The sequence below is a fragment of the Onychostoma macrolepis genome, chromosome 20 (assembly GCF_012432095.1).
Source record: "Onychostoma macrolepis isolate SWU-2019 chromosome 20, ASM1243209v1, whole genome shotgun sequence".
Lineage (NCBI taxonomy): Eukaryota > Metazoa > Chordata > Actinopteri > Cypriniformes > Cyprinidae > Onychostoma > Onychostoma macrolepis.
In genome coordinates this window covers 11,356,178-11,500,356 of record NC_081174.1, presented here as the reverse complement: position 1 = coordinate 11,500,356, position 144,179 = coordinate 11,356,178, and the positions used below count along the sequence as shown (strand labels likewise).

General features: G+C 37.2%; 6 protein-coding genes and 1 long non-coding RNA gene across 9 annotated transcripts; 4 read left to right on the top strand and 3 right to left on the bottom strand.

Moving 5' to 3' along the window:
- Positions 1-13,648: 13,648 nt before the first annotated feature.
- LOC131527750 (meprin A subunit beta-like) lies at positions 13,649-17,693 on the top strand. The gene is made up of 9 exons (XM_058757055.1): positions 13,649-13,784; positions 14,069-14,087; positions 14,185-14,244; positions 14,330-14,373; positions 15,081-15,159; positions 15,288-15,405; positions 15,611-15,789; positions 15,925-16,143; positions 16,315-17,693. Exons 1-9 carry the CDS (start codon positions 13,728-13,730, stop codon positions 16,542-16,544), a joined length of 1,005 nt encoding a protein of 334 aa, XP_058613038.1. The 5' UTR covers positions 13,649-13,727; the 3' UTR covers positions 16,545-17,693.
- Positions 17,694-18,472: 779 nt separating this feature from the next.
- On the bottom strand, positions 18,473-25,948 carry LOC131527745 (maternal DNA replication licensing factor mcm3-like). The gene is given in 19 exon segments (XM_058757049.1): positions 18,473-18,723; positions 19,987-20,149; positions 20,400-20,475; positions 20,659-20,756; positions 20,835-20,926; positions 21,009-21,149; positions 21,254-21,404; positions 21,486-21,523; positions 21,525-21,613; positions 22,170-22,344; positions 22,456-22,664; positions 22,949-23,080; positions 23,419-23,572; positions 23,754-23,862; positions 23,939-24,177; positions 24,797-24,927; positions 25,197-25,405; positions 25,512-25,624; positions 25,731-25,948. Coding segments are annotated over 19 exon segments (2,490 nt in total). The 5' UTR covers positions 25,803-25,948; the 3' UTR covers positions 18,473-18,624.
- A 22,731-nt stretch (positions 25,949-48,679) lies between these two features.
- LOC131527751 (meprin A subunit beta-like) lies at positions 48,680-52,685 on the top strand. Its single transcript, XM_058757056.1, has 9 exons — positions 48,680-48,880; positions 49,162-49,180; positions 49,281-49,340; positions 49,426-49,469; positions 49,772-49,850; positions 49,996-50,113; positions 50,319-50,497; positions 50,633-50,851; positions 51,023-52,685. Exons 1-9 carry the CDS (start codon positions 48,824-48,826, stop codon positions 51,250-51,252), a joined length of 1,005 nt encoding a protein of 334 aa, XP_058613039.1. The 5' UTR covers positions 48,680-48,823; the 3' UTR covers positions 51,253-52,685.
- Positions 52,686-53,982: 1,297 nt separating this feature from the next.
- Positions 53,983-61,917, bottom strand: LOC131527743 (maternal DNA replication licensing factor mcm3-like). The gene is given in 19 exon segments (XM_058757048.1): positions 53,983-54,233; positions 55,421-55,583; positions 55,834-55,909; positions 56,105-56,202; positions 56,281-56,372; positions 57,085-57,225; positions 57,330-57,480; positions 57,582-57,708; positions 58,220-58,394; positions 58,507-58,715; positions 58,963-59,094; positions 59,517-59,670; positions 59,852-59,960; positions 60,037-60,275; positions 60,809-60,939; positions 61,193-61,401; positions 61,508-61,620; positions 61,720-61,745; positions 61,748-61,917. Coding segments are annotated over 19 exon segments (2,487 nt in total). The 5' UTR covers positions 61,791-61,917; the 3' UTR covers positions 53,983-54,134.
- Positions 61,918-63,754: 1,837 nt separating this feature from the next.
- Positions 63,755-67,019, top strand: si:ch211-191a24.4 (uncharacterized protein LOC100150331 homolog). 2 transcript variants are annotated; one of them, XM_058757062.1, is made up of 4 exons: positions 63,755-64,005; positions 64,530-64,656; positions 64,749-64,855; positions 66,126-67,016. In XM_058757062.1, exons 2-4 carry the CDS (start codon positions 64,532-64,534, stop codon positions 66,779-66,781), a joined length of 888 nt encoding a protein of 295 aa, XP_058613045.1. In that variant the 5' UTR covers positions 63,755-64,005; positions 64,530-64,531; the 3' UTR covers positions 66,782-67,016. The 2 variants fall into 2 exon arrangements, with proteins under 2 accessions (XP_058613045.1, XP_058613046.1); XM_058757063.1 differs by lacking the exon at positions 63,755-64,005 and having other exon boundaries at positions 66,126-67,019.
- Positions 67,020-69,051: 2,032 nt separating this feature from the next.
- On the top strand, positions 69,052-125,268 carry tns3.2 (tensin 3, tandem duplicate 2). 2 transcript variants are annotated; one of them, XM_058757044.1, is made up of 28 exons: positions 69,052-69,187; positions 72,917-73,095; positions 73,209-73,259; positions 73,586-73,708; positions 73,831-73,895; positions 77,079-77,162; positions 78,993-79,102; positions 79,745-79,805; positions 79,935-80,010; positions 80,464-80,593; positions 82,323-82,400; positions 82,530-82,631; positions 97,430-98,260; positions 102,007-102,113; positions 102,294-102,417; positions 104,007-104,087; positions 115,842-115,998; positions 116,604-116,956; positions 117,044-117,130; positions 118,780-118,911; positions 120,061-120,135; positions 120,397-120,492; positions 122,747-122,824; positions 122,901-122,978; positions 123,062-123,230; positions 123,430-123,498; positions 123,718-123,747; positions 123,867-125,268. In XM_058757044.1, exons 2-28 carry the CDS (start codon positions 72,946-72,948, stop codon positions 124,009-124,011), a joined length of 3,642 nt encoding a protein of 1,213 aa, XP_058613027.1. In that variant the 5' UTR covers positions 69,052-69,187; positions 72,917-72,945; the 3' UTR covers positions 124,012-125,268. The 2 variants fall into 2 exon arrangements, with proteins under 2 accessions (XP_058613027.1, XP_058613029.1); XM_058757046.1 differs by lacking the exon at positions 120,061-120,135.
- A 6,095-nt stretch (positions 125,269-131,363) lies between these two features.
- LOC131527760 (uncharacterized) lies at positions 131,364-142,418 on the bottom strand. The gene is made up of 4 exons (XR_009267736.1): positions 141,522-142,418; positions 136,206-136,323; positions 133,199-133,280; positions 131,364-131,827 (listed from the first exon to the last, which is right to left on the bottom strand). It is a non-coding gene; the product is annotated as an uncharacterized LOC131527760 (long non-coding RNA).
- Positions 142,419-144,179: the final 1,761 nt, after the last annotated feature.

Sequence of the window (144,179 nt, the reverse complement as noted above, 5' to 3'; positions counted from 1 at the left end):
TGTGAAAATAAGCATCCTTTAAATCTACGGAGATAAACCAATCTCCCGGTCTGATATGTGAGAGGATTTGCCTCGAAATGTAATCATTTTGAACGAGTGCTTTGAAAGCGCGCAATTCAGCGGCCTCAGGTCCAAGATTGGGCGGAGTCCGCCGTCTTTCTTTGGCACCAGAAAATAACGACTGTAAAAGCCGATCTCACAGTCTGTGAGAGGCACTGCCTCTACAGCGTGCTTTGCGAGAAGTTTGTGTATTTCCTCTCGCAGAACTGAGACATTCTGCTCCCACACAGTGGACATTAACACACCGTTGAAACGGGGCGGTCTGTGAAAGAACTGAAGCGTGTAGCCGTTCTTTATTGATTTCATAACACACTCTGATACCCCTGGCAGTCCCTGCCACGCTTCTGTGAGCGGGCGAGGCGGACTGCACACCGTGAGGGATAACTCGCCGTTGAGGGGGGGGGGGAGTTTAACTCTTTTCCCGCCAGCATTTTTTTTTAAAGTTGCCAGCCACCGCCAGCATTTTTGATGATTTTCACCTAAATTTGACGGCCCTCAGAATATTTTCTGCTATGAATATAAGAACATATTATATATCAAAACTTTTATTCTATCTTCATGTGTTCATGTTTTATCACCATTTGAATGCAGATAGGTTTCATCAAAAATACAACATTTTGGACAAAAAACTACTTTTATCAAAGTAGTGCATTTTCAAGCAAAATACGTTCAGATGTCATATTCTTTCACCTGTAAATAATTATATGAATAATTTTAATTGCATTCAATAAACAGAAAAAACAGACACACACACAAACATATACATACATATGATTATACACACACACACACACACACACAGGCTACATACATACATATGCATAAATATACTGTGCACGCACGCACGCACACACACACCCCTATTCAGATCGACGAATCGGTTACAACTACAGATGTTTGTAAATCTCTCTCACTGACTACTTCATCCCGATCAGATTCAAAATGGTCAAAACATGATCTACATAGGCTATATGATCTATATATGATCTACATTTTCTCTGATCCTTCTATTTATGCCGATCGTCTTCTATTCTCACCCTAAAGACCCGGAAGTCCTGTAACTCATTCAGGACATGTGCTAGGGCTTTCCTTACCGTAATACACCTAGAACACAGATTGCCGTAAAAACTCGTCAATGGCGGGGAAGCGTTGTCTCTTAATTGACGAGATATCTCGTCAAGGGCGGGGAAAGAGTTAATACCACACAAGTGTAAGAGTGAGTGATGTGGGAGAGGGAAGTGAGAGGAGGAAAATTGCCCTGATATTGAGGTGATTTTTGTATTTTTTTTTTACTTTATTGCACTGCACTGTGGAACAGTCAAAACACAAACATGACAATCGTTCTTGCCGCCTGCAACAGGCAGGGGGGCGTGGTGAACACACACAGCGGAGCAAGCAGACTTTCTCAGTGGCTCGTCTTCGGCGCTGAGTGCAGCTTTCCTCCTCCGAGAGACAGCATCAGGAACGCGGCTTTGATCCCGGAGCCGGTGGCCTGCTGTCTCTGTCAGGGCGGGGTTTCTGGCCCTTCAAGCCCTGGCGGCGCTTCGGCCACGGCTGTCTTGGTCTCACCGCCGGCTCATGCTCACGCCGAACAGCAGTAGAAGGGGCGAACAGTCTTCCTGCGCGCTGCGCTGAGGAGGAGCGGTTCGCGCCGGCGCGCTTTGGTAAGAAGTGGCTAATGGCCTTCGACTGCTTCTGCGCTTCAACGAAGAGCTCCATGAATGTCTCTACCGCCGCTCCAAAGAGACCTGAGGGATTCACGGGAGCGTCCAGAAGAGCCGTCTTCTCTGAGTCTTTCAACTCGGTCAGAGTCAGCCACAGGTGACGATCCAGCACCACAAGATTACACATATTGCGGCCGATCGCTTGAGCTGTCACCTTCGTCGCTCTGAGGGCCAGATCTGTGGCACGTCTGAGCTCTTCAGGGTCCGGGCCACCTTCATCCAGGGACTGAAGGAGCTTGGCCTGATACACGTGAAGTATCGCCATCACATGCAGTGTTGAAGCTGCCTGGCCCGCTGCTGAAAAAGCCTTGCCAGCAAAATTTGCGGTGGCTCGGCAAGGTTTAGATGGGAGAGACGCGTTGTTTCGCACCCTCCATTTTGCCAAGGCTGCAGGACAGAGGTGGGCAGCGACGGCTTCCTCCACAGGGGGGAGTTTAACATACCCCGCTCGGTCAGCGCCGTCCACAGACGACAGAAGGGAGGATCCCGGATTGTGCACTCGACTGGTGAGCGGCGCGTTCCACGACTTCGCTATCTCGTCGTGCACCTCCGGGAAAAAGGGACCGGGCCTCCGCGGGGTGTCCTTTCGGCCGCGATCCGACTGGAGGAACCACTCGTCCAGACGGCTTCTGGCCGGCTCGGTAGGAGGCTCCCACTCCAGACCGAGCTCATCAACTGCCTTGGTCAGGACGCGGAGGAGCTCAACATCACTGTGATGGAGGTCCCCAGCGTCACTGATGAGCGCAGTGTAATCCAGTGGGCTGTTGGACCACTCCTCTCTTGCAGACGCTGCCACCGAGATGGCATCATCCTCATCCTCCTCCGTGGCTCCGAAAGACACCACATCTTGCGCGCTGGGGGAGGGGTGGAGATTAGCGGTCATGAAGCGCACTGGAAGGGGACCTGCAGCAGGGGGGTGAGGAGCGCGTGGGCACTGAGCCGGCGCAGTCTCGTCACCCGACCCGGACAGATCCGCATCAGTAACTCGTGGCACTTTACTCCTTGGCTCAAAAGAGGCTGCAGAGGAAGAGCGCGGCAGAGCTAGTTGGGAGAGTTCATCGCCTTGGACGATGGCCACATGGAGCCTGAGAGTCCGGAGACTCATATCTCCGCAGTGGGGGCAGTCCGACCCCCCAAGCACCGCCTCTGCGTGGGCGCAACCCAGGCAGAAGACGCATGATTCGTGGCCATCAGAGGGTTCGATTGGCTCTACGCAGGAGAGGCAATCGCGAGAGGTCATCTTTTGTCCATCCGAAGCTCACCGGAACACAGCAGGGGAAGAGAAGGCGTGTCCGCTACAGCGTGTAGATCACGGTGAGTAGTAGATGTCTTTGATAGGCTTCTTGCTGAAGGAAAAAAATTTAAATGGATGACGTGCAAGCACTGCTTTATATAGAGTGGGATCCTGCTCATATTTTGCGCGCTTGAACGTCATTGGCCAGTTTTACTGGCGTGATTCAATAAGGCTTCAGTAGTATTCGAGGAAAAGGTATTTCCCATAGCAATGTAGAGTGACCGAATTGAAGGGGAACATCTGTTGTCTACAAATGTAAAAATCTTAAAGACATCTAATAGACGTCTAATTTGACATCTAAAAGGAGATGTCCTATAGACGTATTGCAGATGAGCAAACACTCTAAAAATTACATCTTGCAGATGTAAATGCAGATGTCAAATAGACGTCTCCGAGATGTACGTGTGCTATCAGGACAAGCTTCGTTCAAACTCGACAGAATCAAAATAAAACTCACCAAAACGGTTTGTCTTTCTGCAGTTCCAACAATCATCAACTCTAGTCCCGAGTTCAAACTGCACGATTTTAGCCCGATTTTTTTGATAAATCGCCGACAAATGCCCGAAATTGGAGGCATTCAAAATCGGAAACTCGTTCAGGCGAGTGACAATCGCGCAGTGTGAATTCTCAAAGATGCGATCTGAGATAATCGTCAATGCGTCGCCGATGCCCGCGAAATATTTGGCATGCTAAATATCTGGAGCTGTCGGCGATTCACAATCACGCTGTGTGCAATGATTCTGACTGAAAACTACATCAGCGATGACCTTCATCCAATTAGAGACCAAGATACAGGGCAGATGGAAGTTCGGGGAGGAGTTATAAACCAGAATATCAGTATTTTAATAGATATATACAATTATATCATACAGAAACAAGGACAAACATTTGCTTGACCAGCCGCAACATCAACAGTTACTGCAAAATTATTATTTACATCTCTTTGCAGAACACACAATCCCTGTTCCCTGTATCTCGCTCCTGTATAATCTGTTTTTCTTTTTGTAGCTGGAAATCAGCGCACAGATCATGTGAACTCCGAGAACTCCGGTCTGACGCACGTGGGTTCTCACGTTATTTCCTTATCACTTTTTGCGTGTGTTTTGTCGTGAAATGTAGTTTGCAGATCAGACAGAGTTGTCGGCGATTCTTCCTATTGTGAAATCATGTAATGTGAACCCCCCTGTCGCCGATCCATCGTGCAATGTGAACACAGCAGCGACTGAATGCTACCCCAGATAGTCACGCAGTGTGAAAACAACGGCGATCCGACGAGTTTGAAAATCGTGCAGTGTGAACTCGGCATAAGCTAATTCACTAGATGTGAAAATGTCGGGAGAGCAGCGGGTGAAAGAACGCTTAACTTAACTTATGGAGTTTCGACTAGCAGCTTTGAGGGAGAGGATTATTAACACTCGCTGGCTAATCATGTACGCTAGAATAAAAACATATAAAGTAACAGATTGTTACGTGCGGTGGTGTCCAAGGAGCACGAGGAGGCGGCGGTTACAAAAGGTAGATTCTTTAATGAAGATAAGTGGATCACGAAATATACACACATCACAACTTAACATTATTATCAATAACGGACAAACACAGAGGGAGAACTCAGGACTTATAAAGGAGCAGGAACAAAAGAGCAAACAACATAATCAAACTCAATTAACTAATGAGGGTAGGAACTAAACCAAATAAGGAAAGTGAGGACTAGGACAGACAGACATGTAACACAGATAAAGTAATAGATTAATTTATGACAAGAGTGGACCTGAAAAATCTACATCATAACAGGAGTTCTGACCTTTGTCACAGAAAGTATTCTTTTTTGCCTTTTTCTCTATCACGCTTTAGAAATCATAAGAAATTATATATCAGCTGAAAACTTAAAATCTCAAAATTCATCCTTTGAAACCCATTTTAAAATCAGACATTGCATTACCATGGAAATGGTACATCAAAATCATGTTACAAAATGTTTTCATTAATGAATTATAAAAATTTAAGTTTGGATAGTGCACTATAATGTCTATGTTCAAAACTGTGGGTGACAGTTATGGGGTTAAAGGCAGCTTTAATCGCCTTTTTGGTAACTTTATGACTTAACTGACGGCATAACTGCGACATTGCATGCTCGTAGTGCACGCCACTGCATTTGTGCGTGGAAATGAAGTGCATGTGATACGAGCACAGTATAACGACTGACAGGACAGGAAGATTAGTTTTTACTGACGTATGGCCTGACAACATCTCATCTGAGCAGTTCACTGTTGTTCTACTGAAGCTCCCTTGTCACCGGTACCATTTCCACGCTCGTTTGACTCGCTCTGAGGTGAAGTGGAGTGTGGGTCTGAAAAAGTCTCCTGTTTGATGTGGTCATATAAAGATATTCTGCATCTAAATAAATGCAATTCTTGTCAAGAAAAAAAGAGACAGAAGCAGCAGTTATAACGTGTTTGTTAATGTAAATTAATTTTAACGGCACTCATTTCATTAAAGTGTGATTAAAGGTTTGCTCCACCCCAAAATGAAAATTTAGTCATTAATCACTTACCCCCATGTCGTTCCAAACCCGTAAAAGCTTCGTTCGTCTTCGGAACACAATTTAAGATATTTTGGATGAAAACCGGGAGGCTTGTGACTGTCCCATTGACTGCCAAACAATTAACACTGTCAAGGCCCAGAACAGTATGAATGACATGTCAGAATAGTCCATCTGTCATCAGTGGTTCAACCGTAATGTTACGAAGCTACGAGAATACTTTTTGTACGCAAAAAACAAAACAAAAATAACGACTTTATTCAACAATTCGTCTCCTCCGCGTCAGCGTAACGCCATTTTGGAGAGTATCTGCGTGTTAAGTAACAACCTAATAATTAAGGTTATTAAAAAAAAAAAAATCTCATATGCAACCTGCTTTGCTTAGCATTTCAGATAGCGCTAATAAAGGAAAGTTCCTGTTACCACAGACTAGTTTCACTTCAGATTGATAGTAGACCTTCTCATGTTGTCACTCACACAAAATCAGGTAAGTCTGATGTTGCATTACAAAATAAAAGCCATCCAAAATCTCATATAAAGGGTGTTTTGCTTGGCATTTCAGATAGCTCTAAAAAGGAAAGTCCCTGTTACCACAAACTAGTTTCTCTTCAGATTGATAGTAGACCTTCTCAGGTTGTCACTCACCCAAAATCAGGTAAGTCTGATGTTGCATTACAAAATAAAGGCCCTCCAAAATCTCATTTAAAGGGTGTTTTACTTAGCATTTCAGATAGAGCTAAAAAGGAAGATCCCTGTTACCACACACTAGTTTCACTTGAGATTGATAGTAGACCTTCTCAGATTGTCGTTCACCCAAAATCAGGTAAGTCTGATGTTGCATTACAAAATAAAAGCCTCAACCCTTTAACGCGGCGCACATTTTCTGTTTGACCCGTGGCCTAGCCCGTAGTTGGAGAAATGGATGGAGATGCTGACACCAGGGGCGGTGTTTGCGTATGGCAGAGTATGGCAGTTGCCATACCCTAGCCCAGTCAGGTGCTGTGAAAAATTATCCAAACTTGAGTCGATTATAATTAGTTTTTATTATTTTAAATTAGAGAGTTTTAAAAATAGTAAACCAATGATAAGCACTAAAATAACTTGTCAGTAAAACTTCGTAACGCCATTGGATCATCGAGCTCTCAGCGAGACCTCGTAACTTCACCCCGCCTCCGTTCAGATTGACGCGCCGCGCACAGCCTGGAGAAGATGAGATCTCTGCTTTTTCGTAATGCAAGGGTAAATAAATAATTGATGTTTGAATAGTACAGCGTTTTCTTTACTCAAACACTATGTCTGTAAAGGATAATGTTTTTGTGTGTTTGAAGAGTGGAGAAGAATTAGTTATTTGCCGTCTATATAAATATCCTGTGCATAAACGCTTAATTTGAGATTTTGGCCAAGTGTATTAAACAAGAAAAAACTAAGCGTCCATATAGCTACAATCAAAGTTGTATAACCTGTAAAAGTTGATGAAAGCATATAATGCAATGCACTTGCTGCTTCAAATAACAGTCACAGCGGTTCTGATGACAGACAAAACACATCTCCGTCATTCTCTGGTCAAAAACATTGTTAACTTCATTTGAGCTTGATTTTCATATAATGTTAAGTGCAAGTTTCTGATACAATACCAACGCTAACGACGCAGTGTTGTTTAATTATTGATTTTTTGCACTTTTTTCCCACCCCATAACACCCCCCATGTAGTCTTAATGGGTCGCGTTTCAGTCACTATTTCATATTAATTCGGTTGTCTGACAACAGAAACAGTAAAATGTGTCAATGAAAACAGTTTTATTTATTTTTATTATTATATTTTTTTTAAATCAACGAAACATCCACTCAAACAAACAACAGGGAGAGGGGAACAACAGACACGAAAACAGTTTTATTGAGAATTCAGCTGCATCAAAATACAGTATGTGGGTACAGAGAGGCAAACAAATGTAGCCTAATAATAAATAATAAATGTACATTTTGTATGTTCAGAGGAAGTGAGCTGCCCTGCCCTGCGAAAATGTAAACAGGTTTGTGTAAGTACATTGCTCAGTGCAAAGAAAGAGAAGTAATGGGAAGCTGGTATTTCTATGTTCTTTTTTCATGTGTCTAATATGTGTCTGCTATTGATTGTCATTAATTTATTTGTTCTTATTTTATTATTTACTAAATTATTCAAAGACATACTACTTTTTTTTTTAGTTCATATAAATTTGATTCTGAGTGCAGGTGATTCTTGGGTGGGGAGGGGGCGTGGTCCATGGGAAATAGTCCTGCCACCACAGCTGGAAAAAATCCTAGAGGAAACACTGCATAAATTTAATACAATTTGAAAAATGCATTTACAAAAGTAAAAAGAAAATTCCCCTGTAAATCACTTTGTCAAATGTCACCTCGTATTAAGAAGGCTAATTTTTGATTAGAATTTTTTATTATTGATTAGAAGGTGCTCCTAAATTTTTTAAATTAAGAGGACAAGCGCTATTAATTACAAGAAGAAAAACACGGCTCTTAAACTGGGTGTGTGACAGGTATGGCTGTGGATCGGGGTTTGGCCGAGGAAAAATTTTCAGTCAAAAGATTATTTTTTGCTTTAACCCCCGTTTTAAGAACTGCAGGTTTCTCTGGTAGTGGGCGGAACTAATGCGCAAACGACAATCTCATTGACCCGGCGCTCACCTATTATCGTCTCTGTTTTGATTTCAGCAAATCAATTCGAGCGAACGCAGACAACGTAATTAATATTCATGAACCTAGCAGCTCATTAATCCTTAGTGCGTTTTATATTGATGACAAATATGCATTCATACTTGGTTATTCTAATTACTAAAGTTCTATCATCATATAATATAAAATTATCATAATATATTATAATGCTTGACTGACTGATACTATGTCAGTAGATAAATAGTGTAGATGAATGTACAATGTTTTATAATAATAATTCATTCTTTTTAGTGTCCATTTCATTAATTTAACATATTTAATATTGGGGGCATCCAAAGTTATTTGACATTTGAAAAAATCTTTTTTAAAGTAACGCAATAGTTACTTTCCCTGGTAATTAGTTACTTTTATAATGATGCAACTCAGTTACTATTTGTGAGAAGTAACTAGTAACTATAACTAATTACTTTTTTAAAGTAACGTGCCCAACATTGGCCTTTACACGTAACGTTATTGCGTCTACACGCGTTATTTCGTGTACAGACGTTAGTGTTTTGGCCAATGGCAAGGCCAAAGTCATCCAAATTTGAATAACCTTTTCTGATAAGAAGTGTGCGCTGCAAACGCGAGCATTTTTGAAATCGAGTTAAAATTTCAAATTGGAGCCTGTACTACGTCGATATTTTAATAAGCTCCTTATGTAGCCGAATCTGCACTGGTTTGAAATTTTTTATTTTTTTTTATTGAACAAATATAACATCAAGTACAGTGTCACAATTAAGAGCAAAAATAAACACTAAATCAGAAGACAAAAAGCCAGTGAAGGGAAGTAAAACAAAAGCAAGTAAAAATAAAAATAATAAAAATAAAAATAAATACAAATAAAATTGAGCCAGGGGTAACAAAAACTTAAAATAAATTCAAGATAGAGAGAAAAGCCTTGAGACCCTTTTGGTTTTCATTACAAAAAAGCTTTAATGCTTTGGCATTGTTAGAAGAGATGGTACCCAAATAACATTTAAGGTCTTTGCAAAAAATTATAAAAAGAGGTTTGACAGACAAAAACTTACACTTGTGTACAAAAAACTTGGCTAGAAAAATAAATAGATTTATAAGAAAATATTTGTCTTTTAAATTTTGGTCAGAATTATAAAATCTAAATAAGACATCCTTAAACATCAAAGAAAAGTTGACTAATAAAGAAGCACGTACAAACAGACAAAATTTCTCCCAAAAAGTAGCTACATGAATACAGTCCCAAAAAAGATGAGGAACAGACGCGTCTTCCACTCCACAGAAGGAGCAAAGGGGATCCAACTCTGGAAAACATTTTTTGATAAAGACTTTGACTGGGTAAAATCGATGCAACAACTTGAATGATACCTCTTTAACCTTATTAGTGATTAAATATTTATTGGATAGAGACCACACTTTCTTCCAAGGAATATCATTAAAACTATTACTCCAATATGAAATTATAGAAGGGACAGTTATAATATCACTCTGAAAAAGTTGTCTAATCTTTCTATTCCTAGAAGAGGGACAGGATGAAAAACAGATCTTCCCTATTGCATTTTCGCATGGATGCATCCAAGAGGTAGAAGAGAGTAAAGAATCCGCTGAGTTTCTTAAAAGTGCAATAGCTCCACTGGGGATGGCATCCATCACTATGGCAAAGTCTCGCGGGGTGACAGGAATACAATATTTCGTTAAGAATTCAGTATAAGAAAACAAATGACCATTTGAATTTACAAGTTGAGAAACCAAAATAATATTATTATTAAACCAATCTGAAAGGAAAAGTGTTTTATTTTTATATCGGATATCATGGTTATTCCAAATAAAATACCTGTGGGGACTAAAATTGTGTTTATAAATCAAGTGCCAGGCCAGAAGCACCTGCCTGTGGAAATTTGACAATTTGATGGGCAATTTAGAGATATTATAATTGCATACTAATAGAAAGGGGAGACTGCCAACTTTAGAAAAAATATAATTTGGAATAGCATTCCATATGGAATCAGAATCATTCAAGAACTGCCTCAACCAATTGACCTTAAACGTATTGTTCAGGGAAGCAAAATCAAGAAAGTTAAAACCGCCCTGTTCAAAGCTATTTATGACAACAGATTTTTTAATGTAATGTCTCTTGTGTTTCCATAAAAAATCAAAAAGCATTCTATCAACCTCTACACAAATTGTCTTGTCCACATGTAAAGAAAGAGCAGGGTAGGTCAATCTAGAAACACCCTCCGCTTTGGCGAGGAGGGCTCTCCCTCGTAAAGACAAGTCTCTTTGGAGCCAGGAATTTAACTTTTTCTTAGCTTTAGTAATTACTGGATCAAAGTTTAACTTTCCTCTCGCATTGACATCTTTACAAATCGTAATACCCAAATAATTCACTTGAGACTTAACAGGAATATTATGCAGGAATGGAACAGAACAAGATTTTAAGGGAAGGAGTTCACATTTATCTAAATTCAAAGATAGACCAGAAGCTTTTGAGAACACTTTAAGATCAAGAGCAATGGGGATCTGTAAGTCGTTTTTTAAAAAGAGTGTGGTATCATCAGCTAATTGAGTTATGATAATCTGTTTATCTGCTATATTAATCCCTTGCAATTGACTATTCAACAGGGAAGTAGTAAGGAGTTGAGCAGCCATCAAAAACAGATAAGGTGATATCTGTAAAATCAAAAAAAAAAAAAAAACAACTTTCATCTCTAATCAGTTCATCATAGTCCAACAAATCTAAAACAATGCGTATATTGTTAGCAATATGCCTTTTTGGGATGAAGCCTGACTGAGTTTCGTCTATTATTGAGTCCAGAACCCGTTTAAGTCTTTTGGCCAGTAACAGAGCTAATATCTTATAATCACAGTTTAATAAACAGATTGGACGCCAATTATCAATCAAAAGAATGTCTTTCTTAGGTTTAGGTACTAAAGTAAGTAATCCCTGAGATAAGGTAGGCGGAAGTGTCTCAGACGCAATACTCTCCAAATAAGTTTCAAGCAGGAAAGGTGCTAACTCAACAGCAAAACTTTTATACAATTCGGCTGTCAGCCCATCTGTGCCCGGAGACTTATTGTTCTTTAGAGCTTCAATAGACTCAATTATTTCATTGATGGATATATCACTATCGCAGGTGTTCTTATCTTCATTAGATATTGTCCTAACATCTTCCAAGGACTGAAAAAAAGACAAAGCTGAGTCTTTGCAATATTTAGAGTTATAAAGATTTGAATAGAAGTTTGCACAAAATGTGCCGATTTCCTTAGGATCAGAAATAACTGTGCCGTTTAAATTTAAAGAGTTAATAGTTAAATTTCTAAAATTATTTTTTTTCCATTCTGAAGAAATATGCTGTACTTTGTTCTCCTTGCTCTAGCCATCTTCTTCTAGAGCGAATAAAAGCGCCCTCTGCCTTATTCTTATAAACTGAGTCTAACTGAGTTTGCAGATCAATAAATTCTGACAATTCAGTTTCTGACAAACCACCTGCATTTTCCCAGAGAGAGACATTATTTTAGAAATGACAGTCTCCTCTTCAAGTCTTTTACGTTTAGCTAGAAGGCTGCCAAAATTCCTAGCACACTTGCCAATTTCATATTTAAGAAGTTCCCATTTGAGACCGTATTTATTCTCCTTTTGTGCTTTGATCCAGTAATTTTCAATCAAGAATAAAATATCTTTCCTTAATTGATCATGCTTAAGCAAAGAAGAGTTAAGTTTCCAATAAGAGGCTCTAGGTCTTGAAGAAGAAATAACTGATGATAGAGAGGATTGGATAAGAGTTGCTTTATGATCAGTCATGGGTGAAGGGAGAATGCTAACAGAAACATTAAAATCCCTTACAGATTGTGAAACGAGCCAGTAGTCTATTCGGGACTGTCTAGAACAATTTTTATTACTCCAAGTATAGGATTTAATATTCGGAAACTTTTCCCTCCAAATATCAATAATATCAAATTTATCCATTAATATTTTTAATTTAGGATTAGCAGAAGCAGACTGTTTGACCGTGAGCCATCCAAACATCATTGTTCCACTGATTTTTCCAAAAAGCAGTATCGCTGGAAACGGAGTGGGACTCTTGAAAAAAAACAAAAATCAGTCTTGAACGATTTGGCATACAGAAACAAAGCCTTCCGTTTAGTAACGTCTCTTAGACCCCTGGCATTGAGAGAAATAATAGAAATAGACATACAAAAAGAACTCTTTGAACAATGAACAGCAAATAACCGAGCTTACTGAGGTTGGAAAGGCAAAAGCAGCTGACGACAAGGCCATATCAAGCACGCTTACAGCCATCAATAGTCCTGCTCCATAACAAAAATGAAGAGCTCAAAAAAGCTCAACGTTATTTGGAAAGAGATGAACTGTCTGAAGAGGCTTACACGGGGTTAATTTCAGAGCCTTCAATGAAAGCACGGTGTCCGACAAAACGCGCCCTTTTCCCCCTCCTTGCGGGCCTTTTCAACACCCGGCCACAGCAACTGCCTCCTTTCTCGGTCAAAAGCAGTAAGATCCTCTCCACACGCCATCTCTCATCACACGTGAGGAAAACTGAATGATGATCGCGCGCGGCCTTGAAGTATTCAGAAGCCTCTTCCCTATGCGGTGGACAGTGTCGATCTTTTCCGGAAGAGTTTTGCTCTCCTCTGGAAAAATGGCTGTACAGATGCGGATAGATTCGGTTCTGGCATTTTCATTTTCCTTTTCAGGTACTCCATGCAAGCGCAGGTTCCAGCGGCGAGAGTATCTTTCCATGTCTACAATTCTCATTTTGCAGAGCTCCATCTTTTTTTCTTCAGTATTTAGTCTAACTTCGATGTGGCCGACTTTCCCCTTAATATTATTCAACTCAGCGCACACAAAGTCCACCGTCTTTTTTAGCCCTTCAATTTTAAGTGCGTTGTCACCCACCATTTTCTCCAGGGCATCCGAGCGACTATTTATGAGCTGTGAGAGAGTGGAAACCACGGCATCGTCTTCTGCTTTGCCTTTCTTTGATGGGGGCTTACCTGGGCTCTCTGGAAGCGGGGTAGATAAGAGGGTTTCACCGGGAGACGAATAGCTGTGGAAGCTCTCGGACACACGTGAAGCACGCGACATCTCTTTTTCCTTCCTTTTGTCAGCAGCAGATTTCATCTTTAAGTTATCGAGGAGCACTATTAAGTATTTAAGTAAACATAAACACGTAACAAGATTGTACGTAGTGTAGTTTGGCTGTTAAAATTAGATTTGTCAGCGGAGCCCGATAAATGTAAACTTAGCAGGACGCCATCTTGCGCAATCCGCACTGGTTTGAATTGGCCGCCTCCAGCTAGCGCGGTGACGTAATCGTGACGTCGGCGCAAAAAGGGTCTATAAATTGGTTAATACACAATGCACTGATGGTCTGAAGGTCTGAAGAGTCCGGCTCAGAGTGAAGTTCTCATGGCGTCTCTTCATACATTGCTGATTCTGTGCGTATGTGCCACAGCTCTGTGTTTGGTGAGTGTAGAATTCAGATGTTATAGAGAAAAAATGTTTTTGATCATGTGTTGATTAATATAGTGCTAAACAAAAGCAACTGATCATATGTTGAAACAAAACTAACACAGTTGTTGTTATAGTAAAATGTTATTGCCTTTTTCAAGACTGAATTAGTTTATGATGAAATAGTTTGTGGTTATTTCATGATAGCAGGTTATACAATATCATAGCTTGCACTGTAATAGTTTGTTGATGTAAATGTGCACCTATGACACTTATTCAAATTTTTTTTTTTTTCAAAGCCAACATCTTCATTGACAGGTGAGTCGTAACAATCACATCATTTTAATAACGATGCATTCATATGATGTAATGATTTTATATACTATGCTCTGAATTTTTTTTTTTTTTTTGATAGGCAATACAGAGATTGATGTGGATAATGGAAAAGACCAGGATATATTTGATATAAATGAAGGTTTGTGGACACATTAATATCATGTCTTAAATCTGTAGCATAATTTCTGTAACAGTTTTGCATTAACTTCTGTCTTTTTCAATAGCGGCAGGACTTGACCTGGTGGAAGGAGACATTCTGTTAAATGAGGTCAGTGCTTTCTTTGAGCAAATTCTCAAGCCACTTTCCACAAACGGTACAAACTAGGGCCTGAATCTCTGGGCTTAAAAAATAATAATAAAATTTTTAGGACATTCTTAACCTTCAGAAAATTTCAACAGTAACAATCAAACTAAAGTGTAAATAATACAGTTTAAAAGTTTTCAGGCGCAAAACATCACACACAACTAAATAATAAACTTATTCAAAGAAAACAATATAAAATAAAACAAAACAGTTGCAAGTTACAGGGTTGCAAATAAGCTAAATCCATGTTTGGTTTATATTTAACCCTCTGGGGTCGACAAACGCATATGCGTTTTGTGGCATAATCTCCTGATAACGCCGAAAAGAACTTAAATTACACTTTCAGTTTTGATCGTACAGATAAGAGTAATACATCAATCAAATCTGTAAAGGGTCTACTTTTATTTGTATAAACTTTTACTTTGTATACTACTATTATTTGCAAAAGTTTAGTTTTTCACTAACCACGCATAAACGTTTCTTTCTCAGAAACAAAATCATATCCATAAATGCTGCTAACATATTATTGTAGCCCAGTCTATGCTGTTTACAGTGTTATAAGACTTTAGCCATTTATATGTTTATAAGCAACTGAAAAAAGCACAAATGTAAGGACGTGTCAAAACTTCTCCAGGCCCCCAAAACACCCTCAGACCCCAGAGGGTTAACAGGGAGAAGGCAGAAACACTATTCTGGATGAAGAGTATCGCTGGCCGACCACTGTGCCATATGTCCTAGACAGCAGCCTTGGTCTGTGAATATATAATAATTGATTCAGTTTAGTTGTTCAATTCGGTTATTCAAATTCTTACTTGATATATGCTCCAAATTGCTCCCTCCCCGTCTTCTTTCTCTCTCTCCCTTTCTCTCTTTAATAGAAATCAATGCCAAAGGTGTGATACTGAAATCATTTGAGCAATACAGACTCAAGACCTGTATTGACTTCAAAGCCTGGGATGGAGAGCCAAACTACATTTTCGTATTTAAAGGCAGTGGGTAAGAAAACTTCAAAAACATTATTTTATTTTAAACATTATTTTAATATTGCCATGCTCCATGCTCATTTAAGTTATTGAAAAGTTAATCATTTAAATTTATTTTAAATTAGACTAATAATGACAACATGTTAGACCTTTTCAGACATGTGCAAACATTGGGCCTTTCTTGCATTGACTGTCAGGATGTTTTTATGTTCAATCAGATGTTTCTCAAAGGTGGGGAATCGAAAGATGGGGAAACAAGAGTTGTCAATTGGTGCAAACTGTGACCGTTTAGGAACAGTGGAGCACGAGTTTCTGCATGCGCTGGGTTTTTGGCACGAGCAGTCCCGATCTGACAGAGAAGACCATGTCACCATCATGTGGGACCAGATTAAAGAGGGTAACTATTGAATTCTTAAATACACGCATCAATAATAACATGATTCTGTCTTGCCAAACTCCTAAAATCTATATTCTAATATTAAATACACACCTGTTTGTTTATTAACTGTTTTGCCGTTCGTTTCTCACTTAGGTAAAGAGAACAACTTTAATTCATATGATGAAACGGTGTCAAGCTCTCTCGGTGTGCCCTATGATTATGGTTCAGTCATGCACTACAGTAAGACATCCTTCAGCAAAGGTAGTGAGCCAACCATCGTTACCAAAATACCAGAATTCTTGGATGTGATTGGTCAACGCATGGAGTTTAGTGACAGTGACCTGCTCAAGCTGAACCGGCTATACAATTGTAGTAAGTTTATGATTAAGCACTTTCTGTAGAAGACTCGACTGAATAATCCTCCATTAATTTTGTATAAATATATTGACATTAGTTTGACTGAAATGATAAAGACTGCTTGCTCAACTAATACTTTGCTTCTATCACTCACCCTCACCTAAACATTTTTCATAATTCGTCCAGCTACAGCCTCAACTTTTCTGGACTCTTGCCAGTTTGAGGAGCCGAATATCTGTGGTATGATCCAGGGTGATGGTGGAAATGCCAAGTGGGTTTGTGTACAAAAGGTAGAGGGTGGTCCACAGACGGACTACACCAACCTGGGTCAATGTCAAGGTATAAACACCCCTGATCACAAAAGCAGGATTCATCCTAGTTTTGCATTTATTTACAATGAAAAGTGCCATTTTTGAGCCACATGATCGCTGGAAATAAAACTTTATGCAAATGAGAAGTGAACTTCGCAATCGTGTTTCCATTTACGCAACTTCGTGCTGGGTGGCCCTGCCTATTGTGAAATCTCATTGGCCCTAAATCCACATAACCTCAAATATATTTGCTTGTGATGCATCCAAAAATCGCACACCGTTTAGTATGTAAAACATTTGACTGGAAACTGTTAAGAAATGATTTTCTTATTTTTCTCTGTATGAAATTTGGAGATACTACATCCACTCCCTTACCACTGTCACTTCACAGCCATTCACAAATCTTCTCCTGTGGCCCCATGGGATAGTAAAGTTTCATCAAACTTTTACTGTAAATTCAGACACACTACTTTTTTCACATATTGTTTTCATCTACTACGTAGTAGGGAAGTAGGCATATTCAGACAGAAGGATAGAGTCACATCAAGCAGGAGTGTCATGTGTGCAATACTGAACTTTTTCACAAAGCTAATATTTTAGCAAAATTTACACCAACTGCAAAAGAAAAAAAAAACTGCTATTGCATTTCCATTACTTTACAAATGAGGAAACTAAATACAGAGAGATAAGTATACAGAGAAATGTCAAACTTTATAGTCACTTTCTCAGCACCGTATTAGAAACTTCCTCACAAATCGCAGAGTTGACTATTATTTGTATTTGTTTGCCAAGGTAATTTAACTCAAAGTATAGTGTTATGAACGTACATTATTATATGATTTTTTTTAAGATTTTTTTTTTTTTATTATTATTTATTTTATTTAACTATTGTGACCCTATTGTGAAAATGTGTCATTGCAGTCTTACCGCATCATACCCCGTTAGGCCAAAGACTCTCTTAAAGGGATAGTTCACCCAAAAATGAAAATCCTGTCATTAATTACTCACCCTCATGTTGTTCCAAACCCGTAAGGCCTTTGTCCATCGCTGGAACACAAATTAAGACATTTCTGATGAAATCCAAGAGTTTTCTGATCCTGTATAGACAGCAACTGAATAACCATGTTCAGGGCCCAGAAAGATAGTAAGGACATTGTTAAAATAGTCCATGTGACATCAGTGGTTCAACTTTAATTTTATGAAGCTACAAGAAAAAACGTTTGTGCAAAGAAAACAAAAATACTGACTTGAATCAACTTTCTTCTCTTCCGTGTCAGTCTTTGACGTGTGTTCACAAGGCATGCGTGTAGTGCTGCTGATCCAGGAGCCGGCGTTCTGACGTAGAACGTCCATTTCTCTTAGTTCACAGTCTGTATATTCTGATTTGAACTTCTCTAGACATTTCTTGTCAAGGATTGTTGTGACATGCAAAATGATCTTTAAACTCAATAATAAGGTCCAAAGAGAAAGCGAGAAGACTGGCTTAATACCTGATTATCTAATAAAGTTTATATATCCACAGGGGTTGGGTTCTTCATGCATTTCAGCACAGCCACAGGAACAAGTGAAGGTGACAAGGCTTACCTGGAAAGTCGCCTCTTTTACCCCAAAAGACGCTCCCAATGCCTGCAGTTCTATCACTACAACAGCGGGGGCGTCGATGACCAGCTAAACATCTGGGTGCGTGAATACACCACTAAAAACCCCAAAGGAGCCCTGAGACTCATTCAGAAGATCAGTGGTAATAATTCTTTGTGTTTAAAACACCAATAGATAAATCATTTTAGCCTATGGGTAACTTATACTTGTACAACCTAGGTGGACGTCAAGGCTTCTGGGAACTTTACCATGTTACACTAAATGTCTCTGATAAATTCAGAGTAGTGTTTGAAGGAGTTAAAGGAAGAGACACATCAAAGGGTGGTCTGTCTCTGGATGACATCAACCTCTCAGAGACCCAGTGTCCTCAATACACTTGGCGCATTCGTGATTTTACCAGGCTTCTTGCTACAACCCCTGCCGGTACCAAAACCTACAGCCCCCGCTTCCTATCCCCAGATGGTTACTCATTTCAGATTGGTTTGTACATTAATGGCTGGAAGGATAGTCCAGATATAATGGCAATCTACCTCCACCTGACCTCTGGACCCAACGATGACAATCTCCAATGGCCATGTCCGTGGCGTCAGGCATCCATGGAGCTGATGGACCAGAATCCAGACATCCAACACCGCATGAACAACATTAGGATGATCACTACAGATCCAACCAAGACCTCCACTGACTGTAAGACACAAACAAAGTGTTAGGGAGGCATTTTTATGAGCCATTAATGCTGATATGCTAAGCACAGATACTTGGTTACAGATTATGTAGAAATTAAAGTCAATAAAATGTGTTTTATAAATAGCATCTTCTCTCTTTGTGCAGCCATGGGTAATGTTGAGTATTTCTGGGACGACCCACGAAAAGTAGGCAGTCTAGTCACTGACACAGATGGCAGTACATTCTACCGGGGGCCAGGCTCCGGTACGAGCAGTTACATCACACATGATCGTCTGAAGAGTCGAAGCTTCATTAAAGGAGATGATGTCATTTTCCTCCTCTCCCTTGAAGGTTTGCCGTTTTTATTCCATACCAGTGAAATTCTTATGAAATATGACAAGAGTTTTAACTTTCAACTTCATCAATGATAGATGTGACTGGACTTTTGGAGATTCAGACTAGGAGACCAGAAATCCGAGACCTGCAATTAGAGATTGATGACGACACTGGAAGCTCTACTGCAACAGTGGCAATAAGTGTCTTTGTGGCAGCTACCATGTTCCTAGGTCTTGCTGTGGGCACAATGTTCTACATGCAGAGGAGGAGGAGACCGATAGAAAGAGATGGAGAGGTTGAGCCAGAGAGGACAGATGGTTGTATGTTTCCACATACCACTTTTCTCCTCCTACACTAGATAATTGTACCATTATTAAACAGTACAGTAACTCCCATTAAACTGATTTTTCTCTTACAGAACCCCAAATGTCCATTTAAAAGGACAGTGGACTAGAAGATCCCCATGACATCTTGCAGGATACATAATGAAGCCCTTAACGGAGAAAAAAAAAAGAAAAATTCCAGAATTTGTCAGATTGTGTCTACATTACTGTGCTGTAACTACTGAGTCATAACTAGCCTTTCTCTAGTCCCAAAATGAACAAATGAACGAACAAACAAAAAAAAAAAAAATCATATACATCTGATAAAACTGCTGTACTATTCTCAAACTACTATTACTAGCACTTCTTGTGTTCTTTGCCTTAAGATGAGTTGCTTTTTGTATTCTCATTTGTAAGTTGCTTTGGATGTAAAAAAAAAATAAAAGCACTTGATCAAAAAAAGTACTCAACCATTATTGCTCACACAGTTTATTAGTGGTATGTTGTAGTCTGTAACAAAATGCTGGCATGTTATAAATAATTGCAATGTAATTTACATTCCTGAATTTTCAAAGGATGCAGCTGTTCTAAATGAGAAACACCACATTCTCTGAGACCATGACCTGGTTGTCATCCTGCATGCGCTCCAGCAGAAGGTTGATCTCGTTCTGGTCAAACTCCTCGTCCTGGCCTTTGTTAATGTGAGTAAGAAGATCAGGCACTGCCACAGACTGAGACCGGGTCACCTTAAAGGCCTTCAGTAGAGCCGCCTTGAAGACTTTCAATCTAAACATGTCAAGTCAAAAAATCAGGTCACACTGTTAAATCAGTCTCCATATCTAATGTGCAGTAAGATTAAGGAATTGACTCAAACAAAGAAATAAAAAAAAAATAAAAAAGGAACGTGACAGAAAAAAATAAATTCCAGACCAGTCCATCATTGTAGCACAAGTATTGGAGGAATAATGCAGGAAAATTCACAGTATTGACACAAGCCAGAATCTATTATCTGATAATGAAGAGAACTCTGTTGTACCGGTCCTGACTGATGTCAGCCTTCTTCCTTTGACTGCTTCTCTGAGATACTGGCCTGCTCTTCTGACTTGGTTGAGCTGTCAACAACACCACCACCACATTTAAGACAACATCACAGTGGCACTTAATATAGTCAAAATATTAAAATTAAATGTAGAGTAAAACTAAGTTTGTTAAATTGACTTTAGTAAAGCAATGGACAGAACCTGTATTGATTAAGCATAGCTTACTGAGAAATCAAAGTGAATGAGTTGACATACTGTTTTCATCTTCTGTGAAATTGTAAGGGTCAGAGTCCTCTCCTTCTTGGGTCATTTCCACATCGTCATCAACATCTTTAGAGATGCGAGAACGCTTCCTGTAGACATAGTCAGCTCACGCCTGCCACTTCAAACACTCGATTTAACTGTTGGGTTAACCTCCCTTTCACACTCACCTTAGGTTCCTTTGACTCTCTGTATCTTGGCTCTGAGAGACGTCTATCTCAGAGTCCTCAGGCACCTTCCTCTTCTTATCCTTCTCCAGAATCTAGAGTCATGCCAAATTACATTAGACACAAAAGACATAAGGTGAATAAGAGTTTCAGTTCTGGATGTGAATGATTGCATGCCTTTTTGAAATAAGCAAACTGCATGAGTTCAAGTGCAGCTTCTGCATCTCCCAGATCGATGGTTTTACTCATGCGGGCCTTGGCGTGAGCTGTAGACAATCTAATCATGGTCTCCAGAGCTCGAGCGGTCACAGGCATCGTCTGTGGGAATGATAACAGTCAGTCTAAATTAAACCAAGCAATTCAAGAGCAACAATATCATGAAAAGCACCCAAGATTTTACACTTTAAATGGGCTCTACAGACCCTGGCGGAGTCACTGTTGACTTGGTCATGGCTCCGGAGTCTGGAATACTCCTCTGCTATGTAGTCCGATGCCTCCTGTGTCAGGACTGGCTTCACCAGCTTAGCGACGTGGATGTACTTCCTGATGAACTCCATGGTAACAACCTTCTCCCTTTAAAGTGTTTAAAAGGATAAATCACAGAAGCAAAGTAGATAGAAACAAAGTAGATTTTAAATCAAAGTGAAGAAACACCTTTTCTTTCTGTGGCCATGCAGGATATTATCTTTTTTTCTCATAGATCTGTAGCTCCTGCTCGGCTGCTTCTGTGATGTTCGGGTCCTCAGTGGCAAACACATCTACTGTACTCCCCAGTGGCATTGCTGTTGATACAGACATGACAGAATGAGAGCAACAGCTGACTAAAGCTTCTGAAGCTGAAAACTGAATAACATGGAAATGGTCTACATCAGCGGGTCTCAAACTATGGTCGGAAGCATTCCAAGATGTCCACAGGTTGGTAGATTTAATAAAATATTTCTTATTATAAAATGTACATAAAAAAAAAAAAAAAAAAGTTATGCTTCTTAAATATGGAAACATGATAATTTTCTTTCAGGATACTTTGATGAACAAAGTTCAAAAAAAGACCAGCATATATTTTAAATATTTTGTAACAACAATATAAATGGTTTTATATTAATTCAGTGTGTCCTTGTTGAATAAGTGTTCAAAAAATTTAAGCAGTAAAAACTGTTTAACAAAAAATATTAATGAATAAAGGCACCCCCTCCCCAACCTCGCCATCTATCTATGCATGAAGTATAAAAACTTATTCTGTTTCACTTTTAAAACAGTCCACCACCTAAAACAAGGTTCAGCAACCACTGATCTACTGTGCAAACAGTTTGTGTTTTGACCAGCAGATGTCAGCCTCACCTGTTCCCTCCGGCTCTCCTGGTGCTCTGTAGCGATGCATACGCAGCACATGCTCCGAGATCTCCCGATCGCTGTCTGCATCCATCTGATCCAGAACTATGAACAGCAGATCAAATCGGGAAAGCAAGGAATCCTGGAGTCCGATGTTCTCCATTGGGGTCTTATACTGGTCATACTGGGTGAAGAATACACTAGGATTAATAATAAAAAAATTAAATTAAATAAAAAAAAACACCAAGCAAATTATACCTGAATTTTACCAGTCAAGCCAATAATAAATACATACCCTTCCATACACTGGGTTGGCAGCAGCTAATACGCTGCAGCGAGCATTAAGCCGTGCCTGAATCCCAGCTTTGGAAATGGTGACTCTACCCTGTTCCATCACCTCATGGATGGCTGTTCGGTCCATGTCAGACATCTTATCAAATTCATCAATGCACACCACACCTCTGTCAGCGAGCACCATGGCTCCTGCCTCCAAACGACGCTCACCTGGATTAGCCAGAGGATAAAATATACTAAACTTATCATGCAAAATTAAGATAACGTTGTCAGATTTTTTTTTTTTGACATTATAAAAAAAATGTAAGAAAATTTTTTTTTTTTATTTTAAAAAAGGGCTGCATAGGTTGGATACTTGTATGAATATAAAATAACTGCCCAGGGGCATTTCCAGCATAGACACAGAGTGAAATGACTTGTCATAAACAGACTTTTTGCTATAAAATGTTTGCATTTTTGGGTGTATACTTCTCATCACATGTTAAAAGTGTTACCCGTCTCCTGATCAGTCGTGACCGCAGCTGTCAGCCCAACCCCAGACGAGCCTCGTCCAGTGGTGGGAATTGCTCTTGGTGCAGTGAACAAAACATACCGCAGCAACTGAGACTTCGCTACTGAAGGATCACCTGAAATCAGTCAAATGTGCAGTGTTTGTTTCCATAGGTCCAAAAATTACTTGTAAAAAATTTGAAATTTAGATTAAATGTATATAAATAAAGTATAAAGTAACCATAATACAAGTATTTATATATTCTCTCACACACAATTATACATAACTATATAGATTAACCTTAAATAGGATTACATTTCTATAAATGGAGATTAAATTTAATGGATTAAATGCACCGAGGCTCAACATTTAAGATAGATAGTTACCTGAAATGGCACCAGAGAACAAGTCCAGATTTTAGATAAATGATATATTATACATTTTTACAAAACCATGACGCGTTTATAACCTTACCTATGAGCAGAATATTTATGTCTCCTCTGATGCGTGTTCCATTCTCCAGGTTGGTCTCATTGCCTCCCAACAGCAGACACAGAATAGCCTTCTTTATGTACTCGTGGCCATGAATACTGGGAGCTAAAGAACGACTCAGTTGCTCAAAGACGTCCTGAAACATACCAATACTCTTACTTTGCATAGCAACGATGAAACAGATCAAAGCTGCATTTCTCAAAAGCATCATACACCTTAATACCTTGTAGAAACCATTGGGACCAGTTTATCAAGAATTGCAGCCAAGTTTAGAATAAAATCACTCATTAAATAAAGATGTTTGCGCCTCTTCTTACTTTAGCATGAGCCTTGCAAAACTTCTTTATCTTGGCAACATCATCTGCAGAGAACGTCGGCACAATCTCCTTACTCATAAGCTTCACATTGTTAGCCAACAGGATTGTTCTGCAGAGAATCACAGACTCATCTGAGGACATGCCATTGCAGTCCTGATCTCAGGACAGAGTTCAGATATACACACCTGAAGGTCCCAGAGGTGAAGCCACCCTGTTTCGCAGGCAAACAACGGTAGACCCCTACAATCTGCACACGGTCACCTGGTTTCACCCGGTCAACAAGGTCATCGTTCGCAATGATGTCGACAGAACGTGGCAGCTGTCCAGCAGGGGCTTTCTCTGGCATCTCCTGAATGGTCAGTGTTTGGTGGTCCTTATAGCAGCACAGCCCAAACTCTGTCTCCAGGGGATTGTTTTCTTCATCCTACACATGCAAAATTTATTTCATGATTCTTAACATTCTTAATAATAAATCAGTGGTCAACAAGGTATGGTTATTGGGATTTTTCCAAGTAGAACATTCTCCTGGATCAACATCCATATTTCCGTGACAGGAATGTTACAGGACCAGCAAGAGAGGATGATATAGGAATGTCTTCTCACACACACACAAATAAATTATTATTTTTTAACAGAAAATTAAATATTTACTCAAATTAAAGCATTTACTTTGTTCGATAAATACAATTAATAGTTTAATCAATTAAATACATACATGTAACTATATACATTTAAATTGTTAGGTTAATAAACAAAAGAAAAAGTTATAAACAATTAAATTAAATGCATTTAATGAATACATTTGTTACATAAATATTCATGTAACTAAAATGAAATTTAATTAAATTGCTAAATAACATTTTACATTACATTTTATAAAAGTTTAAAAAAAAAAAAAATAATAATAATAATAATAATAATAATAATAATAATAATAATAATAATAATAATAATAATAATAATAATAATAATATATATATATATATATATAAATAATAGATAAAATGTTATTTTCTATATGACCCATACAAAATATAACTCACTTTAGTTGGATAGATGGCACTGGAAGGAAAAGCGTCCAATGAGGTAAGATCAGTGTATTTTCGTTCCAGGGTTTTCTTGGTGGCTGGACAATAGTGGACACTACGCATAATTTTTGGCCTGACCAAGGAACCTACAGATCACATCAAAATTACAAGTTAGAAATGACAACGCATAATTCATAATGACAATTAAGGTGGAGTAAACATCACATTATAAATGTGCATATCAACAGCTTAGACCTAAATATATTAATCTAAAAATCAGGGCCTGAAATTCTGAACAAAGTTGTATTATTTTTAACTGTGTGAAATTACAAGCCTTAAAAACTTATGAGCAATGATAATTTGTAAAAAAAAAAAAAAAAAAGAAAAAAAAGAAAAAGTTGTAAATCCTACTCACATTTGGTCACAATGCCTTCCACACACACAAGGTTTCCCAGAAAGCGTGCACTTAGAGTACGTGGAGAGACATGTTTGTTCCCAAAGCTGCCCTCAAAACCAACATGGAACTCTTCAAACTGCTTGGCGTAAGTGGTGTCTATTGAAGCCACAAGATCCTTTAGGGCTTTTTGGAACGCCACCAACTCAGCAAAAGCATTATTCAGTAATCTGTTGAAAAGAGACCATTAATCAGATGAGCTTCAAGGACAAACTCATAGACAAAGTACTTCATGATACAAGACAACTGTGGGAAGGCTCAAAATAAAATACTTACTCTTTAGCTCTTTTTTCACTTTTTCTTCTCAGGTCGTTAATGTTTACAATAAGACGACACCGGCCGTCAGACACCATACTCCTGACCTTTTCATGATAAATGCCTTGGTCTTGCTGTAAACAACAAAAACAAAAATGGCATTCAGTGCAGAGACGGAAAGGGTGTTTACACAAACCAACTGACCTACATAAAACCAAAAAGAAAAAGAAAATAATTCACATCGTCATCCAGAAAGTCCAGGTACTCCCTCTGAGACTCTCTCAGCTCAAGGTCCTCTAACCCAGTATCCATTTCCACAAAACCAGTGTCAGCATGTGAATTAGCCTACTATAAACTATAATATCAAATCATTTGCAGTTAAACATTACAAATCAAAGAAACAGACATGAATCACAACCAAACGTCTGTCTTTGAAAACCAGGTGCCTACAAATCAATTATGTTAATTAGACTCATTAAGCTATTTGGAGCTAGTGATTATCAGTTATACAGCCACAGGGACCTGCATCCATTTAACTGTTGAAAATAAAAATTAATTCAATATAAATGTCTTCTCTTCCTGGACACAATAAGTAAAAGCTATTTATCTCCTTAAAGTGAACTGCTTTCTTGAAAGGACAATGGAAGAGAGGAATGTGACCCTTGTAAAATGTCAAGTCGCATGCAGTAGCCTAGTGTATCTTTTTCTAATGAAACAACCCCCACAGTATTAATTTATTATTTTATACTGTATTTGACAAAAGAGACATCTGAGACATTTACATGCTATCATAATACGAACCCATAAATAAAGATGTTACAGTGTCTCTGTCTGACAATGAACTACAGAGTTTATTTCGTGCTGCGGGATGTTTACAGTTGACAGTGTCACATAGTTGCATAATCCGCATATAAATTACCTAATTTTCTTTTATAAGCACATTCCAGGAGGTAGGAGCCTCGGGCGACAGCACATGTCAAGTGCTTCGTTTGTAAGCGATTTAACCAGCGTTTTAAACAAATGAATCTTCCTTCGTTCTGGTTGACATTGCATTTAAGTGCGAGCTGTGGAAACACATTTTATTGGTTGGACCTGAACACGCCCTCTTGAAGAAAAACATGTCTCGTCCATATAAATATAGGTGTGTTCGACTTCATGCGGCGCCATGAAAACCGATCGGCGGCTGACTTGAAGAAGTGCATGCCGGTTAGAAAATTTGTCCGACTTGAACCGGCGCCCACGCCACGTCACTGTCACGTGTGGCATCAAAGTACCGCGAGATCGTTTCGAGAGCAGCCGGCTGACTCAGCCGCCGCAGTTTCTCCTGAGCGACTGCAGGAGCGCTGATGACCACACAGCTGTTTCACGATTGGCCAAATTCACCACATGACAACAATGACGTATGTTTCTAACATCTTCAATTTCAGTACAGCTCACAAATCTTATTTTACTGGGAAAATATCACAATCGTGTGAAAAAATGGAAGCTAAGCCAAACTTTGAACATTTTATAAAAAGAGATTAAATGCTACTACATTAGATACAATTAAGAACAAAAAAGCAAGAAAGACCTATGAAGCTTTTTGTTACTTTAAATTGTTGTAATTTTACCCCTGGCATGAATTGTTTCACTTTACATATTCTCATGAATGTTTATTTGTTTTTGTACTTGTTGTGAGTTGTATATGCTTGTACAAACCTTTGTATAATTTTTGTATAATAATAAAAAAAAATAATGCCCACAAATCTGTTTTTAGAACAGTAAAAGCTTTTTTTTACTGTATAGTCACAATGTTATAATGAGTCACATTTAATAATAAAAAAAATACCGATAATGGCCTGTTGGTATATAGTATACATATATGTTGAACTTTATTCTTGGACAGATGGCCCTGTATCAAGCAGTACATAAAAAGTGTTTCTGTTGCTCATGAAAACATTTCTAAAACATCCGTGCATTTGACAAATATAGCATGTTATTCACTTCATCTGTGAGAAGAGTATGCAAACACCGCGAGAGCATCACTACCGGGAGCAGAAAGAGTCCGACTTCACGTCTCGCTTTCAATTCCGCCCCGACTGCAAGCGGCTACTCTCGCCGATAGATCTGTGCGGAGCTGCATGAAGTCGAACACACCTTATATCTTGGGATGCCGTTCGTTGTTTATATTATATATTGTTGGCATTGTGGAGAAACGTTTATGATGTGAATAACTAGTGTCGGACGCTTTAGAAACACTGCAACATATATCTTCGAAATATTGTTCGAATCAGTTATTCGGAGCTTGAGTCAAACTCGCCAAATCACGTGATTCACTTCAAAATCCCGATGGTTCGCGCTAGATTCGCTTTGCTGAAAGCATTTATGCTAGGGGTGTGAATCTGCACTGGTTTCACGATTCAATTCGATTACGATTATCATGTCAATGATTCAATTATCAGCAATTTGATATCAAGATGCATCTCGATTATATCAAATTTATTTTGTGCATTTTTATTGAATTATATAAGCAGCTGGCTACTTTTAAAAATAATTATGTTAATTAATTAATATATAATTAATTATTGTTAAGAATTAAAAGTAAATATAGCTTCAAAACCTACAAGCAAATATAAAGTAATAAAGGGGGGGAAAGACAATTACAATTAGGCTTTCAGTATCTGGGAGTGCTTTAAGTATCGAAAGTTTACAGATAATCTTATGGGTTTTTCTTTTTTCCTCAGCCTTATTGACATTTGATTATTAGGCCTACTGATGAGATAATAGACACTGGCAGCTTTAATAGACTGCATTCACACTAATGCACAGAGCTATTTCCATAACATAAACAATCAATCAATAGCATTCAAAACTGTTTAATGCATTATGTATTTCAGCAGAATTAACTGTGTGTTATTTATTTAATGAAGCATGAGTGACCCCTGCTGGCGTTATGTTGCATCTTTCATCTTTAATTTTGAGACCCCGCCCGTCTAATAATAAACGCTTCTCATGCGGAGATGTGTTGATGTGTATGCGGCGCGCGTCTGAGTGAAAGACTGCAGTTTCCGAAGTGAGGAGGGAATATTACTGAATTTATTAGTTTTCTGTTTCAGGTATGATTCTGTGTGTCCATCAGTTTACACTGTAATGACGCTTGCAAACTCGCGCTGTGCCGCGAATCGGTCTGTTTTAAAATTAAAAGACGGAAAACAGAAGTTTGAAGCCACCGTAATTTTCTCAACCTGAGAGATAAGCAGATGTATGTGTGTGAGAAAATATCATATAGGCCTATAGTGTTTAAAAAATAAACGACACAGCGGATGATAAGACATATTCTCTGTTTATATTTAAGCTCCATTAGATGAGAGGTTCAGAACATTCTCTGCCGTTTACTTTTGCTGTCAGGAACTAGTTTTAGCGGAAGGACAGCATTTAACGAACTTGCTTTAAAAAAGTAACATTTTAATACATAAATTTAGGGTTTTAATATTTTTTATTGTGTGGTAACCGTTTTATAAAAGCAATAAGGTACTCGAGGCCTCGCTGTATCGGCTGAAGGGGTTGCAGGCACTCCGCTTCGCGTCATTTATTCACGATACAGCGCGGCCTCGCGTACCTTACTTATACTACGGTGCCGTTGAATGCTTGAATCTGATTGGCTGCCGAACGTTCTAAGGTGTGCAATTATTTTCAGGGAAACTCACGGCGAACGTAGTTCCAGGCAGCTCTTGACCGCATTACATGACCATATCACTTCGCCAAATGATTTCTGTTATTTCAAAGGTCTTACAACAGCAAAATAACCAACACCCACAACGACACTGGCCAAACAAATAAATATAGTAAACAATGATAAAAACGACAGATCATGTCCATGTTTTTGCCAATTACTATATATCTAGATTATAGCGGGTCATATATAATGGCCTTGTAAGGGTAAAGAGCACCCAAGGTGAAACGAGAACATCCCTGGTGTGGGCTGATGAATGCCTTTAGCCTCTATATGATGTGAACTTTAACCTCTGTTTACCCTTTATGGATCTGTTCAGTTGTGGGTCTCTTTGTGTGTGCATTACACTGACTGTATGATGCATATTATACACAAAACAATAAAGAGCTGTCTGAAATGGCCAGTTCTAATATGACTGTCTAGCATTCTGCTACATTTTATACAATATTTATTCTTTTTTTCTCCTGTGCAAGTCTTCACTTGAGACTGAGACCAGACCCCTCAAGGCTGAGATCCAGACCAAGGCTTGTCAGTTTAAGAACAAGGCTATGCGTTTTAATGAACTGAATAACAGCACTCATGTCAAAACACTCAGTATTTATGTTTTACTTCATTTTCAATTTTCTTATTTTTCAAAAAACATAAATTGTAAGAAAACTGTAAAATAACATTATAAACAATTATAAATAATTATAAACTAGGAATTTACATGGTCAAAAATAAATAAATACAAAAATTAAAATAACTTAATAAACTGTGTAAACGCTAATCAAAAGTTCTCCAAACCCAGATTAAGACACCAGGAGAACCACACCAAGAGTAATTCTTGACCACCACAAGATCTAGACCAATATTCTGTGTCAGAATTGACTGAGACCATTATTCTGTCATTGTTGGAACAGTTATTCACTCATTGGTTCATGTGATGTTTCCTTTATATATGTATTCATATGTGTCGGTGGGGGATGTACAGTATATGCTAATGTCTAAAATTGGAAAAAAAGACTAGAAACATTCTAGTTGTTTCTTCATGTTTTTCTCTAATCAAATATGTAAATGGAATTTTTTGAGAAATATTCCAATTGTTTCTTCATGTTTCTCTCTAATTAGAAAGTTTTCCTGATAACATTGTTTTGCAATCAATTCATATTTTTTCTTATGTGTCCTCAGTATATCTTTCCAGTATCACTGTCTTTTGTAATATCCCTTTAATAAACAAAAGCAAGTTCCTTAATGTCGTCATCATCCAGAAAGTGACATTATTTTGGTGATAAAACAAGCAGCAGAAAGTGAGTATTAGCTCAAAACATTACTAAATTCATCTGATCTTTTGCTATTAGTTGGTTTGTCTTGATAAGGAAGCTAATTATCAAGCCCTCACTTCAAAACTTTAGCTCTGCATTTCCATCCTGTTAATTTTGTTGCCAAAGTATAAATACAGCCTTAAACTTGAGCATATTCATTTAAGTTCCTATAACCCTGTTGTGAATTCAGCTCACATCCCAGCATTCCTATCTGCATGAGCGCGAGTGTGTACACGTTAGCAACGGGCCAAAGGGAAGCTTTAGCCGACTGCAGATTGTTTCTTCTTTATCTGGCAGGTCTAATCCAGTGTGTGCTTGTGTGTCTGTGTTTGTACGTGTGTGTGTTGTGTGTTGACTCTCCATTAAGCCGGTCCAGAACTGTTTGCTTTGTTTATCAGGTAGCTACAGGCTTGACTCACTGCACACACAGCCACTACACACACAGCGCTCTGTCACTCTTACCCACAGTGACAATACACAAGACATCCGTCTTTCAAACAGCAGCACAAAGCCCAAACTTTAAATTGCCCTCGGGTCTCGCTGCTGTCAGCGGTGCAGAGGTTGATGGGATTGTTCTGTCAGAGGAGTCATAGAGCACATCAAGCTCATTCTTCAGCTCTCTATTACCTCAGAGGTAACCCGTTTACTCCCGTCCCACCTCCTCTTTCCCCTGCGCCGCCCTCTCCTCCGTCTTCAGGACGCCACATTTCAGCCGCAAACACGATTCCACCTCTGCCGAGTCATTTCTAACGCTCCCTCAGTGTCTCTTTTTGTCATCTTCTCTCTTATCCTCGCTCTGGCATGCAGTCGTACATATATTTTCCCACAGGCGAGCCGGAGCCGCCGCAATACACACCGATATGAGCTAATAAAACTTATCCTATCAAATTCATGTTCTCCCAAATCACTGCCAGAGGTTTCACTCTAAACCAATTGAAGGAGGATCTATATACCGGCGTCTTCTTTTTATTGTCATCTCCACAAAATGCCTGTTCTACGCTTTTCATTTGAAAAGTGTAGCAGGGAAAAGCAATTCCTTTTTCCTTTTATCTCTTGCCTCTGTCAGCCTAAGTGGAGTTGACACTCGAGTACAAGCTGCAAGAGAGGCCAAGAAGAGCGTTTTAGCATCGAGAAGCCTCAGCTTGTGAGTATGTATGTGTGCTACCGAGAGATTAGCCTTCACTTCGGAGATGCTGACGCAGCAAAATTCCCAAATAAGAAGTTTGCATTCACAGCGCATTTGTTTTGGTGCATGTCTGTGATGTGTTCAAGGATATTGCTGCATCAGATTTTTGCATCTCTTTTTTTGTCTTTGAGAATCAGAGTGTGTGTTTAGATGGATGGTTAAAAGTCTGATGAGTTTTTCTCATGCGGTCTGGAATGCATCACTGTGTCTGAGAGTGTGTTTGGGACTTTGCATACACTATCATTCAAAGGTTTAGGGATCGGTAAGTCGTCTTAAAGAAGTATCTTGTGCTTACCAAGGTTGTATTCATTTGTTTAAAAATACAGTAAAAGCAGTAATGTTGGGAACTGATATTACAAGTTCAAATAACTGTAATATTTTAAAATGTAGTTTATTCCTGTGATGGTAAAGCTGAGTTTTCAGCATCATTACTCCAGCAGTGTCACATGATCCTTCTAAAAGTAAATCTAATTAACTGATTTTCTTGTTCATGTCAGTGTTGATAATAATGCTAAATATTTTTGTGGGAACTGATTTTTTTTTTATGGGCTGAAGAACAGAAATTTCAAAAGAAAATTAACATTTTTGTAACATTATACATGTCTTTACTATCACTCTTGATCAATCTGATGCAGCTTGGCTGGTTTAAAAAAAAAAAAAATTACTGATCCCAAACATTTATAGTTTATATGTCACGGGTGCGTGGTTGTAGTTTAAATATAAATGAAAGACAGGAGAACGAAACAGCATCAACTCACTTTTCCCATTTAATAACTTAAGATTGGACAAAATACAGGGGGAGATCTCAGGACTTATAAAGGGAAGAGAACAAAAGAGCAAACAACATAATTAAACTCAGGTGGGGACAATGATGGATGATTAACTAACGAGGAACGGAAACAAACCAAATAAGGACAGACAGGAACTTTGGACGGGTAGACACGTGACAATATACAGTATGTAAACATTTAATTTAAATACGCTACCTTCAAGTCATGTCTGAATGATAATTAGCAGCTGAACACAATGCCATAATTACCAGCGAGAAACTTTCTCAAACAGACTTTCATGATTTAAGCAGAATTGTTTTGGTTATAAGTTGGATTTGTAGGCATTTTATGAACCATTGATGAGGAATAGTGACAAATGTTCTTGACAGAAAAAACAACATAATTATCAAACTACATATAAATCAAGAATGAAGTAGAAGCTGCATATTAAATAACATCAAGTTCAATGAAACACAAGGCTTAAGTCCAATATCAACTTTTCCTTGTTTTTTTTTTTTGTAATACATTTTTCCAAACTACATTTCCCATCACACCTGTTTAAGCACCAAAACATCCAGTCTTTTCAAGAAGTGGAAGAAATATGATGTTTTTAAACCAAAATCACATCACCGTAAGGAAGACTTTCAATCTAGAAACTAACCATGTGTGATCTATTTGTAAACACACACTACCATTCACAAATATTTATTTATTTATTTTTTTTGCAGTAATGCCATAGAGGAACCATTTTAAGTTTCCCAAAGAACCTTTTAGTGAACATACGTTTTAAATAACTTTTTTTTTTCTTCTTAGTGTGAAGGACATTTTAATAATCTATAGAACCCTTTTACACTATAAAGAAAATTTTGTACAATGGAAATGTTTCATGAATGTATATTAATAGGTGTGTGAGTGAGTGAGAGTGTGTCCCAGCACTGGGGTTGCACAAGTTAGTGCAGGAAGTGCGGCAGGAAGGGCATCCAGCATAAAACAGTGTGTATCAAATCAATTTTGCACAAAATAAAGGTAACACCTGTTTTCTTTTATTGTGAGAAAAACAGCTTCAAAACATGCAAAGTAATGTCTTGATAAAAATCTAAAAGGGTTTGTGGGAGATTTAGTTGATAGAGAATTTGATTTGCTAAGCACAATAGAAGTCAATGTAAAGTCCTTGTGTGTGTGTGCTAAGTAAAATAAGTGATACATATTCCCAGCACTCCTGTTTAACCTTCTGAGTTTGAGGGAAAGTGGTCATAAATATACAGTAGCATCTGGCTGATATCAGTCCTGTCCAGTCAGGTAGGGGTGTCAGCACCCCCCCCCGATCCACCCCGGCAGAGACACAATTCAAAATGACCAGGACAGATGGATTTGCATATGTATAAATCTTCAAGTATGGAAAAGCTTCTGTTTTTGAAAACTATTCCCCTTGTCACACCATATAGTGAGCAATTCATACTGAACTTTGGATCTTTTCATTTTGATGCAATTGAAAGGCTTTTCATGTTTGTTTTTTTTTTGTACCATGTCATGAATAATATTCTAAGGTTTCTCCACTTCATAGAACTTGAGTTCAGCTCCACTTCCTGTCACTCCTTCTAAACAGGAAGTGGCACTTCAGGACATGGTTATAGATGGTGCCTAGTGTAGGATTAGATCATGAATATTAATTAGGTAATGCACAAATAATTTGATCATTTACTGTTTTGCTGATTAGTCAGTGTGATAATCTGTGATAGAGCATTTGCTCATTTCGCCGTTCAAACTGAAACAAACAGTAGCGCTACGATTGGAAAATGTCCAAATATCAATAAAGCAATATTTTTAATGTTAATATGCCTAATTAATAAATATGTTAACACAACTTGCAATTTCATTGACCAAATTTGATTTTATTACTGTTTAATTTTACTTGACATGCGATGCGATTGTCAGGCAAAGCAGTTGCGATCGCCTAGGTACCCTTTCAATAATATAAATAAATACACCTGAATAAATTCAGAGAAAAAAATAATATTAAATTCAGGAAATGTTGTTTTTATGTCATTATAATGAAATAATATAATAATATGATGCACACTATTTTTCTCACAAAATATACCATGTATATGCCATGTATATTTTGTCATCATATTTTGGTAGGATTTTTGTGTTGAGCACAAGTGGTTATAATTCAGATACCAGGATTTAAAATCAATAGATTGGAGAGTGAGCTGAAAGAACATCTGCCACTGATAACAACAGCAACAATCACTCGGCAAAATTAAATAACAAATTCTAGTGCCAGATTGGCACTTATTATAACACACACACACAAAATAAACAGGGGAATTGGTTGTATTTTATTAGAGAAATCCTTGCCCCAAGCTATTTCATAAAGTGGTGTGGACAAATTCAACATTGGAAAATAGTGATTGGGAGACGTCCCATCCATCCCGCCACAAATGACGCCTGTGCCTGTCCTTTGAAAGGCAAGAAAAAAAGATAGATATACTGTATTATGAAACGGAACAGCAAAAAGACTATATTACTAACAGAAAAAAATTACCATAAAATGTCAAAAAAGATGGAGTTTGTGGCAGAAAGTGGGCTTGACTTTTGACCTGACCTTTGAGGAAACTCTCCTGGTTTCTCGCACTGTCTCTCTCCCCTCCTCTTCTTTTGCCAAACTGTCACATCGCATTAGCAACCCTTTCTCAACCTTGCCCAAATGTCTCTGCCGAGGAGCAACAACACATAAATTAATCAGCAGAGATCCGGCAGATAATTCTGATCAGGGATTTCAGGGACTGAGCCAAAGAAGTCTTGCGGCGTGAGAATACCCTGTAAAATAAAGTAAGATAGCACAGACTTTGATACAGATATGAATACATTAATTCCTATTACCGTCTGCATAAGAGAGGGGCCATGCATAATGGATTATGGCAGCAGCTCCATAGGAACCACCAACCATCATGCACCAGGCCAAAGCCTAGAGGCCTAGTGGAGGAAAAGAGAGGGCAAAACTTACCCAAGAAACATCAATCCATCTCTCTGAACGTGTCTATTTCATTTGTTTCTTTTAAAGCTGTGAATATTCATGTGGGAGCTACAGGTGATGCTTGGCCAGAGGCAAGGAAAAGAGCCTTACTGCTTCATTGCTTAGGAACTGAAGGGCAAAGGATTTTTTATACTTTACCAGAGATTGGAGATACACAGACTGCTATCACTGCACTGAGCACACATTTCACACCTGCCATAAATGTCGTGGTGGAGCGTCATAATTTCCGTAAACGAGTACAAGGTGCTCATGAGTCCATAGTGAATTATATTGCTGGACTGAGACAGTTAGCAGCGACTTGTGACTTTCCTAATACAGGAGGACATGATCCGAGATCAACTCATAGAGCATGTGTCAGATCCCGGATTCGTGAGAGACTTCTCCTAAGACCTAACCTTACTTTGGCAGATGCTATCGCAACTGCGACCCAAGTTGAGTCTGCATCAGAACAAGCAAAGGCCATAGGAGAGCGGAGCATTCCTGTGCAAGCCGATCAAATTCATCAAAAGGCTCATCAGCGCAAACAGCAAAGAACCACGTCCACCGAAAAGACTACTCCAAAACCTCAGGCACCTGCTGCGCATGCACGCTCATGTTTTCGCTGTGGTTCTAGTGGACACTTAGCTAATTCAAGGGAGTGCCCAGCAACAAGAGCAGTGTGTAAGAACTGTAAAAAGAAAGGACACTTTGCACGCGTGTGTCATTCGACTCCAACACACACCGTTAGAGAAGTTGTCTTACCTGAGTACACCTTACTTTTAATCCAAGAATCCAGCACGCTAAATAAAATTCAGTGTGCTTTGGGCATTCAAACACCAAATTCCTTTGGAACTGTGGAACTGACTGTGGATACTGGTGCATCCGTTTCAGTTCTGCCTCGATTGGTGTATGAAGAGAATTTCACAGGGACACACCTGCGGCCATTGACCGCACGATTAGTTACTTACTCGCGCTTGCCTATTGAGGTGCTTGGCTGCATGCCGGCTACTGTTCTTAAAGACAATGTCAAATGTCCTGCCACCTTCTTCATTGTGGAGTCAGGGACTGCTTTAATGGGGATGGACATGATATCTGCTCTCCAGCTCTGCATTGAAGGGAATAAAATTACTTCTGCGCGAGCCTCCAATTTTCCCCGTTTCTCCTCCTCCGATACCGCTAATGCAGCTTTCCTCTTCCACGCCTCACGCTGTGACAGGCTGTGTGAAAGGTTTCATTGCTCCAGTACGCACAGCTGTGTATCATCCAGCGGCAAATGAAAAGTGAAAGTGACGTGACATACAGCCAAGTATGGTGATTCGGTGCCTTGCTCAAGGAAACCTCAGTCATGGTATTGAGCAGGGATACTCAAATCTGGCTCGCTAGATCCACTTTCCTGCAGAGTTTAGCTCTAACCCTAATCAAACACACCTGAGCGTACTAATCAGTGTCTTCAGGATCATTAGAAAATCACAGGTAAGCGAGTTTGATCAGGGTTGGAGCTAAAGTCTGCAGGAAAGTGGATCTCGCGAGCCAGATTTGAGGATCATTGGTGTTGAGAGCGCTGTACATTCACTCCCCCACCTACAATTCCTGCCGGCCTGAGACTCAAACTCGCAACCTTTGGATTACGAGGCCGACTCTCTAACCATTAGGCCACAACTTCCCCACATTAGCGTTAGGGTTAGAATGGTGCCGTAGAATGCTTTAACAGGGTTCTTAAGGACAGTGTACAGTCGGCTATACAGTTGAGTCTAAGCCATGGAAGCGTATGGCTACTGACTTTCTCCGAGTTTACCATTCTACTCCACATGCCACCAAGGGAGTTTCACCCTTTGAATTGCTCCACGGGCAGAAGATGAGAACAAAACTGAACATTGCACTTCATCCTCCTGCCAGTACCCTCCAGCCAGTGACTGTTCGTAAGCGAGTTGTCCTTAAGAAATCACAGATGAACGCGTGAGTAGGCTACAGGATGGGAGGAAAAAAAACCTGAAAAAAAAAATGTGTAAATTTTTTTTATCACTAAACTGCTTTCATAAAAAGTTATAGTTTTGTATACATAACTCCTGAATAAAAATTAAAATGTGTTTGGACTGATTTAAAAAAAAAGAGTTTTGAACAAATTTGATTGGTTTGTCGATAGTGAGCGCAAATGCAGGTGATAAGCGGTTTTATTAAGCGAGTCACTGAGTCGTTCATTCAAACGATTCGTTCAAACGGCCGATTCATCAAGAATGAGACAGATGTTTGTGCATGGGTCATTGAATCTTTGACTCAACCGATTCTTTCAAAACACTAAATCATTCAAAACACGATTGAGTGTTGCTGTGAGATGCGCTATGCTGTGATCTTTGTTTGGATTCATCAGATCTATTTTCGCTGCTAAAATAGACCAAAACAGTCATTATTTCGTCTAAAATGTACGTTAAGTGACTTAATATTATTAACTTGTTTGTTGAACTGTCATATGAAATCAGTATCACATTTTCAATCGTGAGGTGATGGTAAATTAAGTGATGGTCAGTTGTCAGCTGTCTTGGTCGTCAGGTCGTGTGATGCATGTTGCTGAACTGTATTCAAATGTTAATATAAATATTGTTACATACCTCCCATCTAGGGTTGAGCAGCCAGTAACAAAACAAATAAATTAAAAAAAACCTTGGAGAGAAAAGCAGGGCATCCAACCTCCTGTCCCAGAATCAACACAAACACCAATTCAAATTAATCTCTTTTTAATTTGAATAAAGATAGATCAACAAAAACAAGCTCAACAAAAAAAAAAAAAAATAAAGGTTGTCAAACATATAGGGAACAAAACCTTCAGGGGAGAGCTAAGCCAAAATAACAAACAAAACCAAACTAACCCAAAGATTTTTATACACTTCCTAGACGAAAATAAACCAAAAAATAAAAGTACACAAAACTTCCCTCTCTTCCTATCTACCCATAACCAGGAGAAAAGAGAAGTACAAACAAAAGTGGCACCCTCAAAAGTGGTGTTTTTACTAATTCCTGCTCCATTTCTATTGACTCTGTTGCTCCCCTTAAGCCAAGGAAAGTGAGGAGAAACAACATTATTCAGCCTTGGTTAAATGCTAACACCCGTTCTCTCAGACAGGAGTGTCGTAAGGTAAAGCGAAAATGGAAAAGTGACAAACTCCAAGTCTCATATCAGTGTCTAAGAGCATGCTTAGCTAGTTACCAAAAATCAGTCAAAGAGGCTAAGTCTGAATTTCTTTCTAAACTTATTACTGAAAATGTGAACCGGCCGAGGATGCTGTTTAAGACTTTTGATTTGGTACTAAATCCCGTACCTGCCCCGTCTCTTGATCCGTCTTGGGAGACCTGTGAGAACTTTTTAAAAATGTTTGACAATAAAGTACAGGAAATCAGAGCTTCTATTAAGCCATCAATATTTGATCCTCCATTGAGCTGTTCACCTACAGAGTTGTTAACCTGTTTTCACCCCATTTCCTCTGTACAGCTAGCTGGTATTGTTTCTAAGGTTAAATTGTCCACCTGTGAGTCTGATGTCATTCCAGCTCGTCTACTTAAGGAAGTGTTTGCAACCTTGAGTCCGGCTGTAACAGCTATCATTAATAACTCTTTGGAAAGTGGAGTTGTACCGGCTAGTTTTAAACATGCTATAGTTCATCCTCTGCTAAAGAAACCTTATCTTGACCATTCTATTTTCAGTAATTTCAGGCCTATTTCCAAATTACCTTTTATCTCAAAACTGTTAGAGAGAGTTGTCTACAGTCAGTTGGATTCCTACATTAGTATGTCCAATGTTCTAGACACTTTCCAGTCGGGTTTTAGATCACTACACAGCACTGAAACTGCATTGTTGAAAGTCAGCAATGACCTTCTGCAAGTTCTTGACACTGGTTCTTATGCGGTACTTGTTTTGTTGGATCTTAGTGCGGCATTCGACACAATCGATCATAGTATTCGGTTACAGCGGCTGGAAAAGTTGGTGGGTATTCAGGGTGTCGCTCTGCAGTGGCTGGCCTCTTATCTTAAAGATAGAACCTTCTCAGTGAGTATTGGGAAGTTTTCTTCTTCATTGGCTCCTTTGTCATGTGGCGTGCCCCAAGGTTCCATCTTAGGCCCTCTTCTTTTTTCATTATACATGCTTCCTTTGGGTGGCATTTTTAAGAAATATAAAATCTCCTACCACTGTTACGCTGACGATACACAGTTTTATCTTCCAGCAAAAACTGACGGCGGTGGCTCTTTGGATGTGCTGTACAATTGTCTTGAGGAGATAAAAGGTTGGATGGCTGTTAATTTTCTACAGTTAAACGAATGCAAAAGTGAAATTTTGATTTTAGGTCACTCTAGAACTTCATCCGATTTTAATTTAGGGTCCCTTTCTGCTAGTGTTCAACCTTATGTAAGAAATCTTGGGGTTACATTTGATTCGTTTCTCAACTTCGATAAGCAAATTAGTACAGTGGTAAAGGGCAGCTTTTTCCATCTGAGATCCATTGCTAAGTTGAAACAGTTGTTGCCTCATAAAGACTTGGAGACTGTAATACATGCTTTCATAACATCTCGCCTGGACTACTGTAATTCCCTTTATTGTGGACTGCCTCAAACGGCGATTTCTCGTTTACAAATCGTCCAGAATGCTGCAGCGAGGCTTCTTACTGGAACAAGAAAGAAGGATCACATTTCTCCTATCTTAGCATCTTTACATTGGCTTCCTGTAAAGTTCAGAATCGATTTTAAAATAGCTGTTTTTGTGTACAAGGCGTTAGCTGGCCTTGCACCAAAATATATCAGTGACCTTCTGATTGCTTACTCTTCTCAAAGAGCTCTTAGGTCCAGTAATCAGTTTCTCTTAACGGTCCCTCGTTGTCGCTGTAAAACCAAGGGTGGCCGGGCTTTTTCAGCTACTGCCCCGAAACTTTGGAATAGTCTGCCTGTAAATGTGAGACTCGCTTCTTCACTAGCTAGTTTTAAGTCTGCTCTCAAATCTTATTTGTTCTCCCTGGCTTTTGAATAATGCCTGCTTAAGGCTCTGTTGCCAATTTGGCTAAGATTCTGTTTTATTTTCATTTTCATATGTTTTTTTTTTCTTTTCTTATATATACTGTATTTTCTGTATTGTATTTGTATCTGTTGTACAGCACTTTGGCGCAACTCTGTTGCTTTTAAACGTGCTATAGAAATAAACTTTGACTTGACTTGACTTGACCCTCCCCCTACGTTCCCTTAAGTAAAAGTAAACATAAGAAATTACTATTAAACCCAGTTAACATAAAACAATAATAATCAAACAGTTTTAAACAACCTCAATTCTCTTTCTCCTTAAGAATAACACAAGATCCTGAGTTCACTTACTCAGGATAAAATCAACCAAAATCAAACAACAAATGAGTCTGGGAAACCAGGAGGGAGCGTAGCCCTGGCAAAAAGGAAATCTCTCTCAACTCCTCCATAGATCCACCACTTCTTATATCCACTTCCTATCCCATCATCATCCAATCACTGCAGGCATCACCGATTGAGCACAGCTGATTGGAATTCCTATCTCATGATGAGAGAGAAAAAGAGATAAAAAAAGAAAGCAAACAAAAACACATTAAATACGTCCTTGGACGTAACAATATAAATATAAAAACACCACATTTTGAAATTGAACTGCAGTATGTCAATTTAGTTTATTTGTGTGTGCTGCGCTCATAGACTTTAGAAAATGGCGCTCATTTGTTTGATTTCTCCTCGAAAAGCTGCGCAAGCCTCAAAAGTTTAAAGGTCCTTGCACCCTGACTGAGTCTGAAACTGTCGTTTTCGTTTTTTCATATTCGTCATTTGGTGGCTCTCAATTGTCAAAAACACCCCTCAAAATATTTGCTACGGATGCAAAAATTGCAGAAAATCAAACCATCCGAATTAATTTTTATGACGGCCCTCTTTCGTCATTCTGGGCAGCATTGATGCAGGAATATCCTGAACTCTGTGAAGTCGCCTTGAAGATTCTCCTTCCTTTCGCGTCCACATATTTGTGTGAGGCAGGATTTTCAAAAATGACTGCACTCAAAACAAAATACCGCAATCGTGCACAAATCGAGGATGATTTGAGGCTATGTTTATCAAACATTGAGCCAAGAATTGAGGATCTTTGCAAGGCAAAGCAGGCTCAGATCTCACATTAACATCACCTACCTGCAAGCTTCTGTAAAAAATGCAGATGATGCCTACTATTGGGGCGCACTGGGGCTAACTGCAATGAACCAGCTTTGGGGGGACCCAGCTTGCAAAAGATTGAGAACCCCTGTGCTAGAGGATGGAAGGAAATGGCATTCGTCACAATTGGCACAAGCTGTTCAGATGCCTAATCCGTCACCTGAGCAGGTGAAGGAAACTTCCTCCTGTAATAAAACAGAGAACTCGCAGCGGGCTGAGGGACGTCCAACAAGAACACGCAGGCCTCCCTTGTGGCTCAAGGATTTCAAGATGTAAACGCATTGTTACGTGTTGCCTTTACGTTGGTTCTGTTTCCTGTTACATACATTTGGTTATATAGTGTAAGCAATAATCTGTTCAGGAAGTTCTTAAATGGGAAGTAATATTCAAATAATTGTACTTTCTTGGGTACACTGTGTAATTGCTTTATATATGGGAAGTTGTGTTATTATTTGTTATTATAATTAGTTGTAAGGTTTAGATCTTGCGTCGTGGGGGATATTGTGTTTACACAGTTGTTATTACAACGAATGAACACTAGGGAGAAATATAGCAATAGGAAAAGCGAGAGAGAAGTGAATATAGGGAAGTGAATTCGGTCTGGATTAAAGTGTTGCTCAGCAGATCAAATTGGGAAAGCAAGGAATCCTGGAACCCGATGTTCTCCATTGGGGTCTTATACTGGTCATACTGGGTGAAGAATACACTAGGATTAATAATAAAAAACAAAAAACAAAACATTGACTACATTACAGTATAATTGAGAGCTATCAGTTTTAACATTTATTAGACTTTTAAAAATAACAACCAATTTAAGTGAACTTAAAATGCCATATTTAGCTACTTGTGCCCTTCAGCAAGTAGGAAATATAGCCTACAGAAATTGAATAAAGTTAACACTAATCTTGAAATTAAATATAGATGAATACTTAAAGCTACAAAATTTATTGATGTCTTCTTTCTTTTGCTTTTTGATTAACAGACATCACAGCAGCTGCTTTATTAGGTTTTTGGTTGCTATTACTTTAAGAGCTGCTATTGCTGAACTTGACGTGGATCTGACACGCATCCTATTTTCTCACATTCCTTTACCTTTTCTGGCATGCTTTAGGTCTTAAAGGTGTGGTTTACTGCGATTTCACTTTTTTCATTTTAAATAGTGTGTAATGTTGCTGTTGGTGCATGAACAGTATCTGCAAAGTTGCTGCGCTGAAAGTTCAACGTAAGCGGAGATATCGTCTTTTAAAAATCAGGAAGTTTAATGCCTACAAAAACGACACATATGGGACTACAACGAGATACTTCGCGGGTTCCATACGTAAAAAACCCATAAATTTGCATCAACCCCTCATGCAAAAGAGGGGGCAAGGCCATGTTCTGCAGCTGTGTCGAAGAGGAAGAGTTATAGTGGAGAGTTGTATTCATGCCGTCGAAACGGTGTTATTTTCACCCAGCTGTCAGGTCTTCTGCGTTCGGGCTTCCTACGGACGCTGTATTTCGTCAACAATGGTTAAAATTTATGTTTGATTATGTTCCTGACAATTACAATCCTATATGGTGCTAACTTCCGGGAACTATTGAGCGGCTCCATGATCCGCTATTGCTGTAAAAAAAACGGTCCATTGGAGTCAACGGAGTTGTCGCAACTCTCTCTCTCTGTGGCTCTGGACAGGGGGTAAAGCTGAAGCTGATGCTTCACTTTATAGAAATAAATGCATTGACCAGTTGACGTGAGCCATGGGGAAGTACACTACTCTTAAAAGTTGAAAGGATATTACCACAACATTACTCTTAGGACATTGCAAACTATTTATTTTTTTATGAATATGACTTAACCTGATGGAGGATGCGCTCAGTCATTCAGGCAGTGTCTCTCTCTCTCTCTCTCTCTCTCGCGTGCGCGGTTAGGCATGTTTTGTGCCGTTGATCATCCTCGTCGCCGTCATCCTTAATAAATAAATAATTCTTCATGCTAGGGTGTCAGCGGTGAATCCAGTGGAGAGAAATCCCCCCACAGCTAACTGCAAACTGGCATTCAGATCTGCCTCCATTTTGTTAGCAACGTCCCAACTTCCAATGATCCAATCAATTCTCGAAGGATGAAATCAAGTCCCGCCCTCTCATTTCAGATTCCGTTTCACTCGGATAGACGTTTTTTACAGTCTATGGTCACAGTAGAGAAAAAAAGACAATCGTTACTTCCGTTTCATGCCGACTTTAAGGTTTAAAGTTAAGTGTTTAACTTGTAGGCCTATTATTGGAAACGAGCCGGCAGCAGAAATCACACAATCAAACTAAATGTTATCATTTCATATTAAGTAAACGAGTAAACAATTTAATGATGCAATTGAAAACAAGGTAATTGATATGACAACTAATAATAAAATTAATTCCGCAATTTCAATATTCATAAGGATTCATTTTTGTCAATACGTAAGTATTTGTACATTTAGATGCTGAAAATACGTTAGTATTGTACGTTTTAGTGCCTGTAAAAACGTAAGTAAATGTACGTTTTATAGAACCACATATTACGTAAAATACATATGAATTATCATGAGATCACGTTGGACTTTACTTGACTGTGCACATTATTAATAAATAATTAACAACTCATAGACTAACTAACATATAAACTCATGCCTTGTTAATGTATCATTATGCCATGACTTTACTTGGGGGCACAATATTATTAACTCATCATTAATTACTTATAACTTAACATTTTTTTCATGAGTTGAGTTTTTTCAATTCATGAGTTGTCAATGTATCATGTCATGACTTGTCTTGGAGGGCACATCTTTAAAAAGTTATCAATTACACGTTTTATACATATTCAGCTCATCTAAATCAGATATTTGGTGTTTTTTGGTGGTTTGTTAAAAAGTGGAAGAGCAGAGGTCATGTGGCTGCATTTGGATGGAGAAGGAACTGAACGGTAGGAGGAAGGTTAACATTTTGAAGGGGCAATAGTGGCCCAAAAGAAGAGCAAGAACACAAGACAAACGTCTGATTTCATTGCATTATTATGATATAGAGACCAGTAAACCAATCCATTACATAACCATCATCTCTATGCATCATCTCTATGCTTAATTTGGAAAATTGCATCTGCTTAATGAATACATTATTGTAGGAGGGCAGCAGTGGAATCACTCAAAACAGGATGAGATGAAGTTGTTTTTAATTATGAATGCATCATTGTGCGTTGGATGAGTTAGGTTAAACGTAAATATTGCAAGAAATCCACTGTCATTCACTGATGTTTGTGACATAGCTGCAGGTGGAAAATTTATAAACAATTTTGCAGTGTGCCATTTTCATGAATCTTTCTTCTAGAGCATGTTTGATTTAGTTTACCCCAAAGTGTTAATTAATACATTAACTAACATGCAGGAACCAACATGTAATTAAGGTGGTGTTATTCATGCGGTAATTCATATGACTCATGTCGAAGTTAGTTCCTCATTAGTTCTTGATTAATACATGTCTTAACTCTTCATTAGTTCATAGTCAAGTAATTATTAATTAAGGTATTAGTACATGATAATTCATGTGCTGTTATTGTAAAGTGTTACCCACATATCTCTCCCTCTCTGCGTCTGCTCTGTTCAGCGAGCGGTGGAGAGGAGCAGTGCTTTCAGTTAAAACAGATATTATGATGCTTCTCTAATTTTACATGCAAGTATAGCCGAAATCACCACACAGCTGTCTTTATCTTATGTGTAGCCTATTTGATTTTATCAGACGACGGCTCGATTACAAATCAGTAATTTTGTGCAGATTAACATCTTGGAAGGGAGAGCTGGTTATGTAGTCTTAATGGGTCGCGTTTCAATCACTATTTCATATTAATTCGGTTGTCTGACAACAGAAACAGTAAAATATGTCAATGAAAACAGTTTTATCTATTTGTATTATTATTTTTTTAAATCAACAAAACAACATCCACTCAAACAAACAACAGGGAGAGGGGAACGACAGACACGAAAACAGTTTTATTGAGAATTCAGCTGCATCAAAATACAGTATGTGGGTACAGAGAGGCAAACAAATGTAGCCTAATAATAAATAATAAATGTACATTTTGCATGTCCAGAAGTGAGCTGCGAAAATGTAAACAGGTTTGTGTAAGTAAATTGCTCAGTGCAAAGAAAGAGAAGTAATGGGAAGCTGGTATTTCTATGTTCTTTTTTCATGTGTCTAATAGACATGAACAATTTCTTTGAAAAACATCTATGACCTTTTGTCTAGTCTTCATGCTCTTTGTTAACTGGTTTAACTAATAATAAACATATATTGCATAAAGCATCCATATTTGTCCATGCCCATGTTGATTAGAGTATTAAAACCTGAAAAGTATTAATTTAAAGGGATAGTTCACCCAAAAATGAAAATTCTGTCATCATTTACTCACCCTCAAGTAGTTCCAAACCTGTATGAATTTATAAATCAATTAGTTAGTTAAATCAATACCACTTGGTGTACATATGGGAACCCCATATGTACACCAAGCGGTGTTGATTTAACTCCGGGAAATTTACTGTGTAGGAAAAAAAAAAAAAAAACTATGGAAGTCAATGGTGCCCCAGAACTGCTCTGTTTCCCACATTCTTCAGAATATCTTCCTTTGTGTTCAGCAGAACAAAGACATTCATACAGGTTTGGAACTACTTGAGGGTGAGTAAATGATGACAGAATTTTCATTTTTGGGTGAACTATCCCTTTAAGGTACATTTAGAACAGTTAAAAATGTGCGATTAAGTTGTGCTTAATCGTGAGTTAACTCATGACAATCATGCGATTAATCGCAATTAAATATTTTAATAGATTGACAGCCCTAAAATATTATTTTTCATCTCAGACTGCAGAAAATGTGCAAGTAAAGAAATAGTTGACCCAAAAATGAAAATTTACTGAAAATTGACCCTCAGGCAATCCAAGATGTAGATGAGTTTTTTTTTTTTTTTCTTCTTCACCAGAACAGATTTGAAGAAATTTAGCATTACATCATTTGCTCACCAGTGGATTCACTATGTGGTGAATGGTAGTGATGGGAAGTTCGGATCATTTTACTGACTCGGACCTTTGAGTCTTGTTTCTGCAAAATGAACAAATCTTTTTTCGAGTCATTTCGTTCATTTTAGCAAAATATAATTAAAATGTTACGTGCTACTTCCTTAACACATCTACTACTTATGCAAACGTTGATCACACTACAAACAATACAAAACTAATGTTATAAGAAACAGAAAAGATTCATTCATCGTTTACCTGGTTCTTGATTAGCTCACCTCACCTCTTATCTGACAAGTCTTCGGGTTTGAGTCGTTCATTCATCACGTGACAGCCTCATACACTAACCTATGCAGTCAGAGCCGGAAAGAGAATTGATTAGTTCACCTCCCGAGTCTTCGGGTTTGAGTCGTTCGTTCTTTTGTCACGTGACCACTTGCCGGATCAGTAAAATACTATAAAGTAAAACTGTATTTTTTGTATGTTTTTACTCCAATTTTGACTTTGCTGGTATAATTGTTTTTCCTAGGCAGACTTGACATATTGGTCTAATATTTGTATAAGAAGATTGGTCAAAAAGGACACAATGACATAAAGTGAAAGCAAATAACATTTTGAATATGAATGATTAATGTTAGTTTAAAATATTAAGGTTATGATCTGGCTCTGTGGCTTTAGTATATTTTAATTTTCTTATATTTTTTATTTAAATTGTTTTAATTAATTTTGGAATAGTTATCCTCTTTGCTAAAGCTTTTTCTGTTCAAGAGCGTGTACACAGTGTTAATGTCTAAAGTGTCATATGTTACAAAAGTATAGTAAGTAACACTATAGTCTAATCTAAAGGGTTAACTCAAAAGACATAAATACAACAAGGTATTGTATTTTATGAAGATTAGACTCCAAAAAAAAAAAAAAAAAAAATTAAAACATAACCAACTCTTTATTATCTTTATTACTACATTCATTATTATGTAAAAGAACCATCGTGACAGAAATTAAAAGCAAAAATTTCAGACCAGAAATGCATCACATAACTGTACGAGTAAATAATAATAATAATAATAATAATAATAATAATGACTAGCACCCGTTTGTAAGGAAGGTTGTAAATTAACTAATTTCTCTGCCCAAAGCTGTCACGTCACGTGACAAAAGAATGAACGACTCAAACCCGATGACTCGGGAGGTGAACTAATCAATTCTCTTTCCGGCTCTGACTGCATAGGTTAGTGTATGAGGCTGTCACGTGATGAACGAACGACTCAAACCCGAAGACTCGAAACAGGTGAACTAATTCCAGTACAGAACCTATAGGATGTTGCGCATGCGCGACTGAACGAATCACTCCCTGAGACGACTCGTTCTTCCCGAGTCACATTAAAGGTTCGTTCAAAATGAACGAATCGTTCAAGAACGACCCATTACTAGTGAATGGGTGCCATCAGAATGAGAGTATAAACAGCTGATAAAAGCGTTACAATCCTGCCCATCAGTTAACCTCTTGTGTGAAAAGCTGCGTGTTTGTAAGAAACAAATCCATCAAAACATTTTTAACTTCAAACCATTGTTTCTGGTTAAAATACATGTACTATATCCATAACATTGCTTTCTCCAGTGAAACAGTCGTCTTGTCTGAATCAGAAAAATATGCACAGATATCAGAGAAATATCAGAGAAACATGCACAGATCAAATATTGTTTACAGTTTTACGAAAGCAGCCCAAAACAGTATTTGTTTTTATAAGCTGTTTGGACTCTCATTATGACAGCACACATTCACTGCAGAGGATCCATTGGTGAGCAAGTGATGTAATGCTAAATTTCTCCAAATCTGTCCTTGTGAAGATATAAACTCATCCATATCTTGGATGGCTTGAGGGTGAGTAAATCTTCAGCAAATTTTCATGTTGGGTGAACTATTCCTTTAAACTCCTAAGTCTTAGCCAAATCATTATCAGTAATTACTTTTATCATGTCTGATAAAATCTTGTTGACCATCAGTGTAATAATCATATACTAATAAATCATATACTATCAGGTACAGGCTCTTATCATTGCAGACTAAGCTCTTTTGTTCTATAAATTGGTTAATACACAATGCACTGATGTTCTGAAGAGTGAAGTTCTCATGGCGTCTCTCCATACATTGCTGATTCTGTGTGTATGTGCCACAGCCCTGTGTTTGGTGAGTGTAGAATTCAGATGTTATAGAAACAAAAATTTTGTGATCATGTGTTGATTAATATAGTACTAAACAAAAGCAACTGATCATATGTTGAAGCAAAACTAACACAGTTGTTATAGTAAAATGTTATTGCCTTTTTCAAGACAAAATTAGTTTATGATGAAACAGTTTGTGGTTATTTCATGATAGCAGGTTATACAATATCATAGCTTGCACTGTAATAGTTTGTTGATGTAAATGTGCACCTATGACACTTATTCAAATGTTTTTTTTTTCCAAAGCCAACATCTTCATTGACAGGTGAGTCGTAACAATCACATCATTTTAATAACGATGTATTCATATGATGTAGTGATTTTATATATTATGCTCTGAATTTGACTTTTTTTTTTTTTGATAGGCAATACAGAGATTGATGTGGATAATGGAAAAGACCAGGATATATTTGATATAAATGAAGGTTTGTGGACACATTAATATCATGTCTTAAATCTGTAGCATAATTTCTGTAACAGTTTTGCATTAACTTCTGTCTTTTTCAATAGCGGCAGGACTTGACCTGGTGGAAGGAGACATTCTGTTAAATGAGGTCAGTGCTTTCTTTGAGCAAATTCTCAAGCCACTTTCCACAAACGGTACAAACTAGGGCCTGAATCTCTGGGCTTAAAAAATAATAAAATAATTTTTAGGACATTCTTAACCTTCAGAAAATGTCAACAGTAACATCAAACTAAAGTGTAAATAATACAGTTTAAAAGTTTTCAGGCACAAAACATCACAAACAACTAAATAATAAACTTATTCAAACAAAACAAAATAAAATAAAACAAAACCGTTGCAAGTTACAGGGTTGCAAATAAGCTAAATCCATGTTTGGTTTATATTTAACAGGGAGAAGGCAGAAACGCTATTCTGGGTGAAGAGTATCGCTGGCCGACCACTGTGCCATATGTCCTAGACAGCAGCCTTGGTCTGTGAATATATAATAATTGATTCAGTTTAGTTGTTCAATTCGGTTATTCAAATTCTTACTTAATATATACTTAATATATGCTCCAAATTGCTCCCTCCCCGTCTTCTTTCTCTCTCTCTCTCTCCCTTTCTCTCTTTAATAGAAATCAATGCCAAAGGTGTGATACTGAAATCATTTGAGCAATACAGACTCAAGACCTGTATTGACTTCAAAGCCTGGGATGGAGAGCCAAACTACATTTTCGTATTTAAAGGCAGTGGGTAAGAAAACTTCAAAAACATTATTTTATTTTAAACATTATTTTAATATTGCCATGCTCCATGCTCATTTAAGTTATTGAAAAGTTAGTAATTTTAATTTATTTTAAATTAGACTAATAATGACAACATGTTAGACCTTTTCAGACATGTGCAAACATTGGGCCTTTCTTGCATTGACTGTCAGGATGTTTTTATGTTCAATCAGATGTTTCTCAAAGGTGGGGAATCGAAAGATGGGGAAACAAGAGTTGTCAATTGGTGCAAACTGTGACCGTTTAGGAACAGTGGAGCACGAGTTTCTGCATGCGCTGGGTTTTTGGCACGAGCAGTCCCGATCTGACAGAGACGACTACGTCACCATCATGTGGGACCAGATTAAAGAGGGTAACTATTGAATTCTTAAATACACGCATCAATAATAACATGATTCTGTCTTTCCAAACTCCTAAAATCTATATTCTAATATTAAATACACACCTGTTTGTTTATTAACTGTTTTGCCGTTCGTTTCTCACTTAGGTAAAGAGCACAACTTTAATTCATATGATGAAACGGTGTCAAGCTCTCTCGGTGTGCCCTATGATTATGGTTCAGTCATGCACTACAGTAAGACATCCTTCAGCAAAGGTAGTGAGCCAACCATCGTTACCAAAATACCAGAATTCTTGGATGTGATTGGTCAACGCATGGAGTTTAGTGACAGTGACCTGCTCAAGCTGAACCGGCTATACAATTGTTGTAAGTTTATGATTAAGCACTTTCTGTAGAAGACTCGACTGAATAATCCTCCATTAATTTTGTATAAATATATTGACATTAGTTTGACTGAAATGATAAAGACTGCTTGCTCAACTAATACTTTGCTTCTATCACTCACCCTCACCTAAACATTTTTCATAATTCGTCCAGCTACAGCCTCAACTTTTCTGGACTCTTGCCAGTTTGAGGAGCCGAATATCTGTGGTATGATCCAGGGTGATGGTGGAAATGCCAAGTGGGCTCGTGTACAAAGGGTAGAGGGCGGTCCACAGACGGACTACACCAACCTGGGTCAATGTCAAGGTATAAACACCCCTAATCACAAAAGCAGGATTCATCCTAGTTTTGCATTTATTTACAATGAAAAGTGCCATTTTTGAGCCACATGATCGCTGGAAATAAAACTTCATGCAAATGAGAAGTGAACTTCGCAATCGTGTTTCCTTTTACGCAACTTCGTGCTGGGTGGCCCTGCCTATTGTGAAATCTCATTGGCCCTAAATCCACATAACCTCAAATATATTTGGTTGTGATGCATCCAAAAATCGCACACCGTTTAGTATGTAAAACATTTGACTGGAAACTGTTAAGAAATGATTTTCTTATTTTTCTCTGTATGAAATTTGGAGATACTACATCCACTCCCTTACCACTGTCACTTCACAGCCATTCACAAATCTTCTCCTGTGGCCCCATGGGATAGTAAAGTTTCATCAAACTTTTACTGTAAATTCAGACACACTACTTTTTTCACATTGTTTTCATCTACTACGTAGTAGGGAAGTAGGCATATTCAGACAGAAGGATAGAGTCACATCAAGCAGGAGTGTCATGTGTGCAATACTGAACTTTTTCACAAAGCTAATATTTTAGCAAAATTTACACCAACTGCAAAAGAAAAAAAAAACTGCTATTGCATTTCCATTACTTTACAAATGAGGAAACTAAATACAGAGAGATAAGTATACAGAGAAATGTCAAACTTTATAGTCACTTTCTCAGCACCGTATTAGAAACTTCCTCACAAATCGCAGAGTTGACTATTATTTGCATTTGTTTGCCAAGGTAATTTAACTCAAAGTATAGTGTTATGAACGTACATTATTATATGATTTTTTTTTTTTAAGATTTTTTTTTTTTCCCCAATTAATTTTATTTAACTATTGTGACCCTATTGTGAAAATGTGTCATTGCAGTCTTACCGCATCATACCACGTTAGGCCAAAGACTCTCTTAAAGGGATAGTTCACCCAAAAATGAAAATCCTGTCATTAATTACTCACCCTCATGTTGTTCCAAACCCGTAAGGCCTTTGTCCATCGCTGGAACACAAATTAAGACATTTTTGATGAAATCCAAGAGTTTTCTGATCCTGTATAGACAGCAACTTAATAACCATGTTCAGGGCCCAGAAAGATAGTAAGGACATTGTTAAAATAGTCCATGTTCTCTTAGTTCACAGTCTGTATTTTCTGATTGCAAGTCATCCTCTCTGTTGAAATCAGACAATCTGGCATTATACCTGTAAGTGAAGTTGTAACATTACCAGTAAATTGCCGGAATGATGCTGTGTGTGAACGCAGAATGAAGATTACCGTTATGAGCATGTACGAGCTCAGAACGCACTGATCTGGGCCAGTCTACAGCCATTGAAATTCAGTGGCTCTGGGCCAATCATAACATTCTGACGCAAATTAAGCATTTACTCCATGCTGTGTAGCTCAGTTTGAAGTCATCTAATTCGATGTCTCTGGACCAAAATGCTGCATGAATGGGAATGTTTGACACAAAAATGAAAACATCAACAAAAACGCTGACTGCATATACCCTTCCATGTTTACACACAACACCAGGAGGCACACATTTCTGGTTAATGATGTCACAATTTACCAGTAATTTGAAACTGATGTGTGAATGGTGCTTTACTGGTAAAAACAATGGTACTCTCGTGAAAGCACGTTGAGGACTGTCATGAAAGAAGAAATTATTTAAAAAAAGTAATTATTTTTGTTTTGTTTGTGCACAAAAAGTATTCTTGTATCTTCATAAAATTAAATGAACCACTGATGTCACATGGACTATTTTAACGATGTCCTTACTACCTTCTGGGCCTTGAACATGTCAGTTGCTTAGCTGTCTATGAGGGTCAGAAAGCTCTTGGATTTCATCAAAAATATCTTAATTTGTGTTCTGACGATGAACGAAGGTCTTACAGGTTTGGAACGACATGAGGGTGAGTAATTAATGACAATTTTAATTTTTGTGTGAACTATTTCTTTAAAAAGGGTGGTGTCACATGGAAGACTATTTGTTTAATTTTGTCTGTTCGTTGTTATATCACCTCTGTGTAAAAAGTTAAATAAATCATAGTCAATAATCCTGCATTGATAACTGTTTTATGATATTATGGTGGCACTTTGGTCTTCATGATAAACATTGTACTGATACTATAAGGAAATACTCTTTGAACTTCTCTAGACATTTCTTGTCAAGGATTGTTATGACATGCAAAATGATCTTTAAACTCAATAATAAGGTCCAAAGAGAAAGCGAGAAGACTGGCTTAATACCTGATTATCTAATAAAGTTTATATATCCACAGGGGTTGGGTTTTTCATGCATTTCAGCACAGCCACAGGAACCCAGGGTGACAAGGCTTACCTGGAAAGTCGCCTCTTTTACCCCAAAAGACGCTCCCAATGCCTGCAGTTCTATCACTACAACAGCGGGGGCGTCGATGACCAGCTAAACATCTGGGTGCGTGAATACACCACTAAAAACCCCAAAGGAGCCCTGAGACTCATTCAGAAGATCAGTGGTAATAATTATTTATGTTTAAAACACCAATAGATAAATCATTTTAGCCTATGGGTAACTTATACTTGTACAACCTAGGTGGACGTCAAGGCTCCTGGGAACTGTACCATGTTACACTAAATGTCTCTGATAAATTCAGAGTAGTGTTTGAAGGAGTTAAAGGAAGAGACACATCAAAGGGTGGTCTGTCTCTGGATGACATCAACCTCTCAGAGACCCAGTGTCCTCAATACACTTGGCGCATTCGTGATTTTACCAGGCTTCTTGCTACAACCCCTGCCGGTACCAAAACCTACAGCCCCCGCTTCCTATCCCCAGATGGTTACTCATTTCAGATTGGTTTGTACATTAATGGCTTGAAGGATAGTCCAGATATAATGGCAATCTACCTCCACCTGACCTCTGGACCCAACGATGACAATCTCCAATGGCCATGTCCGTGGCGTCAGGCATCCATGGAGCTGATGGACCAGAATCCAGACATCCAACACCGCATGAACAACATTAGGATGATCACTACAGATCCAACCAAGACCTCCACTGACTGTAAGACACAAACAAAGTGTTAGGGAGGCATTTTTATGAGCCATTAATGCTGATATGTTAAGCACAGATACTTGGTTACAGATTATGTAGAAATTAAAGTGAATAAAATGTGTTTTATAAATAGCATCTTCTCTCTTTGTGCAGCCATGGGTAATGTTGAGTATTTCTGGGACGACCCACGAAAAGTAGGCAGTCTAGTCACTGACACAGATGGCAGTACATTCTACCGGGGGCCAGGCTCCGGTACGAGCAGTTACATCACACATGATCGTCTGAAGAGTCGAAGCTTCATTAAAGGAGATGATGTCATTTTCCTCCTCTCCCTTGAAGGTTTGCCGTTTTTATTCCATACCAGTGAAATTCTTATGAAATATGACAAGAGTTTTAACTTTCAACTTCAATGATAGATGTGACTGGACTTTTGGAGATTCAGACTAGGAGACCAGAAATCCGAGACCTGCAATTAGAGATTGATGACGCCACTGGAAGCTCTACTGCAACAGTGGCAATAAGTGTCTTTGTGGCAGCTACCATGTTCCTAGGTCTTGCTGTGGGCGCAATGTTCTACATGCAGAGGAGGAGGAGACCGATAGAAAGAGATGGAGAGGTTGAGCCAGAGAGGACAGATGGTTGTATGTTTCCACATACCACTTTTCTCCTCCTACACTAGATAATTGTACCATTATTAAACAGTACAGTAACTCCCATTAAACTGATTTTTCTCTTACAGAACCCCAAATGTCCATTTAAAAGGACAGTGGACTAGAAGATCCCCATGACATCTTGCAGGATACATAATGAAGCCCTTAACGGAGAAAAAAAAAAAAAGTATATATGTATATATAGCTGATAAAACTGCTGTACTATTCTCAACAAACTTCTGTTACTAGATTACTAGCACTTCTTGTGTTATTTGCCTTAAGATGAGTTGCTTTTTGTATTCTCATTTGTAAGTTGCTTTGGATAGAAGCTTCGGCTAAATGATTAAATGTAAAAAAAAAATAAAAGCACTTGATCAAAAAAAGTACTCAACCATTATTGCTCACACAGTTTATTAGTGGTATGTTGTAGTCTGTAACAAAATGCTGGCATGTTATAAATAATTGCAATGTAATTTACATTCCTGAATTTTCAAAGGATGCAGCTGTTCTAAATGAGAAACACCACATTCTCTGAGACCATGACCTGGTTGTCATCCTGCATGCGCTCCAGCAGAAGGTTGATCTCGTTCTGGTCAAACTCCTCGTCCTGGCCTTTGTTAATGTGAGTAAGAAGATCAGGCACTGCCACAGACTGAGACCGGGTCACCTTAAAGGCCTTCAGTAGAGCCGCCTTGAAGACTTTCAATCTAAACATGTCAAGTCAAAAAATCAGGTCACACTGTTAAATCAGTCTCCATATCTAATGTGCAGTAAGATTAAGGAATTGACTCAAACAAAGAAATAAAAAAAAAATAAAAAAGGAACGTGACAGAAAAAAATAAATTCCAGACCAGTCCATCATTGTAGCACAAGTATTGGAGGAATAATGCAGGAAAATTCACAGTATTGACACAAGCCAGAATCTATTATCTGATAATGAAGAGAACTCTGTTGTACCGGTCCTGACTGATGTCAGCCTTCTTCCTTTGACTGCTTCTCTGAGATACTGGCCTGCTCTTCTGACTTGGTTGAGCTGTCAACAACACCACCACCACATTTAAGACAACATCACAGTGGCACTTAATATATTCAAAATATTAAAATTAAAAAAAAAAAAAAAAAAAAAAAGCTACCAAGTTTGTTAAATTGACTTTAGTAAAGCAATGGACAGAACCTGTATTGATTAAGCATAGCTTACTGAGAAATCAAAGTGAATGAGTTGACATACTGTTTTCATCTTCTGTGAAATTGTAAGGGTCAGAGTCCTCTCCTTCTTGGGTCATTTCCACATCGTCATCAACATCTTTAGAGATGCGAGAACGCTTCCTGTAGACAGAGTCAGCTCACACCTGCCACTTCAAACACTCGATTTAACTGTTGGGTTAACCTCCCTTTCACACTCACCTTAGGTTCCTTTGACTCTCTGTATCTTGGCTCTGAGAGACGTCTATCTCAGAGTCCTCAGGCACCTTCCTCTTCTTATCCTTCTCCAGAATCTAGAGTCATGCCAAATTACATTAGACACTGTAAAAAATGACCGTGATCTTAACGGTAAAAAACTGTGAAAATGCTACAGTAAAAACCTGTTAAATGGTTAACGGTAAGTTCCTGTAAAATTTACAGGGAAAAAACGTAAACTGACCTTCCCAGAATTCCCTGTGTTGCATTTCAAATTTTGTTTGAATTTGATGTTTTTTCTTTGAAATAACTATGTTTCCTTTTAGTTTTTTCTTATCAGTTATGTTTATTAGGGTTGTATGTTACATCTAATGTTGTTAAATTAATGTTTACTGCATATTTCAGTTTAATGAGTCTTACCATGATGGTGTTTAGTGCTTGTGTGAATGACACTGTGCACCTTCTACACATGTTATCATTTAAAAGCTGCTTGTGATGGGCTTTGGTTCATCATGTGACTCATCACCACCTGCATTTGGTGGTTATCAGTGTATTTCAAAGGTACAAAACAGACTTCTGTACTTCAATAGGTTGGTATATTAACATTATATCAGTTAATGAAATTACGGTATTTAACTGTAAATTTAAGTTAAACCCGTAATTCCTAAAATGTTGTTACTGTAGAATTCCAGCAACCACAGCTGCTAGTTTTGTACCATAAACTATACGGATGTTTTTTTGTTTTTTTTATAGTGCACAAAAGACATAAGTGAATAAGAGTTTCAGTTCTGGATGTGAATGATTGCATGCCTTTTTGAAATAAGCAAACTGCATGAGTTCAAGTGCAGCTTCTGCATCTCCCAGATCGATGGTTTTACTCATGCGGGCCTTGGCGTGAGCTGTAGACAATCTAATCATGGTCTCCAGAGCTCGAGCGGTCACAGGCATCGTCTGTGGGAATGGTTACAGTCAGTCTAAATTAAACCAAGCAATTCAAGAGCAACAATATCATGAAAAGCACCCAAGATTTTACACTTTAAATGGGCTCTACAGACCCTGGCGGAGTCACTGTTGACTTGGTCATGGCTCCGGAGTCTGGAATACTCCTCTGCTATGTAGTCCGATGCCTCCTGTGTCAGGACTGGCTTCACCAGCTTAGCGACGTGGATGTACTTCCTGATGAACTCCATGGTAACAACCTTCTCCCTTTAAAGTGTTTAAAAGGATAAATCACAGAAGCCCAATGAATTATGGTAGGTTGGCTTTCTAAGAAACAAAGTAGATTTTAAATCAAAGTGAAGAAACACCTTTTCTTCCTGTGGCCATGCAGGATATTATCTTTTTTCTCATAGATCTGTAGCTCCTGCTCGGCTGCTTCTGTGATGTTCGGGTCCTCAGTGGCAAACACATCTACTGTACTCCCCAGTGGCATTGCTGTTGATACAGACATGACAGAATGAGAGCAACAGCTGACTAAAGCTTCTGAAGCTGAAAACTGAATAACATGGAAATGGTCTACATCAGCGGGTCTCAAACTGTGGTCAGAAGCAATCCAAGATGTCCACAGGTTGGTAGTTTTAATAAAATATTTCTTATTATAAAATGTACATTTGAAAAAAAATGTTTTGCTTCTTAAATATTAAATGTGGAAACGAGTGATAATTTTCTTTCAGGAAAAATGGTTTTACTGATTAATTCAGTGTGTCCTTGTTGAATAAAAGTGTTAAAAAAAAGCAGTAAAAACTGTTTAACAGTCAAAAAAAATGTCGAGCAACAAATATGAATAAAGGCACCCCCTCCCCAACCTCGCCATCTATCTATGCATGAAGTATAAAAACTTATTCTGTTTCACTTTTAAAACGGTCCACCACCGAAAACAAAGTTCAGCAACCACTGATCTACTGTGCAAACAGTTTGTGTTTTGACCAGCAGATGTCAGCCTCACCTGTTCCCTCCGGCTCTCCTGGTGCTCTGTAGCGATGCATACGCAGCACATGCTCCGAGATCTCCCGATCGCTGTCTGCATCCATCTGATCCAGAACTATGAACAGCAGATCAAATCGGGAAAGCAAGGAATCCTGGAGTCCGATGTTCTCCATTGGGGTCTTATACTGGTCATACTGGGTGAAGAATACACTAGGATTAATAATAAAAAAATTAAATTAAATAAAAAAAAAACACCAAGCAAATTATCCCTGAATTTTACCAGTCAAGCCAATAATAAATACATACCCTTCCATACACTGGGTTGGCAGCAGCTAATACGCTGCAGCGAGCATTAAGCCGTGCCTGAATCCCAGCTTTGGAAATGGTGACTCTACCCTGTTCCATCACCTCATGGATGGCTGTTCGGTCCATGTCAGACATCTTATCAAATTCATCAATGCACACCACACCTCTGTCAGCGAGCACCATGGCTCCTGCCTCCAAACGACGCTCACCTGGATTAGCCAGAGGATAAAATATACTAAACTTATCATGCAAAATTAAGATAACGTTGTCAGATTTTAGACGTTAAAAAAAAAAAGGGGGTTGCATAGGTTGGATACTTATATGAATATAAAATAACTGCCCAGGGGCATTTCCAGCATAGACACAGAGTGAAATGACTTGTCATAAACAGACTTTTTGCTATAAAATGGTTGCATTTTTGGGTGTATACTTCTCATCACATGTTAAAAGTGTTACCCGTCTCCTGATCAGTCGTGACCGCAGCTGTCAGCCCAACCCCAGACGAGCCTCGTCCAGTGGTGGGAATTGCTCTTGGTGCAGTGAACAAAACATACCGCAGCAACTGAGACTTCGCTACTGAAGGATCACCTGAAATCAGTCAAATGTGCAGTGTTTGTTTCCATAGGTCCAAAAATTACTTGTAAAAAATTTGAAATTTAGATTAAATATAGATTAAATGTATATAAATAAAGTATAAAGTAACCATAATACAAGTATTTATATATTCTCTCACACACACACACACACACACACAATTATACATAACTATATAGATTAACCTTAAATAGGATTACATTTCTATAAATGGAGATTAAATTTAATGGATTAAATGCACCGAGGCTCAACATTCAAGATAGATAGACAGATAGATACTGATATAGGACAAGAAACATGTACATTTATAACCCATAAATAAATAGTTACCTGAAATGGCACCAGAGAACAAGTCCAGATTTTAGATAAATGATATATTATACATTTTTACAAAACCATGACGTTTATAACCTTACCTATGAGCAGAATATTTATGTCTCCTCTGATGCGTGTTCCATTCTCCAGGTTGGTCTCATTGCCTCCCAACAGCAGACACAGAATAGCCTTCTTTATGTACTCGTGGCCATGAATACTGGGAGCTAAAGAACGACTCAGTTGCTCAAAGACGTCCTGAAACATACCAATACTCTTACTTCGCATAGCAACGATGAAACAGATCAAAGCTGCATTTCTCAAAAGCATCATACACCTTAATACCTTGTAGAAACCATTGGGACCAGTTTATCAATAATTGCAGCCAAGTTTAGAATAAAATCACTCATTAAATAAAGATGTTTGCGCCTCTTCTTACTTTAGCATGAGCCTTGCAAAACTTCTTTATCTTGGCAACATCATCTGCAGAGAACGTCGGCACAATCTCCTTACTCATAAGCTTCACATTGTTAGCCAACAGGATTGTTCTGCAGAGAATCACAGACTCATCTGAGGACATGCCATTGCAGTCCTGATCTCAGGACAGAGTTCAGATATACACACCTGAAGGTCCCAGAGGTGAAGCCACCCTGTTTCGCAGGCAAACAACGGTAGACCCCTACAATCTGCACACGGTCACCTGGTTTCACCCGGTCAACAAGGTCATCGTTCGCAATGATGTCGACAGAACGTGGCAGCTGTCCAGCAGGGGCTTTCTCTGGCATCTCCTGAATGGTCAGTGTTTGGTGGTCCTTATAGCAGCACAGCCCAAACTCTGTCTCCAGGGGATTGTTTTCTTCATCCTACACATGCAAAATTTATTTCATGATTCTTAACATTCTTAATAATAAATCAGTGGTCAACAAGGTATGGTTATTGGGATTTTTCCCAAGTAGAACATTCTCCTGGATCAACATCCATATTTCCGTGACAGGAATGTTACAGGACCAGCAAGAGAGGATGATATAGGAATGTCTTCTCACGCACACACACAAATAAATTATTATTTTTTAACAGAAAATTAAATATTTACTCAAATTAAAGCATTTACTTTGTTCAATAAATACAATTAATAGTTTAATCAATTAAATACATAAATGTAACTACATTTAAATTGTTAGGTTAATATACAAAAGAAAAATAAATAGTTATAAACAATTAATTTAAATACATTTAATTAATACATTTGTTACATAAATATTCATGTAACTAAAATGAAATTTCATTAAATTGCTAAATAACATTTTACATTTACATTACACGTTACATTTTATAAAGAAAGTTTAAGTTAAAAAAAAAAATAAAATAGAAAATAAAAACATTAAATATAACTCACTTTAGTTGGATAGATGGCACTGGAAGGAAAAGCGTCCAATGAGGTAAGATCAGTGTATTTTCGTTCCAGGGTTTTCTTGGTGGCTGGACAATAGTGGACACTACGCATAATTTTTGGCCTGACCAAGGAACCTACAGATCAAAATTACAAGTTAGAAATGACAACGCATAATTCATAATGACAATTAAGGTGGAGTAAACATCACATTATAATTGTGCGTATCAACAGCTTAGACCTACATATATTAATCTAAAAATCAGGGCCTGAAATTCTGAACGAAGTTGTACTATTTTTAACTGTGTGAAATTACAAGCCTTAAAAACTTATGAGCAATGATAATTTGTAAAAAAAAAAGAAAAAGAAAAAGTTGTAAATCCTACTCACATTTGGTCACAATGCCTTCCACACACACAAGGTTTCCCAGAAAGCGTGCACTTAGAGTACGTGGAGAGACATGTTTGTTCCCAAAGCTGCCCTCAAAACCAACATGGAACTCTTCAAACTGCTTGGCGTAAGTGGTGTCTATTGAAGCCACAAGATCCTTTAGGGCTTTTTGGAACGCCACCAACTCAGCAAAAGCATTATTCAGTAATCTGTTGAAAAGAGACCATTAATCAGATGAGCTTCAAGGACAAACTCATAGACAAAGTACTTCATGATACAAGACAACTGTGGGAAGGCTCAAAATAAAATACTTACTCTTTAGCTCTTTTTTCACTTTTTCTTCTCAGGTCGTTAATGTTTACAATAAGACGACACCGGCCGTCAGACACCATACTCCTGACCTTTTCATGATAAATGCCTTGGTCTTGCTGTAAACAACAAAAACGGCATTCAGTGCAGAGACGGAAAGGGTGTTTACACAAACCAACTGACCTACATAAAACCAAAAGAAAAAGAAAATAATTCACATCGTCATCCAGAAAGTCCAGGTACTCCTCTGAGACTCTCTCAGCTCAAGGTCCTCTAACCCAGTATCCATTTCCACAAAACCAGTGTCAGCATGTGAATTAGCCTACTATAAACTATAATATCAAATCATTTGCAGTTAAACATTACAAATCAAAGAAACAGACATGAATCACAACCAAACGTCTGTCTTTGAAAACCAGGTGCCTACAAATCAATTATGTTAATTAGACTCATTAAGCTATTTGGAGCTAGTGATTATCAGTTATACAGCCACAGGGACCTGCATCCATTTAACTGTTGAAAATAAAAATTAATTCAATATAAATGTCTTCTCTTCCTGGACACAATAAGTAAAAGCTATTTATCTCCTTAAAGTGAACTGCTTTCTTGAAAGGACAATGGAAGAGAGGAATGTGACCCTTGTAAAATGTCAAGTCGCATGCAGTAGCCTAGTGTATCTTTTTCTAATGAAACAACCCCCACAGTATTAATTTATTATTTTATACTGTATTTGACAAAAGAGACATCTGAGACATTTACATGCTATCACAATACGAACCCATAAATAAAGATGTTACAGTGTCTCTGTCTGACAATGAACTACAGAGTTTATTTCGTGCTGCGGGATGTTTACAGTTGACAGTGTCACATAGTTGCATAATCCGCATATAAATTACCTAATTTTCTTTTATAAGCACATTCCAGGAGGTAGGAGCCTCGGGCGACAGCACATGTCAAGTGCTTCGTTTGTAAGCGATTTAACCAGCGTTTTAAACAAATGAATCTTCCTTCGTTCTGGTTGACATTGCATTTAAAAGTGCGAGCTGTGGAGACACATTTTATTGGTTGCACCTGAACACGCCCTCTTGAAGCAAAGCAACGTGTCTCGTCCATATAAATATATCTTGGGATGCCGTTCGTTGTTTATATAATATATCGTTGGCATTGTGGAGAAACGTTTATGATGTGAATAACTAGTGTTGGACGCTTTAGAAACACTGCATAGCTTCGAAATATTGTTCGAATCAGTTATTCGGAGCTTGAGTCAAACTCGCCAAATCACGTGATTCACTTCAAAATCCCGATGGTTCGCGCTAGATTCGCTTTGCTGAAAGCATTAATGCTAGGGGTGTGAATCTGCACTGGTTTCACGATTCAATTCGATTATTATATCACGATTATCAAATTTATTTTGTGCATTTTTATTAAATTAGCCTATATAAGCAGGCTACTTTTAAAATTAATTATGTTAGTTAATTAATTAATTGATTAATATATAATTAATTATTGTTAAGAATTAAAAGTAAATATAGCTTCAAAACCTATAAGAAAATATAAAGTAATAAAGGGGGGAAAGACAATTACAAGTGATAAACAAAAAGCTCTTTCAGTATCTGGGAGTGCTTTAATCAAATGTCAATAAGGCTGAGGAAAAAAGAAAAACCCATAACTATGATTATCTGTAAACTTTGGATACTAAATAAGTATCCTCAGCCTTATTGACATGATTATTAGGCCTACTGATGAGATAATAGACACTGGCAGCTTTAATAGACTGCATTCACACTAATGCACAGATCTATTTACACATATCAGATGTTCTGAAAACACACTGACAGTGTTTAAATCATACAAGTAGATGCAAGTGCATTTAACCGCAGCCGCGAGCTTCAGGACAATCAAACACAAAGGGCACGCGATCTGTCAGTAGGTGAGTTTCGTGCATCTAATACTACTGCATCCCAAACGGCAGAAATTGTTTCAGTTGACTGTGTTTATAAGGAATCGTTTGTGCCAATGATACAATGACTCGAGTAATTCATAAAAAAAAGACACCCATTGCCATCTACTGGCGCAATGAAGTACTCAGAGATTCACATAACAAATCAATGAATGAATCTTTTTAGTGAACTGATTCAAAAGTAGCGAGTCGCTGGAATGAATCAAACACTATGTTCTCTCCTCACTGACGTAAGTTTAGAGACAAAACAGAGCCACACTTCTGTTGCGGACACAAGTCTGTGATCTCAGACTGCAATCTGCCGTGACCCTTGCTCCCGTTATCACGGATTGGATCATTTAGTACAGCGAATAAACGACCAAAAAACGCGGTTTGACTGCATTTGGTTGCCGTGTCTGTCACCTGCTTATCACAGGTCCTCAACCCCACCCATTCTGTAGGTAATGATCGCGAGATTTCACTGACGGTGTTCGGTCAAATTCTCATGTCTGCGGAGTTTTGATTAGGAAAAACAAAACAAATGTGATCGACGTCTATTAAGCAGGTACGCTGTGTTTGTTCAGTGTGTTTAGAAACATTATTTGATATATGTGTTAAGAAAAAACGAAAGCTTAATGTTTGGGCTGAAGTCAACTGAAACAAGAGACAAGTGAAACTTATTTAACGTTACCGATACTAAGGCGCAGGTTGCTTTGGGTTAATGTGATTGTGATAATGATATAATTGACAGATTTGTTTTTTTAAAATACAAGCTTATTTACTGAAAAATGTTTGCTGTATTGTTAATGATGGATAATTATAGACATTTTACTCTATAAACCCATAGTCTACGGAACTCTGGATGTTACGGTGAGTTTGTGCACAGATAAATCAAACTTATAAGCTATAATGTATATAGTTAATATATTCATAAAATGTATGTAAATAAATGTCATTAATGAAAAGCATTACATCCCTTTTTATATTGGGGTCCCTGGGTCGCCTCAAAGTAAGGGTCCCTGGTTCTGTAAGATGTAAAAACATATTCTATAAACGCATAATACACCAAAGCATATTTCCCTCACGAAGCAATGAGCCAGCCGCCCAGAAACCATCGTCCGCAGAGAGAGAGAAATGGGGGACACGATAGTGAGAGGCGAGACCGAGAGCCCCGCAGCCGTCGAGACAATCCTAGTGACCGATCAAGCAGTGAGAGGTGAGACGACATTCTGCCTGTTCAAATAAACAACAACATACACATTTAAACCGGAATTTGTTTTTCATCTTTTATAATTGTATCTGACCCAGGTCATCTAGCCAGCCACCGTACTACCCCAGAGGTTCTCAGAGACATGTGAGGAGCGCTCCTCGAGAGCACCGGGAGTCAAAGTGCTCTCACATCTGTTCCAGGAGAGGTAGGCATTCACAGACGGACGTAACTATGGGTGGGAGATGAATGTTGTTAGACTGAAAGACAAACGCTGCTGGAATTATTTATCCAAACAAATACGTAAAAATGTCTGAAACCAGTTTCAGGTAATTCTCTGAATTTGGGTGTCAGTACTGGGATCATGTTTTTTCAAACATGCCCTCACACAGGTCTGGTTTCAGTCTAGCTCAGGTCACACCTTCTGACACGACACAATGTATTTTACCCCTCTTCCTCCTTTCTCCTGGTCTAACCGGTTTAGCTTTTTTAAGCTTGTTGATACCAATCTTTTATTTACAAACCATGAGAGATATGTAACATTTTTTTCTCATTCTTGCAACACATGGACCAGGAATAGCATATGCAGTTTATTACTATTTATGTGTATTACCGTAGTCCAATTTTATTTTAATATATTAAAAATGTTTTTCACTTGCTGTTATGTTAGCAGGTGACCTGTATTTGCATGCTTGTATAAACAAAACTTCATAAAATGGTGCACATACATGACAGTTTGCTTTTCTTTCACACACTTAAAAACTGTCGGTAATTTAAGGGCACTTACAGATATATTGATTGTCTTTTTAGGAGTAAGGAGGTTTTATATAGTAGTTCTCATCCCTTTTGACTTGAAAGTCCCACCATTTTCCAACACGATATTTGAAGGCCCTCATATTTCCTCTTGTATTTCTACTTCTTGTTTTCGAACTGTTTTATTAACAGAATCTGGGGTGTTTGTATATTAAATTAAATTAAATTAATTAAACAAGATTAATTATGTGATTCAGTGAGGTTTAAGATTCTAATTCTGTATGTATTTTATAGAGAAAAAAAAATACTTATTGAGGAATAAAAACTTTAATTTTACATTTTTAAAAAATACATAAAAAAGGATTACTTAAAATGTATAATTTTAAGTCAAATAGAGATTTAAAAAAAAAGAAGAAAAAAGAGTAAAATATAATTTTGCAACAACAACAACAAATTCTCCTTCCTTGCAACTTTTAAATGATAGAATAGTTTTACTTGTGTTGCATCTTTTTCATCATCAAATTCACCTTTAGCTTGCTTAAAAATGTTACAGCTTAATACAGAGTAAATATTTAAAATATTTATTTGATCAAATTTAACGATGGGCATTCCTCACATGACTGATCATCATATTTGGAAGATTTAGGCATTAAAAAGTTAAGAAACCTCCTGCTCTAAACAAGTTTGCAGTTTCTTAGTTGCATGTGTTTCTGTGTTTGTTTCAGGTATTGTGTTAATATGCGCCGTCCTGACCAATGTGTTGGTGCTCATCTGCGTGGTGTCCGCTCACATGTCGCAGCTGGGCATGTCTGCGCTGGGTATGGGCGGAACGAGCTTCATTGATGCCATCATTCCTTTTGAGGGGGTGGAGCTGCAGCAGGTGCGTGAGCTTGACATGCAGTTCGGACAGCTGAGAGCACCAGGAGTCTATGGTGGTGTGGCCTTCAGCCTCACCTTTGGTGCACTTTCACTCCTATTCATAGTGTCCAGCAGCAAACCCAGCCACATGCTTCCACGGAGGCTCCTGATTGGACAGTTAGCTTTCCAGATCATTGGTGCAGTGGCTTACGTGGTTGCGGTAGGTTTGTATCTGCACTTCGTGATCTCGGTGAACTCAACCGAGGTGTGTGTTCGGCGTGAACGACTGTATGCTCGTAATGGATATACCTGGATGAACTGTAACGTGAATGGTGGGGATGCAGCTGTCGCACTTTTTGGAATTATAACCGCAATTCTGTATGCTGTTGGGACCTTTTTAACGGGACAAACAATCCAGGATGTCAATCATTACTTTAAGGAGCGTGACCGCTATGAAGCTGAACGCAGAGAACAACCCAGAGGTCCTCTGAAAACACCTCTTAATCCTGACACTTATGTCTGAGTTGTGCAGGAAAAATATGGACTCTGGAATGGATGTACATAAACTGGTTTTGTTTTTTACTTTAAAAAAAAAAAAAATGTTTTAGAATTTTTTTTATGCATATTTTTTTTAACGGTTTTCAGTCTTCAGTTCAGTATAGGTTTGATTAAGTTTTTCAATTAATAAACACTGAATAATTCCTGTATATAATAAATTGAAACTGTGGAATTTAGCGTCATAAATAAATAAATAAAAAGCGAATGCAAAAATATATTCACTGTTTTAATGAAAACCCATAATTTTGCCATGGCTTCCCTTATGATTTTACTATTAATTTTTAAAATGGGGTTTTCAGTTCATGAGTACAAGGTCTGTGGTAAACATCACTTGGCATACTTGGACCTTTTGCTCTACTACATAAATTACACACACACACACACCTCAAATGTTCTGATGTGGTTACCTATGCAGGGTTACTCTTGGTATTAAAAGTCTTACTACTCCCTTCCACAATTTAAGGCCTTACAGGTCTTAAGTTGGCACAGAAAGTCATGCCATTAAATGTTGCATGCACTGCAAAAATTAAACATCTTTGTCAGTATTTTTTTTTTTCCAATTCAAGTATCTAAACATCCTTAATAGAAGATAAATTTACTTGAGATGCAATACTTAAGATGTGCGTGTTCAAGATAAATTAAAATAAAACAGATTAAAAAGTTTTTTTTTTTGAGAAATTGAGTTTATTAATCCCTTTGGATTAAGTTGATTTCTCTGAGCCCACTGGCAGGTATTTGCCTTTTTTAATGTACAAATGTTATCCATTCACTTCATTTAGATGAATTTTCCAGAAAACAGGACTAAGAATTTTTAGACATTTGATTTTAGTCAAGCAGTTTATTTTTTAAAATTAATTAAAAGTAATGGAGATTGGTTTGGAAGTCGTGCTGAAAATGTGGCTCGTGTTCTCCTTAAACATTTACGTTTAGAGAACGTTTAATGTGCTGTGTTCTTCTTTGTATTCCTTAAATTTTCTTTAAATGATATTTGAAAGTCTTAAATTTACCTTCATAAACTTGCATAAACCCTGCTATTACAAATATACATTTAAAAAAAAAAAAATAACATAATTACATAATTAACATAACTTTATAGATCAAAATGTCAAAGTATCATTAATTTATATTTACCACAGACCACATTTTACTCATAAATTGAAATACCTCATTATAAAAAACCCTTAGGATAATCTTGATGGAACCCATGGCCCAATTAGTCTTCAGGTTTTGACGTCACAGAATTTGGCTTAGAATGTTTAATAATACTGAAAATTTAGTTCACACAAGATAAAAAATATGAATATTTTAATCTACTCACCATTAAACCTGACTTTCTTCTTTGGAACATAACATTTAGATTTTTTTGTCCAAAAAATGGTCATTGAAGTGATTTCCCAAAAGTATTTCAAATAACTCCTAAGTCATACAGGCTTGGAATGACATGAGAGTGAGTAAGTGATGGCAGATTTTTTTGTCCTTGTTTTAATTATTTTTCTATGACTGATTGTCCAGCAGGGGGCAGCAGATACACATGCATTTTCGGCCCCTCAGTCTGACCTCACATTTACTGTGATGTATGACCTTAAATAGCCTTACTGCCGAATGTGACTTTAGCATTCATTATACAAATTTTTATGTAATCTTTTTCTAGACATTATTAAAAATGATTTTAAAGATTCCTTATGGATACAGCATTGTTTGGAATTTACTAGCAGGTGCATTAAATAGCACTAACTGGATGTACCTCACATTTTTTTTGACAACTAAAAATAACACTGAGATTTCTTAACACTAAAAATAAACGTATGTTTCCACTGTTTGGTGAAGCTTCAGCTGTCACACTCCTTCAGATATGTTTTTTCAGTTTGTGATTGACAGACATAATCTCGTAACTCTAGATACAGCCGGAATCTCGAAAGCACATGCTGGTAATATTTAACCATTATGACCCAGTTACAGTCTATGGATGGAAAAAAAAACATATGTGAGCTCGCATAGTTTCGTTAATTATTTAGAAATCAATGGATTACTGATAACTGTGTGTATTCTAATGATACAATCCATTCTGTATCAGGTCTGGCCTTTCTAATACGCAAAGAAAAAATCCAGACATTACTACATCATATGTCCATTGTGTGACTCAGGGCTTTTTCTTTTGTAATAGGGAGGTGTGTTCCCCTGGTACTGTTTCTTTACTCATGCTTACCACACAACAAGTGCTGACAACGGGTGAACACACGCACATACACCACAACGGCCAAAGTACATGTGAGCTCAGACAAAGCCTTGTGCTGCATTTCTTTTCTCTTTTCGTGTTCGCAGGCTTTCAGAAGACTATTGAGAGGAGATTTCAGCCGGACAGAAAGACAGGGTGAGTTCTTTCAGCTGTTTCTATATTGTTCATTGAAGACAGCACTCAGGTGAGCCATCATCGGTACGTAATTTGTGTTTTTGTGTCTTTTTTAATGGATCTAGTTGGAGGTTGAAGGTTAATGACAGGTTAAGGATTAAACATACTGTAGATAAGTGACCAGACACACGCACTGACACATGAAGCACATGGGGTAGGTGTGCAATGGTGAAAGTGAAGGTGGGTGAATCTGATCTGGTGTGAAATATGGATTGATTACATTTAAACGCACCTCTATATGAAGTATAAGGCTATATTTATTTTGCAATAAATGGACAATAAAGTGGAAGTTGGTATTGAAGTAAACAGGTATTTATACTGAGATGTAAATAGAAACGAGAAGCAAAGTCCTCTCTGTCTCTTTATGCGTTGTCAACAGGTGTGTCCACTTATTTCAGGTCAGCTCACAAAAGAAACAGTCTGATTGGTTTAATATTGAGTCTTACTTCAGTTCAATGGATCTGTTTTGCCTTTCCACTATCACATGGCAAGGGTCAGACAATGTCACTTAAGAGCCCCATGGGATGTCATGTTTTTTTGTATTGGAAGCTGTGTGGTCTTGCGCGCTACATGTGTTTGTGGGTCAGAAATTAAGTAGGGGACTGAGGCAAAAATGGCAGAAAAAAGGAACTGTAATTTGATTGAACTTAGGCATACATGTATTGAAATTTGCAAAGTAGTATTATTATGAACTGTTTTTATCTTCTAAGAGGAAAAGAAATACTGAATAAAAAGAATAGAGGAAGTGTCCTCAGTGTGAAAGAGAATGTGTCAGACCGAAAGCAGGTTTATATCTTGTGACTCTGAGTCCTTGATGAAGGAACTGTTGCTGCTTAATCAGGCTGTGGTTTCAGTTTCCTTAATGCATGGATTTTTAAATGCAGATAATGATATTTGGTTTCTTTATGAGACCTTGTTCCCTGAAGTCAGTAAGTCACTTTGTAAAGTAGCTTTCTTTTTTTCTACTTTCAAATGTCCTTTATGTACTCTACTGTTCAAATGTTTGGGATCAACATTTTTTAAGAAGAAAAAAAAAACTTTTTTTCAGCAAGGATGCATTAAATGAATTAAAAAGGGACAGACGTTCAGATAAAAAAGGACATTTATGTTGTTAGACATAATTCTATTTCTTTTAATTAAAGAATACTGAAAAGATATATCATTGTTTCCACAAAAATATTAATTAGCACAACTGTTTTCAGCACTGATAATAATAAGAAATGTTTATTGAGCATCAAATCAGCATATTAGAATAATTTTTGGAGGATTATGTGTCTCTGAAGACTGCAGTAATGATGCTGGAAATTCAGCTTTGCCATCGCAGGAATAAATTACATTTTAAAATTTATTTAAATAGAAAACAGATATTTTAAATTGCAATAATATTTCTCAATTTTACTTAATGTACCTTTTTGAGCATTATAATATTTTTTTTGTATTTTTTTAATGGTAGTTTATAGATTGTATTGTTTTACCCTTTAAACTTCATCATACATCTATTAAAATATTTGCAGTAACATTTTAAAAATTATGAACTAGTAATAACTAAGTTTGATATTTATTTTATGAACATGATTTACATATTTGTGTTGTTGTGGCATGCTTGAGATTGAATATGAGACTTGGGGCCTGTTTCATAAAACAAGTTTACCAAGTAAGCCAGGCTTATTTTAGTTAGTCTGATTTATTTTGAACCAGATCAACTGACAATACGTCAGACTAACTAAAATAAACCTGGCTTATTTGGTAAACTTGTTTTATGAAACAGGCCCTTGATGTGTGAAGAAAAATCAAGTTAACTATGATTTAGTTTTTTTAGCTCGTAATTTCCAGTCCAGCTGTAATTTTGTCAAATTATGCAAAAAAATAAAAATAAAAAATTGACCTCTTAACAAAGGAGATGGCCATTTTATTACAGACGTTATGAAAATATAATTTCCACTACAGAACACTACTACACACATGGCTTTCATAAAATGACTGAAGTGTCAGATTTGTCTTGTAATGTATTTATGTTCACTGTATGCTGTATGTGCAGTGTTACTATAATAATTTACATGCATTAAAACTAGTGAGTGTGAAATGTGTGTATTAAGAGTGTATTCAAGACTAGTACAGGTGCATCTCAATAAATTAGAATGTCGTGGAAAAGTTCATTTATTTCAGTAATTCAACTCAAATTGTGAAACTCATGTATTAAATAAATTCAATGCACACAGACCGAAGTAGTTTAAGTCTTTGGTTCTTTTAATTGTGATGATTTTGGCTCACATTTAACAAAAACCCACCAATTCACTATCTCAACAAATTATAATATGGTGACATGCCAATCAGCTAATCAACTCAAAACACCTGCAAAGGTTTCCTGAGCCTTCAAAATGGTCTCTCAGTTTGGTTCACTAGGCTAAACAATCATGGGGAAGACTGATTTGGCTACAGTTGTCATATTCTTCTTGTTAAGCCACTCCTGGACCACAGACAACGTCAGAGGCGTCTTACCTGGGCTAAGGAGAAGAAGAACTGGACTGTTGCCCAGTGGTCCAAAGTCCTCTTTTCAGATGAGAGCAAGTTTTGTATTTCATTTGGAAACCAAGGTCCTAGAGTCTGGAGGAAGGGTGGAGAAGCTCATAGCCCAAGTTGCTTGAAGTCCAGTGTTAAGTTTCCACAGTCTGTGATGATTTGGGGTGCAATGTCATCTGCTGGTGTTGGTCCATTGTGTTTTTTGAAAACCAAAGCCACTGCACCCGTTTACCAAGAAATTTTGTTGCACTTCATGCTTCCTTCTGCTGACCAGCTTTTTAAAGATGCTGATTTCATTTTCCAGCAGGATTTGGCACCTGCCCACACTGCCAAAAGTACCAAAAGTTGGTTAAATGACCATGGTGTTGGTGTGCTTGGCTGGCCAGCAAACTCACCAGACCTGAAGCCCATAGAGAAACTATGGGGTATTGTCAAGAGGAAAATGAGAAACAAGAGACCAAAAAATGCAGATGAGCTGAAGGCCACTGTCAAAGAAACCTGGGCTTCCATACCACCTCAGCAGTGCCACAAACTCATCACCTCCATGCCACGCCGAACTGAGGCAGTAATTAAAGCAAAAGGAGCCCCTACCAAGTATTGAGTACATATACAGTAAATGAACATACTTTCCAGAAGGCCAACAATTCACTAAAAATGTTTTTTTTTATTGGTCTTATGAAGTACCGGTATTCTAATTTGTTGAGATGTGGGTTTTTGTTAAATGTGAGCCAAAATCATCACAATTAAAAGAACCAAAGACTTAAACTACTTCAGTCTGTGTGTATTGAATTTATTTAATACATGAGTTTCACAATTTGAGTTGAATTACTGAAATAAATGCACTTTTCCACGACATTCTAATTTATTGAGATGAACCCGTACATTTGATATAAATGATGTGTTAGAGAACCTACAGATTATTTCATATATTAAAGTCACATTATAACTTGAAGGTTTATATGCAAATTAAATGATGCAAACAGTTCTGCATGTCTAATTGTAAGTGTCCAGGTGTTAGACAAAGCCCTACTGTTACTGTCTGTTGGCTGTAATTTCAACCAGTGCAGATCTTTCATGGATCCTTGCAGATTTGCTCATCTCTACATGCCAAAACAAATGCTTTCAAAGAGCCTGCACATTACTGAACTGAAGCCAGTCTTATCTCTGCAGATCTCCTCCCATGAGGGAGCATTATCGGAATGGCGGAGGGATCTGAGTTTGACCTGGACTACATTACGGAGCGTATCATTGGCATCACCTTCCACCAGTCCTGCACAGAGCAGACGTACCAGCACAACCTGCGCAGCATCACGCAGATGCTGCAGTCCAAACATGCGGATCGATACATGGTGAGCAGACAAGAAAAACAAACAAATCAGCTGTCATTGTGTGTTTGTTGACTGATAGTAGACTGTTGCTATTGGAGTCACATGGAACAAAACCTTTATTTTCCTGCACGCAGGTCATTAACTTATCCGAACACAGTGATGATCTCAGCAGGATGAATCACAGGGTAAAGTTAAACTGTGTGCCATGTGACTGTTAAAGATGTGTAATGGTATGCATACTTCCACTCAAAAGTTTGGGGTTGGTAAGATGTTTAATGTTTTTGAAATAAGTCACTTATGTTCACCAATTCTGCATTCATTTACAAGAACAGCATTTATTTGAAATAGAATTATTTTGTACAATTATAAATGTCTTTACTGACACTTTTGACACTGACGCATTTAATGCAACCTTGCTGAATAAAATTATTAATTTATTTTTAAAAAACTGACCACAAACTTTTGAATGGAAGAATGTGTTTAACTGTTACCTCACATTTCTGACTGTTAGGTGGTGGATTTGGGATGGCCGGAACAACAAGCTCCATCACTCCATCTGCTGTGTTCAGTGTGTAAAAACATAGACAACTGGCTTAGGGCACACTCTGAAAACGTGCTGCTGCTACACTGCAAAGTGAGATTTAAAGATATTTTCTGTTCATTCTCAGGTTTAAAGTCCATTATTTGTCTCTGGGACTTTGACTCTGTCCTGTAGGAATGTCACGGTTGGTTAACTTCTTCCTGTGTCTTTCATAGGGCAGCAAAGAAAGAGTGGGTGTGGTAATATCCTCTTACATCCAGCTATCTAATGTTTCCACCAGGTACTACTCAACAAATCATATCCATTCTTAACAAGTCAAAAAAATCTTTTAAAAGACAATTGCCATCTCAGACAAGCTGCTTAATGAGTTCATCTCAAAATGACAATTTTGGTACTATTTACTCACCGTCGTGCCATTCTAAACCTGTGTGAGTTTCTGTGTGATTACAATAAATAGACCATAAAAATAGTCCTTTTGATTATGCACTATATTTAAAGTCTTCAGAATTCATATGTTAGCTATATGTGAAGAACAGATTCAAATTCAAGTCATGAATTTTTAAAAATGTAATCATAAGCAATGTCCAGTTTTTGAACAAATCATTTTTTGATTTGGATCTTTTCAGTCAATTGGTTGAACTAGTTCACAAATCCAGTCTGAATGATTTGTTCAGTGATCCGGTTGCAGTGACTCTCAAGTTAAAAACTCACTGGAGGGGAATATTGTAAGAGAAATTGTTTGTCGTAATTACTCATTTGGAAGAAAGGAAGTCACATGCATTTGGAACAACATGACAGAACATTGATTTTTGGGTGAACTGTTCCTTTAAGACCTTTAATGCTGGGGTCTTCAACCTTTTTAGCACATGTTGAAGTAGATTTGTGTCTTGTCGTCTCTGAAAGAATATTCGCTATTAATGCACCGTTAGAAAACTGTCAGTTTTTTTTAAACTGTCTGAAACACATCTCTATGCTTGTGCGCGCCTCGGGTGTGTACGAGTACAGCGTGCAAGTAACAAATTGAGTTCTGTTTCGTTTCTTCTTCTTGTGGTTTTAAATAGCTTGAATGTGTAAGTTGGCAAATTAATCTGCGAATCACACGCCGAACGGTGGGGTCTGGACCTAGTCCGTATACAGTGGGAAAGTATTCAGACCCCCTTAAATTTTTCACTCATTGTTATATTGCAGCCATTTGCTAAGATCATTTAAGTTCATTTTTTTCCCCTCATTAATGTACACACAGCACCCCAAATTGACAGAAAAACACAGAATTGTTGACATTTTTGCAGATTTATTAAAAAAGAAAAACTGAAATATCACATGGTCCTAAGTATTCAGACCCTTTGCTCAGTATTTAGTAGAAGCACCCTTTTGATCTAATACAGCCATGAGTCTTTTTGGGAAAGATGCAACAAGTTTTTCACACCTGGATTTGGGGATCCTCTGCCATTCCTCCTTGCAGATCCTCTCCAGTTCTGTCAGGTTGGATGGTAAACGTTGGTGGACAGCCATTTTTAGGTCTCTCCAGAGATGCTCAATTGGGTTTAAGTCAGGGCTCTGGCTGGGCCATTCAAGAACAGTCACGGAGTTGTTGTGAAGCCACTCCTTCGTTATTTTAGCTGTGTGCTTAGGGTCATTGTCTTGTTGGAAGGTAAACCTTCGGCCCAGTCTGAGGTCCTGAGCACTCTGGAGAAGGTTTCCGTCCAGGATATCCCTGTACTTGGCCGCATTCATCTTTCCCTCGATTGCAACCAGTCGTCTTGTCCCTGCAGCTGAAAAACACCCCCACAGCATGATGCTGCCACCACCATGCTTCACTGTTGGGACTGTATTGGACAGGTGATGAGCAGTGCCTGGTTTTCTCCACACATACCGCTTAGAATTAAGGCCAAAAAGTTCTAATATCTTGGTCTCATCAGACCAGAGAATCTTATTCAGGTGTTTTTTAGTAAACTCCATGCGGACATTCATGTGTCTTGCACTGAGGAGAGGCTTCCGTCGGGCCACTCTGCCATAAAGCCCCGACTGGTGGAGGGCTGCAGTGATGGTTGACTTTCTACAACTTTCTCCCATCTCCCGACTGCATCTCTGGAGCTCAGCCACAGTGATCTTTGGGTTCTTCTTTACCTCTCTCACCAAGGCTCTTCTCCCCCGATAGCTCAGTTTGGCCGGACGCCAGCTCTAGGAAGGGTTCTGGTCGTCCCAAACGTCTTCCATTTAAGGATTATGGAGGCCACTGTGCTCTTAGGAACCTTAAGTGCAGCAGACATTTTTTTGTAACCTTTGCCTTGCCACAATTCTGTCTCTGAGCTCTTCAGGCAGTTCCTTTGACCTCATGATTCTCATTTGCTCTGACATGCACTGTGAGCTGTAAGGTCTTATATAGACAGGTGTGTGGCTTTCCTAATCAAGTCCAATCAGTATAATCAAACACAGCTGGACTCAAATGAAGGTGTAGAACCATCTCAAGGATGATCAGAAGAAATGGACAGCACCTGAGTTAAATATATGAGTGTCACAGCAAAGGGTCTGAATACTTAGGACCATGTGATATTTCAGTTTTTCTTTTTTAATAAATCTGCTAAAATGTCAACAATTCTGTGTTTTTCTGTCAATATGGGGTGCTGTGTGTACATTGAGGAAAAAAAATGAACTTAAATGATTTTAGCAAATGGCTGCAATATAACAAAGAGTGAAAAATTTAAGGGGGTCTGAATACTTTCCGTACCCACTGTATCACGGATGAACTGCGATTCGTTTAAGCCCTAATAGTCTATATGACAGATCAGAGCAATCTTTTATTTACTAATTTAACATGAAATTGTCAAATTGCTACTCCATATCAATCGCATACAATGAAAATACAGAATAATTAGAACAATGAGATAGCACAATAAATAACAGAGCTTCATATACACATTTTCCCCAGAACTTTCTCGCGACCCAGTAGGAATTCTTCTACGGCCTGGTAGAGGGTCGCAACCTGGTGGTTGGGGACCTCTGCACTGTAAAAAGTGAAAGTAGACTTAACTTAAAAAAAACTGAGGAAACGCGTTGCCTTAAAATTATTAAGTACATAATAATTTTTTAAAAGTTAAGTGAACTTGACAATTCAAATAACTTATTTTTTTATACTTATCATTTACTTAAAAATGTATCACTTTTTACAGTGTGCTTTAAAGGGATTGTTCACTCAAAAATGAGCATTTTTTCATCATTTTCTTACCCTCATGTTGTTCCAAACCTGTACGTTTCTGCTGTAACATGATCATTTCTGATATTAATCTTAATAGCTTCATCTGGCATAATTTCAAAAATCTGTATTTAAATATATAAAAGCATTGTGAATTGATAGTGCGGATTTAATGGCTGCATGTTGTAGCATGTACTGAATGTTAAATGATTGCATAATTGACCAAAAATATTTGTTTATACTTTCATTTGTATCCTGTCTGTCTTTCAGTGAGGAACATGCATTAGATCTGTACTCCATGAAGAAGTTCTGCAGTGATAAAATGGTTAACCTTATGACTCCATCTCAGAAAAGGCAAGGCTCATTTGTTTATGCATTAACTTTCTTTTTCCCCTTGTTCCTGTTGCTTTTCACCTTGAAGCATATTGAGGTGTTGGTGCTGTTATTGCTGTCGGTCACTCAGCAGTCTGTCATGAGTGAAGGTTACACACAGGGACACACATGAGAGGAAATCCCCCTATGCAAACTGGACGTCCTGATATTATTCCCACTTCCTTTTTCTGTGAAATATCTTCATTTTACACTTTGGTATTTTCTTTTTTACATCATACTGAAAGACACCGCCTGTCACCCCTCATGCACGTGCAAACTGAGCTAGAGTTTTTATTTTTTATCATTATAATTTTTCTTCCCTTATGTTCTTCCATCTCTATTGACTCTAGAAACACTTTTTGGAAGATGAGTTATTGTAAAGCTTCGAAAATGGCAACATAAATATTCTACTCTGATCTATTGCTGGAACAACACAAAGAAACTGTTTTTGGCAACACTATAAAGAAGCTATTTATTCTCTTTGATAGTGAGGCGCACCCAGAATAGCACTAAATCAATGGAGAAATGTCAAAAATGTTTTTTTTCTTTCAGCTTTTAGAATCAGTAACACTTTTCTTTGGGAGCTTGTTTTCACAACAGACTTATTTTTTCCTCGCAGTTCTAAATTTATAGTATATCATGCAAATTTTAATTTATATATAGCAATTCGATTTCTCAGAATTGTGAGATATAAACGTACAATTTCTAGTTAACTTTGTCCCAATTGACCCCCAATTGAATTAGTTACTACTGTTACGTCTGACATGCCATGGCACCACACGAAGGTCCATGTTTTCGCATCATGTTCACATGCAGTGAAAAATACATCGCGGAGCAAAGAGGAAACTGACATCATGCCGGCAGGCAAGACAGAGCAGGTTACATTTGGCACCAAGTCTCAGCTTTCAAATTTTGTAATTTTTTAAGAAATTCAAACAATAAATGCTGTTTTGACAGATCACTGTTGCGCCTTAGTTCAAGCGGCACATGAACCGATCATCTCTTCCTCTTTACCAGTTATAGCACAAAATAAACATGAATGAACATCAGAAGGTATCTTGTTTCAACCACAGAAAGATTTCATATTCACAATTCCACCAATGTCTGGTGTGTTTGTCAGACAGAATCTGCGTTATGATTGGTCAGATTGTCATTGTAATTCGAACTCCCGGCGAAGGGTCAATTGCTTGTTAACTTACAATTCTGAGAAGAACTGTAAGAAAACAATCAGAATTATAAGATAAAAAAGTCAGACTTACCTTTTTTTTTCTTCCGTGGCTGAAACAAAAACAGAATTGTGAAATGTAAACTTGGGGGATATAAACTCAAAATTCTGAGAAAGAAGTCAGAATTGCAAAATGTTAACTCGCAATTATGAGTTTATGAAGTTTATAAAAACTCAGAATTGCAAGAAAATGTAAGACTTTATACCGCAATTTTGACTTTTTCCTCATAATTCTTAGTTTATATTTCGCAGTTCTGAGAATTTTGAGAAGACAAGACAGAATTTTGGGATAAAAAGTTGGAATTACCCTTTTAATTAATTAATTAGTTAATTTTTAATCTTGTGGTGGAAACAGGCTTCCATACTTTTCACACCTTTGGCTAGTTTATTTGGAAATATTCACGCATTCTTTCTTCCCCCTAAATCTCTTTGTTTTAAAATGCTGATAATTGCCAAATAAAACCAGGTTGATGCATCTTTATGCTGTTTTATTATCGACATCGTCTGAAGTTGTGCTGGTGTTGTGAGACTTGATTTATTATTTATTGTGTCAGTATGAGTGACTGAGGTGTTTGTGGATGTTTTAGGTATGTGCAGGTGTTTGGCAGACTCCTTACCCATCAGATCCGCATGAACTCTTCCCCGCTCTTCATCCATGGCATTAATATCCATCGCATTCCTGACTTCCATCCTACAGGTGATGAAAACACCCATATGTCCTACATCCAGTCTTTTAACTTTTACGTGAAATAGTGTTTTTAGTTTCCAAATAATTTGAGAGTTTTTCATCCCATTTAATATCTCAATTATTTCTCTTGTACATTAATAGAGAACAGATCGTTCTCAGAATCTCTCACTTCTTCAATTTTTCTCCTGAGAAAATACTTCAGTAATCTTACTTAAAAAATTAGTTCACCCAAAAATTAAAGTTCTGTCATCTTACTCTCATTTCTTTCTCCTGTGGAACACAAATGAAGATATTTTGAGGAATGTTGTAATCAAACTGTTTTGGTGATCATTGACTTCCAAAAGTTGTATATGTAAATTGTATATGTAGACATTAATATTAACCTAATTTATAAATTCTGTATGAAGTAGTTCTGTATCAAATTCTTTCAAAGCCGTTTTATCTAGGCTATGACCTCCATGTTAAATTGACAGTTCTCAGTTTACAGTATACCATTTAGTTTAATTATTTTCTACTATTATTTCTACAGAGGAAGATGAAAAGAAACAGCTGAGACAAAGTTGATACTTAATGAAATTTTACTGAGATCTCTATTATGTGAACTATAAAAAAAAGGTAATACAATTTTTCACTGGGTTTGTTTGTTTTCAGTGTGTCAGCTGTTTATCAGAGTGTATCAAGACACACAGACAGTTTACACATCAGGAGTGCAGTAAGTCACCAGATATTATATGAATAGAATATAAAAGTGCTTTTGTAAAATGCTGGACATATTACGTGTGTCATGTTTATCCATGCATTTATAATATGTGTATATTTAGTGCTTGTGTATAACTCTCAGTCAGGTTGCCGTAGGTCAGACAGACAGATTGTGTTTTGTTCTGGAACCCCCACAGATGCTCAAAGGTGATTTCATGGTGAGACGTCTCTCTGTCTCTCTCTCACACACACACACACACACACACACACACATACACACACACACACACACACACACACACACACACACACACACATGTTTACTTAACTATCTAAATGGGGATATTCCATAGACGTAATGGTTTTTATACTGTACAAACCGTATATTCTATTGCCCTACACCTAAACCTACCCCTTACAGGAAACTTTCTGCATTTTTACAATTTCAAAAAACCTTTGTTTACTTTATTTTTAAACTGGTTTTACAAATGAGGACGTCCAAAGGTTTTTGGAGATTTTGTCAGGTTTAGCTCACTTTTGGGTACAAATTTGTCCCCAAAATGTGGTTAAGTAGGCACACACACACACACACACACACACACACACAGAGACTGCACTAATCTTACAAAAACTGCACACTGATATCATCTTCATTTCTTCTTTCTCTGCAGATTGCATGTTATCATAAAAATGATTCCATGAGGACCCACGAGACAGTGTTTGGTGTGCAGTTCCACACCGGCACTCTGTGTGGAGACCAACTTTCTTTGCAGAAAGAAGACCTTGATCATGCAAACAAAGGTACACAAAGTGTTTTTGGTCAAATCTTTGCACTCAAAGTGTCCCAAAGGTTTTCGAAGATAAGAATCTAAGAAGGTATTTCCATTTGCAAAATAACAAATCAAATCATGTTTATTCTGTATCTTGCACAAACGCTATTATCTTTTCAGATAAATCAATAGATATATTGTTCGAAATGTTGGCTTAAAGTATTTGAACCGTAAATCTGGTTGACGAATGTTATTGGAGAATGTTCATAGTTAATGTGATGAACTATGCCTGTGATTTATTCTGCTTGGACACTAGTGTGAACTTGAGAAACTGACTTGATTTTCTTTAAATACGGAGCAAATGGACCAGGGTTATTATAGTTAATTGAAACTAAAGCTAAAAACATTTTAAAAAATCTTTACTTGGAGGAAAGAAAAAAAAAAAACTAAAGTAAAAGAAAATTTTAAACTTAAACCTGTTTAATTTCAGCTAGTTGCCAAGGTGGTATTTCTCATTTTCAAAAATTAATAAATACATATTTATTCATAATAAATATGAATAATAAAACCAAAAATTACAAAAACATAGCAATTACTGAAACTTATTATAAAAAATATGGTCCCACTTTATATTAGGTGGCCTTAACTACTAAGTACTTACATTTGAATTAATCATTTGGTACAATGCACTTATTGTGTACATACATGTTTTTACATTGTACTTATATTTTTAAAAATACCTATATGTAATTACATCTGTAATTAATTTCTGTAATTACATTCATAATTACACTGTTGACCTATCCCTTACACCTTAACCCACCCTTAAACCTACCCATACCACCAAACCTGTCCCTAACCTTAGCCGTATGCCACCTCAATAGCAGCATAGTGTTTTGCAACACAGTATGAACACAGTAAGTACATTGTACTTATTTTTTGATGTAAGTACATAGTAGTTAAGGCCACCTAATATAAAGTGTGACCAAAAATATTAATAAAAACAGTATCTCAGTGATACTAAAATAACACTGAAATGGAATGAATACGATCAGACTTTTTGAACTGTAAATAGTCTGCAAGGTAATTATTTTAATAGTTATATAACTCCCCATGCTATATTGTATATAGTTAACTAATGGGGAAAATACAAAGCATCTGTGAAATTAAAGAATTTTGTTTCCTGGAATGATGGCAGATATATGTGAACAATTTTGTATCCATATTAATGTTTTTGTTTTATTGTAGAAATAATACCTGTCTTTGTCATTATGTGTTTTCCTTCTATAATGGAAAGAAACTGACTTTATACAGCCTCTAAATAGCAGTTGTTTTCAGATGCTGTTTGATAATTTGAATGTAATGTGAATTTCATTTTTTGGGTGCCAACATTCTTCATTATTTTTAGTACAGGTTTGTTTTTCCTAGTGTATGAGTGTGTGCGTGGCTGAGCACGTGAACAAGTGCCGAGTGTTTTTGGTAAATAATGACAGACAAGATGCACGGTGACCCAAGCAGATCTGAGAAAGAGACAGACAACTTAACTCTTCATTCTGGTCCTTACACAATGGGAAGCCTTACTCAACTGTAATTTTGGATGGACAGAAGAGAAAAAAGTCACATTGCTGTGGCGAATGTGCTTACAAGTCACGGATACATCAGCTGTCATTGAACTTGTGTGTGTTGATGTTCCCACATTGCTGTGCAGCGTAGTTCTTTCCATCCCTTTCAGTCATCGTTTGCTCTTGTCTCCATTCAAGACCCAAGATTCCCAGAGGACGGTGTGGTTGAGCTGCTCTTTTCAGAAATTGCCAACAGAGACCTATCCCTTGCTTCAGGTATCCTCACATTTCTCTGGAAAGAAAAGTGTTTTATGGATCTTTGTGAATGTGGATTATTCAATATGGCTGGTTCAGGTAGAAATTAATTTAGTAATAAATTAACACTCTGTGTTTCTCCATTTCAAGATTGTGGCCACTGGAAGAACAGTTCAGCAGTTGTCATTGAAAATGACCCTCTGGATTCACTACAGGCTCAATGGGACTTCACTGAAAATCTTACAGCAGCAGGTAAGACTGGACTTCTCAAGTTCTTCATAATGTCTCGAATACTGGTCTTGAATAGACCTAGAATAGAAATGATTTTCTTTTGGAAGAAATACATTTTTATTCAGCAAGGATCATTCAAAAGCGATAGTAAAGGTATTTATAATGCAACAGAATATTTCTATTTCAAATAATCCTGCTCTTTTTAAACTAGGGTAAACGTACCTATTAAGCTCACCAAAATCTACATTGAGACATTTTTAGTGCACAACATATTGGTTTCAGTACAAAAAGTTATGTTCAAATAAAATATTAATCTCTCACACAAAAATATTTAATTTTATTTTAAATGACAAAAGCATTTCAATTAAGATATACATCATTAAATTAAAAAAGTCCGGCTGTACTTAATGGGTACATTTTTGTACCCTTTAAGCACACCCCTGTTCCCATTAAGCTCACATCATGTTTTATTACAAATTCTTGTTTATTTTAAGGAACATTTTTAAAGAATAATTGTAAAAATATGTTTTTGAAGGTACAAAGTCAATCACAAAAAAGCAGAACACTAAAATCAAGCAACAAGGCATTCAAGTCGATCAGTTATATATTCATAGTGAAGTGTCATTTAAGCACATTGCAACATCTAGGCTAGTCCACGTTCAGCTAAGTAACATATTCAAAAATCAAATAAAACAAACCAATAAAACATTTAATTCATGGGGATGAACACAGAAACTAGCCTCATTATGAAACCTCCTTTTAAATGGATGTCAACTTATCTATAGTCTCTTAAGGCTGGAATACACTACACGATTTTTGCCCCAATTTTCCACAGATTTACAGTCTGGAAAAGTTGATGCTAGTTCCCAAAGGTCAGAGCCAGTCTGCAGATTTGAGTTGACAGAATCCATAGAAAATCGATTAACTTAACTTAAAGTGACAACCATCAGTTAATATTTAAAGTCTGTTTATGAAGTATTTACATTGATATTCAATGAGGAAGAGCTTAAAGAGAGCACACTGAGCTTAATTGGAGCAGCAACAATTTTTAATAAATTTCATGTAATATTTATTAAAATGACAGGATTTTTGCTAAATAAATATTCTAGGTCATGTATTAAGTTCATACATATTTTAATATGAACAACTATTATTAACAACATCTATGAAATTATACTTTTTCTTATTGATGTCAGACTGAAGCTGTGTGATTTTCATAGTAGTGCACCCTTTAAGCTCACCTTACAATAATATGAAATCTTTAAAAATTACAGCACTGTAAAACGACAGACCAGCAATAAACTGTCAATTAATAATATTATGGATGTAAAAATACAAGCCAGTAATGCCTGTGAAGTAATATGTTAGCGTAGCACACAATCTTATACAGCAAGTCAGCTAACTGTGTTCTGTTGCATCTGCGCAATGTTGCTAAAACTATCTTTTGGATCTAATGTAACTATTTCCCACATCCAAGTTCAAGGATATAATATACAAAAGTCTGAACATTAATCTCTAAATTTTACAATAAGTAGTGAAATTTCCCCAAAATAAAGGCTTAAACATCTAAAAAAACGCACATTTAAGGGGTTCATCTTTTGGTGAAAATGTTTAGACAGCTTTCAAAATGGCCACCAGACAGTGTGAACACATGGAGACTCGTATCTCAGAGTGCAATGATCTGATTGACTTGAAATTATAGGAGGTACATAGTAACAAACATATCAATTGATTAAGACATCAAGTAGGATAATAAATTATTTTTTCTTTTCATAATCTGATCTCAAAAATGGAAGTGTGCTTAATGGGTAGGTGAGCTTAATAGGTACGTTTACCCTATTAATAAAAAATAAAAATAAAAATGAAAAAAACAATGACACTAATAAGAAATGTTTCTTGAGCACCAAATCACCATATTGCATTTACATTACATTTAGTCATTTAGCAGACGTTTTTATCCAAAGTGACTTACAAATGAGGACAATAGAAGCAATCAAAACCAACAAAAGAACAACAACATGCAAGTGCTATGACAAGTCTTGGTTAGCCTAATGCAGTACACGTAGCAAGGTTTTTTTGTTTTAGATAGAATAAAGTAGATAGAATATAGAAAAAGAAAGCTAGTGTTAGTTTTTCAAGAAAAGCTAGCAGTTAGAGAATAAATATGCAATTGATAGAGGGTCAAGTGTGTTTTTTTTAAATAAAAAGAAGACAGATAGATACAATAGAATTAGAATAGTGTCACGATACAACACAAGGGAAACGAGGAGACGAGGTGTAACTCAAAATCCAAAAAGGGGAACACAAGGCAGGCAGAGACACACAAGAAACAGGACATCAACGTTAATACCGGATGCTCTAGACAGGGAAACACAGGGCTTAAATACTGGGGAGTAAACTAGATAATTAATTAAACACAGCTGGACACAAATGAACTCATAATGAAAACAAGGTCCTGGGGAGCATAGAAAAACACAAGACACAACAAACACAAGCCTGACATTACCTCCCCCTCCCGGAAGGCACGTCCATGCGCCTCATAACATCTACCGGGGAGGGGGGGTGGGCGCTCTAGAGGCCCCTCAGGACAGGTAACACACAGGGAGGGCCGGGCTCCAGAGCGGGACCCGATCCAGGAGACTCTGGCGGAACAGGAAGCTCGGGAGGCTATGGCGGAGCTGAGAGCTCGGGCGGCCATGGTGGAGCAGGGTGCTCAGGAAGCCATGGCTGAGCAGGGAGCTCAGGAGGCCATGGCGGAACAGCCTCCGTGGCCTTGGCCAACAGCCTGGGGAGAAGCCTTGAGGAGAATCTCAGGTCTAGAGGCTATATTCGGGGACTGGAGCTCTCTCAGGGCCGGATACAGGGATTGGAGCCCTCCTTGGGCTAAACTCAGGAACAGGAGCTCTCCGTGGGCTAAACTCAGGAACAGGAGCCCTCCTTGAGCTACGCACAGGAACAGGAGCCCTCTCGAAGCTATCCACAGGAACAGGAGCCCGTTCAGGGCTAGGCTCGGAATCTGAGGCCCTCTCTAGGCCGGACATGAGACCAACAGCCCTCCTTGGGCTGAACGTGGTGACAGGACTCTGGGTCAGGGGCTGGAGCCTGCACTTGACTCTTGGTCAGGACACTGGAGCGAACTTTGGAGCTGAAGTGAGCCGCAGCCGGTGGGCTTGAGGGAGCCACAGTCGGCAGGCTTGACTTTGGAACGGCCGGCGGGCTTGAGCGAGCGGCAGCCCACAAACTTGAATTTGGAGTGGCCAGTGAACTTGACTGATGAGTGGCCGGCGTTGGGCTTGGGTCAGCCGCAGCTGGTGGGCTGGACAGATGAACGGCTGGCAGACTTGACTGAGGATTGACCGGCAGGCTTGAGTGAGCTGCGGCCGGCAAGCTTGACTTCGTAGCGGCCGGTGAACTTGACAGATGAGCGGCCAGTGGACTCACAACGCTCGCGGCGATCCCGCCGAACTCCCACGCTCACCTATGAGTGAATGGCGACTTCCATGCCGTAGAGGAGAAAGCAGGAAAACAAAAAAGGAGAAAAAACAAAAACAAGGAGAATGGGCGCCACTTACTGTTTTGGTCTGGTATTCTGTCACGATACAACACAAGGAAAGCGAGGAGACGAGGAGTAACTCAAAATAACCAGTCTTTAATCAAATCCAAAAAGGGTAACACAAGGCAGGGAACACAAGGCAGGCAGAGACACACAAGAAACAGGACATCGATGTTAATACCAGACACTCTAGACAGGGAAACACAGGGCTTAAATACTGGGGAGTAAACTAGATGATTACTTAAACACAGCTGGACACAAATTAACTCATAATGAAAGAATAAGGACAGGAACAGGAACAGAACCAAATATGTGCATACATGAGGGAAAACAAGGTCCTGGGGAGCACATAGACAGAAAACACAAGCCACAACAAACACAAGCCTGAAGAGATGTGTTTTTAGCCGTTCCTTGAAGATGGCTAAGGATTCAGCTGCTTGGATTGAGTTGGGCAGGTCATTCCACCAGGTGGGAACAGTTAATAAAAAAAGTCAGTGAAAGTGATTTTGTGCCTCTTTGGGATGGCACAATAATGTGTTGTTCACTTGCAGAACGAAAGCTTCTAGAGGGCACATAGGTCTGAAGTACTGAATTTAGGTAAAGGGGTGCAGAGCCAGAGGTGGTTTTGTAGGCAAACATTAATGCCTTGAATTTTATGTGAGCAGATATTGGTAGCCAGTGCAAATTGGTGAACAGAGGTGTGACGTGCGTTCTTTTCGGCTCATTAAAGATTAATCTTGCCGCGGCATTTTGGATTAATTGTAGAGGTTTGATCGAATTGCAGTTGAGAGCATTGCAATTGTCATGTTCTGGACAGAACAAGAGCTTTAACAAGGAGTTGTGTTGCATGTCCCGAAAGAAAGAGCCTGATCTTCCTAATATTGTATAAAGCAAATCTGCAGGACCGGGCAGTTTTAGCAATGTGATCTGAGAAATTCAGCTTATCAACAATCACAACTCCAAGGTTTCTGGCTGTTTTTGAAGGAGTTATGGTTGATGAGCCTAACTGGAAGGTGAAATTGTGATGAAGTGATGGGTTTGCTGAAACTACTAGCAGTTCTGTCTTAGGTTAAGTTGAAGGTGGTGGTCCTTCATCCAGCAAGAAATGTCTGTTTGAAATCCTGAGAGGCGAGTAGCTATCGTCGGATCATCAGTATGGAATGAGAGGTAGAGTTGAGTGTCATCAGCATAGCAGTATGTGAATATATGCCATGTTTCTGAATGACAGAACCTAGTGATGCCATGTAGAGAGAGAAGAGAAGTGGTCCAAGAACTGAGCCCTGAGGCACCCCAGTAGCTAGATGTTGCGACTTGGATACCTCACCTCTCCAAGATACCTTTAAGGACCTACAGTATCTGAGAGGCAAGACTCAAACCACTGGAGTGTGGTTCCTGAGATACCCTTTCTCAATAGGGTTGACAGGAGGATCTGGTGGTTGACCATATCAAAAGCAGCAGACAGATCCAGCAAGATAAGTAATGAAGACTTGGAAGCTGCTCTTGCAAGTCTTAGGGCTTCAACAACTGAGAGCAAGGCAGTTTCGGTCGAATGTCCACTTCTGAAGCCAGATTGGTTGCTGTCCAGGAGGTTGTTCTGTGTGAGAAAGGCAGAGACTTGGTTGAACACAACTCATTCAAGTGTTTTTGCAATGAAAGGTAGAAGGGAAACCGGTCTATAGTTCCCTAAAAGAGTTGGGTTAAGAGTGGGTTTCTTAAGAAGTGGGGTTATACGAGCCTGTTTAAATGTTGAGGGAAAAACTCCAGTGTGAAGGGATGTGTTAACGATGTGAGTGAGTGCAGGTACAACTGCAGGAGAAATGGCTTGAAGGAGATGAGATGGAATAGGATCAAGCGGACAAGTAGTAGGATGACTGGAAAGGATGAGTTTAGAGACTTCTACCTCAGAGAGTGGAGAGAAGGATGTGAACGAGTGTATGTTTGCTGGTAAGATGTGTTTGACAGTTTGTGGTGTGAAGAATTGTGCAGTGAGGATTGTAATTTTATTAATGAAGAATGTGGCAAAGTTGTCAGCTGTTAGAGTTGAAGAAGGAGAAGGACAAAGGAGGGAGGAAAATGTTTTAAAGAGCATGTGAGAGTTAGGCGAATTGATAATTTTGTCGTGATAGTATGTCCTTTTAGCAGTGGTGACATTAGCAGAGACGTCAGAGAGGAGTGATCGATATAAATTAAGGTCAGTAGGATTTTGTGATTTGCGCCATACCCTTTTTGCAGCCCTGGGCTTAGAATGATGTTCGTGGAGAACGTCAGATAGGCAAGGGGCAGCAGGGTGCTACAGGCTGGCCTGGAAGATAAGGGGCAGAAAGTATCTAAACAAGACATCAGAGTGGAACAGAAAGTATCAGTAGCATTTTTAGCATCAAGAGATGATAACCGTTTAGGGGGAGGAAGCGAAGATGAAACCATAGCAGATAGCCGGGAGGATGAGAGTGAGCGTAAGTTACGTCGAAAAGTGACATGTGGAGGGGTATGTGTTGTGATAGGAATCATGTTGAGGTTAAGAGTGAGGAGGAAGTGATCCGAGGTGTGCAGTGGAGTAACCAGCACATGATCAATGGAGCAGTGTCGTGTGTAAATAAGGTCCAGTTGGTTGCCTGATTTGTGAGTAGTCGTAGTTAACACTCTTGAGATCAAAAGAGGCAAGTAGAGTGTGGAAGTCTGCAGCCTGAGGTTTCTCTAGGTGGATGCTGAAGTCTCCAAATATAACTAAGGGAGTACCATCCTCAGGAGAGGTTGAGAGCAACACATCTAATTCTTCCACAAAGTTACCTAGTGGTCCTGGAGGTCGATAAGCAACTACAAAATGGATTTTTAGAGGGTAGGTAATAGTAACCGAATGTGATTCAAAGGAGCTGTTGATACTCAGAGATGGTAAAGAGTACATTTCCAATTATTAGAGATGAGCAGACCAGTACCTCCACCTCTTCCAGTCAAACGGGGGGTGTGAGAAAAGGAGAAATTATTGGAGAGTGCTGCAGGTGTAGCATTGTCCTCTGGTTTGATCCAGGTCTCTGTCAGGGCCATGAGCTTTAGCCTTGAATGACTAGTAATGGAAGTAATGAAATCAACTTTGTTGACAGTAGACTGACAATTCCAGAGACCAATAGAAAAAGAAAAAAGTAGTGTATTAGCAGACATAGGCAAAGTGCGCAGGTTGTTAGGATTGCGCTTCCTACAGTGTGTGATGCGTGGTTTGCGAGTGGTAGTAATAGTAGTGATCTGAAAATGCATAGTAAGAATTGGTTATAAAAACTAAAACAGAAGTGAAACAAGTAGTAGGAAAGAGGATAAATAAAAAACGATACTTATATCCCTTGCCGGTGTCACTGCCCGGTGGAGTCGCACAGTAGAGTCGATGGTCTTTACACTCTTCGGTCTTCACACGAGGAGGCCTTCACAAGATGGCTGCCGCAACCGCTGCCGCAGTATAATAACCTTTTTTATACCCGTCTAACAAATCCCTAATTGAATTCAGCTGGACACACTTTCCTGTTTATCACAACAAATGGCCAAGCAAGTGCAGACACTGTACTGTACGCGATACAGTATGAGACCAAACGTGATTTCAGCACGTCTCTACACAGTAAACAAAACAAGCGTTTCCTAGCAACGACAACTGTGCTAAACACTAATTAGACAAGTAAATACACTTACGAGCTTCTTTTAACTTCCGCCGATAGACTGCTTCTCTCAAAGAGTATTTCTTTACACTGTCTTCTGCTGGCGCTTGAACACACTTTCCTGTTTATCACAACAAATGGCCAAGCAAGTGCAGACACTGACAAGATTACGCGTATGAGACCAAACGCAATTTCAGCAAGTCATTAGATATAAAATTACGTTTTAAATATATATAAAAATAGAAGACAGTTATTTTAATTGTAATAAAATTCCATAATAATACTGTATTTTGATCAAATAAATACAGCCTTAAAAGTCTTATTTCAAAAACATTAAAGAGTCTTACTGATCCCAAACCTTTGAATGATATTGTAATTCAACAACAACAACAACAAAAAAAGATTGAAATATGTAATGTTTTATAAAGTTGTGTCATGGCAATTTAATTGCCAATTATGAAGAACAAAACGATATGTGAAACTGCAAAAATGAAAAACATACAGTACAAAAGTATCAAATTACTGTTGTAGCCAACAGAACTTTTAAAACGTGACAATCATCACTTAATAAATCACTTTGTGATTTATTATTTTGTTTTACTGTGAAAATGTGTACAACTGTAATGATATTAGAATTTTAGTTTGAAGAACAGAATTCACTCAAAATTGTTCTAATTTTAAAAAGTCTTTGATGTTTAAAACAAAAAAGCATTTATGCAATAAGACCATTAACTAAAATCGTTATATTTTTACTGAGATTTAGCCCTTGTGATAATGTCTCATGACACAATTAACCTCAGTCTATACTATATATGATATATAGTAAATGAGATGTGAGCTAAATTGCTGAAATGAATTAATTTTCACAATATTTACCTAAAATTCACAAGTGTTAGTCTGTTTTAGAATATTACTAGGGAAAAGTTCTGCTAATTGGCAATGTGATTATAAACATTAGTCAATACAGATTTAAAAAAAAAAAAAAATCCTATTATTACTAGATTATCGCTAGTCAACAATCAATTTATTTTTTTAATCCACCACATCATTTATACAGAAACATGTCTCTCTTTTTTCTTTCTCATCATTTCCTTAATTAATCTATGAATTTAGTTTTATATAGCATACACTTTACTATATCTTTATTAACATACAGCAAACACACTAAATCTGGCTTTGCATTCACTAACTAATTCGGGACATGTTTTTATAGTACTTTATAGTCCTCATAGTGGTGAAACCATGGGATTGTGGGATTTATTTTAGGATAGAAAACAAAAGCATGAATGCACATGTAAGCAGTGTTTACTTCAGGATGCAAAGAATAGTTTTCTGAGACGTGAAGGCTTGTAATGGTCTAGTAATTATCAAGTTATGGTCTGCTCCTGGAAACACGCTTTACCTCTAATACTGTTATTAAGTCTGGGCACTGTTTGCTGAGGTTAATTGGAACATATGAGACCACGGGACTTTTCAGAATGAATGGAAAACTTAACCTCCTACAATAATAGTCAAGTTCTTGTATTTGACCCTAATCTAATCTTGTTTGGCCTTAGGCCTCCAGACCATAATGAGCTCCAAACCAGGCCTGCCAGTTACCATAGTATCACCACAGTACTCAGCGCTGTTGCCCTGGCTGTTTTCCTTGAGGGTTTGTAATTACTGTAAATGTTAAGGTTGCTGCACTAAATGAACTGTAGTAAGACAGAGTTGCTCAAACTACATGATGTTTTGTCGAGAAGAGCAAGTCAGGATATAAAAGGAGAGGGATGGAGCTCAGACATAACAGACCCAAATGACTCATTTGTTATTCAAAGCCAGACTAACAAGTGGACTAACATTTAGTAGCAGTTTGAGTTGTCTTCTAGGCAAGGAGAAGTAAGACAGAGGTGAAACAAATGTGACCCTGGACGACAAAACCAGTCTTAAGTGTCTATTGTTTGAAATTGAGATTTATACATCATCTGAAAGCTGAATAAATAAGCTTTCGTTTGTTATGATAGGACAATATTTGGCCGAGATACAACTATTTGAAAATCTGGAATCTGAGGGTGCAAAAAAATCGAAATATTGAGAAAATTGCCTTTAAAGTTGTCCAAATGAAGTTCTTAGCAATGCATATTACTAATCAAAAATTAAGTTTTGATACATTTACAGTAAGAAATTTACAAAATATCTTCATGGAACATAATCTTTACTTAATATCCTAATGATTTTTGGCATAAAAGAAAAATCGATAATTTTGACCCATACAATGTATTTTTGGCTATTGCTACAAATATACCCCAGCGACTTAAGACTGTTTTTTTTCCAGGTCCAGGCTCGCAAATGTGCTGAATGGTGATGGCAACCATAATAGTATTGTAGTATTTGGATTATTTGTAATGTATTCATTTTCCATTCTAATAAGGTTATATGTAAAGCAATCTTCATTGAGATATAATTATGCCTTATGAAAAGTAACATGTTTAACAGTAACAGGGTTGACCATTGTACAATTCAGTTTGATTTTGCAAGTCCTTGTGCCCAAGATTTTTAAACTACAGTGTGCTTTTAATGAAGATATCTTTACAAATATCCACTTTTCAGTCATCAGATATTTACTATTTTAAATCAAGGCAACAGAGTTGACATTTTAAGATTGTATTGCAAAAAAATCATTGTCTTAACGTCTTGCAGGGATGATTTTATTGACAATTTAATTTTATGCCATTATAACAAAGTTTTGGCTATTTTGGCAGTAGTTTGTCATTTGAAAGGGGGGAAATTTGATGATAACAAGGTTGACACAATTGTAAGTAAGCATTTATTTCAGTGTAAATAATTTGAAAGTGACAGTGACGTGACATATGGCCAAATACTCGGAATTTGTGCTCTGCATTTATCCCATCCAAAGTGCACACACACAACAGTTAACACACACACTGTGAACACACACCCGGAGCAGTGGGCAACCAATGGGGGTTCGGTGGCTTGCTCAAGGGCACCTCAATTGTGGTATTGAGAGCACTGTACATTCACTCTCCCCACCTTTGGGTTACGAGTCCGACTCTCTAACCATTAGGCCACGACTCTCTAACAATGTAATGTAATGCAAAGCTTGCAATGTAATTTAGGGGTCTCTAAAATGTTTTAATGTTTTTTTTTTTTTTTTTTTATGTATCTAATCCTAACCAAGGTTGCATTTATTTGATCAAAAGTACATTTTAAAAAGTTATTATGTGAAATATTATTCTAATTTATCTAGTTATTCTCATTTTCATTTTGAATGTAGTTTAAAAGGTATTTTATTCTTGTGATGGCACAGCTGAATTCTTCACTGTCTTCAGTGTCACATTTGTGAAAAAACGGTTGTGCTGCTTAATATTTTTTTGGAAACTGTTATACACTTTTTTCCCTCAGTATTCTTTGATGAATTAAAAAAACAGCATTTATTTGAAATATTTTGCAACATTATACTGTAAATGTACTTACTATCATTCTTTCTTAAAAGAAAATCTTACTGACCCCAAACTTTTGAACAGTTGGCTACTGTGATACCAAAATTCAGGGTGGCTCAACTTACCCACTGGCACATCTTACCCCACCTTCCCCTATACACAAAATTATGCAGAAGTATATTGCTTCAAGGAGTGGAACATAGTGAGTGTTTAACTCCACGAAATTGAATTTTGTTCTCCTTGTCCAGTTAAAGTTCAGTGATCAGGGAACAAATAAGTTGCACTTGTTTTGTTTACCCTTCACTTCTGCACATAGTTTAGAGTTTTAGGGCAATGCACAAGAATTGGAAATTCCAGGGCCGGATATTTAAAAGTTGGGAGTTTCTGTGCACAACTGCAAAAAAATCAATCCCAACAGCTTAATGTGTGTAGGTGTGTGTGTGTGTGTGTGTGTCATATGGGACTGAGGCTTGATGCACATCTGGTTGTGTGATTCCGTCTCGAGCAGCCGTGTAATTTAGAGATACCTCATGGTTGGAGCACAAACAGCCTTTACAATTTACAATACATAAACTCAAATATAGAATTACACACGCTCACAAACACACACTGTATGTCTGTAATTATTGCCAGTTGTAGCAACAAACAGTCTGAAGGAATTCTGCTGCCAAACGACTATAAGTTGCATGCTTTTTTTCTCTCTCTCGTTATCTTTCTTTTGCTTTCTTTCAATCTCTTTCATCATTGTGTGTGTTTTTTTTACCTGCTACTCTTGTTCTTTACTATACCAATACCTCCCTTATCTCTTTCTGTCTCTTTTGCGCTCCGTCTCTCCACCCACACATAACTCCGCCTTTGTGTTTACATTCCCGCTCCATATTTGGAGGGCTCAAGGTCCTCCGAACGTCCGTTCGCGCTCTACAACAAGCATATGTGTGTGTGTACAGCTGTATTCCGAGGAGCATTGGCTGGCTCGAGCGGAATAATGCTTCCCAAGCCAGGATTTTCCCGTACACCCAGGAGGGGCACCTGAAAGGGGTTACCTGTGTGTGGAGGTGGAGAGAGAGCGAGAGGGAGAGTGAGCAGTACTGTAAGAGAAAAAGGAGGAGGGAAAACAGGGGAAAGGGAGGAAAGAGATTGACTAAGAGAAAGAAAAAGAAGAAGAGGAAAGAAAAAGAGACCCAGGGGAGCTGTTATCACCTTATGGGAAAGAATGCAAGCTGCCTGTCTGTTTAAAACTGCATGAGGAGAGAAGGACAGAAAGAGAGAGCAGGACAAAATGGGCACAGACGCCTGCAGGATAAACACGGTCAGGACCGCTTACCTCTTTCCTTCCTTTTTTTCACCTCTTTCTTTATTCATTCAAGAAATGTTGTTTGTTTTTTCTTTTTTTCTGTATTGTAGAGGCTCTTTCTCACTTGTGACTCTGTCAGATGTCTTTTTGCTCTCCGTCATAGTTTCCATGGTCAAAGTCATCTCAGATACCTTTGGGGTCTGATTCGAGAGGATGTTTCTGGAAAGCATTAGGTTTGTGACGTTACGTGCATTTTTGAAGCGGTGCAGGGTGGTGGGATATACTTTCAGCAGCAACACGGTTGATTTATTTTGTGAGTTGTTGAAAGCTCTTGTGATAAACAAATGCAGTTGTGCTTCATTTATCAAGAAAAGTTGCAGCATAGGTCACTTTTAAAGTACTTTTGAGGGTAACAAGAAGTTTCAGGTTTTGCATTTAATGTTTTATGCAGTCTTAAGGCACTTGGCTAAAACATATTTGGGCAGAATATGAAGAAATATTAGTATGTTGCTCTTTTACTAATTTATAATGTGGACTTTTTGTTAGTTGTAAAGTCAAAGTCAAGTTTGTTGTCATTTTTCTCAATGCTGAATGATGCATTGAACTAGTTGGTTTTGATCAAGTGGTCTATTAAATATTTTAGATTTTGATAAAGTTTGTTTGATAGTATGATCTCAGTTGTTGGGTGTGTGTTTATATGCCTGAGTGTGTGAGAGAGTTGCCAGCTGTGGCGTTTTATCATGCATGCCTGGTATTTGGATTTCAGCCTCTTGAGACTAGGGAAGCTTTACTGGTTTAGTTAAAAAGGTCTGTGTTTTTCACCAGTTGACGTACTACCACTAACCAGTTTTGCCATTGTGATCAATCCCAGTTTATATTAGGTGTCTTTACTTACCATGTACTTGCATCAAAAAATATATACAATGTACTTAATGTGTTCATATTGTATTGCATAACACGTTTGTTGCTATTGAGGTGACATATGGTTAAGGTTAGCGACAGGTTTTGTGGTGTGGTTAGTGCTAAGGGTGGTTTAAGGGTTAGGATAAACAGTGTAGTTACAGATATTAATTACAGTCAGATGTAATTACATCAGGTGTTTTTTAAATGTAAAAAGCATGTATGTGCACAGCTGTATCAAGTTATTAATTTAAATGTTAGTACATAGTAGTTAAAGACAGTATAAAGTGAGTATGTGTGATAGGATTATTTCTGGTTGACAAAACACCATTTTTACATAACATATATCTTGTCTATAGAGTGCTGCAATGATGATGTATTTTCACCCTGGTTTTCTTAACAAAAACCCAATAGGATTTTTCCAGTGGATTTTTGATTATTGCAGAAAATAAACTCTGTGACCAGCAAAAGTTTATAATTCATAGATGTTTTGTTCATGTTAATCTTCAAAAATAAGCACAACTTGAATGAATTTTGAAATATGAATGAATACCAGAACGTAACATAGGCTAGAACTAGAAACATATAGTACTGTAGAACTCTTTCAGTGTTTGTTTAAAAATATTTTTCCTGAAAGTTTGAGTTAGAATGGTTTGTAAGAGCATGATTAAGATAACAAGATGTAGGATGTTGTGTTATGTGAAAATATCTTGAGATTATGTTAACCAAAACCTTTATTTTTAGCAAAACCTTTACTTCAATATCCATTAAAAAAAATAAACTCAATCCCAATGATAAAACTAGAAGTGCTAAAATACCTCGTTTTTGGGTTTTTTGCTATAAAAACACATCATCCCTGCTGCACTCTATTGTCAAAAATGATCATAGAGTGTGGCGTGATGTTAAATATTAGTGTTTGCATGTGTTTGTACAAGCTTGCATGTGTGATGCTGGCTTCAGTTCGAACAGTAGATATGTGTTATCAGTCATGATCATTGCTGCGAGACTGAGTGTGTCGTGACACATGACGCTATCTGCTGAGATCTGTGTTCAGCTGCTGCTGGCTGACTGATGTGTCTTCGCTAGAACACACACAACACCCACACAAAGACATATCTGTATAGGTCTGTGTACCTGTGTGTTTGTGTGATGACTAAGGTGTCTGCAGCTCGTTAGAGACGTGTTAACATTTCCACTGGACCCCAGACTATGACACACACAACTGAATGTAGGAGGAGTGGGTGAAAATAAGGGGCCACAGGTGTGACTTTGTTTTCAAAACCTGTGTGTCACCATGGTAACTGTTTACACTATAAAATGGTTATACATAAAGAAATGAGTAGTGATATTGACAAACTTGTTTGAAAAGAAGTACTTTCATATATCAGAGGTCATGGATGCCAAATACAACTGGGAAAATCTCTAAAATCTGCACTTTGCTTTTGCATGATGCTTCATCCACACCAATAGGTGTCAGTATAAATTATATAGGCTAGGCAAATATGTATTTGAAAAGTTTGTATCTACGAAAACTGATAAATGGCAGTGCAATGTCATAAAAACATTAAAAGCTAGGGGCATGTCAGTAAGAAAACATGGTGGACTCCGAAAATTCAGGATCTGTTTCGATGGTAAATTGGCTGAAATGTATGAAATGACTATTTTATTTACAATAAAATTACACAATAGTAGTTTTGTACATTTATGATAAATATATAACTATTTAGTTTACAGCACCTTCACAAATTTAGTAAGAACATAAAAAAGCAAAAGCACACATAATACATATTCTTTATTTATGATTTTGTAGAAGTAAAGTAAAAAAAAAAACCTTGATTTGAACACACCAGGCATAATAATTCCAGCTTCCCAACTCATAAATATGAACTTTTTAGGAGCACTGTAATGCACCATTAGTCCTAAATGAGTTCCAAATTGTAGAGGTCAACTAATTCTCTACTGATTGTACTAACTTTTCGTTCTTTCTTCCACAGCCAAACAAAAAGAAGGCGCACACTCTCTGAGCAGTGACTCTGGACTCTCCAGCTCCTCCCAGTGGACTGGAGGACAAACCTCTGGGCTCCCAATCAGCTACGGCTCTGAGGAGCATCCCCAGCTCCCCAGAGTGATCCCTGGGCTCAGAATGGAGGAGGAACAACCTTCTCCAGGCATCCCGAGACGTGACCCTAAAGCCAGTCAAGCTACATTTGATCATTCCAGTCATTTAAATGGTGAAACAATGTTCATAGAACGAGAGACGGATATTATAGATGACGACGATGACGTCGTTGCTCCGAATGCTGCTGTTTCAGACTCTAAAGATACACTGTCTTCAAAGGAAATGTCTGGCTTGTTTTCAGGTGAATGTCAGAACTCTGTCCAATCAGATGATTGTCAAGGTGAAGCTCCTCCTGCCATATTTAGAGACATGAATTCCTCAAACACACTCTCACACACTTCAGTACCTTCTGGATATCAGACACATATATGGGTAAAACAGCAACAGTCCACGTCTTACATGCACACTCCATCAGACAGACTGGAACACAGAGAGGAGATGGAGCTCCAAAAAGGTGCAAGCAAACCTTCATTACCAGACAGTGGCTTTCTGGAGACGCAGTCTGAGTCAGACAAGGATGATGAGTTTGCAATGCTGGCTTTGGATGTTGATCAGTCAATCGAACAGCTCAATCAGCTGATCCTGGACCTTGACCCTGACTTTGAACCAGTCCCCACACAGGCAAGGAGTCACATTACCTGCTCGGCCTCCCTTCAGACCAATGGAAAGACGCATTCGGTTGGAAGGGCCAAATCCCTCCTGTCAGGTAAGAGCAAATCCTGATACATTCACCAGTCATGAATCAATTTATTGATTCCAACTGGCCAGCAATCCACCAAATCATTCTAGTTATGCTTTTGGACAAAATACTATGATAATCTTTGAAATACCCTGGTGTATCATATAAATGCCACAGTATATGAATATAGCAAGCATTGTGTAACATAGTAAATATTAAAAGTACCATGGTATTACTATATGAAACCATCACAGTACCATGGTATTGTCAGCGTACATATTGTAAGAGTTCACAAACTTGATAAATGCACAATTTCTGCACATGGCCAGCAATTGAACCTTTTTATTAAGAGGCAACATTTTTCCTTTTTTGATTTTAAAACTTATATTCTGTAGACTATATTTGTTTTTCTAAACATAAAATACACAGGATGCTGTCAATTTATATCAAATGCTTTTTGAAATTTGAATTGAAATATATGCTCATATTTTCATTATTATGACTGTAAAATCAAATTAATATCAAATACATGGGTAACTGTAAATAGATGTCATAAGGCAAACAACAATTTATTTTATTTGCTCTACAGTTCAAAAGTTGGGGATCAAACACATTTTTTCATTAAATTCAAAATTTCATCAAAACATCAAAACTTGTACATTTACTTTAAATACATGTATACTCTTACAAAGAGTTCTATTTTAAGCTAATGTTGTTCTTTTAAACTTTCTATAAATCAAATAATCCTGATAAATTCTTTCAAAACATCATCATCACCAAATCTTACCAAACCAAAATCTTAGAATGGTACTGTGTGTATGTATAGATACATACAGTATGTGTCACATTTCAAATACATGTGGAATTTTTGGTGCTTTCAGCTGCATTTTTGCCTTGTTCATGTCTGAGTCCTCAGTCTAGTGACTTTTTAAATTACTGTTTGTAGTTTATATTGGCAGGGGCCTAATTTATGTTAATAAATGCACACTAGTAACATACAATGGTCCTATATGTGCAGCTCCTGACAGGTTTTCTAAAGAAAATAAAGTCCTGCCTTTCACTTCTCTCTCTCTCTCTCTCTCTCTCTCTCTCTGTGTGTGTGTGTGAGTGCGACTGTGCTTGAATATGTAAACATCCAGGTCTAGTATGGAGTGCTGGCATAGTGTAAATGTGACCTCTAAGCTGCCTTTTAGTTTAAAAATGGACATAATTATATTTCTAGCAGTGTACCAAACACATCTGTGATGCAGTCTGCATGAACTCAATACTCTGTCTCCTTTGACCTCGGCATACTGAGCGGGTCTTGTTGCTTTTGAAGTGTGTCCCCTGCCTTGCATATGTCCCCTGTCTATTCTGTTATAAGATCCCAAGGTCCTTTCTTACTGGATCAGCCCGTGTCAGAGCAACTCTGACACCTGGAATGAAGAGTCTTTGAGTAGAGCGGAGAATACATCCTGCTGAACAGAAATCTATGCAGAGTGTTATTATTACTGTAGTATGTCACCAGATATATGCCCTGTGGTATGTGTGTTTGAATACACATGGTGTAAGGGCTGTGGAATGCTTTTGAAGTGAGTGTCTACTGACACACAAAACATGTTGCCTTTCCCCATCGTCGAGTCTCAAGGATTTTGTATGTCTGTACAGTGATAGTTTACAGAGTTTGTACTGTTACCCATTTGTAATGAATTATTAGTATGTTTTTATACTCATTATGAAAAACCGGGATTAAAATTCAGAGACCACAGTGATAATATGGGATTTTTTCAATTTAAACTCACTGAGGCTTAAAATGATGGAGAATCATGTTGGAGAATATGTTTTTATGTATCTTGAGTGGTGCTGTCATTTAAGCAAAAGACAGAAACTAAATAAGATATTTTGAAATTAAACTTTTTAGTCAAACTGTTATAATATAATTTGTAATGGATCAAATTGTTTAAAATAGAAATATGCAAAGCAGAAGGTCTCAGAAAATGTGACGCAATTTATCAAAATTCTCAAGATCAAAAGTTTTGTGTATGTATTTATTTATTTAATTTATAAAAATGTATTTATAAAATGTTATAAAATGTATTACATTGTATTTATTTATTTATATAATTTATATTATTTGTTTTTTATTTTACTACTACTATTAATATATATATATATATATTTTTTTTTTTTATCTTTGTTGTTGTTATTTATATTAATGTTTTTGTGGAATGTAATCTAACACAGCCCTGAAGTCAATGGCTCTTGTTTATGTAAGGTCATAAACTTCTCCTCATGGATCTCATCTAAACTAGTGTTGTTTGAGAGCATGCTATTTTAGTTCCTGTTGTTTGTTTGTGTCACGGTGCACACAGCAGGGAGGAACGAGGAGACGAGGATACCTCGAAATACAGTCTTTAATAAATCCAAAACAGACAGGACAAGACAAGGCAAGGCTGGGACACACAGGAACACCGGGGAGTAGCGAGTAGACCAGACAAACACTAACTGAACAGGCAGGAACTAAATACACATGACAATAACAGATAATGACACACCTGAACTCAATAAACTAATAAATCAGACAGAACAAGGACAGGACCATGACCAAATAAGGACACACGAGGCGGGAACACAAGACACACACGACAGAGGACTGACATAACTCCCCCCTCCCAGAAAGGCGCGAGAGGGGGGTGGGCACTCTGGAGGCCCCTCAGGACAGACATGGACAGGAAGACAGGATGGGGACCTCCAGAGCGGAACGGACAGAACGGGCCAAGGCGGAGCTGGGAGCTCTGGAGGCCATGGCAGGTGGTCTTCGCGGCCGTGGCCTCCTCCCTCGGCCCGGCCACTACAGCCGGAACCACTATCCTCGGAACCACAAGAACAGGAAGCCCTCCTGGGCTAGCTTGAAAGCTGAGGCTTCTTCTGGGCATGACAAGGGTCCCTCAGCAACCGCCTCCACTTCCGCGACAGGAGGGGCAGGCAGCTGGGAATGGCTTCCACGACTAGAGGAGACGCCTGCCCTCGGCGAGTCTCCGTGGACAAGACTTAAAAATCCATGACTCCGGGAACATGGCACGGCACTCCTGGCCGTGATATGTGGACTGGATCCACAGGAATGGGAACGGCACTCCTGGCCGAAAACTGGGGAACTGAATCCACGGGACCTGGGAAGGAGTCAGCGGTGGCCGGTGGGATTGCCACATGCACTCCAGGCGGGCTAGGGTGAGCGGCGGCCGGCAGGCTTGGGTCAGCCACAGCCGGCGGACGGCGGCGATAATATCCCCGCGAACAGCGGGCTGAAGAGAGCCGCGGACGGCGGCAGACTGGAGGGGCTCTCGGCCAATGGACTCGCGACGATCCCACCGAACTCCAACGCTGAATATCAGCTGGCTAGGGCGGGATGACGAGCAGCGACTTCCATGCAGCAGGACACACAAACAGGAACCAAAATAAACACTTTCCAAAAAACGAACAAAACAAAACGAGGTGAAGGGGCGCCGCTTACTTTGTGGGTCTGGTCTTCTCATTACTCCCCAGTGTTCCTGTGTGTCCCAGCCTTGCCTTGTCTTGCCCTGTCTGTGTTGGATTTTCATTAAAGACCATTATTTTGAGTTATCCTCGTCTCCTCGTTCCTTCCTGCTGTGTGCACCGTGACAGTTTGATGTTGTTAGAAAATTATAAATAATAGTGAGATCCTCCTATTTCAAATCTGAATGACCAGTCACAGTTAAATGTTATCTGACATGCATTGAATATCAACAGTGAATTCAATGTCTCTGTCTGTACAGGATGGAGGCAGAAACAGCTCAGTGATGTCTCTGAATACTCTGTGCTGCAAAAGGCGGGTGGCGATCGAATGCAGAACAACCAGAGATTCGTCTTTGAAACGTCATCGGTACAAATTCACAAATAGCCTCATAACTGTATAGCCTCAAAACTTAAACAGTAAATATTTAACTGAAGACTAGTGCGATAAAATCGCTTAAATTTTTGCCCAAAGTAAAATACAAGTTTAACTTGTGTTGAACCCACAACATTGCTACAGCAATGCTTCGTATGTTTTTGTCTGTTTCAGAAAGGTCTATATCATACTGACGCTGTTGACGTTGGTGACCTTCCTACAGACAGTCCACTGTGGGTGGGTCTTAATCAAGTTCCGCCCACACCGGCATTTCCTGTGACACCCCCCACTCCATATGGTAAGAATGACACTGTACTTGATGTTTGTTATGTGAGTAAGCCTTTCACTGTCTTACTAAGCTTTGTTACAATTGTAGTGCCCTTATGTGGTCATTTATGAAAATGCAGTGGTGGCCAAAATTATTAGAACACCAGTATTTTCACCAGCTAAAGTTTTAATTTAGTTATTTCTATCTTTTGCTGTAGTGTGTCAGTAGAAAATATCAGTTTACATTTCCAAACATTCATTTTGCCATTAATTGTAATAATCCAGTGAGATTTTTGTTTGCACAAGGAGTCTGACAACAGCCAGTGCACCACAAAGAGATCTGATCAGTGTGTCTGCAGTCTGTCTGGAATGACATGAAGAAACAGAACAAACTGAGACAGACTAAATCCAGAAGAACTGCGGTAATGTCTCCAAGATGCTTCAAGAGACCAATCTGCAAAGCTATAGTACTGTTAAACGTTTTAGGCACTTGTGTAAAAATGCTTTAAAATGAGGATGCTGTCAAAAATAATGTCATAAATAGAATTTATTTATCAATTAACTTCTATTAACTAAATTAAATCAACATTTGGCCATTTGGTGTGACCATCCTTTGCTGTTAAAGCAGCTTTTGCCCTAGGTGCACTTGTGTTTTTCAAAGTTGTTCAGGTAGCTTTGCAGGTAGGTCTCTTGAAGCATCTTGGAGATGTTGCCGCAGTTCTTCTGGATTTAGTCTGTCTCAGTTTGTTCTGTTTCTTCATGTCATTCCAGATAGACTGGATGATGATGGTGAGATCAGATCTCTGTGTGGAGCACTGGCTTTTGTCAGACTCCTTGTGCAAACAAAAATCTCACTGGATTATTACAATAAATGTAAACTGATATTTCCTATTGACACACTACAGCAAAAGATAGAAATAACTGACTTAAAACCATTTTTTAGCTGGTGAAAATACTAGTGTTCTAATAAGTTTGGTCTCCACTGTATATTTTTTTTCAATAGCACATTTACAAAATACATGCATTGCCCAAATTGCTTTTCAGCAGATAATCTAAACAGTATGAACATTTACATACTCATAGACAAATTAAAACCTGGTAATGTTTAATTTTAAAATGTCTTTATTCTTAAATTAAACACATCCACTGTCAGAAGAAAAAAAAAATAATTGAAAAATAATTACATAGTTGGGAAGTAGAAAACAGAGAAGGCCCTGACATTTTTTGATCTTAAAGAATCTTAAACTGAATCCTAAAATAAAAAGGCAACCAATGTAAAGACGCTAAAACTGGAGTAATACAATTGCTCTTCATTGTATGTGTCAGAAGCCTGGCAAAACAACACGCTCGGCCTTATTAGTGATAAGATTCAGAAATGCACTGGCCAATGAGGCTTTAACCTTGCCTAAGCAATATACTAGTGAACAAAACAATAAAGACCCACTTGGAGTGCAATATATTCAATAGTTTTGTATCATCAGCATATAAATGATAAAAGTTTTTGTATTTATGAAAATTTTTGTCTAATGGACACATACAATGAAAATAAAAAAGGTCCAGTAATAGAACCCTGTGGCACACCACTGCTTAATGTATTTAATTGTCTCTTTCTCCTCATAGTGAAGAGTGTACATGACACCATCCCTTCAAGACCTGGTTCTCAACCCAGTAGACACTACATGAGCTCTCCAATATGGCAAGGTAATCAACTGCTACAGTGGCTACATCCTTATGCTACTTCCTTTTACACTATATCTACAGCAGCAAAATCATGTTTATATCTACATGAGAGGACAAGAATGTGTGTGGATGTCAATTTGTGTGTCTTTGGTTGATCTAGTCAGGAAAATATCCAACTGTATCTCACACAAATGTGACCTTTCAAAACGGTCCCCTGTACCAAAGTTTGTCTTGCTGCTATCGCAAATTCTGTGTTGCTCAAAATAACTCTGCTACAGGATATGGCCCTCTGGGTCAGGATGCATACTTCCTGTAACCTGGCCAGTCAGAGCTTTGCGAACTAGAGCTGTGCTTAGAATTAAGCCCAAGGTGTACTTCAGTTTTGACAAACTCTTACTGTATGTGTACAGCTGAACACATAGCCTTCCAAAGTGTGCACTACAAAGCGCACACATGTGAATTAGAAAGTTTCATCCTTGTCCAGCTATTTCTCTCTAGAAGTTATAAGCAAAGAAAACATCTTTGCACTTGTTTAAACTTGGTTGTATGCATTTCTTAACCCCCTCACACAAGTCCTTGTCAATGCTATAATTTGTTATTATTGCAGTCTTGTCACTTTACAAATGCTATTCTGTCAGTCATTTCTTGATTTCCTTATTTAGTAGTCAAATTCATATTTGTTAAAGCTATGCAAACAAAAAAGGATCAAAATCATTATAGTCAAAATCATCAGCACATTTGCAAAAACCCAAAGATTTATTTTGCACTCATAAAAAAAATCATTCCATCGGTCAGTTATGTAACTTTTATGGGGAAATACTATTGCCTGATTACATCTTAATGAGGAAGCACAGGAAAACATGGGAATAATGATAGATTGGAAGAGCAAGGAAGCCCATGTTATACCACATTATATTACAGCATAATTCACAGATCCAAAAGATATTTTAGTTTTTATATTTAACTTTTTACAGAATAAATACATTGATAGATATAAAAACATTCTCAAACAACTACAAATTGCAGTCATAGCATTACATGTCTTATAGTCCAATTTCCATGATTTTAAATGGAAAACAATAAACAAAGTGATAATGAAAAAGATGTGTTTCTTTATACAACGTTTAACAAATCTGGCCTCCAGCAAGTTTGGCCCAGAGGAGGGGAGGAAGTCTTGTATATTTTAATTTCCTGATGTGGGAAGATTTGGAGGTTATGTAACATCGGTCCATCTATGTTTTAGTGTCTAAATAAACAAGAGAAAATAAAAGGTCTCACAGCCAAACTCTTACTGACAGACAAATGCAAATATTTACACTGACATTTGAGGGGGAAGGAAGGGTAAAGCACGGCCCCTTTAAATGAATTTATGTGCTACAGTGGCTGAGGTCACATCAGGGACATTACAGTCTGAAATATTTTTTTCATAATCTTTATATGAATATTTTTTCTATATAATTGAACTTAGTTATAGAGTTAAAATTAGTTGTGAAGTTCATCCATTATTTATTTCTTTATCAACTGATTTATTTATTTTTATATACACTAAAAAGTTTGGGGTCGGTAAGTTTTTTAAAAATGTTTTTGAAGAAAGTGTCTTATTCTTACCAAAGCTGCATTCATTTGATCAAAATTACAGTAATGTTGTAAAATAGTATTACAATTTAAAGTTTTCTATTTTAATATAACTTTTTTATGGCAAGGCTAAATTTTCAGCAGCCATTACTTCAGTATTCAGTGTCGCATGATCCTATAGAAATTATTCTAATTATTCTATATATATATTATTCTATATATTAATTTGGTGCTCAAGAAACATTTCTCATTATTATCAATGCTGGAAACAGTTGTGTTGCTTAATAGTTTTGTGGAAACCATGATACATTTTTCAGGATTCTGAGATTAATAGAAAGTTTAAAAGAACAGCATTTATTTAAAATTTTTGAGTTTAGATTTTTTTTTTTTAGAGATTTAGAATTTTTGTAACAGTGTATAAATCTAATCTAATAAATTTAATGCATCCTTGCTAAAATCTTATTGACCCCGAATGTTTGAACAGTATTGTAAAAAAAAAAATAATAATAAAAAATAAAAGTGCACCTTTTTAAACAAGATAAATAAAAGTTTGGGACCACCAGTTTTTTTATTTTATTTTATTTTATTTTATTTTATTTTATTTTATTATTTTATTTTATTTTATTTTATTTTATTTTATTTTATTTTATTTTATTATTTTATTTTATTTTATTATTTTAATTAGTTAGTTAGTTAGTTAGTTAGTTAGTTAGCTTGTTTTTTTTTTCTCCTCCAAGCTGATTTTGTTCATTTCTTTTAATTAAAAAAACCCCAAAAAAACTAAAATTACATAAAAGTGAAATAATCAGCCAAAGAAAAGTCGAATGTCAAAATCAACTAAGTCAAAATACACATATTTAAAATAGCCTACTTTTTCTGAAAATAAGTACCTTGTGAATGTTGCTTCTCAGGCTAAGAGGATGAGGACCAAAATACTACTTAATACCAAAATACTACTGCTTAAGAAAATGACTGTTTTTGCATAGAAGCAGATGTTTTGAGCAGCAGCACATGGTGGAGAGCATATTGGTGTCCATAAAAGGCCATCCTCACCCCTGACCCCGGTGCTGCCGTTTGGTTAGGTGAAACAGCCTGTGGGAGTCTGCGGAGAACAATACTTGAATGGCCTATCAAAGGCAGAAGAACACTCATGAACTCATATGGTAATGAAGCCATGGGGGTCTTTCACTGCCTTTCTGCCTCATGCCAGTTGGGGGCAGTCGTCCTCCCTCCCTCTTCCTTTTCCTTCAGCCCTCCCCCTTCCCTCCCTCCCTCCTCAAAGCTGGAGTCAGTCAACCAGTGGCACTGTCCTGCTGGAAGAATGAAGTAGTTTTCCATCTGGGGTTTAACAGAATCCCAAAAACTCAATGACTTCATTCAGGCTAGACACAAATGAGTAGAGAGAGAGAGGGGAAGGGGACAGAGTTGGACAGAACAGCCACTGTGTGACGTGCTGCCGTGGTCAGTGTTTGTGCCGGGAAGCAGACAGCACAATAGAGAGTGAGAGAGAGAAAATGTGAGGTGGAATAAGTGACAAAGTAGATGTTACAGACTGGGGCCGTGAAAGACTGACACTGGGAGACAAAGTAAGCGTGCAGGAGCGTCAGAACACAGCAGTGGCCGGCAAGTCCAGCTAGTCTTCTGTGGATGAGTCTCTGTTGAGGAATACTTCAGCATGACTGCTTCTCTAGGTATGCGGGGAAAGATTTTGTGTCATTTTGACCCAACTTTTTGAATTGTGCCTGTGTTTTTGCATGTGTGTGAGCATTTGCCTGTGTGTTTGTATGCTAATACATCAGCCATTTGCTCTAGCCGTCTCTGGCAGACTTGAATTGTCTTCTTGTCAGCATGAAGTCTGTGTGAACACCCCCCTCACCATGGACAAAACTTTCTCTTCTCTTCTCTTCTCTTCTCTTCTCTTCTCTTCTCTTCTCTTCTCTTCTCTTCTCTTCTCTTCTCTTCTCTTCTCTTCTCTTCTCTTCTCTTCTCTTCTCTTCTCTTCTCATTAGTAGACTGCGAATCATTAATCATCAGTCTAGTTTTCCAGTAAAAACATGTAAACATCTTCTGTACCTAAATGGACAATTTCTTATGTCATGAAGACTTGTTTTCGAGAAAGTATTATTAATATGCATTTATCTTATTTTAAGCATATAATAAATTTAATTACATTTATGCTTAACATAAATAAAATAAAACTGCCAATATGCAGTACCTGGGTAAAAAAATAAAATAAAAATGTCCCAATGAACCCAGAATTTGGGGTTAAAAAAACAACCCAGATTTTTTTTAGAGTGCGAGTCATTCTTTTGGTTTATTTCTGCCACACAATAAAAAGAAATATCAGAAAAGTAATTGCTATTTTTTTTTTTATCTTAGACTTAGTTTTTTCTCACAATTGTGTTTATATCTCACAATTTAGACTTTTACCTCAGATTGCAATTGTGAGTTTCTAAACTTGCAATTCTGAGTTTTTTCTCCACATTTTGAATTAACATCTCACATTTTTTTATTTTTCTTTCCTCAGAATTTTGTATATGCATGCAATCCTTATAAACAACAACAACAATAAAACAAAACTGTGAGACAAATAATTCCATTCAGAAAAAAATGTAGTGAAATTAAGCTTACTTATCAAAGTACATTGATATTTGGACAGATTTCATTTTTTTTTAATTTTATTTATACATTCTATTCATATTTATTACATTCTTTGAAATTAAGTCTTATACAATTTCTTATACAATTGTGTAAGTTACTTTTAAAAATGAACTTTATCTTGTTTTGAGGATGTTTAGATATTTTTATTGGGTACAAGACATAAATACTGATTAAAAATATTTTTTATAGTGTAATGTGCTCACAAGTACATGCTTGATTTGCTGAGATGGCAAAAAGGCCGGGGTCTGTGGTTTGGAGAGGACTTTTATGTATATACTCTATGTGATGTGTGTGTGTGTGTGTGTGTGTGTGTGGTAGGCTCTTTTGGTTTGTTTATATGTGAATGTTTCCTGTTTCAGCTGGCTCTTAGACTTGGGCACTTTGTCTGAAGATCTGAATGAGTTATTTGCATTGCCAGAACATCACTGATAAAGGCAAACACATTTAAAAGCCCCAGTGTTTGTGCTTAAACTGCCTTATATTTTGTTGGTTCTGTCAGTGTTTGGCATTCCTCATGTGCTTTCTCACACACTCAGCAGATCAGTAGTGGGGTGTTTTGTGGAAAATATCTTGCTTTCACTCTTTTCTGAAGCTCATTTACACTTGATTTGTCCCGTAATTCACCTCAGATTGGTGATTTAGGCTTTGGCACTTTCTCATCTGGTCAGGCAGATTTATCAAGCAACCATGGGAGGTACTAAAACAAAAAGAGATGGATGTGGTGCTCTTGTTGTGAGTGGATGTGTGAGTTCTCTGATGGAGTGGAGAATCTGATGGAGGTGGAGTGGAGACAGTGGACACTATTCTTCTCTCTGTCTCTGGACAAAGGACTGTTTTGTTTGGGCCTGTGATCAAATGAATGTGGATGGGGAAAGAATGTGTTACATAATCGTAGTATGAATCTCGGGTCAGTTTGAGCTGAAATTCCATCTGATTTGAGCTTAAGATAGAACAACACGCATCCAAATTATCCAAAACAAACAATTTGGTTTGTTTATTACTGTTCTTTTGCCAGGGTAGGACTCACTTTGACGAAAAATAGGATGAAACAAGGGCAACATTGATTGGAGCAACAAAACACTGAATTACCCGCTGCATATTTAGCAAATAGTGCTTAGATTACAAAAATATAAACGTGTACAAAGAAAATGACGTCTGCTCTACATGCATAGAAAATACTGCCATTGGCTTTGTAAGCAAAACTTAATAAGTTATAAATGAGAACTAAAAGCAATATATATATATATATATATATATACTATTTAAAGGTGGGGTATGTATTTTTAGTAAAGTTATAGCATCTGAATTTTAACAGATTGACTACATAATTGAATAAAAAAAATAGTCCAGCATCTAAAATGTAATAGTTTCCCTTAAATAATTACACTAATAAAATTTAAAAATATTAAACATCTTATATTAAATGCGTTTTTTCCCTGAAATAATTACATTGTAAAATAATAAACGTAAAAAAAATTACAGATAATACCGTGCCTAATATTAAATACTTATTATTAAATCCTCTAAATAATTACATTTAAAAATGGCGATAAAAAATTCAATAAAAAAATAAACATCTAATAATAAATGTGTTTTGCCGAAATAATTAGATTATAAAGATAAGTTTAAAAATATTTCAAATAATATAGCTTAAAACTCCCAATTAAAAAATGTATTAAAAAATAAATAAATAAATAAATAATAATAATATATATATATATATATATACAGTGCCGTGAAAAGGTTTTTGCCCCCTGTTTTTTTGGGGGGGGGTTTGCATATTTGTCACACTTAAAAGATTCAGATCATCAAACAAATTTTAATATTACACAAAGATAATGCAAGTAAATACAAAATGCAGTTTTTATTTATTAAAGGAAAAAAGCTGTCCAAACCTGCCTGGCCCTACTTGAAAAATTAATTTCCCCCTCCTATTAAATCATGAAAGAACTGCGATTAACCACATTATTTTAGAAAGCTGAGTTAAATTTCACTAGCCAAACCCAAGCCTGATTACTGCCAGACCTGTTGAATCAAGAAATCACTTGAATAGAACCTGTCTGACAAAGTGAAGCATGTTTAAAGTGCAACACATCATTCCCCCTTGGTCCGTTCGCCGCAGGGCCCGGTGCGATCGCACCAGTTGCACCGCCCATAGGACGGCCCTGGTCATATTATCACAACAATGCAGTGTTCTTAACCGCATAATGCATATTTTAGGTTTCAGACATTTAAATACACAAGTACTAGTAAAACAATACTTTTAGAGCTTGTAAAATACACACAGATGTCTATGGAAGCATAACAATCCATTCAAATTTAATTTGCCGATGTGTTTTATTCATATCAGATACACATAGTGTAAGTAACTATAAAGTTCACTCTATTCTTCACCCAGTTCACCAGCCACTTACTTGCATATATTTTGGGAGAAATTGATGAATTCACATGCTGTAAATCAGACTGACAGTACTCTCTGAACTGTGGCGCGAACAAACATGGCGGCGCCCATCTCACGTTACAGATCACGATCAAAATAATTTATAAAGGTGTTTAAAGGACAAAACACACTCATTTACGCATATTTGTGAATCGGAATATCAGCTTGTCCATGACATGGTAAGCAAGTTTGTGAATATATTAAATAAAAAAGGAAAAACGAAATACCGGTAAAAGTGATCCATCTGTCATACAGTGTTATTGTGGCCGCGGTGAGTCACGTGACAATCATGACGCGTCGCCATGGAAACAGTAAGGGCAAACGTTCTAAAATAACAGTCGCCTTAAAAAAAAACTCACTCTGGGGGGACCTCTAGAATATTTTAAACTCACCACTGAAAGGGTTAAATCCGATTGAGGCATGACCTTAAACAGTCCATTCATGCTCGAAAACCCTCCAATGTGGCTGAATTAAAGCAATTCTGCAAAGAAGAGTGGGCCAAAATTCCTCCACAGCGATGTGAAAGACTCATTGCCAGTTATCGCAAACGCTTGATTGCAGTTGTTGCTGCAAAGGGTGACACAACCAGTTATTAGATTTAGGGGGCAATTACTTTTTCACAGTTTGGACAGCTTTTTTTCCCTTAATAAATGAAATTATTTCAAAACTGCATTTTGTATTTACTCAGGTTATCTTTGTGTAATATTAAAATGTTTTTGATGATCTGAATCATTCAAATGTGACAAATATGCAAAAAAAAATTAAAAACAGGAAGGGGGAACATTTAACCTACATTTATGATGTTGTAAGAGAACATATCCATTTCATGCCCAAACCATATTATTGTCAAATAATATGATTGTGGTATGTTCATATTTCTTGTCACATTTATTTCCGTTCCTTTAAATCACAAATGAATGACTGGTTTGTTAGTTCAGTCCATTAGCTGTTTGACTGATTAAATGTGTAGAGTGTGTATATTGCCTTATAAAGACCAAAAACAGGTTCCATAGCTATTTTAGTGTGCTGAATACCTATGCAATGGAAAAAGTGTTATTTTTGGTATGTGTGTTTTGTCGCTAAAAGGATAAGTGGACAGGTTGTGCAGAATGTCTAGTGTACAGGTCTTTAATAAGACGTTGTGTGTATTTGGTCATGAATGAAGCTGACGTCTGAGAGGAAGCCCAAGTGGCAGATATATAACTCAAACAAGAGCTAAATCTCATTGCAGACATATTTTAGACCATGTATCATATAGCATTGGAGTAATGCCTTTGACTGGAAAGTATTTAATTCTCCGGTGTTGAACTATTTTCCCCTCCACACATTCTCTATGCTGCTCTGCTTTGCAGCTTTGATCACAACAGCTGGACATTTTTCAGCTTGGCTCACTGCGTGTGTGTGTGCGCGTGCATTCCTCCTTTGAATGGCGAGTTTGTTAACTCCGTAAAACTGAAGTTGTCCTTTGTCTCGCTGGCATGCGGGAGATTTAATCCTGAAAGACCTGGTCTGAGCAGACATGCAAACAAACACGCTTACACACACTTTTATCGTCCTTCTCTTTCATTTGACAGCCAAATTCCCAACTCTGTATAAGATGTTGATATGACATGCAAAATTGCAAATATTGATAACGGTTATACTGTATTTTTGGCATGACTGCATTTAATGTTAAACAGTCTGATACACATACATATACACCTGTCTGTTTTACACTCTTTTTTAAGTTATGACCTCATTCATTTGGAGGCTACAAGGAATATTAGTACTTATTTTAACTATTTAACTATTTTCAATTACTAAAACTGCTTTTGCTTGAATAATAAATAAAATAAAATTGTAATAAAAAGTAATAAAACTAACAAAATAACAAAACTATATATATATATATATATATATATATATATATATATATATATATATTTATTTATTTATTTATTTTTCCCCAAGTACAGAATGTTTTATGGTTTTAGTTTAATGATGATGAACCTGGTACATTTTAAGTGGACTGCAAAAAAGCTAAAAGTTATTTAAAATAGTGGAAAGACCTAATAGACAATAATAATAAAAATAACAAAAACTTTAATATATATATATATATATATATATATATATATATATATATATATATATATATATATATATATATATATATATATATATATTACTTATTTCTATTGTGTTTATGTTTATTTTTGTTATGGTTTTATTTAATGATGATAACCCTGGTATGGCTTTAAAATTAATATGTTAAATTGCATAACTATTTAAGTGAACTGCAGTTGTTATTGAGTTATTTAAAATTGTGGAAAAACCTAAAAGAAATGATGACCAGTTTATAGCATCGAGTATTAAACACCTCCCTTAGATAGCTGAATTAAAACAATATTAAAAATGATACTGCATCTAATATTAAATACTTTGCCCTTAAGTAATTAGATTAAAAATATTGACACTTAAGAAAATATATTAAAAACAATGCAACATCTTATATTAAATTTATTTCTTTGAGTGAGAGGCATGTGAAGTCAAATGTAAGTAGCTTGGCTGTTTAAAACACTGTTTTAGGACATATTGTACCTTTTCTGTTTCGTCACAGAGTTGGTCTCCGGTTTGGGTTTTGAAAGGTTGTGTAGCCAGAAGCATCTGCATTCATATTTTGCTGTGTTTTGAGACACAAAGTAAAAGTTTCAATACAGAGCTGGGGCATCTGATGTCTTCATTTCAGAGCTGCTTCATTTTTGGCATGTAATAAATTTCTCGTTAGACCTCTTTCTTCTGTCTTGAAGGGTCATCCAGATCTTTTCTCTTTTTGAGGGGCCAGTATAGTTCAACAGATCATTGACCTCTTGGCTGCAATCCTCATGTGACCCTGACATCTGTTGATGCCGTTGGTTTCAGGAGAATTATGTTTGGATGCCTTTCTGCTTCAATTGAATCCATTTATTGACTTAAATGAACTTCTGTGCAAGTTCAGGCTGGTTTATGCTGTTTTTGTTTTTTGTTTTTTTAGCTGATTTAGCTGGTGGATCAGTGAAACTGTGTTTTTCAGTAGCAGTGTGAGGCTGGTGGACCAGCATGGGTCTTTCAGCAGAAGCTGATTGAAAAAGGAAACCTTGCTGGTTAATCTAGTTAAGAAGCCTGGTGGGACACCAGCAAACCAGCATCCCATGCTGACCACCTGCATGCAAATCACAGCTTGTGCTGGAGAGCAGCTGTGTTGCTGTTTTGATCAGAGAGAAGCACACCAGATGAATCTCTGGGAAGCAGTTTTGGGATTCCTGTGTCTTGGGAATGAGTTTTGGGGTTTTTTGGGTGGGTCACAAGATCTATTTTTGGGGACACTTTAGACTCTTCTGCCTCCAGATGTTGTTTGTGTGTTTATGTTTTTATTTAATATTACATTTTCAAAGACAACATCTCCTTGACAACCTATCACATGATGTGGTTAGGGGTGAGGTCATGGCTGAAGAAGAAGCTACTATCATGCTATGGTATATGTTTGATTAGTAAATGTCTTCTGAAGGACAACATTCATGGGGAATCCAGCATTAAGGGCTGTAGCTAATTGCATTTTTTTATAATTATGGAATGGATGGTTAATTGGGACTGTTGGTTAAATTTGCAATACTCAAAACATCAGCCTTGTTACTCTCTTGGAGTTATACGACTTAAAATTACAAACGTGAGTCCCTTTCATCATGAGGGACAAATTTGCCTCAAGGGCTTAGAAGTTTCATTATTTATTTATTTATTTATTTTTTGTCCCTACAGACACATTGGACAAACAATTTTCATCTCATGAACTGCTCATCTAATCGATCTACTATTTTTAGATAGCTTTATGAGTTTACAAAATTTGTTGAGATTAAAAATGTACCTTTTGTAAATTGTATTATTATTTATTTATTGTATTTTTTTAATAATTTTTTTTGCATGCAGATTTTTTTTTTGTCTGAATGTCAGATGTATTTATTTATTTTTATTATTGTCCCATGCACACACATAAAAAGTTTATTTTTAGAAATGATAAATAATAAATGGTAGGTTTTTAATTTTCAAAAGAGTACAAAATTATACTGCTACATTGTAATTACATGATAGCTGAAAAAATTAATTACTGGAAAGATATTTTTATGGATAATATTATATTTGGAGGTAATTTTAGTAGATTGTTTAATTAATCTAAAAATGTAAATGTAAGACCACCCAGTAAATAATAACTTGTAATAGTAAAATTATTTGTTTGTTTATTTATTTTGCCAGTATACATCATTAATTGTTTTTTGCAAAAAAAAAAAAAAAAAGATTTGTTTTGTTTTGTGTGATTTAAAAAATAATAATATTAAAAGATAATGAAATATCTAATGTAATTCCATGATAGCTGAAAATATACACTTTTGCTGGAAAAAGGATCCAGGGAATGATCAATTTCACTGAAACAGTTATTATTATAAGAAAATGACTGAGCTTGTGTTTGTTGTGGTTTAGGATTTTGAACATATACATGCAGAATATAGAAATTGTTCTGGGAGCAATGGGTAAGAAATATGAATGGACAGGTACTGTATTAGTGCCGATATTTGACAGTCAACTACTAGATAGAACTTCTTTTTTACAGTCTCTTCATTATGCTTCTGCTAAATGCTGCTTAAAGCTATAGTTTTTTGTTCTCACATTTAATTGCAGGCAAGTTTTCAAAGGTCATAGAGGATAGACCACAAAATTAATTTGATTATATCCAGCCAGTTTCCAGACAGGGAAGGAGGGAGGGAGTGGGAGACATTCCTCCTGGGTCCCTCCCCTGTGGTTTGTTATGTGCACAATCTGAAGAATGCGTGTGTATGGGCTCCTTCCAAACCCACAAGCCCAACTCCCTTACAATGGTCTATCCAATAATACCACTTGATTTATTACCTGGATTTGGCAACCAGTAGCAGGTTGCACAGCGCAGGTCTTCAAATATTTTGAGGGCGTGTAATAAGACATTGCTCATACTGAATAGAATCTTCCAGAGAAATTGGTTGAAGGTGTGTGTGTGTGTGTGTGTGTGTGTATGTGTTCAGATCTTAAAAATCCTGTTGTGTATTTCCTTTCAGAGTCACGAGGATACGTGGACAGCATGACGCACACATCTATGTCATCCGACGGAGAGCTCTTCCACTCTGATGTCACAGGAAGTCCCGCCTCCTGTCAGAGGATGTTTGGATCTATGCACTCTATGTCCAACCCCAGCCCATTGGTCAGCACAAACAGGTACTGCCTGTCAATCAACCACAGCAATCAATAGGGATGCACAATATATCCGTACCATATCAGTTATCAGTCAGCATTGGGTATTTAATTGTGTATGTTAATTTTTCCCAATGTCATATAGATTACATTTGCTGTCATCTACCGCTCATTAAATCTTTTAAAATGCTCATTAAATATATATGAAGAGTTTATTTTCAAAAACAGATAACTCCGTAATTTTCAAAAAATCATGTTTTTTATTATTAGCATGTTTTTGTGTTTTATTGTTTTAGTTAGCTGTATTTTTTTTTTTTTTTTAACCTAATCAAAATAACCCAACTGCAGTTTGATTGAGATCAGTTGGAATGCACAATGATAAAACATGATTTTTGAAAAATTATATATATATAACTTATAACTATATATAATTACATATAATAAATAATAATCATTTTTGATTGAGTAAATGCTGTCTTTTCAGTAACAACAGGCTACTTGTGTGGTCTATTGTGTTTCTAATCTATATTTAACGATATATGATACATGTATAAACACATGGTGGGGTGTGTTTGTCTATGCACAGGATATGTAGGATAACTCTGTGCTGTTTTCTCTTTTCCGCGCAGTCCCACCCCAGCTCATTCCTGGTTAGAGGGTGGATCCAGCACCCCCTTGAGTCACTACACGCCTCAGCCCTCCCCACCCCTCTCTCTCTCGGCCCCCAACTCCCACAGCTCCCCTCGCGGAGCCCCCCGCGGCCTGTCCTCCTCTCTGGATGTTGGGGGACTAGAGAGCAGCCTGCTGGAGGCGGTGGAGGGTCTCGAGGCTCTGGGTCTGGATGTGGCTCAGCCTCCCCTTCTGCCCCTGAAGAGACGAGGGACTGAAGGCTCAGAGACCATGTTCCCGCTCAGCAGGAGTGCAGTCAGCACGTCCTATGCCAGTCACAACACCTCACCTACCAGATCTACACCAAGTCCAGGTTTGTAGCGTGTTTGTCTGTAAGCACACACACACACACAGGCATATCAATACATCATATATAATGTGATATTATTCTTCTTTACAGATTTTATGGCCAGTAAACCAGAAAATGTGAAGTTTGTTCAAGATACGTCAAAGTTTTGGTACAAGCCAGACATCTCGAGAGAGCAAGGTAACAATATTAGATCCTCAGTAGGCCTAAGCTGAATTCAGAGACATGTTAAAGGAATAGTTCACCCAAAAATGAAAATGTTGTCATCATTTCCTCATCCTCATGTCGTTCCAAACCTGTATAAGCTTCTTTCTTATGTTGAACACAAAAGAAGATATTTTGAAGTACCAAATAGTTGTTGGTCACCATTGACTTCCATAGTAGGGAAAGAAATACTATGGATTATGGAGCATCTACTGTTTGATTACCAACATTCTTTAAAATATATTTTTTTATATTCAACATGAGAAAGAGACTCATACAGGTTTGGAATGACATGAGGATGAGTAAATTATGACAAAATTAAAAAATTTTGGGTGAACTATCCCTTTAAATATGTCTATGTCTATACATTATCGCTCAAAAGTTTGGGTTCGGTAATTTTATTTATTTATTTTTTATGTTTTGATAGGAGTCTGCATGTTTTTGAACGAAAATACAGTAAAACATTAATATTGTGAAAAAAAAAGTAAGAATTGAAAATTAATTTCTATTTTATTTTTATGTAATTTATTCCTGTACAAAATTTGCAGCAGCAATTACTCCATTCCTCCAGTCTTCAGTGTCACGTGATCCTTCAGAAATCATTCTAATATGCTGATTTGCTGCTCAAGAAATATTAATTATGATTATCAATGTTAAAAATAGTTTCGCTGATTATTATTTTTGTGGGAACTGTGGAAAATTCCACAGAAAATTCCAAGCATTTCTTTGAAATAGAAATATTTTGTCACATTATAACAGTCTATGCTGTCACTTTTGATCAATTTAATGCGTTTTTGTTGAATTAATGAATTAATTTCTTTAAAAAAAGTTGCTTCTGTCCCTCACAGCCTTGTTTTTTCACTGACTACTTTTTAAAGCAGACTGAAAGAAGTTCAGCTTGTTTTCAGTCATTTTAAGCCATGGAAATTCTTTTTAAACTTCTTTTACTGAATCATTTTGTTCAGATTTATATTAAGCAGTTAAACATTCACCAGTTTATTTGCCTCCTTGTCAGCATCTGTGCCAATGCTGCATTTTATATCTTTTTGTAGCAGCATTCAAAATATTATCGATTGTGTACAAAAATCAATAAAAAAAAAAAAGATTCTTGTTATCACTGTGGCTTCTGTGAAAGAAATAGTGTTTTCTGTGGTTTATAATGTAAATGAATCAACTGATTGTTCTCAAAGTAGCTTCCATTACTCCATAGTTGTCAAATCAAATCAAATCAAATCTCTTTATTGTCACACATCATGTACACAAGTGTACCAATGGTGAAATTCTTAGGTGCAGACTCTGTGCCATGGCAGTACAAGCAACAAGATATAAAAAATTTACAATATACATAGACAAGAATATACAACAATATACACACTTTACACAATATACACATTTGCACAGTATACAATAAACAATATACAATTGTACACAATATACATTATACATACATATTTCTATAGTATACACATAGTATATTATATATACACATAGTAAGTACTATGTAAGTAGTAAGTTGTCTGTCTCGGCTAAGGTTTATAAGAGTTACTTCCTCTTTGCTTCTTTAATTAGGATGACGGCAGAATGCATAAGTATGTATTTTCAATTTTTTCTTTTATTTGTTGTAGCTATTGCCATTCTCAAGGATAAAGAGCCGGGTTTCTTCATCATCAGAGACAGTCACTCATTCAGAGGAGCTTACGGATTGGCTATGAAGGTGGCCACGCCCCCACCCTCCGTTCTACAGCAAAGCAGAAAAAGTAAGAGAACGTTACATCCACATAACTTTAGATAACAACTCTCACATTTCCACTCACTCGAGCTGAACAATGACGCAATGCCCATAAACTGTACAAGTTTTGAGAAAATATTTCATGTGTTTTGAAAAGTGCTTAGTGTGGTAAATATCCAAGCACGGTTCCCGGTTTAAGACCAGCGGTCTGTAATGGCCATCACTTCGTCTGTATAAAAGGGGCAAATATGAACTGTTCATAGAGTCTGAATATACAGGGCAATTCCTTGAATGAACTGCGGTGAAATATTTGATGGACTTTAAGACCCTGGAGAGCAGGACGTCCCAACACTATTGTGTGAGAAACAGCTGAGTGAGTGTGAACACAGCTGGAGCGTTCATATCTAGAGCCCCTCCGTAAACATGGTGTGTCTCTCAATCAGAGGAAGGAAGAGAGGCACACACACACACACACACACACACACACACACACACACAGACACTGTCCATCTCCTTCTGATTCACAATTCTAGGTGGCTCCTTAAGTGGGGTTTCACACAGTATTAAGCTGTTTTTTTTTTTTTTTTTCTGTACTATTGGAAATTAAATTTAGCTTTATCTTTAGAGATAAGAGTTAATTGTATGAAAACATATTCTAAGTCTATTTTCAACATCAGATACGCCTGGTGTTCAGAAACTTGGCCTGCCCCGTCAGGGTGAGGTATTGAGGAGGAAGTAGGATGCATACTGTTGTTCCTAAATGCCAGATGAACTAATGATTAGAGTAAAATGCAGGAAAGTCTCTCTGAAGGATCTCAAAGTTAGAAACAATCAGTTGAAATGCTATTTATAACAACATCCCATATCATTTCTGAGCTACTTTTATAGTTTGCATGACACATTTCAGTGCAGATTGTTTTTGTTCACCTTCACATGAGGTTATTGAAGCAGCTAAATATATAATGTACTTACTAAACCCATGTGACAGTGCTATTTCTTATTTCACTGTATTACTAATATATATATATATATATATATATATATATATGGTAGAATTCTTGAGGAGAAATAACAATATAAAAAAATAAAATAAGACAATTTTCAGTGAGACAGCCATGGTGTTGAACTATAAAGTTGCTTTGTGCAGACCAATGAAGTCTCTAACTTTTGCTTGCAGACGTTGATATCTTAGGAAATCCAAGCACAGTAGGAGACAATGTTGAGATCTCTTCTGAAACCATAGGAGCCACAAGTGAGATTACCGAATTCTCAGGAGAAAAATCTGAGCAGGGTTTTTGCTCTTAATCACAATTCCGTTCAGGAAAAATAATCGAGCTTGATTTTGTTCATGATTTATTTTCTTCCTTTGTCTTCAATATATATGTGGGTCTTTTCAAATTTGGTCAACACCTCTGCATTCATTTCCTCTTGCTACTACATACATGTTATCATTGCTTCTTTGGTAATTAAAAGTAATTTTACAAATGAAGTCATTTCCTATCTCTGTGCACAGTGGGCGATCTGTCCAATGAGCTTGTGCGGCATTTCCTAATCGAGTGCACACCAAAAGGAGTGCGGTTAAAAGGCTGCCCCAATGAACCTTATTTTGGTAAGTATCTGTGTGAATGTTAATGAAAGACATGAGTGCTGGTTAGAGCTTCATCATTGCATGGTCAGGATCTCCCTCTAGTGGCTGTAGTCAGGAGCATCGTACAACTGTTTGTTTCCCTTTTCTTTTCACTCCCTCTAAAGTTTGGGGTTAGTAACTTTTTGTAATACTTTTATTCAACAAGGATGTTAAATTGATCAAAAGTGACATTTATATTGTTGGAAAACATTTCTATTCATCAAAGAATCTTGAAAAAAATATAATTTGTAAAAAAAAAATAATAAAAAAAAAAATAATAAGCAGCACAACTGAGTGTTTATATATATATATATATATATATACAGGTGCATCTCAATAAATTAGAATGTCGTGGAAAAGTTTATTTATTTCAGTAATTCAACTCAAATTGTGAAACTCGTGTATTAAATAAATTCAATGCACACAGACTGTGTCTTAAGTCTTTGGTTCTTTTAATTGTGATGATTTTGGCTCACATTTAACAAAACCCACCAATTCACAATTCGAATCTCAACAAATTATAATATGGTGACATGCCAATCAGCTAATCAACTCAAAACACCTGCAAAGGTTTCCTGAGCCTTCAAAATGGTCTCTCAGTTTGGTTCACTAGGCTAAACAATCATGGGGAAGACTGCTGATCTGACAGTTGTCCAGAAGACAATCATTGACACCCTTCACAAGGAGGGTAAGCCACAAACATTCATTGCCAAAGAAGCTGGCTGTTCACAGAGTGCTGTATCCAAGCATGTTAACAGAAAGTTGAGTGGAAGGAAAAAGTGTGGAAGAAAAAGATGCACAACCAACCGAGAGAACCGCAGTCTTATGAGGATTGTCAAGCAAAATCGATTCAAGAATTTGGGTGAAATTCACAAGGAATGGACTGAGGCTGGGGTCAAGGCATTAAGAGCCACCACACACAGACGTGTCAAGGAATTTGGCTACAGTTGTCATATTCCTCTTGTTAAGCCACTCCTGAACCACAGACAACGTCAGAGGCGTCTTACCTGGGCTAAGGAGAAGAAGAACTGGACTGTTGCCCAGTGGTCCAAAGTCCTCTTTTCAGATGAGAGCAAGTTTTGTATTTCATTTGGAAACCAAGGTCCTAGAGTCTGGAGGAAGGGTGGAGAAGCTCATAGCCCAAGTTGCTTGAAGTCCAGTGTTAAGTTTCCACAGTCTGTGATGATTTGGGGTGCAATGTCATCTGCTGGTGTTGGTCCAGTGTGTTTCATGCTTCCTTCTGCTGACCAGCTTTTTAAAGATGCTGATTTCATTTTCCAGCAGGATTTGGCACCTGCCCACACTGCCAAAAGCACCAAAAGTTGGTTAAATGACCATGGTGTTGGTGTGCTTGACTGGCCAGCAAACTCACCAGACCTGAAGCCCACAGAGAATCTGTGGGGTATTGTCAAGAGGAAAATGAGAAACAAGAGACCAAAAAATGCAGATGAGCTGAAGGCCACTGTCAAAGCAACCTGGGCTTCCATACCACCTCAGCAGTGCCACAAACTGATCACCTGAATTGAGGCAGTAATTAAAGCAAAAGGAGCCCCTACCAAGTATTGAGTACATATACAGTAAATGAACATACTTTCCAGAAGGCCAACAATTCACTAAAAATGTTTTTTTTATTGTTTTTTTATTGGTTCTAATTTGTTGAATTGGTGGGTTTTTGTTAAATGTGAGCCAAAATCATCACAATTAAAAGAACCAAAGACTTAAACTACTTCAGTCTGTGTGCATTGAATTTATTTAATACACGAATTTCACAATTTGAGTTGAATTACTGAAATAAAAGAACTTTTCCACGACATTCTAATTTATTGAGATGCACCTGTGTGTGTATATATATATATATATATATATATATATATTTATTTATTTATTTCTTGAGGACTAAATCAGTATATTATAAGGATCTTGTGACACTGAAGACTGGAGTAATAGCTGCTGAAAATTCATTTTTTTTGTTGTCGAAATTAATTACATTATAAAATCTATTAAAATAGAAAAAATATTTTAAATTCTAATAATATTTCACAATATTATTGTTTTTACTGTATTTTATAAATGCATTTATGGTGAACATATTTTAATGTTATTGCCGACTCTAGAATTCTGAACAGTAATGTATATATTTTTAAATAAGCAAAATTGCTACAACCATGCATTTTTATTGTTTGGAAAATATGGTAAAACATTCAGCTTAAAAATATTGTGTTTCCTGTATGTACAGGAAGTCTCACAGCTTTGGTGTGTCAGCATTCAATCACACCCTTGGCTTTACCGTGCAGACTCATCATCCCAAACAGAGGTAAGTTATGATATTAGTGTGTCTGCATGAGATTTGTTTTTAGTGTGCTAGTATGCTAACCGAAGACTTCTTTTAGATCCTCTAGAGGAGTTAAATGAATCTTCATCACAGACATCTACAAACTCTGCAGCAGAGCTACTCAAACAGGGAGCAGGTAAAGAAATATCTGAACAATATCAGTGATTATTTTATCTCATCCATGTGTTAATGTGTTAATGTGTGTGTGTTGTTGCTCAGCGTGTAACGTGTGGTTCCTGGGCAGTGTGGATCTGGAGTCTCTGACAGGAGTTCAGGGTGTTCAGAAGGCCACCACTGTGATTTTCAGTATGGATCCACCGCCCACATCCACCGTCGTTCACTTTAAAGTGTCTGCACAGGGAATCACCCTCACGGACAACCAGAGGAAGTGAGTCTCTGTCTTTATATTTCATATATTGAGTTATATTTGGATGGGTTAAGCGGGAGTTAGTGAGAATGTATTGGTGTCAGTGAAATGGTACATTTATGTTAGCAATCTTTTTGAAAGCTAACCTTAGGTTAAGTTGTTAAATTATGCATATACATATAATGTTGTCCCGAGTTTTTATATTACTGTGTGTTTCCAGATTGTTCTTCAGGAGACACTATGCTGTCAACACAGTGATATTCTGTGCCCTGGATCCTCAGGACAGGAAGTATGTAACACACACACGTATATACAGTGCAACCTTGTTTGGACATTTATTTGTCTGCTTTTCATTCACTGTCTAGTCCAACTAATACAGTCTTCATAAAGCAGTCTTAATTTTTTACATTTGTAAAGAAAAGTTTAACCTTAACAGTATAAATAAAATTGTTTTGGTGTAAGTGGATTTTTGTTGGATGTTCTGATTTCTTCCCTGCACTGTTCACAGGTGGACACGGGACGGCTGCACAGCTGCAAAGTAAGCCTTCTTCCATCGCCTTCTGTTTTAATCAGGTTATCTCAGTTCTGAAATAGTGCTAGTTATGTATTTGCATTTGTACATTTATTCATAGCTGTGTATACATGTGTGTGTGACAGGATCTTTGGCTTCATTGCGAGGAAAAGCGGGAGCAGCACAGAGAATGTGTGTCACCTGTTTGCCGAACACGACCCCGAGCAGCCCGCCAGCGCTATTGTCAACTTTGTCTCTAAGGTGATGATCGGCTCTCAGAAGACCAAATAGAAAAATCATAAGCAGAGATTCCTGCTGAACTGCGAAGGGGACATACTCGACATCCTTAATTTCAAATGTTGAAGAGGGAACGTATTTACAGTTTCGCTGCTGTTATGTGACCGCTTTTACCTGCTAATGGTGTAGAGACAGTGAAACGTCAGTATTGGAATGGATGAAACGTTATTTTATGTTGGATTCTCCCTGTTTTTTTGGACAAGATACACAGGGATGTTGCTAAACTTAACGGGGACCAGGAACAAATTTTATAGGTGGGCCGCCCTTTTCACAAGGCCCGGGATAACATTCCCAAATGCCCCCCCTGATGGCAGCCCTAAAAAAATCCATTCCACAGGAAGTCTTTGAAATCTATGCAGCACTGTTGCATCACAGGACGCGTCCAGAAGGGGGCGCCACACTTCTTCGGCTCATTCTCGCACTGCCATAAACACAGTCTGCTCAAAGCAAACTTAAAAGCCTAAGAGGAAAAAAAATAATAATAATTTAGGGTTATTTTATTGTATATGCCTTTTTTTGCTATTTTGTCTGCAGTATTTCTGAGGTCCTCGGTTTCGTTTGGAAATAAAAATGATTGAGGTGTAAATGTAGCTTCATTTCCATGTTGTGTCTGGGCACATCCACAAGATGCAGACCAAAGAGCATTTTGCATATCAATTTACAAAATTTAAATGTTTTTGATTTTATATATGTGTATACATTATCAAATACTACTTTAAAAATTTTTATAGCTCAAAATATTCAATTGATGTTTATCTCTGTATTTGTTTATAAGTGCCGAGCTAACATTTTCAGTCAATGCCAAGTGGTTTCCTTAAAAAGTATATTGGCTTTGACTTTGTTTATATATTTGGAAATATTTATCATATAACTCATATTCTGTGTATACTCATCTCTTACTCATCTACGCGGCATGAGAGTTAAACCATCTAATTTTGATTGATCACCTCATTTGAGGTAAACAACATGACATTACTCATGTGAACTTCTGACTTTTTTATTTTCTTATTTTTACTGACCAAGTGTGTAAATGCTTGATCAAAGAGGAGTTTGCAATAAATGTTTAACTTGGAATTCATCTGAATCAGACAAATGTGCCTGTGCCATTACTTTTCTTACTTTAAGAAGCAAGGACCATGTTTTCATCACAAAAGCAATTCTGTACTTTCCTTGTAGTTTATTTGTAAATTAATGATGACTGTATACATGCACAGAATACAATATTAAAGAAATAGTATGGTACTAAAATGAGGCAGTGTTTGTCATGTACTGTGCTAGAAGGATATATGTCATCCGTTTCTGAAAACATCATGTTTGCGTGATACTATAGGGAGATGAGAGGGTCTTTATTACTTACTATTGAAGAAAGCATAATGGCTAACTTGGATCACGTGTGCCGTAATAACCAATCACATTACAACCTTATAGCCTTACAGAGTTGTTGACACTCAGTCGCCGTTTACGGATACCGAATGAATGGGAAGTGCCGTAAGCTGAACCCCACTTGTTGCAAAAAGTCAGTGACTTCTCTTATAAAACAGCATTTTTTTTTTTTTTCGTGGTAAACTCTAAAAATAGTTCAGTCCAAAAGTATTGTTAAACATGTTGAAGATTAGCAGATAGCTGTTGATTCGTAAAAGATAAGCCGTTTCCTCTAAAAAGCTGTTTATTCAGCATAGTGAAACCTCTCCATTGACATCCATTAAAAATAATGGCTTTTCTCCTTTCCCGCGTACTGCCAAAGCGGAAGCGTTAGCATCAGCTGTTACACTTTTTTGGCTAAAGGTTGCAGGCTTGCCTCCTGGTGGCTTTGGCGGAAGTATGCAGATACATATGTTGACAGGCAGATAGGACAGCCTATCGTAGCACACAGACCAAAGAATATGATTGGACGAACATTTTATGGTCCTACGCCTTCCACTGATGATATATAAAAAAAAACAAAAAAACATTTAGACCACTTAACTTATTGATTGCTATCGAGATGTGAGGAGACTTTCAACCAGCATAAAAAATATTTTGAACCAAATCACCTACCCTGCCTTTAACATGTTTGGCAAGATTTTTCACAAATGGTTGCTCCACCTTAACTGTAAAGCCCCTTTCATACTTTCATAGATTACAGAACGAAAACTGTAACTATATTAGCTTCCACACTAATGGACAATAATGTTCCCTTCATCTTAAATATGTGCATCTGCCACTTTAAATGCTCTAGCTCTTAAAAGTCACGTGGTTTTGTTTTTATCATTTTTATCTGGAAAAAAATTAAATGTGAAAGTAATTCCAATGATATTTTTTCTCTATGTCATTGTCATTATATTTGTGGTGTGGAATTCACTATTCTCACAGAATTAAAAAAATAATTATTAAAACGTTATAGCATTAGTTTCTTCATTGATGGCCATTTAAGTGTATTCTAAAATTGTGTTTTGCAAGTAACCAAAATGTAATTCTGATGTAGTTGATGTTCTGAAGAGCACATAACTGGTTAGATGCCATATTGAAATTAATGCTAATGAAAACATGGCTGTGAGGAATTTACAGTCTTTACAATGCCACCCACAACTTTAAAAACTATTTTATGGAGTTTTTGCCTACTGAAAATATTTCTGAACAATCAGTATGTTGTTAAACAACAGTATAGTCCATTGAACGCACTGTACTTCTGTCTCTCACAGCCTCGTTTTCATTCCTGTCAAAAATTAAATATGGCTACCCTAAGATCTATAGACTTGTGTGTTGTCTTGTCTGCTGGAGGAAGTTCTAATATGGCATGACATTTAGAACTGAGATGATTGGCTCAAAAAATCCTCATGAAGCAAAGATGGCAGCATTCAGGTTGTGTACTCCCAGGACTGTATGCTTCAGCTGAGCAACTGCCATTGAGATGAATGGGAATGTTAACGGCTAGCTATATCCAGGTGTGCTATTTGGATAAACAGGTTGAAACAACGATTTAATTCTCAGGTAGTAGGGACATTGTATGTGTTGTATGACAAGAAAATGATACTGTACGGTAGGTGCTGTAGTTAAACCATGGTTTTACTGTAAATGCTGTACAAAAACAAGTATTGTTGTTACTATAGTTTTACTAACTGTTAAACTATGGTTAGAACCATGGTTAATTTTGTAGTTACTGTGGTTATACTCAGAGGTGGACAGTAACGAAGTAAATTTACTTGAGTATTGTACTTAAGTACACTTTTTGAGTATCTGTACTTTACTCGAGTATTATTTTTTCTGGAAACTTGCGACTTTAACTTCACTACATTTGAAAGACAAATATCATACTTTTTACTCAACTACATTTATATCAAGGTCCCCAAGTAGAAAGTCGTTATATTTAGCAGTTTTTACAGTGTGTGCATTTTCAGATTCACTGAACCCTTTTTTCTGCGAAAATACGGCCTGCGATCTGCCAGTACCTTCCTGTGTTGCCAAGTGTTACAGTATTTCTAAGCCTGAAGTTTTCCGCCTTGCTTTGAATGGACATTTGGCAGATTTTTTTTGCACAAATCTGGCAACCTCGGGATCTTCCCCGCTAAACTAATGTAAACGTCCGCGCTACTGCACAGCTAAAAGCGCTCTAAAAGGCATGTGTTAACTCTTTAAAGCCCTTTGGAAAATTAACCATGTTTTACTATAGTAACCATAACTATGGTATTTGCAGTAAAATCACAGTATCCACAAATTTACTATTATCTCACTATAGTAACCATATGCTATTTGTAGTAAAACTTCAGTAACCACAAATTTACCATAGTTTCATTATATTAACTATAGTTTGATTTTTGTAGTTAAACTATGGCAATACAAATGGTAGGCTAATATATCTGTCAAAATTGCTTATATTATATATATATATATATATATATATATATATATATATATATATATATATATATATATAAACTTTGGCCTACTGGTAAATTGCTGCTAAAAACTGGTCAGGGAAGTATACGAATCTGAACATTATTTTATTGTCAAAACACTGCACATAAATGCTTTTTTTCTTTTTCTGTGCAAACAAATGATCAAAAAGTACGTTAAATGAAAACTTTGGAATCTAAACTGGGAATCAATAAGAATTGAAATCAATAAGCAGAATCAGAATCGGAATGGATAAAATTCAAACAATACCCAACCCTAGCCACATGTTGCGAAGTTCACTGATTTCTGAGCATTTTATGAACACTGATCAGTTGATGGCAAAATTAAAAAGATGGTTATTTGGTGCAACCTTCACACCGTGGCCATACTGAGAGAGTATGATCCAGTTTTCTGAAGAGACTAAAGGTTTGTTTTCTTTTCAATGTTTGCTTTGTTTGCCTAAAATGAACCATATCATAGACTTCAATATCTCTTTGAAAAAGAACTTTGTAACTTTTAAAAAAGTATTAAAATGAGTTCAATGTAGTTAACACTCCTGGTGTTAAATACAAAAATAAAGATGATTATCTTCATTCAGTTGTTCCATTTCTATAGGTTTGGTAACATAAAAGCTCTTAATTCCAAAGATAATACAAGCTAATCAGTGTATTCAGTAGGTTGCATTAGTGGCATAAGGTATTGTAAGTATACAACAATGCGACAATAAAACAATGCATTTACTTTTTACTTTTGATACTTAAGTACTTTCAAAAACATGTACTTCCGTACTTTTACTTAAGTAAAAATCTGTCTTTACAACTTTCACTTGTAGTGGAGTAGTATTTGACCAGTGGTATCTGTACTTTCACTCAAGTAAGGAAGTTGTGTACTTTGTCCGCCTCTGGTTATACTGCAAATGTTGTAGTAAAACCATGTTTGTTTACTATGATTTTACTGCAAATGTTGTAGTAAAACCATTTTTAGTTGCTATAGTTTTACTACAAACAAAACAAATAATTGTTAAACCATGGTTACTCTAGTAAAACCTGTAAATGCTGTATTAAAACCATAAGTATGTACTTACTACTATAGTTTTACTATAAAACACTTAAAGGGATAGTTCACCCAAAAACGAAAATTCTGTCATTAATTACTCGCCCTCAGAGCCAATCCTCCCTATACGCAGAATACGCAAGCTGCGTCCCTTTGCTCTCAAAGATGTTTTAATTTTAGTTTTGTTTTTTAATTTGGCCAGCGGTTATGAAAAACATGAATCATTTATTTTAATGCGGTGCGCTGTCACCCTCTCTACGTAAAAATCAGTCAAATCATGTAACATGAATTTCATACAGTCTCTTGCTCGAGACTAAAAAAAACATAGTTGAAAGTTAAAAGCGAGAATACTTTTTGTGTGCAACGAAAACAAAAATAACAACTGTTTTCAACAATTTTTCTCCCCGCGTCACCTTGGCGCCATTTTGGAAAGTATCACGACGTATGCACGTGCTTTGAGTAATTAATGACAGAATTTTCATTTTTGGGTGAACTATCCCTTTAAACTATGGTAACCAGTAAAACCATGGTTTATTTTGTAGTTACTATAGTTTTACTGTAAATGATGTGTTAGAACCAACTATGGTGACTGTAATTAAACCAAGCTTAATTTTTTAGTTACTTACTACAAAACCACAGTTTAACCATGGTTTCTCTAGTAAAAGCATGGTTAATGTTTGTAAGGAATCACAGTTTGACAATCTCAAAGACATGGATTCAGCATAATGTGGTAGACTGCAGGTGGCATGAGCTCACCGTATTCTCTGGAGAGAGAGAGGGTAGTATAATGGTTTGCTTATTCAGAGGTTTGGTTGGATAAAAAGATAGTGTCTCACTTGTTCAGATGTGATTACTGATTAAACAAACTACCCCTTTATATGGGCTCAGGGCAAGGGGGTGGAGGTGGAAATTAAACAAGAAAGAACGAGACACAAAGAAACTCAGAAAGAGAGCGAATTTTCTGAGTCAGCTAAGTTGGATTTATCCAGCGCAGCGCCCCCTACTGGCCCTCCCTCCCAAATACAACAAGCACTGTGAGTGTTTCTTACTTTTCTGTTTCTTTAACCTTCTCACTATGGGTTTCAGTCTGATTGAGAGGAATGCCAGTCATGCAACTCTCCAGACACACACACACAATTCATCTCAACACCCCGCAGGTCTCCACATGTTTGCATAAACACACACATTGGAAAAGAGTCACAGTCGGGAGAGTTTGATTAAGCGCTGTGAGTGTATTACACATATAAAACAAAGACCTGTGTGTGTGTACGTCTGGAGAGCTGTGTATCAGGCATTCCTCTTCATCAGACTCATGGTCACGACTGGGAGCTGTGTGTTTTTTTTTGCGAATGTTTAGTTTTGCACGTTTTACTTGCCGTTGAGTTCCAGCATCACGCCGGGAGTGTGAGCTTTGGCCATAAAGGCACATTGTGAGGGGAGGCTGTGTCATAAGCGTGGCCCTGCAGTGGTATTTTCTGTATGGATACAGACTTTGACCCTGAGCTTAATTATTTGTGGGTTGGGGGAGCAAGAGGTCGCTGAAAATTTGTATTTAAATGAAATGTGATAGACAGGGGTACGTGGAGTACGTGGTTGGGTGTTTGTGTCACCTTTTGCTACTTTTATGAGAAATGTGGGAGAGTTTTGTTTTGTTTTGTTTTTTTGGGGGTCTCTTCTTATTTTCTTTTGTTTTACTGGATCACTGCTATGACCCTGTTTTTTGTCTTTTTTTTTAATGCAATTCAATTTTTCATACAATGTGCAATTCAAACATGAAGTTACTTAAATACACCTTTTCTATAAAAATAATTTTAACATTACTAAATGAAATTTTGTTTTAATATTCAATAAATGCAGAAAAAAGGCTCATTAAAATTACATTTTAATAAGAAAACCCATATTGCTCCTATCGCTTTATTATTGTATATAAATATATATTTTTGTATCGATAATTAATTTATATTATTGTGTGTATACACTTAGATATGGCTATATATATATATATATATATATATATATATATATAGCTTTCACACCCTCAAGGTGTCAAGGTGTCCTCGTCAGCCAAGCAACTGCCATTGAGATGAATAGGAATGTTAATGTATTGGAGACCTCTGCGTATATCTATCTATCTATCTATCTATCTATCTATCTATCTATCTATCTATCTATCTATCTATCTATCTATCTATATAAATATATTCAAAGAAATATAAAGAAATGATATCACATACTGAACCCCTTGCAGACTTTTATGATTATGTGTCAAGGTAAGATAAAAAAATATCAGATAATTCAACTTTTTATGACAAGACAAGGTTAGTTCATGTTGTGAAATGTCATGTGGTGTAACATTATGAAACTTTATGAAAAGAGTAATATTAATGAATGAATCATTTATGGTATTTGTAAAGAAATGTTTTACATTGAAAAAATATGTAAAAACCTTTTTAAAAATAATGATTAAGATTTGTAAACACCTTAATATATGTTTAAGGTGTAAGAAAAAAATAAGTTGCTTTTAACTTGATGGTTACACAGCATGATATATTTAGAGTTATTCATTGTAAGTTTTTCAAATTCATATGAAGCCACAATTAATACAGAAGGGTGCATTTCTATGCACTTACACTTGTTTTTTTTAAACTAGATTTTTTTCTTTAATCATGGACACGTATACAAAACACACTTGACCTTCATCGCAATCCTATATATGTGCACAAACAAGCGAAAAGCCAAGACCTTGTTGTATACCTCCTTCCTGTGTGTTTGTGAGTGTGCGAGTGAAACAGATCTGGTGGGGTGGGGGGGTTGAAGGGATGACCTCATCAGGAAAGGAAACTTTCCCACAGTCTGTACACAAAGCCTGCTGTCAAAAGGTGAACTGAAAGAGAAAGAGAAGAAATTTAACACACTGGATAAAAAAGGCCTAATCTCAATATACAACCTCTCTAAAAAAAGACATCTCAGCTCAAATATTTAGCAGTGAATAAATGGTGGTTCTCAAACATGTCAAATTTGTTCCAGAATAGATTCTTGAGACGATGTTGAGATGCCATTTTGTCTTGTCTTATTGCCAAGCTCTTAACAGCCATCATGAGAGGGATTATCGGTATATTGTGCAAACAAATATTTTCTTAATGACTGTCAACGTATAATACATGACACATGTCTTTCTTAAACACTCTTGACATGTTTAATTCCTCGCTGGGACACGTGAATGCGCTTGGGCTTACAGTCGTAGGCGTTGCTGATTAGCTGAGGCATGCGATGGGTGATAATTACAGATGGAGGCCAAGCGCACGAGTTATGCCTCTGCAGCAGAACACTGGACCGATGATGTTTTGCTATTAAACCAGCAAGTGTTTTTGTCTGGCTCGCAGATTGCAGTGGTTTCTAAATGAACCAAATGAGTGTCTTTCCTGGAAATGGGGTTTTATGCTTTTGCACTACACAACCTCTTCATGCAATATGACAGAGCCACATTCTTGGACCTCTCAGACAGGCCGCAGATTGCAGAAAAACCATAGAAGTGTGTGAATGTTACCATATGAATTATGAAAATGCTTGATGGCATGCTGGATGAGGGATTCTGATGTCTGGCAATGTCACATTCATTGCTGCTTGGACAATAATGAGAATGTCAGAAGAGAATACTGTAATGTGACTTAAATGCCTCAGTATTTTGGAACAAAACTTTTAGTTTTTGTGTGAATCATCTGTCATTCTTAATGAATTTCCTTGCAAGCCCAGACAGGTTTACACAGTTATGTTTACATGCACCCATATAATACATTAATACTCAGAGTGATGTCTCAGTCGATTGAAATGCTTCATGTAAACACCTCAATCGATCTGACTGAGTGAGCTGAAAATTAATTTCACATTAAGTAGTCCATGTAATTATACATACTGACATGTATTCATTTGGCAGATGCTTTTGAATGCATCTCAAATCATGGTTTGTGTTTCCTTGGAATCGGACCTATTAGCTTGGTGATCCTAGTTCCATGCATGCACTACCAATATATATATATATATATATTGGTATATACTGGTGTATGTATACACACACACACACACACACACACACACACACACACACACACACACATATATATATATATATATATATATATACAGTATATATATTTTTTGGATGTGATCAATCGCGATTAATTCATTTGACAGCCCAAAAATGAATAAATAAACAAAATTTTGTGCAAATAGTTTGGTTTAAGGAGGTCTCCAATACCATTAACATTCCTATTCATCTCAATGGCAGTTGCTTGGCTGACGCAGGACCCCCTGAAGGTGTGCAAGCTGCTTGCAGCCCCCTAAAATAGACAGAAATAAAATTATAATATATATAAGTGCTATAATATAATGAAATAACTGCATTTGAGCTAATTGAGCTGTTTAAGATACATGCAGTCCTGTTTCTCAAGAAGTAGAACATGGTATTAAAAAGTCCATTTACAGGGTTACTTCAAGTCAATACTTGATAAAACGTGCCATGTAAGCTGGATAAAAGTGTCTGTCAAATTCATAAATGTAAGTTTATTTTTGATTCATTTATGTTGCTTGCAAAAAGTGTCAGGTTAATTTTGAATGGCTGTCAGTGAAGAAATATCCTTTTTGAATGGTGTAATTAGATTCAGAACCAAATAGTTTCTTTATTTGAACATCTCTTTGTCATTAAAAAAGCTTCAGGAAGTCTAAAGCATGTGTGCACTTTTAGATGAGCATGATGAGTGTGTATGTGTAAGTAGACATTTGGCCCTCTCATTGACCTGGGCCTTTGGGTGTTAAGATACCCAGAGGCTCCTGCTTTTTAGTGCACAGTCCACACACACACACACCCCCAATTTACAGAACATTCCCTCCGTAATGCCCTTTCTCTCTTGTGACAATGAGCTCAGCAATTTCTCCTCTCCTCACTCAGAAACGGGACCGTCACTCGCTCTCACGTTCCCTTTCAGCTGTAGCCTACGTGCCGTAAAGCACATGCTCGGTGCACTTTTGTGATCTGCCCCCTCTGTGTATTGTCTGTGATTTGAAATACACTCATACACGTTCACACAGAGACTTAATGACTTAATGTGGGGGTGGGCAGGGTGATCATACTCACTTCTCAGCCAAAAAGAGGCCAACAGATTCATTTTCATGACATCAGCATTTCTACAATACTGTTAATGAGGGAGTCCTTGTGTGAGTGAATTATTGGGGACTGTCTGTTCCTATACTTTTATTTTTGCTCTCTCATAATGTTTCATTTTGGATGCAGTTCATCATATGAGGTATGGGTAATTTGATTCTGCTATTTTGGGTCTGTGAGGAAGAATTCAGATACAACGTGTCAAGGTATGTGGTTTGAGTCACGTCAGTGTTCGTTGGATTAATGCTTTTGTGGCGTCAAGCGCTGTTCCAAAGCTGTCTTGCTTTCTACTGCCTGCATGCATAGGCAGCTGCCTTCTAAGGCAACAACACCGAATGTGAAATTAAATTTATCAAATAAAAAGTGACAGTTTTGAAATCCCATGTATGGGTACCTGCATGTAACAAACAGTGAGTTCTCATCATGTAAAGCGCACAGAAGTCTTGACACAATAAAATACAATGGAGTTTGGCATTAGCATGTTGTCAGTCCTGTGTTGTGTGTTTCCCACCCTCTTGTGCCCTTATATGGTCTTTTTCCTGTCCTTGTTTAGTTTGATTGTGATTCTGTTCAGCTGTGTGTTTAATTATCCTGTGTATTTAGTTCCTGCCTGTTTAGTTCCTTTTTGTCTGGTCTACTCATTACGTTCCTTGTGTTCCTGTGTGTCGCAGCCCTGCCTTGTCCTTTTGGATTTCATTAAAGACTGTATTTTGAGTTATTCCACGTCTCCATGTTCCTTGTTCCTCACCGCTGTGTGCACCGTGACACATGTAACTAAGCTAATGACAAGATATTATTTATTTAAGAGGATTGACTATTTATTTACTCTTTTCTGTTATTTCTTTATACACCATTTTGGTTACCTGTGAAATATAAATATATATATATATATATATATATACTAGCACATAGATTTGTAATTATGCTGATTCACATTTGAAATGAATTTGGATTTGGATCGCTGGTCCAGTAAGTCTGTGCTGGACAGTGTTTACATTTATTTTATTTTATTTTATTTTATTTTATTCAAACTAAGATCATACCGTCTTACTGCTGACAGTTCATGTTTGTTTGATTGTTTGTTTATTTATTTAGTCATATGTGATCATAAAATGTTATTGTTTACATATTTTTGTTTTATTTATTTTATTTTTATTAAAGGTTTATTATTATTTATTACATTTTAAATAGTATTATTTAGTCACGAAGGGTCTTTATTTATTTAAAATATATTATTTTATTTAGTCATGTAGGATCATAAAATGATATTGTTTACATATGTTTTGTTGTTTTGCTTATTATTTAGTTTTTTATTTTTTAAGATAATTTATTATTTATTTACATTTTTAAATAGTATTATTTAGTCATGACGGGGCATCTATTTATTTATTTATTTTTATTTATTCTTTAATTATTTTGGTTAAGCATATGTATATATGTGTGTGTGTGTGTGTGTGTGTATGTATGTATAACACTTTACATAATTATACAAAATAATAATATAATAATTTTTAAGAATCATAAATAAGTCATATTATCTTATTACATATACATATATTTACTTACAGGAAAACGAGACAAAAAAGACGATCTTTTCATATTCAGCACATATTGTTCCCAAAGCAGTTCAGACGTTGTGGTCAGGTAGAGCTCTGCATGTATTTCACCAGTTCCTGTTGTTTAGTAACTGTAAATTAGTAGGCTGATTTACGTTACATCACATTCTTGTCTGTCTATAATGGAGATTTATAATTGTATTGTTGGATTTGTGTGTGGTTACTTTGGCAATGGATTTGGAGCTAAATGGCTATGTAATCATTGTTTTGTCACTACTGATTTATAGTTGATGAAAATCTAATATCGACCTCAGCGCTGGTCCAACACTGTCCCTTGATCCGGAGCAGCTGTGAGTTCTGACCCAGATTCCAACAGCTTGTTGAGAGGAAGGAGCATAGAAACCAGCTAATCAGCCAGTGAAAGAGAGGATAGAGAGAGACTGAGGGAAAGAGAGAGAGAGGGAAAAATGAAGAGATCAGGAAGGAAGATACGAGAGCGAGAGAGAGGAGAGGTGCATGAGAGACAGATGAGGTGCGTTTATAAATACCCTTAAGGTTGTTTGGGATGACAGCATTGTCACAGGCCGAAAAGGACTGTTGCCAAGGGCAACCACTCATTCCCACAAACTTATTTGGGGTCAAAACTGTCTTCTGAGAAATCCAGCACTGGAGAGCAGAGAAAACCATAGCTTTAGATTAAAAGTGCACTTGGTGATTTTAGTTTATGTTGCGCTAGTTATGGCAGTCGTATTTTAATTACTGACACCTAGTGGCCTGATTTTAGCATCATGCAAAGATTTTCGGTTATCAGTGACATTGTGAAGATGCTCTATAATATAGTCAGCCATGATTAATTTCTTCTGTAAACGAAAACATCCATCAGGAGCTCCCTTGAGGCCTTACGCTTTATGTAAAATAATCAGTTTTTATAAAGCTCATTTAATGAATGGCTAAGGATTGATACGTTGTTATATATATATATATATATATATATATATATATATTTTTTTTTTTTTACCTTAAATTCCTTTACACTGTTTGATATACTGTTTAAAAGTTTGGGGTCAGTGGTTATTTATTTATTTAAAGAAATTAATGCTTTTATTCAGCAAGGACGCATTACATAGTTCAAAATGATAGTAAAGGTATTTTAAATGTTACAAAAAAATTATATTATAAGTAAATAATGTTTTAATTGTAAACCTTCTATTCATCATGGTTTTCACAAAACATTAAGCAGCACAACTTTTTCCCACATTGATAATAATAAAAAATCAGCATATTAGAATGATTTCTGAAGGATCATGACACTGCAGAATGCAATAATGCATGCTGAAAATGTAGCTTTGCTATCACTGGAATAAATTACATTATAAAATATATTTAAATAGAAAACAGTTATTTAAAAAATTTTTTTAACAAAATAACTGCAGCTATGATGAGCATAAGAGGCTTCTCTCAAAACTAATTTAATCTAAAAAATGATCAATTAAATACATTTTAAAATTAGATACATATTGTGACTACTTTAAGTCAACGCAATACAAAGGACATTGCAGGTACGAAATAGTAGAAGTAAAATGATAAATGTGATAAGTTTATAAATAATTCTAAGAAAATTTAAGAAAAACTCTTAGTAAACAAGATTACTTTTAAATACAAAAAAAAGTGCTACTTGTTATCTCACAGAATAAGTGTTTTGGCGCAACCCGTAGTTTTCTGCTGTGATCTGAGTGATCTAGCTGGAGTAGAAAACCATGAAGACATTTAAATATGAGCAAGACACAGCATGCATTATGCTCAGATGATTGGAGGAGGACTGTATGTTTATGTATTTGTGCTGTAAATGCCCAAGCAAGTGGTTATAAAAACTGATTTCCCTCAATAGGGGGTGAACCCGTGACCCCCGAGGTCAGAGGTCAAGACCCATAGACAGGCCCACGAGAGTTTGCCTTTTAAAAGCGACCTCATCTCACTCGAAACCCCTCAGCTGGGGGCATTACATCACCCTTTTCCCATCATTATCAGGGGTGCAGAGAGACTGACTCTCTGTCTTTGTGCGCGCGGGGGTCAGTGGGTGAGAGATGGAGATGTCCAGGAACAGAAAGGGATAAAGAGATAGGATAGAAAAGTGGAACACAGAGATTCTATTTAAGTGACGAGAAACTCGTCTGTGCAGTCTGTGACCCAGCGCAAGTCTCTTTCCAATACACACACACACACACACACTCACTCACTCACTCACTCACACGCTCCATAGGAACAAAATGGCACTCTTGGTTTAGCCCAACAATGTCAGTGACACTCTAGTACCAGCTTATGGGTTTTATTGTTAGTGTACAATCCTCTTGGCATTGTGCTTAACAATGCCCTCAGTTAATGGGCAGTCTAACCTACTTGCATTGTCTCTAATTGGTCTCTCTGGAGCAGGAAGAGAGAAAGAGAAGGACCAGGTTGGAGAGGGGAAGGAGCCGGGCTGAATCACCGCTTTAGTGCAGAGTCAGGGAACAGGCTTGGACAAAGGAGCTTTTGTGGCACCAGAGCCCAGAGTTCAGGAAATGCACCTGGTCCCCCTCTCCAGCTGATAAGAGCTCTCACTAGCCATTACCTCATCATACACACACACATATGCACAGGTAGCAGCACTCATGTACACAAGATTGACATGCACTAAAGCTATTCACTTAATTTTTTGCATGTATGTAAAATAAATTGAACTTTGGACGTTTACAAATATGTTTTATAGGTAAAATTAAAACCTATTTATGCATTCAAAAAAAAAAGTAGACAATATTTCATATTAAATATTCACGTTCAACCAAGCAAATGAAAATGTGATTATCATTTACTAATTTTTTTTATTAATTCATTTATTTGAGAGCACAAAAGGAGAAGTTTAGAAGAATGTACAAGCTTCTACTTTCCAGTCAATGAAAGTTAATGAAGATGAGGGCTGTCAAACTGGATTTTTAGAGAATAAAAAAAGTTTTGTATTTTTTAGAGGTTTATAGCCCCTGGTTACAATCCAGTGAGCTTTCTTTCACTGCCATTCAAAAGATTGCGTTCCGTAATTATTATTATTATTTTTTTTTTTTAGTATTTGCTTACATTCAGTAAAAACAGATATATTTTAAAATATTATTACAATTTAAATTGTAAAACCAATTTTCTATTTAAATATATTTTAAGATGTAATGCATTCCTGTTATGTCAAAGCTGAATTTTCAGCATCATTACTTCAGTCTTAAGTGTCACATGATCCTTCAGAAATCATTCTAATATGCTGCTGATGAAGATGATATTATTCTTATCAATGTTAATTAATATTTTTGTGGAAACACTGATACATTTTTATGTTCTTTGATGAATAGAAAGTTGTTTATTTGAAATCTTATAAAATGTAAAAGTGCTTACTGTCAATTTAATGCATCCTTGCTGAATAAAAGTAATAATTAAAAAAAATAATTGAACAGTAGTGTGTATACACACACACACATACACGCGCGCGCGCACACACACACACACACACACACACACACACACACACACACACACACATATTTGGAACTGCGAAACATTTTGCAAATAATAATGACCCACAAAAAGCAGCTGATAATAAAATTATTCATTTTCCAAAGAACTCCGAAAGCAAAAGTGTTAAAAAGCTATTTAGTCACACGTGGACTTACCTTCCTCATATTGTTCTTATATACATCCATAATACGTCCACATGATTTCAAAATAAAAGTCATTCGTATTTTCATAAATTCATAATCAAAACAACAATAAATCCATAAATCAAACAGTATGTTTCACAATTAATAAACCAATAATTAATTAAATATGTTTAACTAAAAATACATTTAAACTTAAATAGCTGCAATATTACGCCTTACATGATTTACTCCTCTCTTCTTCTGGCTCTTCCTCTAATTAGATGTTCCTGGCATGCTCTCTCTCTCTCTCTCTTCCTGTCCATCTTTTTATGGCCATGCCAGATATCCTCTTTACACTGGCCTACTTTTCTATCTCACGGCGAGGAGCTCTCCTATGGATGGAGTTGGCGCTGAAAGAGGAAATAGTTCCAGACCAACAAGTGATCTAAATCTCCAGAGGGGCTTTTATGAACAAGAAAATGTGAGCAATTGTGCTGGTGGCATCAATGGTTTTCAGATCTGTACAAAACGTCTACTTAACAGTGATCAGATATTCACACACACACACACTCACTCACTCACTCACTCACACGCTCCATAGGAACAAAATGGCACTCTTGGTTTAGCCCAACAATGTCAGTGACACTCTAGTACCAGCTTATGGGTTTTATTGTTAGTGTACAATCCTCTTGGCATTGTGCTTAACAATGCCCTCAGTTAATGGGCAGTCTAACCTACTTGCATTGTCTCTAATTGGTCTCTCTGGAGCAGGAAGAGAGAAGAGAAGGACCAGGTTGGAGAGGGAAGGAGCCGGGCTGAATCACCGCTTTAGTGCAGAGTCAGGGAACAGGCTTGGACAAAGGAGCTTTTGTGGCACCAGAGCCCAGAGTTCAGGAAATGCACCTGGTCCCCTCTCCAGCTGATAAGAGCTCTCACTAGCCATTACCTCATCATACACACACACATATGCACAGGTAGCAGCACTCATGTACACAAGATTGACATGCACTAAAGCTATTCACTTAATTTTTGCATGTATGTAAAATAATTGAACTTTGGACGCTTTACAAATATGTTTTATAGGTAAAATTAAAACCTATTTATGCATTCAAAAAAAAAAGTAGACAATATTTCATATTAAATATTCACGTTCAACCAAGCAAATGAAAATGTGATTATCATTTACTAATTTTTTATTAATTCATTTATTTGAGAGCACAAAGGAGAAGTTTAGAAGAATGTACAAGCTTCTACTTTCCAGTCAATGAAAGTTAATGAAGATGAGGGCTGTCAAACTGGATTTTTAGAGAATAAAAAAAGTTTTGTATTTTTTAGAGGTTTATAGCCCCTGGTTACAATCCAGTGAGCTTTCTTTCACTGCCATTCAAAAGATTGTGTTCCGTAATTATTATTATTATTTTTTTTTTTTAGTATTTGCTTACATTCAGTAAAAACAGATATATTTTAAAATATTATTACAATTTAAATTGTAAAACCAATTTTCTATTTAAATATATTTTAAGATGTAATGCATTCCTGTTATGTCAAAGCTGAATTTTCAGCATCATTACTTCAGTCTTAAGTGTCACATGATCCTTCAGAAATCATTCTAATATGCTGCTGATGAAGATGATATTATTCTTATCAATGTTAATTAATATTTTTGTGGAAACACTGATACATTTTTATGTTCTTTGATGAATAGAAAGTTGTTTATTTGAAATCTTATAAAATGTAAAAGTGCTTACTGTCAATTTAATGCATCCTTGCTGAATAAAAGTAATAATTAAAAAATAATTGAACAGTAGTGTGTATACACACACACACATACACACGCGCCACACACACACACACACACACACACACACACACATATTTGGAACTAAACATTTTGCAAATAATAATGACCCACAAAAGCAGCTGATAATAAAATTATTCATTTTCCAAAGAACTCCGAAAGCAAAAGTGTTAAAAAGCTATTTAGTCACACGTGGACTTACCTTCCTCATATTGTTCTTATATACATCCATAATACGTCCACATGATTTCAAAATAAAAGTCATTCGTATTTTCATAAATTCATAATCAAAACAACAATAAATCCATAAATCAAACAGTATGTTTCACAATTAATAAACCAATAATTAATTAAATATGTTTAACTAAAAAATACATTTAAACTTAAATAGCTGCAATATTACGCCTTACATGATTTACTCCCTCTCTTCTTCTGGCTCTTCCTCTAATTAGATGTTCCTGGCATGCTCTCTCTCTCTCTCTCTTCCTGTCCATCTTTTTATGGCCATGCCAGATATCCTCTTTTACACTGGCCTACTTTTCTATCTCACGGCGAGGAGCTCTCCTATGGATGGAGTTGGCGCTGAAAGAGGAAATAGTTCCAGACCAACAAGTGATCTAAATCTCCAGAGGGGCTTTTATGAACAAGAAAATGTGAGCAATTGTGCTGGTGGCATCAATGGTTTTCAGATCTGTACAAAACGTCTACTTAACAGTGATCAGATATTCACACGCACACACACACTTCCCTTTTAGCATCCAAAGCTACAGGAATGAGGAGAGGGAAGGCTCTCTGGTATTTGGACTGTTTTGTAATCATCAGTCACACATGGTTTGTCAAAATAAAAGCCACATTGAACCGCAGTGTAAAACTATGCTTTCTAATGTTTAGAAACCCAGATAGTCATTCCAAGACACCAAGAATAATGTTAAAAGGAGGCCAAAAAAGCGATATCAGATTTGAAGTTTGCATTTAAGGCATTACATCACAGATAATCAGTCTTGCTTAATGCAGCAGTGTTTGCAAAGTTGTACAACATCCACAGTCACGGCTGGTATGTATGTCTTGCAGTTCTACCAGATCATAACTTCTGAGTTTGACATTGCTGGGACACATGGTAAGGATAGGCATCTAGTGAAGAATAGTATAGAAAACATGATATGGTCTGTATGGTTTGTGCATAAATTTGAGTATGTTAAAAGCATGAGCGGGGGCTAAAATCAACTAAACAGAGATTTGGTCTATGAATACACTCCTGGGTACGTACTTTTTTCTGGCTTTTTATAGCTCAGATTGAGACTTAAATAGCTGGTGAGTTGGACTTTGTGAGGTTTTTCCATATGCAGCAGGGCGGAGAGATGAAGACTGATAAAAACAGGACATAAAAACACGGGTCTTAGTTTGCTAGTCAAAAAACAAAACAAAAAAAAAAAACTGTATGTTATAAATATAGCTGAGAAAGAGAGAGATAGTAGAAGTTAAAAAGCCAAAGAGTAGGGGGAGAAAGAGAGAAAGCAATGCATTGGCACTTTTAAATAGACTTCATGGAACATCAAATCCCTTCCACCAAATCAGCTGATGCCTCATCATTTGCCAAGGGGGTGAGGAAAAGTCATAAGTGGGCATGGGGGGACAGGGGTGGAGGCCAAACATAAGCATCAATGACAGATCAGAATCTTCACACATTAACCATGCAAGAGAAAGAGAGTGATCTGCTATATTTATGGTTTTTATTTTATCATTAAGTCTTTTTTTTATTTAGTATCTTTAAATGACTTTTTAATGAATTTAATTGACTCTCCTTTGTTAAAGGGTTACTCCACCCCAAAATGAAATTTTTGTCATTAATCACTTACCCCCATGTCGTTCCAAACCCGCAAAAGCTTTGTTCGTCTTCGGAACACAATTTAAGATATTTTGGATGAAAACTGGGAGGTTTGTGACTGTCCCATTGACTGACGTGACAGTGACGAGAATACTTTTTGTACGCAAAGAAAATAAAAATAACGACATTTATTCAACAATTCGTCTCCTCTCTGTCTCTCTGTGTCAGCGTAGCGCACAATACGTATCCATGCGTTGCTGATGACAGAATAGCGTATGCACTTTGCGTCCATCGGATGTTCTCCAAAATGGCGTTATGCTGACACAGAGAGATTAATGACAAAAATTTCATTTTGGGGTGGAGTATCCCTTTTAATGTGTTAATATTTTTTTATTAATTATTATTATTATTTTTTAATATTACTATTTACACTGCTGTTACTTTTTTTTTTTTTTGACCCACTGAAGTAGGACATAAGTGCATCTTTATATGTCATTTCATAATTAATTTTGTTGTTTTTAATGTATTTTGGATTTCATTGTGTCACGCCCCTGGACTGTTTTGTTGTGTTTTTGCTCCCCATGTGTTCCCTGTGACCCAGTTTCTTCCCAGTCTGATTGTGTTAAATTGATTCCAGGTGTGTCTCCTAAGTTCCTTGATTGTCCTGTCTTTAAAACCCCCAGTCCTTTCAGTTAGTGTTTGTCGGTCTTTAAGGCTGCATTTACACTGCAGGTCTTGATGACCAATTCCGATTTTGTGACTATAGCCGATTTTTTTGGACGACGTGCTTACATTTCTTTTAAAAGTGACCCGTATCCGATGTGTGCCTTTTACACTGCACTTGGTGAAACAAGCCAAAAATAGCATATATGACATCACAAATCAATTTGAATAGTACATTAAGTTTAATTTATAGACATGGAATTCATATAGAAATGTTTTTAATGCAATAGTTACATCTATACATCAAAATAATTATATATCCTAGTACAAATTCTTCAGGACAGTGATGTACGCAGCTCAGCTGAAAGCTTGCGAGTGGAATAATACTCAGGTGGTAGATATTAAGCTGTGTTATTTTAGTAATTAAAACTAAATGCGTTCATCAGTGATTGTATATCAAAGGCAGGGACATGTTTGTGTGCATTTTATTTTGTGGTTTCAATGGAACGAACTGGACTGAAGCGCTCGTCTGAGCACGAGCCGCCGTCACTGACAACAGCACTCAGCGTGATTTCAAAAG

What these genes read in the sequence shown, in the direction of transcription:
- LOC131527751 (XM_058757056.1), top strand. Translation starts at nt 48,824, where the DNA reads ATGGCGTCTCTCCATACATTGCTGATTCTGTGTGTATGTGCCACAGCC. An exon ending in GAGACATTCTGTTAAATGAG is followed by an intron (nt 49,470 to 49,771) that starts GTCAGTGCTTTC and finishes TATATTTAACAG; the next exon opens with GGAGAAGGCAGAAACGCTAT. An exon ending in TGTCCTAGACAGCAGCCTTG is followed by an intron (nt 49,851 to 49,995) that starts GTCTGTGAATAT and finishes TCTCTTTAATAG; the next exon opens with AAATCAATGCCAAAGGTGTG.
- si:ch211-191a24.4 (XM_058757063.1), top strand. Translation starts at nt 64,532, where the DNA reads ATGAGCCAGCCGCCCAGAAACCATCGTCCGCAGAGAGAGAGAAATGGG. An exon ending in GACCGATCAAGCAGTGAGAG is followed by an intron (nt 64,657 to 64,748) that starts GTGAGACGACAT and finishes TATCTGACCCAG; the next exon opens with GTCATCTAGCCAGCCACCGT. An exon ending in TCACATCTGTTCCAGGAGAG is followed by an intron (nt 64,856 to 66,125) that starts GTAGGCATTCAC and finishes TGTTTGTTTCAG; the next exon opens with GTATTGTGTTAATATGCGCC.
- LOC131527750 (XM_058757055.1), top strand. Translation starts at nt 13,728, where the DNA reads ATGGCGTCTCTTCATACATTGCTGATTCTGTGCGTATGTGCCACAGCT. An exon ending in GAGACATTCTGTTAAATGAG is followed by an intron (nt 14,374 to 15,080) that starts GTCAGTGCTTTC and finishes GAGGGTTAACAG; the next exon opens with GGAGAAGGCAGAAACACTAT. An exon ending in GAACCGGCTATACAATTGTA is followed by an intron (nt 16,144 to 16,314) that starts GTAAGTTTATGA and finishes TAATTCGTCCAG; the next exon opens with CTACAGCCTCAACTTTTCTG.
- tns3.2 (XM_058757044.1), top strand. Translation starts at nt 72,946, where the DNA reads ATGGCGGAGGGATCTGAGTTTGACCTGGACTACATTACGGAGCGTATC. An exon ending in AACATGCGGATCGATACATG is followed by an intron (nt 73,096 to 73,208) that starts GTGAGCAGACAA and finishes TCCTGCACGCAG; the next exon opens with GTCATTAACTTATCCGAACA. An exon ending in CCATTGGTCAGCACAAACAG is followed by an intron (nt 115,999 to 116,603) that starts GTACTGCCTGTC and finishes TTTTCCGCGCAG; the next exon opens with TCCCACCCCAGCTCATTCCT.